The sequence below is a fragment of the Symphodus melops genome, assembly GCF_947650265.1.
Source record: "Symphodus melops genome assembly, chromosome: 23".
Taxonomy (NCBI): Eukaryota; Metazoa; Chordata; class Actinopteri; order Labriformes; family Labridae; genus Symphodus; species Symphodus melops.
In genome coordinates this window covers 6374364-6518542 of record NC_136713.1, presented here as the reverse complement: position 1 = coordinate 6518542, position 144179 = coordinate 6374364, and the positions used below count along the sequence as shown (strand labels likewise).

General features: G+C 40.5%; 2 long non-coding RNA genes across 3 annotated transcripts; one reads left to right on the top strand and one right to left on the bottom strand.

Annotated features, from left to right (window-relative positions):
* Positions 1–24888: 24888 nt before the first annotated feature.
* Positions 24889–25261, bottom strand: LOC306818559. The gene is made up of 2 exons (XR_013778282.1): positions 25217–25261; positions 24889–25029 (listed from the first exon to the last, which is right to left on the bottom strand). It is a non-coding gene; the product is annotated as an uncharacterized lncRNA (long non-coding RNA).
* LOC306818558 lies at positions 25040–132437 on the top strand. 2 transcript variants are annotated; one of them, XR_013778280.1, is made up of 6 exons: positions 25040–25236; positions 26482–26613; positions 76614–76760; positions 97463–97589; positions 129227–129343; positions 132098–132437. It is a non-coding gene; the product is annotated as an uncharacterized lncRNA (long non-coding RNA). The 2 variants fall into 2 exon arrangements; XR_013778281.1 differs by lacking the exon at positions 76614–76760 and having other exon boundaries at positions 25041–25236.
* Positions 132438–144179: the final 11742 nt, after the last annotated feature.

Sequence of the window (144179 nt, the reverse complement as noted above, 5' to 3'; positions counted from 1 at the left end):
TAGAGGGGAAGGCTTGTACGCATCTTTGTGTCTCTTTCTCTGCAGAGCGATGATAGAAACGCGTGTGAACTTCAGCAAGGGTTCTGATTCGCTGTCGATTTTAACTTGTTCGCTCTTTTTTTTTTTTTTCTTTCTTTCTTTCTCTCTCATCCGTCCCCATTTTGTTTCTATCACGGTGGCTTTTCAAAGCACGACGAGCAGAAGAAAAAAAAAACCCGGGGAGCCTCGCTAAAGGAATTAGAGCGCGTGCTGGGAGATCACTCTGATAATGAAATGGTGGGAGGTAGAAAAACTAATTTTCTTACTTGTGAGAGAGGGAGACATACTAATGTGGCGATTGAAAAAAACTGCACAGAGTAGTAACAAACAAGAAGATTCCCAAAAAATCCAGCAGTGTGATTTGAATTCAGCTCGTAAGATGTGAACTTGCTCAAAAGATCGAGTTTGTCGCGTGGTTCAAATGACCAAAATGGGACTTGTCGTGCTGGGAAAACTATTGTTTTTCCAGCTGTCCTCCTCCCAGAATGCACTGAGTGACAGTTTGCTCATGTTTGGACAATAGCACGGCTGAAGTTGGCCCAGTGTAGGCGGGCTTGTTAAAGGAAAAAAAGCCTTGTGTGGGGCTCTTACAGCAGCACTGACGTCAGCTACTTGTGGTGTTCTCTGCATGTACCTGTGTGTGTGTGTGTAGGCTAAAATGCACACAGAGAACGTGCGTAATAAACATCCAGAAGGGTTGAATGGTGGGATTAGAAAACAAAAATGCCTCAGAAATGAGGCATGATGCGGGCCAGATAATCCTGACAGTTATGCAGTGTGACTTGTGCTGCGAAGAACATTTTTGCACCTTTTCATCTCTGAGAATCTCTCAATTTGCACAATCTTGCATGTGCATGATGAGATTTCCAAGTAAAAATAGAATAAGTGTTGCAGGGTTTACATGGAGAGTCTGAATTTGGACAGAAATAAGTCTCTATTTGCAGATTCGACATACATTTAATACTGATTTGGCCATTTCATTTCTCTTGTCCCATTTGGAAAGGACAGACAGTCAAACCCTGTTTGCATTTTTATTTACATGAATTCTTATCATATATATCCACATCAAAATTGAATAAAGGGATTCTTGATGTTTCGTTATTTAATTAACAATTAAACATCTTTCCAAATTTGGATATGCAGTGACCAACAACACAGATGAAAACGTTTATTTTTATTCTTGCTCCATTTTCCACTCCTCTTCCCTCCAAGTTATCCAGACCCTCTTAGCAGCTACTGGTGAACCTGCACTTTGAAAAACACAGGTTAAATGATTATTTTAAAGTGGATAGCCTTACTGGTTTGTGCAATAGTCAACATCGGATCCTAGTCCAGGAGAGAAACAATTGCTTCCAAAGTTACGCAGCTGCTTTTATTTATGTAACATATGCGTTCTTCAGTGGGATTCTTTTAAGTCCCTTGGCTCTGCAGCTTGAATCTCATACAGTTTTATGATTGTATCTTGCAGCAGAGGAGTTGAGTATTGCTTTAAATGTTTCTATGTAAATGTAAAGGCACATTAGTTTGACCTTAACATCCTGTTCTGGTCAGATCAGGGCCCAATCGATTCTTTGCAAACGCTTGCAGCTTTTTATTGATTCTCATTTAAATGTACATTCTTTTACTCATCCATATCTATACGTATATCACGAGTAGTAGCTTTGCATGGAAGGCTAGGAGGTGAACCTGCAGAAACAGAGTTGAGTATTGCTTTGGAAGTTGCAGGAAAGTGATAGCGGATTTGTTTGACCCAAGAAAAATGTTCAATGGAGTTCTTTTTTTCCATCTTTTGTTCAGAAAAAATGTATCCTTCCGTCTTTGTTAGCGAGGCATTGCAACTTGAAAACAGTGGACAAACGAGGGCATGTCTTTCATTATTATTGTAAAACTTCAATGAATGACTGGGGCTTGTTTTCAAGTCTGTAAAATGCCCCCATTTTATTTGGGACATGCATCAATACGAGAGAGGCCTTCAATTATTTTGAAAAATAATTTGTGCACAGCAAAAACGGGAAAGGCTTACATTTGTAAATTGACACCAGAAAGACTATGTGTACAATGCTAACTGCCTCCGTAATTAAAGGGGCTTAATAAGGTCTTCCACTGCTCAGGGGCCCCAAACAGTTACCTGCCTTTTCCATTAACAAGCAGCACGTCTGTCACCAGGTACGCCATTTTTTGCAGCTCCCTGCTTCCATACACACCTAAAACTGTGCACAAATTGGTCAAATCCATTTCAAACACATCTGTCACAAATCAGAGCAATCAATCTCCAGTTTTTAAGCCAAAATATATATTAAATCCAACAATTTTATATACACCTTTCCTTCCCTGTTATCCCAAACTTGGCCCTCCCATGTTTACACAAGTGGCTTTAAACCTGGTTACAGCTCAAACATTACGAACAAGTCGACGTCTTGTTCCTCATTTGCCACGTTTAAGTGTGTTAACAGGAGGAATTAGCGCCAAATTAAACCCACAGAGATTCCCGACTCATCTAACTGCCAAGACGTTATTATAGACTCCATATAAATGTGTAAGGTGTCTTGGGAGAATGTGGTTATTGAATTATGCCAAAATTAACCCATTAGCGAGGAGGAATCAATCTACCCAACTGGAAATAGCTGCGCTCGGCTCTGCGCGGAGTTTCATTTTGTCACAGACGTTTTGAAGGGCACCGTAAAGGCTATATCATTTCCTTGTGCGTGACATTTTTTCAACAGTATCCTATGAAAAATGCATCCAAAAAGACAGGTTTACACAGTGACCTGTGGTAAAAAATGCATTGGATGGGTGCAATTTCCTCTTGTGTAGATATAACCTCCGTGGGTACTTTTTCCACATAAAAATCCCTCTGTAGAATATAAAGAGCGATTTAATTGTCCAGCAGTAAAAGGTCTGCCCATCCTTGCACTGCAGGGTGACATTCTCATTTTTATACTGCCTTTGCTGCTTGAAAACGTAAAAAGGGGAGGAATTTGACTCTGTCAGCACAAGCAGCATGGATGTAAGTCCTGAAGAGATAAGCCTCAAGTCCTAAAGATAAGGGCCACAATTTGGATCACTTGATTTTACATTATCTACAGGTTTTCACAACTGCATGAATTAGCTAAATGTGAGGCTCCAGAGATCGTTTAACCTAAGAAAAAAAAGATGTGTAACAAAATGATGTGCATGACTAAAGTAACCTAAATTGCTCCCCTCCTTTCTGCTGGCTGACTGTTAACTGCTAATGACTCCACAATTGGGCAGTTTACAGATGGCCGCTTTCTAATGCGATGATTAGAGTGTACGACCTTTGTTCGCTGTAAAGGATCCAATTTAAAATGGAGCAGTGGCTATATTTCAGTCAAAGTATACTGAGTCTATGTGTTCAGAAAAATTGAAAATAACAACTTTAGCCATCGGGAATAAGTTGCATTTCCACTGAAATGACAGTTCCCAGGAACCTTTTGAGGGAATCTGTCTATCCAACTGCAAGGGCCTGGCTCTGAATAAATACCATGTGACTTGACTCACTCGAAAAGGTGAGTTAACCTTTCAAAGCCTGCAGACATCTGGGATAGGCTGAAGCCCGAAACACTTTTGATTTGCAGTATTTAAAAGAAGCATTTAAAAGGCATTGTTGTAACCTTTTGCATGTTGTTTTAATTTGAGTCACTGGACACTGTATTTGGCTGATCTCCATCTCATATCATTGTGGAAAAAAAACAACAACAATAGGCTGTGGTGAACTTTCAGTCCCTGAAATAAAGTTCTTTGGACTAAGTAAATTTTGTAAAAACAGCTACACAGTTTAATAAAGCATTGTTGGTATGAGAATTGCATTTTAATTGCAGGGACCAGAATCTAATTGAATTTCTGGGAACTTCCCCAAAAGGTGCTAGGCCAGAAGTAGTACTTTCTTCGAGAACAGGGATATTGATAATGGACTGCAGGCCTTACATTTTCTGCTTTGCATTGATTAAAAGTAACTTCATTGGCAAATCCTGTGTCCAACCGTTTAATATGGAAACCCATATACAATGGGCTAAGGGATTATTTTAGTTCATTTAAAGAAGCTATTAGGCCTGAAAGTCCCTGGTACTTTAATGGCACAAAACAGAGTAATTGTTACAAGCAATTAGATTTTCACCACAGGGATTGTGGGTCAAGAAGTTCTTGGGAGTTTATTGTATTCCCAATAAGGTCCCTACCTTTGGGAAGTAGGTTCTTAAAGTACAAGGACTTTTGAGGCAGGCTGTGGCCCGGAAAACATTCGGTTTTGCAATGATTACAGGTCAAGTAATGGGTGTATCCTATTTAAGGCTGTTAAATCCGGGTCTGGATTTATTTTCACATCAGCGGCCGATTCTGCCTCTTTTTGCATCTTTAGAAATGATATGACACTTATACCACAACTGCTTTGAGGAACCTTTCAGTCCTGGTCTAGTAGATTTGTTTAAAAGGCAATGCAAGGGATGAAGTAATTGCTTTAAGCAAATGCATTTCCACTGCAGGTCTAAACCACTCTACAACAATAAGCAAAGTACTAGAAACGACAAAAAGAGACTGGATTAAAAAAAGAACTGGATTGAGTGGTTTTCCGACCAAACAGTTCTGGGAATTTTTGAAGATGAACAATTCACTCTGGAGTTCCCTGGGAACTACACACCATTGGGACCTTTTTTTGTTCTGAACTCGCACCACCATGTTATCTATTCTGAAGCAGGCTCTTTTAAGGTTCCTCTAAATAGGTCTCTAGTAATTAATGTAGTTCGTAGCTTGTGTGGTGAGAAGGGGGAAGGTTCCAACAATTACTAGAACAATGAAATAGTTCCTGCATTTTGAAAATACTAAGCTATAGCCGTGCTATTCCAAAACTGTGTCTGTTAGGAACTAAATACACAGTTTGGAGGGTTGCCAAATCCTTAAAACCTGTTGACACCTCATTGGAAATGTATACAGCTGATTGGCTGGAGGTAAATGTCAGTTCCTGAAAGTTCCCAGAACTTGAAGTTGTGGGTACTTTTGGTGGCAACATGGCTGTAGGTAAAGATAGAATGTGATGTATGTGCAGATATAGACACAGCTTTTTTTTTATTACAGTAAACAATGAAATCACTAATGTTTAATTAAAAAATAATACATGTCATACCATCCTGTTCTATATCCACTGTATTCAGAATTTTGTGCCCTTACAATCAAAGTCCTTAACTCAAGCGATTACACTTATGCAGTCACAGTGTGACGAAATTAATAATTCATATCAAGATAATTACATACTACTGTGCCTTAAACATCCATTTGTGTGTTTCCAAACCTGTTAATAGCTTTTAAATGGGAACTTGATTCAAAAGAGGATAATATTCAAATGCCAAGGAAATTGGGGTCCCTGTAGGTTCCAACTTAATGTGAAAATTCAAATAATCAATTTGCGCCTCTGAGATTACTTATGTGGTAATAATTAAAGCCAGAAAGGCTATTATAAACACAAGACCCATGATAGCTTGAGAGCGTTATCTTCCAGGCCTTTTTTTTTTTTTTTTTTCAGGTCCGCGTGAATTTTTTTTTTCTTTTTCTTCTTCTTTTTATGAGGTTTTCTTTCAAGTTGTTTTGAAGCCCGCAGCTCATCAATAAAAGTCGTCGCTCTGTATCTACAGGAGAATAAATGCTTATGATGAAAAGGGCTTTTCATTTTTAAGCAACAAAAGGGACGCTCAGTGTCTGGACTGGTTGGAAAGATTCATCAGGAAAAATGAGAAAAGAACGAGATATGAAAAGAGGGTGTTTTCATGGTTCCAGCTTTATGCCATCGCATACAGCGATGTTGTTGGTTTGGAAACAACCGATTAACCTGTATTTCATAGATTTCCCCAATGAAATGCGTTTGCCTTTTTTCCCTAACACATGCTTTGTATTCCTTTGACTTCTCCAGTGCAACCACACTGTCAGTACTGGGAACTCTTTGCTCAAGGGCATCACAACAGCAGTTGTTGTTTCTCATCCGCTGCCAAGATATGTCATAACAGAGCCGCTCAATCTATAACTGGCTCCTGATCTCCGGACTGTTCATGCTACCTCTGCCCTCTTTGCTTTCATGCCCAGAATGCTTTGTGTTCTCTCTCTGGAAACATTATCTCAGATCGACTGCACAAAAAGAACATACTGTAGTCAATATCAGGTTTTCAACAGGATTCTTGAAACATTGTATTTGTCTTTTAAATGTACTATTCCATTTTTATTCCAGGCTAGTTCATGGCTTTGAGTAATTTGACCTCTAACTACTGCTGGGCAAAAACCCAGGAGCGTATCCAGAGGGTGGCATGGGCCCCCTTGAAATGTTATTGGCCACCCCAGGAGCATTGAGCATTGAATTATAACTTGGATTGTCACCAAGAACCTTTCAAATGGAAATGAGCATTCATAATGGTTCAGCAATACAGCTAAGCTAAGGACACTGTGTACACACCTTTTACATCCATTTACTTGACATTCACTTGACCCTATACTGTGGACTGTAAGGTTACTTTATGAAAAGTTACTTTAGTTAAGAACATGAAGTAAGACCAAAGGTCAAATAATAATACTGACGACAAAGATTTCTTATGAAGAAGTGTATCGATATGTGAGAAGAAAAACTGAGGTTTTACCCATTTAAATATCAGACTCTGGGCTCAAATTTAAGTACTGCCAATATCGACATAGTCCAAGTGCGCTACGATCCATCAGCACTGCGGTTTTGCGCCCTGCCTCACTGGGTCCATTGCTGGAGCGTGAGCGCAGCGCAACGCAGAACCTGAGCAGCTGTACGCACATCACAGGAGGTGATTTGCAGTGCGTTAGGTGCCTGATTGTACTTCACATTGATAAAGTAGGAGAAAATAGGGTCCTTGTCACACATGTTGTTTTTTTTTTTAAAGATATTGTTTAGACACACCCAAAAAAAAAAGTGTTTTCTCTTTCGAGTAGAGGTTTCAAGGCAGACTTTAAAACAAGAATCCCAAAGCACTCATGCAACAGCATCCCATTAATGGATTAGCAACCACACATTAAAACAAAACAGTCCAAAAACAATGCTCTGCTCCAGATTGCATTGGTAAAAACCCACTTTTAATTCCTCCAACTCTGTGAGGAAGTTAGTCACACTAGGATAGTCATTCCTGGGTGAAAGACTGTGTCTAAATCATTCATGGCGTTTGTTTTAACCCGCCTAGAGCACCATATGGTTGGGATTTACCTTGTCAGGGCAATTTGGACCACGTCAGGTATGTTGGCAATCAGCTTTCTCAGCTTTTTCAATATGGCATCTGGGTCTTCATATAGCCCTCTAAGTGGATGAACCCAACACTTTTAAGGTGATTTGGGGTGAACACAAAGGGAAAAATAAAGATTCCTCACGGCAAAATACAAAAGCTGAGGTGATAGAATATCCAAAGTTGTCTCAAATCGAATCTCTACACAACTGCTGTCTAACTTTTTCTTCTGGACAGAGTAACACCGCATCAGCAAGGCCTTCTTAAATGAAAAGTCCCAAACTTCCATTACGCTATATCCATTCTATCAGTCTCTGAGTCCAACCCTGATAGATGAGCCTCCCGCGAGTGTCCTCGTGTCACCCTGTACAAGCTTGACGGTCCTGCATTGGATGGGCGAACCTGTTTTCCCCATGAACAAACTCCTGGCCCAAGCGCTTATTGATCCTTTGTGCCTTTTTAAGGCTAATTATCCACTCCAGCGCCAGTTCCTGTTATCGATGTCCTGCTCTTCATCCCATCAAACTGAGGGCTAATTCTTGAAAAAAAAAAACCTCTGTGATGGTCATCCACCTCGAGGGAAGAAGGCACTTTGGACAGCTACAATTCCAACTCATGACATAATATGGAATTAAAGATAGCCATGTTCAAATACAAAAGCAACCAATACAATGACTAATGAGCGAGCCAAGCCTGCAGTTATCCTCTGTATTTTAAAATGGGGGTTCTGACCTGCAATTAATGAAAAAAGAGCCTGCAGCTGTCACATTCATCATGACGTCATGCGTTTCAGAGGGTTCTTATACATTCATATCCTGCTTAAAATAAAAATAATAAAATGGCTCAATATAGTGCCGCGTCATTGAGGCGAGACAAAATCATGATTGATTCGGTACGCCAAGGAGCCTCATAGCTATAAAGGCACATATGGGCCAAACGTCCTTGACACAACCTTTGTTCGCAATAAATTGGCGGGAGCTTTCACAACAAACAGCTGCATTATTCGCAGGGTGAAAAAAAAAAAAAAAAAAGGTGTAACGTGAATTCCAACCCAGCCACAGAGAAAGGGTCGGACCCTGTTTATTGAAACGCTCCAGCCGTGATAATGAAGGAACATTCATCTATTCCAACGGTTTGATAAAGCGTCCGCCGAGCTCGCCAGCCACGCTAATGGATTAGAATTTAATACGGGGCCCGTTTTTATTAAAACAAGTGTCCCTTTAGGAAAATCCTTGGCAGAGGGGCTGTTGTGGTAAACAACAAAGCTTTCTCTCATGTCACCCCTCTACTTCTCTCTGTCCTCTCTCCCCCCCCCCCACTCCCCTTTACCCATCACTATGCAAGGGGAAGTGATTGATTTTCTTTCCCTCAAGAGTGATGATAAGCTGCAAACTCATTAAGATGGCTGCCGCCACATCCTAAGAGCATGTTGCACAAGATCCAGATCATACACTCCATCGTCTTTATTGGGAACTTCCTGAATTATTTAGGTGGTTTATTTACTTGAACTGCCGTCCTATGGAACGAATCAAACCCTTAAAGTGGCGCATCAGAACTTTTTTGTCAAAGAAGGCTGTTTTTTTTTATGTTGTTGCTTTTTCTACTCGAGAGAGTACAGAAGATGGATTAAATCCTCCAGGGAAAATGATGAGCTGTATCTCTTGAGACCGAGGGAAAATAGATAGGGGAGGGATGCAGACAGTGGAATAATTACTGTCGTGATTTTAATGGTGGAAGTTCTGCAGTTGCAACTAAAACAACTCCTAACTTCATAAGTATTGGTAGTGTCATATGGGTACAAAAGATACCATACTTTTGATTTTTTATCACCTTTTCATCAAGTCTAAAAAAGTCTCAGAGCTCCTCAAAATATGACTGGGAAGTTTAATGTTCTAAATCCACTCTGATCGTGCATTTGATCATATCTATTAACCCCTCTGTTTCAGCCCAGCTCAGAACAGGCTTTTTCTGTGTTTGTAGCTTTAAATGCAATTGAGCTGTGTCTGACCACGCCAAATTATAAAGTGTGAGTGAAAACGTTCTCATGGCAACAAACGATGGATCTCTCATTGGTCGAATAAGTAGGCAACAGAGAGTGGTATTTGGAACAATGTGCTGCAAGTCTATCATACCTTCCATTAACATATGCAAATTTGATAAAGTCACATTTAATTACACTGGGTGTCAGTCAACTTGGCAGTCATCGTGTCCACCACCCGTTTGGAATCAGCGAACAAAAGCTGGATCTCATCGTCCGAGTGATTGAAGTGAGATTTTTATCCGAGATGACAGGAATGTCAGAAGACTCGAGACTCGGCCTGTCTGTCCCTCTGCCAACATTACCTCTGCAGGTGTATGTGGGACCTTGAGTTAGCTCTTTTATGCAACGCACCATTGCTTCTGTACTGTCCGTTAGGGGGATGTGGTACAGGCAAAATAGAGACAACTTTAGTTCCTCATTTGCACCTCGTCAAGTGTGATGATTGAAATGGCATCACCAGAAAATTCAGCAGATACAATTCGCTAGTTGTGGATTGTTTGATCTAACCTGTACCATACTTTAGAAGTGCATCAAACTTTGAAAAAGAAGAGAAAAAAGTTCACTGTCTAAAATAATGAATGCTAATCAATTTGCACTTTATTAGGTTTAATCCTAACTATTATGTGATATTGATGTGATCTGTTTTGGGCTTTTATTTTGAAGGCTTGACTTTACCATACACCAAACTGAATGACAGAAAATCCTCAACCATGCTCCTGGTGCACACTTTAGCACCCAGCTGGAAGGTGTAAATGGTAACATGTGTTACCTTAAGAAAGGTAATGATATTTTGCATGTTAAAGGTATTTCCTGTGTATTTTTTGATCAAATACATCAACTGATATCGTGCTAATGGTTTTTATTCTTCTTTGCGACACCATCTACGTCCTAATGTCTAAGTCTAGAGTTGATTTTTAAGGAAAAAACTACTCTATCTTTAACAATCCCGACATGGGTTTGAGAAATTAATCTCTTTTTACTCCATCTCTTATTATATGTTTAAGTAAAGCCTTGCCCTGAGCTCAGTTGAAGACAATTTTGGGTTCACTCATTCGTCTCACTTTCTCTTATATTTCCTTGGTGATGAAACCCAGCAAAGATAACCCGCGCCAGATTATCAAAAATCTTCTTAGAAACATTGGTCGAATAGACACCATTGTATCCATCAGTTGAGTAATTGCATGCAAATCCTTTGAGTTCAAGATGCCTGAAGTCAGGGAATTGAGGTAATTTACTTGGAAACACTCGACAAAGTCCCATTTTACATATCTGCGAACTAACATGCAGTCTAACAAGTGCTATTCCTGAAAGATGAGACATTAAAGTGGTAAAAGCATTGTAAGCGAATATGCTCCCGGGAAATCTGAAGTATTTCTTGACCTTACTTTGAGTATTTGTTGTAGATATTGTGTGTTTGACTAGAAACAAGTACACATGATTGTGGATATGCAAAGACTCTCAGAGACTTGTCACCACTGTTTTGTCTCTAAAGGTATGAAACACCATCTTCCGACAGAGTTTTATTGGAAAACAATCTCTCAATCAAATCACCAGAAACTTGTCTAGTTGTGTGAAAATTTCGGCAATTAAGCGGTGTCCCACTACTGAGGTGTATTTTATTATAAGCATTAGTTGGCTCCTTTGTTGCAGCTGTCCCTCAAAGGCACAGATGATAGTGTTTTATACAATTGCACTGATTGCGTTGAATTCATGTTGGTTGGTATAATAAGCTAGAGGAAGTTGTAGCGTATATAAAACTTTACGAAAGGGCATAGCAGGTCACTATTCAAACGTTCCAAAGATTATAATTGGGATTCATGGTATTGGAATTGTTGCTCATGCATGATGGCCACTGGGTAGATGCAATGCAAAAATATAAATACAATGCTTATCAACCCCTTTCATGCACAAATTATGAAACAACTTAGCAAATACAAACAACATAATACATTGTACATAACATTTTCAGTTTGTCACATGTCCACTGAGCCAAGAGATACATTTGGGGTTTCTTGAATTTGGATTTCAAAAGTTTCCCATCTTTATGTTTTTGTAGTTTTTTCTGTCTTATACAGGAAACAAAATTAGCTAGCTCCAGGTGTTGCCTGGAAAGGACAACAGACATTGAATGAGAGAGCAAACATTATGGGAAAGAATTTTTAAATCAGACTTGAGCTTTTTACATAGAAACACATTAAATGAAACCAACCTAATAGCTCACACTGAATATTGAAAATTAACCTCGAAAAAGGTTTTTTTTTTTTTTTTTTACAGTAACAAGCAATAGATTCCTAAGCCAAAAGGGATTCATGACTTTCTATCGACCAATATAACTATACACAATACCCCTGAATTGTGCAAGCGGTAACAGACTTGTAAAAAGCAGCATTTAACATTTAAAGGTAATCTACTGTCAACGTTGGTATAAGCTTAACATTAGCTTGCAAAAAAGTTAAGCATTGTTGCAACTCCATGCTATTCTATTCTATGAAAAAATCTTTACCATGAAAAAGTCCACAAAGATTCTTGCAGGACAAGACGTTCAAACCATGCCAATAAAACTGGTCTGGAGTGAACAGTATAAGATCATCTGCATATCTTGGTTTAAGCTGCTATCAAGGGACTGTTACAAAACTATTATTCGGCAAAACGGATTGTATTCATGTTCAATTTAAGAGCTTTTATTTTAAGAAACCTACGAAGCGCCATTTTTTCATGTACTATTTTATAACAGCACCTTTAAACACGTATGTATGGAATAGCTGTTTGCCAAAAAGGAAAATGCCAGTCCGATTTGTGAAAGTTTGACCATCTTCCTTCCTACATGTACAATATAATGTCACGTATGTACTGTATTATACGAGTGAGTATCAGCAGGAGCAGCAGGTAGGAATACAAATAGAGGCCTGCCTCTACGTGCCTGAACACACAGCAGCAGCGTTACTTAAAGGATAACAAATTGATAACAAGTGACCCTTCCCCTCTACATCTACCTCCTCTCACTCTCCATATATTGTCTGTGGATCAGTGCGCTCATGGGTTTGCAGTTCCAGATCATCCCACAAGTGCTGAGCTTTAAAAGCGAGGGGGCTGTGCGGCATAATCTCACTCTGGTGGCTTGTGAACATTCAGCTAGGTTAATACGGTCATAGGTGTGCATATGGCTCGACGCCCATATTGCGCTGCACTCCAATGAAGCAAGACTCTGCAGGGAAATCAAAATGTAAAACCTTTAGCATGACAGCAAAATGGGTTTATTGTTATTCTCAGAGGAGTGTTGGGTCTCATGAGGTTGCCACCATTGTCTGATGCCTTCTTTCTTGGCATCGAGTTGGCCCTGTTAAACGTGGTAAAAAAAAAAATGACAGCATAGCAATGAGTTGCCGCAATGTTTAATGCTAGTTTAGATGATGCCTTTGCCTTTTACCAATTTGTAAAGGGTTGTTTTTTTAATTATTGTTTGTGTTTGCAGGGTAAATAACGTGCTGAACATGAGCGTATCTTCAATGAATGCAGCAGTCATAGAGCATGACAGATGACACGTTTGGAAAGAGGATGGATTGTTTGATATGATGCTCAAACCTTGACAAAGAGTAAAAAAAAGCTCCCCCAACACTGACACACACGTTCTGGTTCACCTTTAGTGCCAGACTACCTTCACACATTTCAACTGCTGTGTTTGGTCTGGAATCAATGCGAAGAAATAGTGAGTGACAACTTTCAACCACACAAACAACATTTGGAAACAGTGATTTGACAAATCATGGGACCTAAATCCAGCAAAGTCTATTCTGGTTTGCTTTGATGGGATCAGTGGCAGACAGTGAGGACTGTCTCTCCTGGGAGACAGGTTGAACTCTCTGGGGAGTGTCGCTACAAAGCGGTGACACTATGTCTGTCTGTGTGTGTGTGTGTCTGTGCATGTCCCTTTCTATAAATGTCTGCCCATGGACGTTTGATCGTGTGTTTAACAAGGTGCATCAGAGTTCCACAAAAGAGACATCTCGGTGCGTTCCCTCCCAGTAGGACGTCCGACGCTTACATAAGGCATCAAGTTGATTGACAGGGAGACGAAACAGGTTGGAGCAAACAAATGATGCTAAAATGCTAACAAATGCAGCGTTTTGATATGTCAAGCTTACAAATGTCTCCAAGCGCAGGACAACAAACACTCCCAGGGTGTTTCACCGTCTCCAAACTGGGGGTTGTTTTACCTTTAATGATGCCGGAATTAGAGCGCGTGGCAGGAGTTTACTCCCACTGTCTCCTCATGCGTCTGCCCCGGACTATTCCCCTCACATCAGACAGCCAATGATGGATGGCTTAATTAAAGTGAAAGACAATGAGTGAGTGCTTTTCATTGTGTTTAGTCTCAGTGGTTTGTGACAGAAAAAAAATGAATTTCTTTTTTAAAACAGGTCTCCTTGGGGAAATGTCACATATATAATTTAAACACATTTATCTAGTGCAGTGGAATAACTCATGCATGTTAACATCCTTAGCTTTTTGATATGTCAATTTCAAGTGTCACTGTGAGGAAAGATTTTTGTGGCGCTGAATATTTGTCTGTCATATGTTTGCAGGATTTAAAAAAAATATAATTTTAATGAATGTCTTGTTTACTCAAAGGATAAGAGGATTATTTTTGTCTTTTCACAGTCTCCCTTAAATCTGTGGTGTTACTTTCAGAATTTTAACAAAGGCCGACATCTTCAAACATCAACACCTCATGCGGATGCACACACGTGAAGCAACACCATTGTCCAAAGAACACCTTAACCCACACAGAGCAAGAACATGTAATGCCCACACAACCTCAGAGTGCCATTATCATCAGCCTAATTCCCCTCCCCACCCACTCATGCACATACATATACTTTTAACCCTACTCTTACCAGACCAGATGATGTAAGTTACACTGGACCAAGGTGTAATTTAAAATACACAGCTCAGAAATTGCAACAAAAACCTGTTACATTGTTTCCCTATGTTACTTTCAAGGTAGGAGAAATGATCTGGCTGATAAAAATTAGAACAATCGTTTTTGTTTTTTTTTTCGAAAAAAGAGCAATAGGGTTGTGTACAGAGGCGCTCCTTGTCAACAGGCAACTGCTTGGGGCTCCAGACCAATAGGGGGCCCCCCAACGGCTGACAAACTTCCAACAACAGCGTTGCCTCAAAATGTGCAAATTTTGCGATGAGAGTAGGAAACCGCCCTAATGGGGCCCCATCTGACAGCACTTACTCTCGATGCCCTGCTAAGTGTTGCATGCATTACTGCTGTGAAAATAATAATGGACGCCGGTTGGAGGGGCCCCCAATGAATATTTGTCTTGTTTGCCGTAGAAGCGTCCCTGATTGTGTAAAATATGCAATGCGCTAAATGTGGTAGCAGTTTTGCATTAGGTGTGATCATTGGTCTTGTAATTCTCAAACTGTCTCATAAGCTATATGTTCGAACATATGTATTTGTATGTTTTTGCTTATTGTCTTTATGTGAAAACCATCCATACAAACAATGCAAAAACCTGTGTATGTATGCACCAGGTAATCCAGGGTTAAGGAACCCAGCCGCTGATAAAGTGCAACCATGCCTGGAGTTGCATAACACAGCTGGAAAAGTATAAGGTTGTTTACAGCTGTAGCCTGGGGGACAGTCTGCTATCGGGGAAAGCTGCATCTCACCTGAGAGCTGCCCAGAACAACCGCAGCCTTGAGCTGCTGGACAGCGAGCAACTCCAGGATAAGCAAGCAGCCAATCCATGCCTTGCTCAAGGCTACGTGTATTCTAATGACCCATCAAGGGGGAAGACTTTGCATCCTGTCCCTAGTTACATTACTTTTACTTATATATATATATTATTCATTTAACTACTGCATCTTACAGTAGTTTCTTTATTTTCCTTGTACCTGTCTTTCTGTCTTCATCTTCCCATGATCCCTCAACTCCCTTTATCTGCATTATCCTTTAAATAACTCCCTCTGTGTTGAGTCAGATTTGAATGTCACCCCCCGTCTGAAGACGCCTGCCTTGAATTGCTGGTTCCTGGCAGCACTTGTTTTTTTTTGTTGTTGTTGTTTTTTTTTGCGGCACAGCATCTCCATTCCTCTCTTTGTTTTCTGCCTCTTTCCTGTGCCGTCAGGAGATTCTGCAGCTCTCTCTTCTGGGTGACACCGGGCAGGATTACAGTCCTCCCACGTTTGATCTGCTGCCAAGAGACATGTGTCGTGTGTGCATGTCTGTTTTTTTCGGGCCGCGCATCTGACCGTTTGTCTCCACCTCTGTCACTGTCTTGTTGCTTGTCAAGCAAGCACAGGCACAAGCTAGCACAACAGCATGTGTTCGGTCTTCCATAAACAACAAGTGTGACGTGTGTCCATTTATGCTTGTGAACATGAATGGACGCTGTGCTTACATGTAAGACCAAAAAGGTTTCCTTCTGAATTTCACACACTGACTACTGCCATGGTTGATGTATTCAAGCTGTCCCTCACACTGTAGTGCTTTCCCCCCCCTGGCTGACCCTCACAAACATAGATTCTCTGGCATGTGTCTTTCATGGAAGCTTATGACAGCTATGGATGTGAACATTTTCAGTAGCTGTTCTTAATGGGGAAAAATGGCTGTGACATGGCGAAACAGTCCTACCAATTTTAGGTTCGTGAGTAGTATTCTCCATGATATACGTCATGTGTTGAATAGAGATTGGTTTACAGATTTGCAGATAATGCCTTTTTGAAATGAATGTGGGCTGGGTCTTTTTGTCTACAGGAATGTTGTTTTCTGCGAGTACAGTCATCACACAGTTCTTGTATGGGCTTTTGTTTTGTCTATTCCGTTACGCGCCCAGCTTTTGTTAAGCCCAGATATTGGAGCATGAATTAATAACTGTTCAGGATGAAGGCAGAGTCTAAGAGCACTGTTTGTACATACCCATCCATCAATATGACATTTTCCAATCTTAAAAGCAAAACAAAAAAAAAATATGCAAGACCGTCCGCCTACATTCATAAAGACTGGACACCGCTGGTTGCTCTCTATATCACTTTACTCCTGTGTATGCCTCTTCATCAACCTTATGTTATATCGTGAGGCATCCACCCCCTTTTTCACCAGATACACTCTTCCCTCACTTTGACGTGACATAGGTGACACAGCCATGGGCACTTAACATTTGAAAGCCTGACACTAATGTGTGGCTCTGCCTGTGGCACTCTTATGTTGACTCTCCTCGTGTCCCTTCATTTTTGTCACATGTATGAGATCTACTGACTGTTTTCGCCCTGTCTTTTCTCCTGCAGCATGCCTTGTATGACACTATTCGACATGTAGCAGGCCCTACTGTCCATGCTTGTCAGAGCAGGTGCAGGATAGATTGCATAAAGCGCCGTGGCAGTGGGAAACTGAGCCACTTTTTGACTCTCTCGCTGTGACACAACACCGTGTGTCTTTGATTTATTTCAGCTCGTCTCTCTGCATGTTGTCAGTAACAATGGAGTATGACTTGTCACACTCTCGGGCAAGAAAGATCTCAAAATCTTGTTGTTAACACCCATTGTCATGCCACCTTAAACCTCCTTTTGGATATGAAGAATCATACAAGTGGATTACTTGATTAGGAGGCCAAATAAGGTAAACATGATTGAAGGAGTGATTGAAGCGTGCTTAAATATGTATGATGCAGAACCAAGTTTGAGAGACTATATACATATGGAAAGACTATATATGCATAGACGTGCAGCATATGGTTAAAAAAGATTTCTTTTAAAAAGGTTCAACCTTGGCCGAAAACCAAGAACATAAAAGTGGATCAATTGTTCAGGGGCGAAGGCAGGACTCTGCACGGGAAACGTCAATAACATCTAATGGCATGTTGCTTTTTTTAATTATGAAAAATCATTTCTTGAACATTTAGGCCTTTCCCTTTGCTAATGCAGCTGAAGAACCATGATTTTAACACTGTCACACAGCCAATAAGCAAATAATGTATTCACTTAACAGAGGTTTTTCTACATCAATTCATCTCAAGTCAAGATACTAACTTTTCTTTCAATATTTCTGCAGAGAAAAGTCAATAACTGAGGCTCACTGGTCTTATCTCTCTGTTTGCATTCAGGCTTTCTTTTATTGTGCCATGGAAGAGACTCCATCCATAACCACACACATACAAATACACCTGTACTCTCTCTCTCTCTCTGCTCTGGCACCAGAAACCAGTAAACAGTACGGAGCCCCGCTGGCTCCCAGCATCTTTGGTTTGATCATCCCAGCTTGTGTTGCTTTTCATGGCTGGAGCAACAACGGCTTGATCTCTCACAACATGTGTTTGTATACCAGATACGTTTTTAAAGCAGTACAGTCCCGTTTCACATATTGTCCAGGTGTAAGGCGAAATGAGAATTTTTTTTTTTTTCAAAACAGGCTTGTGCTGGATGGAGAAGCTAACACAATGGTTGTATATTGGTAGAAACAATTAATAAAGACATAATGGGCCCAAACAGTCCATAAAATGCTCACATTTCCAATAGATAGTCCTTATTTTCTATTGCATTAAAGAATACTAGCATAGGGCAGCTTGGGAACCAATAATAAATTCACAATGTGCCACAATTGTTACATTTTCCATTATATATTTCTTTTTTACCATCACCTTATAGAATGCTAGCATGTGGCACTTTGAGCAGCAAGTGACCCTGCTGTTTTAAATGAAAAATCATACAGTGACATTTAAAGGCAGGCACTGTGTCCATCGCAATTTAACCATGCCTTGAATGTTCATGTTGTGTTTCAAATTGTAACTTCACAAAGTTAGTCATGACTGTTTGAGCAACTCCACAGGTTCTTTTTCAATCCTGTAAAGGTCCAGTTACATCGCAAGTAATGTTGAAGGGAGGCACCAAGGCAGTGATGGCGGTTTGTCAGTTTAAGATTAGGCTGGCTGACTGTATGTGGAATTGGCAGCAAATAAATCTGCACATTGAGGTTCCCTGTGTTCAGTCATCACTATGACTACAAGCCTGAATGTGTAGAATGCCTGGAAACTTGACTCCAGTAGATTCTTGGATATTTTATCTTATAATGTTGTTTGTCGTGTTCTGTGGTTGCTGTACCACATGACATAATGTACTGTGTTGCTATGAAGGTTGTGTCAGCCTCTCTGTCTCCTGGAAAAAAACAAACAAAACAACAACCTTCTTGTTTTATTGCACCGGCGTATAAAGTGTTTTTCTGATTTTTATTTTTTTTTGTCTTTGGTTTGTTGATCCTCCTTGTTATGAGCATAAGCTCCATGTGACATGTCGCACCTCGGGGAAACCAAGCTTGACGTTTGGCTCCGGCTGCGAGACAAACTAAGTGTGTTTGTCTTCGCAGCTCGCCGAGTCTCCCGTGTTTCTGTGTGTATGTGCACAGATGACAAAGTCAGAAGGGAGTATGATTGCATCGCTTTTGGCTTGCTAGCTGTTTCTTGTGACTTTTTTTTCCTTCTCCAGTTCTGAGATTTTGAATAATTTGCAGGGTGTCTGACTTTTTAATCTTGATGTGTCTTGGAGATGGGCTTTTGCGGTTGCTTGTCATCAGAGAGTGCTGTGACAGAGACGGAAAGCGAAATGTTGTGGAACGGAAAGTCATTTAACCCAGCGGTGTCTTTTTTACCGCTTTCCCTCGGGGCTAACTTCGGACATTTTTGACCGTCACTGGTACCTGTCGCATGTTAGCGGAGAGAAATGAGCATTTGTTGTCCAGTTCCTACAATGCTTCCTCTCCGCATGACACAGTGCGACTTTGGACAGTCTGAGTCGACGGTTGTTTCATGGGAGAAAAGTGATTTTTGCTTTTCGCTGCACAGCTGGTGGGCTGTCAGGTCCAATCGTCTTTTTTTCCACATCCGTTCTCCCCAACAGCAACTTTCTCTGCTCTCCACATCAGAGCCAATCAATGCAAAGATAATCAAACATTAGTGGAGATACACAGAAAAAACGGTTGGTTAAACAACTCTTTTGTAATCCATCAGTATATCGCCATACCTTCAGACGATGACTTCATCTGTGCAATGCAGTGGTTTACAAGGCCGCACTGTTGAAGCGTCTGAAATTATTTCTGTAAAAAAGACAAAAAAACAAACTAACTGATTGTAAAAAAGTCATCAAAGAAAGACCAAGTGGCTCAAATATGATGAACATAACAGATCAAAACATTGCTGAAATAGGTACCTTGAGATGGATGAAAACGTAACTGTACCTTAGCCTCAGACATCTATGAAAGAAGTAAAGCCTTGGTGCCCACAGAGTGCACTCACAAAGTCATACAGATAAACTGAATGGGTGCAAGTCAGTCAAAAAAGTAACAAAAAAAACAGCATCAAAAAGACAAAATGTACTACAAAGAGAGACATGCAGAGTTAAAAGAAGAGATAGAACAACATGAAGATCCCCAAAACACACACAAAAGAGATACACAATAGTTAAAGATGTGAAAAACAACCACCTATAGATCAAGACAACTTCAAATAAATACATAACCATAAAACAAAAAGACATGTTACCAAAGAAGGAAACCCAACGACCACAGAGAGACACATGGACGGATGCAAACGAGCCACAGAGACGCACAAAAACAAAAAGTGATGCAAAACAACCACAAAGAGACACATAGCAAATAAAAAACACTAAAAGACAAATATAAGGGCATGAAAAGAATGCTAATCAATCATGAAGAGACCTAAAGAAACAGGTAAGGATGCCAAACAACCTCAAAAAGACACACAAAAAGATACAAAACAACCAAAAAGAGACACATAAAAACATGAATGGATGCCAAACAACCACAAAGAGACACTTAAAAGCATACAAATAAACCTCAGAGAGACAAAGACAGATACAAAACAACCATAAAGAGACACACGAAGATGTAAAAGGATGCAAAACAACCACATAGAGACCCATAAACAACCAAAACCAGATGTTAAACAACCAGGGAAAGATTAATTCTATTATTAATTACATACGTATATTCCTCCGTGCCTGTGATAACAAGAGAAAAAGCATTCAATAACTTGATGTACAGTAAGCTCTTCATTTCGCTCACATAATATGAACAAATAAATCTCGGCTGTTCTGATCTTTCTTGTAAACCATTCATAAAATGTGTCATCCTTCCTTTTCATACATTTCAGCATAACTTATTTCATATGTTTAAAGTACCATCTTGTACTTGGAGTATTCCTTCTTTAACAGGTCAGTTCGGGTTACTTGGTGGCCCTGTACCAGTAAGAAATTGAAAACCTAGAAAGAGCTGAAATGTGTGTTTTCATCAGATCGTATCTTTCTAACTGCTAACTTGCCAACTTAAATCTTGTCTCCCTCTGCACCATTAATACGCAAGTTGCAACAGTGCATCAATGTACGCACACATACACACTCAAACAAGTAAGAAAAAAAATACTGCTGCCACTGAAGTGGAAATCCAGTCCCTAATTGTCTTATAGATTTTTTCTCTCCCTCCCTCCTTTCTTCATTCTCCTCTAACCATTTAAAATAGATGGCTGCTGCTTTCTCTCCTAGCTTCGGGAGAGTGAAGAAACAATTGCTACTCTCGCTCAAAACTGCAAAGACATGTCTTGCTGCTTGACGTCCAGGATTGGCTTCACTATGCGTGTGCTTGGAATAAGGGAAATGTTGCTTTCTTTGTTGGTTGTTGATATTTTTATTTTAGTGCAATTTCTTTAGCAAACATGCCCAAAACTTCAATTATTATGTTCATCTCTTTCATGCTTTCTCTCCCTTCAAATGCTGCTACAATCAAAACACTTGAAAGTTGCCTACCATATAGTTGGACCAAGTAAGCATTGTGGGTAATGTAGTTGTTGAGCAAAGTCATGTTATAGCAATGCAATTCTTCACGTTTGATTTAAACAACGTGCTTGAAGCGAGATTAGTCACGACGGGCATGATGCCCATTGGTCACCAAACATCTTGAAGACCAGTTGCATTGTGGGTAATGTAGGTCATGGGGGACAACAGTGTTAAGGTTAAGTGCAAAGCTCCACATCTCTGTCACGCTATCGCTTCAAAAGGTGCAACAGTCATATCACTTAAAAGTTTATAGTTGGGTCAAGTAAGCATTGTGGGTAATGCAGTTTTTGAGCAAAACCATGTTATACTACTCATTTTTTTTTATTGAGACAAGCCACTTGAAGCTATACTAGTCAGTACTTGCACACACATTGGGCTCCAGACAGCTTGCACAACAGTTGCATTGTGGGTAATGTAGGTTTTAAGCCAAGTAGTAATAATTGACAAAACAATCCTCATCTTTGAATGTTGCTTGCAGCTCCAGGCTAAATTAGTAACCAGGAGCATACTTGTCCCCTATCAGCTGGCAGTCAAGTTGCATTGTGGGTAATATAGCTTGTGGGCCAAGCTTTGATATAGCAGTGCAATCCACTGTGCTTAAGGCTAGCGACTTTAAGGCTAGCGACTTTAGGCTGCAGTATCAACTACTAGCATAGGCAAAAAAGTCTCCCGACAGTTTGCTAGTTGCATTGTGGGTAATGTAGGCTGAAAGGCATAAAGTGTAATATGAGTACAACTCTTATTGGAGCATTCTTTTAAGGGAACCCTGAATCAGTGTGAGAAACAGACACATTTTGTTGTGTACGTTTGCAGATTGTGACTTGGCAAGTGATAGCACAGGAAAAAGAGTGAGGAGGGAGAGGGAGCCTCACACGGGGGTTACACTTCGCCTTGGATCTCTGCCCCCTATTCAATGAAGGCCTTTGATTCTCTCCTTTGATCCTTGACTTTTAGAGTGGACAGCGTCTCATAAATACAGAAGAAGAAAACAGCAGGTGTGAATGCATAACTTACGGCCTCGGCCTCACCTCAATCATCTTTCCCTCCATAATTTTTTACACCTCCTGCCAACTTGCGCCGTCTCATTTCTCTCCTCCTCTTCCTTTCTCTCTCTCTCCCAGCTATAAGCCTGTGACGCAATCCTGTTGCCATGTCGTTGTCATTCAGCATGGCAGAATTACCTCCTGCTCCGCGCCTCAATGTGTGTGCTTTTTTTTTTTTTTTTTTTCACGTGAGTGCATCCGTTGCACCCGTGCACTTTGTGTTTGTGAATACGTGATTTGTCGTCACTGCTGATGTGCACTGTCCTGTACGTGTGTCTAATTTATTTGCATGCCCATGACAGGCTCGCTCAACATAAGTCTCTGTCAAGGTTGCCTGACATTGGTGCGCACCAGTCGTGGCTGCTGAGTCAGACTCTCTGGTGAAGAGGCATCAAAGTGGGTGGATATGGGAGAGGAAGACATGCAGAATGGAGGGAGAAAAAAAATAGCACGGCGTAACAACAGAGTGAGCCTAGACCCATCATCCGGTGTTTTGATTTCATCACCTTTTTTTCACAGCAGGGAAGACGGCCCTTCTAGCCTTGCACGCTAATGAATTACACCCTGCCTCGCACCAGGTAGCAGAGATCTAGACAATGACTGACTGTGTGTGGCGAAGGGAGGCGCGAAAAAGGAAAGGGGGTGTCGACACGGAGAGATAGAAAGGAGAGAGGATACAGTGGAAGTTAGCTAGCTGGAGCCTCATTACTCTCTCCTCCTGTGATCTCTCCCCCCCGTCAAGGATGCTGAGTAGGGCTTTGTTGAGTCACAGCGGAAGAGAGCGAAGACGGCTTGATCGAGGGAAGGAGTTAAAAAAATAAATAAATAAAAAAAAGACAGTAGCAGCGGCCCAGGATGGAGAGAGCAACCAGGCCACAGTCAAACGAATAATTTACAGCCTAGTTTTCATCTTTTCTGTTCTCTCACCCTTCCACCATCCTCCTCCTCTACCTCCCTTTTCTCCTCCTTTTCTGTAGGATAAATTGGAAGATAATCCGTTGCCCTGGCTTTTGAGGATTCGCTTTGAAGGATGAGACAGACGGGAGGCCTGCGCCAGAATAAGAGGAGCTCAAATGTTTTTGGGGGTTTGATGGCTCAGTAGGAGAAGCCTTCAAAAAGGCGAGACAAGGCAGGGCAGCTGCTTAGCTTTGCTGGTATTTGCAGTATACCGGCTTACATGTCGAGTAGTAATGTTGTGCTTTCGCTTCGTTTGATGATATATGTCTGTGTAAATGGGATAGATTTCTCCACGAGGGCACATATAGACATTTAAGATCCTGTTTCCTCAGCAGATTTTTTTCAACAGTAAAAAGAGAAAGACAGACTCCTCACATACTGCAGCCCTCTTTAAAGCTTACAGTAGCTGGCAGGAGTTGACTCCACTTTCCCAGACAGATCCAGAGCTTGCCTTGCACTTCAGTTTGTTAGCTGGCGCCGTGGCAGCAACGCTGTTTGACTCGCGGCGCCCGCGTCCGAGCTAACCCCACTACTCACATTACAAAACGTCTCTCCTGTCAGCGCCTTTTTTCCTTCTTTCGACTGAGGTCTCGGACGCTCTCGCTCTTGGCGCTTCGACTGACAGGAGGCCTTGTTCTTCGCTCATCATGTTGCGCCGGTTTGTGGAGGTAGCCGGCGTGTCAGTGTGCGTCGGGTCGCGGAGGCTTGCCGAAGAATGTCTTTCAGTCAGAGATGCAAAAAGGGGAAACAGTGGGATGATAACAAAGCGGTTGTGATACGGCTCAGCCAGGGTGTCAAAACAGCAATGAATACACATTCTGTCAGTTTCCTGTTGTGCCTTCTTGAGTTACCTTTGAGGGTTCAAACATCGTTTACATCAAGCAGTCAGGAGAATAAAACAACACTTCCAAATGTCTGTTGTATCATTTTAGATGGGAAAATCAAACTATGTGACATAAATGGTCATTTAAGGCAGGGGTGTGTCCAGAAGGATGGCCAGGGGCCCCCTGATTGGCCACCCCAAGTGCCACTCAAAAAAGCCTTAAGTAAAAAAATAAATGTTTTATTTTTGGGTTTTTATGCCTTTATTTTTGAGACAAGAATGTGATTGGCTACTTAACCTGTCAGAAGCAGGACTTATATTAAAATGGATATTGTCTTTTTTCTTTTCTTTTTTTCCCCCTTGCGCATATTCTTTGTCCCTTATCAGCCACACATTGAATGTTGAATCAGCCTTGATTGTGTTAACAGTGACATCTGAAAATAATGTCACGCTGATTAGGTGCGATGGTTGATGAGATGAATATAACATGGGGAAATAAAAGAACAAAGACTGTTCCTTTGGAAAAAAGTAGACTTGCAGCGTATTCAAAATGTATGTAATGGAAAAAAAACAGTACAGCTTTTGAGAGCGTTACACTTTCTCTCTCAAGTCAAATAAATATGTTTTGTCAGTATACCTCTGCTTCAACAAGTCTACTTTCTCACATATGTTGTCATGGTTTTGTTTTGTTTCTGTCTTTAATCTTGTTTTAGTTTTCATTATTTCCCTCGTGTTCTGTGTATTTATGATTCCTAGTGTGGTTTACTTTAGTCTTTAGTGTGTTTCCCTGTATCCTTGTGTTCTTCTGTTGTCTGTAGGCTTGTGTCCTGTTACTTGTGTTTTCAGGTTCTTAGTTTGGTGTTTAATGTTTCCTAGTCTTGTTTTAAGTGTTTCCTGTTTTATTTTGTAATATCTTGTTTTAGTTCATGTCTTTTCATTGTCAGGTTTTACTTTGTACTTGTCCTCAGTGTTCTGGTCTTGTGTTCTTTGTTCCTTGTGTTTCCCGCCTTTGTGATTACCCTGATGTTCCTCACCTGGCTCGTTAGTCTCACCTGCGTCTGATTACCCCATGTCTATTTAGTCTCTGTGTTTTCCCTCAGTCCTCTGTTGGTTCATTGTCTTATGTTGGTTGTTGTGGCCTGTTGTGTCTTCTCCCTGCTCTCTGTGTCTCTCCTCGTGGTGTTTTTAGATTTTCTTTGTTTTTGCTCGAGTTGCTTTTCGGAACGTTTTGGATTTATTAATTAAGTAAGTTTTTGTTTTGTCTTTTGTTTAATAAAAAAAAAGGAAAAATCGTGCATTACTTTTTCCTCAGCCATTGCATTCACTGTCTTTGCCGATATGTTGCATGCTCAGTTATATTCTCTCTCCTCCCCCTGTGAGACCTCCATATATGCTCGTTTGTATACATGAAAAGAGCTGCGCAGCGTCGTCGACGTGATCTAGGGTTTTTTTAGATTATGTATGAAAGATATTTGGCTGCTATGCTTAATGTTATATGTCAAGAAAATGTGGTCTTAGATCAACATGTCCACCAAACGTTTTTTTCTTGGCAGAAAAGCACTGGCTTGGGAAGCTCCTTTACAAAGCGTCTGAGCGCTATGAAGAAAATCGCTGCCTTTTACCCTATGTTCTTTAAGATTGTTTTACCCAAGTGGAGGGCAGAGAGGATTTGGGTAGAAGACAGAACATAGCTGGCAAAAATACGGAGAATATCATAAATTTGGAGAAGAGCACTGTGATGTCAACCGCAGCCTTCATGAGAAGTGTTCAGGCTGAACGCTTAGACAATGGGCACAGCGCTTTTTCCCAAATCCAAAAGGTTTCTCTTAAGTTGTTTGGTTTGACCTAAAGCCCCACCTCTCAGTGGGACGATAACCAATTTCAGCAGTGATTATGGGGTTGAAAAGTGTTTTGCCATCATTTTTTTTTTTGGGGGGGGGCAAAGGCCCTCCCTCTTTGACCCCCCCCCCCCTGCTCAGGAAGAGTCATTATTGCAGCAGTACCATACGAAAAATCTATATTCTATAAATCTACTGTATATTCTTTAATGACTTTGATTCAGAGAGTTATTTTTGTATGCAGACCAACTCACCTGTGATAGCTCTACAAAACCATTTTTTCCATGAGCCCCCTAAAGTACACGCCAAATACCAGCTACCAGCGCGAGCGTCCGGAGAAACTTGGCGTTTACAGCAGGTGTTTGTCGGTAAACGACAATAACAATAAAAAGCATTAGCAAGTGAATGAATGTAGCCAGAGACAGGTGAACTACGTGGTAGGAGAAGAGCAGCAGCTCTGGTGAGTATTTAAAGAATGTGAAAAACGTAGTTTTCCGCCTCTTTATTATGTATCAACCCCTTAACATGCGTGACCACAAAGAACGCAGCCTGTTGGTCCAGAGAGAGGATGGAGAAGGACAGCACAAATGGAAGAGAGTGGAAACCGTTGTATGTCATGTACATGACGCAAATGAGTTTCTCCATCTTGCAGTTGACCAATCGACGCGTCACACGGAGGACGTCGCGGCGCAAGCTGGAGGCCCTCCTGCTGATGACAGTGGACTGGGAGAAACCCCATCAATCTGAAAATCCCACTGCAACTATGATTTTGAAACTCAGGAAGGTAGGACGCCTGTTATGATACATCTCTGTGCAGTGCGCTTCACATTCTGATGGAGTGACAGAAGTTCAGGGCTGTCTAGTATTAATAACATGTTATGTGCAGTGCACTAGTTGTGTACGCTGCTCTCTCATTAGTGTGCTGAATTTGCCATTATACATGTTGTGGCTGTGCACTGATTTTATGTGGCTGTGTGCAATGCCCTTTGCATTTTCTGGTAAAGTTGTCCCTAAATTGCATTGGTGTGGTGCAGTGCTGTAGGCCTCTATGCAGTGTAGACGTTTGCAGTTCTCTGCAGGAGGGTGCACCAGCAGCGTTACCATGCTCAAACTGGTGAAAACGTTCTTTGGGTTTAAGAAAGTACGTTTAAAAACATTGAGTTTTTGTGCTAACCGTCCTTCAGTCTGACACCTCTTCAACCCAAATAACACATAAACTGATCGGCATCTTTTCGGCACTTTTGACAGCGGAAAAACAGACGCACACTGCAACTTTACAGTTTTTTGGAAGCATGAAACACTGCGGCTCTCCCCGACTCAGAAAAGAGGTGCTGACTCACGTTGCCCTGGTGGGTGCAGAGTGTTCAGGTTTCCCCTTCACAGTCAAACACTGGCAGGATCACTTCACTGATTACTCCCACCTCTATGCCTGAAGGCGTGCTAAATGGCACATAGTCTGACAGCGTGACTTTGGGCGTTTCAGCACCAAATCATCCCATATCAGTATGTTCATACAGTGCTGTTTTACATTCTCGGGACTTTGCAGGGAACAAACCTCCGACGACACCTTGCATCTATTTGTGTACAAATTAAGTACTTCCTTGGAGATGTCTCATAGGTGGGATTGTTACAATCAAAGTACTTACCCAATTTGCGCCTCTGCACTCTTCTGATTGTGTTAGAGGCTGAAACAGTATGACTGTGCCAACCTCACTTCAAGTTATGAGTCATCAGCCTAGTGTGTAGGCTCTTTTACCAGGATAGAAACGGGCTCAAAGCAATATCAAAACAATGTCCTCTCTGCTGTTTTGAGCAGATTTAGCGGCGACTTATTTTCAAAAGCAAACCGACTGTTGCCGTGGTTGCAAAATGCGCAAACAGTGTCGTCTTCTCCGTTTTTAAAGCCCATATGGGATTAAAGTAAACGGGATTCTCTCCTCTGACTATTCCTCTAATCTCCTTAACAATGTGTCGCTCCCCTCTTTCTCTGCAGCAGCTGAAAATTCCACAAAGCCTGATGATTCAACCTCCCAACTGTACAACTGTGCTCCCTTCTCCCCTCTCCCCTTCCCTCTTTTTCTTTCTATATTATCCTTTTTGGCTCTGGGGGAACATATTTATCCGTATCAACTTTCATCCCTTACAAAACGACAGGTGACTCAACACCGATGACTGTTTTTTTTGTTTTGCGATTATGATAAAAATGACTCATGTTTTGAAGTGTCTATTGAGGTTACATTTACTTTTAAGGCCAGTAGTGTGATCAATTCATCGTCTATAATGATCAAGAGCAAAGGTGACAACAATCTAAAAGTATGTCCGCAAGAATGGTCCGTTCTCTTTGTGTTGGGACTTTTATTGATTCTAGAAATGTTAAAGAAAAGGTCATTCATCGCCCACATTTCACATACATTTCTAGAGCCTGACTGATTAATTTGATAATATCGGCTGATATTAGCTCATCACGTGACTATCGGTATAGACTCTGATATGTGCCAATATATGTAGTTTCATTCATCTTTCATCTATTTCTCAAGTGATTGATAACTGTGTATCTTTTAATAATGTAAGATAGATCTTGATGTTAGCCGATATATCGGTATTGGAATTCCTTCTCTCATACTGATGTTAAACCGATGCATCGGTGCGTCCCTGTACACACTGTCTGAAATGAACATGGCACCAATTTTCAGTTCTGGCTTCGAGGCTTCTGCTACTGTCTAAACAAATGTTAAAACACAGAATGAAGACACAAACTATCTGGAGAGATCTTTAGAATAAGTTCTTTTCTATATCATTTCTGTTTTCAAAATAAAATGACACCTCTCTATTGTCCTATGATAACAGTAACTGCCACTTTTCAACAGTAGATTACTGCAACTCCCCAACTACGTTATTATCGAGCATGATTTTTAACAGAGTTGTTTTTCCTCTTGATCAGTTTTCTGCAAATCATTGTTCAATTTAAAGACTTGTCGCTAGAACAACAGCAAAGGCGTGATTGAAGATGCTTATCGCAAAAGCATCCCCAAAAGCAGTCCAACCGCTTTGTACTCGATATGTGTTTTCAGATCTTTTTATTATTCTGTTTATGGAGGCTGTGATTGATGCCCGAGGCGGTTCTTCTGTTTGATGCAGAATATTTATTTCAAACAGTGGATGTACAACATTGTGTGATCATGATTGATTACTTTAAAGGCAAACATTCCATCTGGCTGAATGTAGCATATCCATTTATTATCATAAGGTGCTGCTAATCATTGCTTTTATCGCAGCGTCAAGTGGCTTTGCACTTGTCAAGCAAAATGTTTTACAATGCCGAGCTAATTTCAGCTGGATGATTACGGAAGATGAGCTTTCTGAGTTCCATCATGTTGCTTTCTTTTCTTCCTCTGAAGCACCTTTTTTTCCTTGCAGGGGAAAATATCGATTGTTTACCAAAAGAAAAACATGGTTGCCTGAAGCGGCACCTCTCGAATCCCTAATTAGACATAGAAAACCTGGATTCTCTAGGAATGCTGCAGCCCTTTGAAGTCAAACCACTCTGGGATGCAAAAAAATAAATAATGAATTATTAAAAAAAAAAAAAAAAGGGAGTGCTTCTCAGAGGAATATAATACTTCAATAGCACACATGCCTCACACTCTCCCATGTTCTCATAAGCCATCGGGGACACGCTTAACAGTGTATAATTACTTCGACCTGCAGCCGTGCAATACTGTCTGAAAAGGTAGACTTTCCAGAAATTCCCTGTGAGAGGCCATCTTGCTTTGGTCGTTTGAAAACGATGGCTCTTTGATGGCGGGGAATGCCGTCATCTGCGCTGCAGGTATCCTGTTCTAGAAAACTTCCTATCAATCAACATTGGAATGCATGAAAGTTTATCTCCAGGCGAAGCCAACGGGAATGAGGGTATCTGGTTCAGTTTGAAATGAGTGTAAAATAATTGCAGTGCTACTTGTATCCTTCGCGAGAATGAACTCCAGACACTTCAATCTTACTTTGTACATGCAGCAGTGTGATTTATGGGCCTTAGACTCTTTATAGTTTGTAGGAGTCCTTTGTACCTTTCAATCTGGTGATGCAGCCTTCAGACTAGGTTCATTACCCTTCAAATTGGGATTGTAGATGGGGAACACTGTTGTCTTAACTGACCTTTTGCCCGTAGAACCAAGAAACTCAATCCTTGGCCCCTGTGATCGTGCCTCTTGACTTCGGCAATGGCCCCCCCCCAAAAAAGCTTTTTCTCAGTCACACTCGGGTTGAGTTGCTGATCTGTACATGCCTCAGAGACAAATGGATGTCTATCTACTGCCTTGTATTCACTCTCAGCAAGACTTAGCTGCTCTTTTTCCCTGAAGTCCATGACCTTTACAGGTCTTTTGCGTCACTGTCTTCTCGAGCACAAAGCATCAAAGATAAACCTATGACGCTGATGGCCATTTATTTAACAGTACACTATAAAAATAACCTTCTTTTTCCTTTTCCCTTCCCATAACATGTATTCAGAGGTTAAAATAAGTTAATAAGAACATAATTTTTAGAGGTGATGGTGCTGTCTGAGTGTTTAGACGGAATAATCGACCTGCCGTCAATATCGGCCAATAGTGGCATATCTGGTGAAAGTTGGTATCTGCTAATTCTATTGCACATATGTGCCGATATTACTAGATCTACTTGCTCGTTGAATTGGTGGTTGTTGGAAATTAGGATACAAGAGTGGAATTCCTTCATCTGTAAGTCTCTGCAGAACTTCTATTTCAAGCATTTTATCCCCTTTTTTCTCTCCAAATTCAAAAACCTCTGCTTGTACCACTCCTGGCAGCTGAGGTCTGATTGTATCAAATCCAGAACTGTGGTGCATCCACCGCCACTACTAGACACTCAACACTACCTCTCTCTGTGCTGAACCGTCCAACGAGCCAATCAGTCTCGTCTCTCTCCAGGCTTTCCAGCGGCAGGAAAAATGACCCTCAAGACTTCAGTTCACTGAGTCACTCCCTTTTCAAGAAGGTCTTCACATCAACTTCTCCTCACCAAATCACTTCCCTTCTCCCTGTTGCACACTTTTAATAGCTCGCAAAGTATTTTCTCTCCCCCTCCTTAGCTCATTAAAGTTCATTTCCTGCCACTTATCTCTCCAACTGTTATTATGTAGTCGCAGAAATATTCTCAGGATAGTATGACTGTGAGCTTTGGTACTTTATTAATGTGCTCATCATTCAGGGGAAGTCAGAAACTATGTTATGAATTAATTTCAATTCATTTGAAATCTGATTTCACAACTCTTTTAGATGCAAGGGATGTCTACAAAAAGAAAGCCATTTTTAAGATTTTTAATTGTTGAAGATTTTTTGATTCAACCTCTTTATTTCTTAAGTTTTAAGATTTTCAATCAGAAAAAATAGACCTTTACGTTTTCTCTTACCCTCCTGAAATACAGTGGGTGGGTTTATCTCAAATGCATTTTGATTCTTTTTGAAGTTCAAGAATATTGGCTTTCAATCCAATTCCAATTTGTTTTTTTTATAGATTTCACTGAGAACTCCTTTCATTTTTCTATGACTGTGCAATCCTGATGACAGTTGTTGCAATAATACCCCGAGCCGTTTAGCAGGTGCCAAGGTTTGGTGCAAAATTCTTCATCAATATCAAGTAATAATGTAAAAAAAGGCAGAAACCAAATATGAATTTACCTCTCAGTGCCCTGGCAGGTCTTGGCAGCATTTTTCTTTTAGCTTAAACCTTGAAATGAAGCATGTGAAGTTGCCTTAATGTCGCAGTCAGTTGCATCATAATTTCCAAAGAAAATCTGCAGGAGAAAAAAAGGAAGGTGAGAACAAGTCACTTCAGGGTTTGCTCTTGAACTGGATGCATCGAGAATTGGCACGCTGTCTCAATTGTGTTCCACAAGTCTGTGGTGTGCCATGAAAAGGGATGCACATGCTGGAAAGAATATGAAGGATTTGCACCCCCATCCTTAAAAATACAACCTCACAAATAATAATAATAATAATAATAATAATAATAATAATAAATTAGGCACATTTAATTACATAGCCGTTCTATGTAGGACCTACAATTTTTATTTAGGAAAATATGTGGTTAGGACAAAGCTTTTTGTGGTTACCTTAATCTGGGCAATATTTTTTTTTTTTTTACTATATGCACAATCATTATTGGAGTCAAGGTGACCAATAATCAGTATAGTTAATATAGAGCTTTTGTGGCTAATACAGTCATAACAAACATATTTTAAATTTGTGAAATTGGCTTCAGGCTAAGCCGTTGGTACTTCTAAACATCTGGGACAATGGGCCCAGTTGTTGCACTGTTTGATAGATTTTCCAGGGGTAAACAATGTGAATGCTTCTAACTGTGTCTTTGCAAAAAGCTCAGAACACCTTTCCGTTTAACAATCTACTTGTAATCCTTTCCTTTCTTTCTTCAATGGCTATTGTTCTAACACAAGTTAGATTGCATGCTCGTGCAGCATTTTCTTTATGTCCTCCAAATACCAAACCAAGTCATTCCAGGCCCCATCATTGGAGGGTAAAATGGAGACAAATTGTCTAAAGCCATCATTGTTTGCTGTAGAGTTGAAGCCCAAACACTTGCCAGCATAAAAAAGAACAATTCAATTACTAAAATGGGAAAAGGGAAGTCTCATTGTGTCCAAGCTCAACTCCCACAAGAGCCTCTATTTATATGCAAGCATTACATAAGTTGTTCATGCAGTGGCCTGGCGTAACAAAGACCTGGGTCATAGTGTGGATGGCAAAAATTCAACAGATGTAGGATCATTTCTGATGAGTAGGCAAGCAAATAATCTCTGAATTTTTCACCTTTTCCAAGAAGTCAAATTTATCCATTTTATTTTACTTTAATAGTAGCTGGGTTGACCCCTCGAGGTGGGAGGCTGGTGTGAGTTTCTACTTTTGGATTCAACCGAGGCAGAAGTATATTTATTTTACTTTAATAGTTCATTGTGGGTAGAGTTGTTGTCTCTCAAACCGGAAGGTCGAGGGTTCGATCCCCAGCTCCTGCGAGCAACATGTCAGATGTGTCCTTGGACAAGAAACTTAACCCCACAGGATAAATAGAGTTTCAAAAAAAAAAAAAAATCACCTCAAAAAACAACCAGTTCTTCGGCGGGCATCATTAGTGCAAAGGCTATACACACATTAAAAACTCCCAAGGATGACAATGGATCAATGTTCTGTCTAATTGAATTAGCTTTCCCCAGTCTGGGTCATATTGGGATTTTTTGGGTCTGATACTGAGTTTGGGGAGAATCCATACTGCGCTGGTTATAGCCAGAAAGAGAACTGAGTGTAAGACACAAAAAACTCCAATGAGATGCTGTTTGACTGGTAAATAAATCTATTTACTTTGGTTTATTTCTGAGATTAAATTAAAGTTACTGGATGAGCAAATATTGGCTGTTATGAATCAGTCAGGCTCCACTACTTTGTGAGCTAATACCTGCTTTCCCTTGCTGAGTTGTTTGATGGTTTGCCAGAACAGTCTTGGGGCCAACTGAAAGTCCATCTACAAAACCTCCGCTAACATCTAACTCCCACACTCTGGTTTTTGCTTCTGCAACTACTGAGGCTGCAGCCAAACACCACTGGGCAAGCCAAGCCCCAAAAGGCCTCCTTCTTCCTTCTTCTGCTGTCCACCCAACCGATTTGGGGTGCATTCAAGACTTACATAGAGCTGGAAAGAAAACATTTGAAAATATCCTTGCTTTATTGTTCATTGTTTTTACCACCCAGGTGGATATCGTACAACAAACTGGGGCGCAGACAGGAGTCAAAAGCTAATGTCAGCCATTGTTGTTGTGGCAGATAGAAACCATAGAGAGGAAAAAAATGGCATTTAGCTGGATCTTTGGGAGTAGTATTTGACAAATACAACGGCTCAACAATATCTCAGCGGCAATAGAAGCTCACAAAATGTGCTCGGGGGGTATCAAACGGATGAGGCTGCATTTAATTTTCTTTGAGGTGGCCCTGGCCATAAAGTGTGGCTCATGGTGATAAGCAGAGAGGAGCTGAAGCACATCATTCCAGTTATGTAAACCGTTGGAGGGATACAGTAGGCATTCTCCTACACACTGAATATGTGTGAGCTCTGCAGGTGCAATACATTATGGCAATTTCTTTGCTTTTTCCAAACTTTATTATTTTCCCTCTCTGCTTGCCAAATATTACTTAAGGAGTATTTTCCATAAATGATCTAATAAAACAGGGAAGCTCAAGGTAAGGTACTTTTTAGAGCATATTCAAATAAAAGCAGGAGAACCATACCTCAGATAAAAGGCCTGGAGGCAAGGCCTTTAACCCGCCATTCACTACATTACAACCTCCGTCACTTCCCTTTTTTCACAATTATAAGCCGGTCGTTTTACATTCCGCACAACTACTCTTACCGCATAACGTCTTGCCTACACCGCTGCTTGACCTTGATACTATATAGTTACTAAGCTCTCCCAGAAGTCTGTTTTGTCAGTCACTAGTCATCCTCATCTCCGTCCTTAATCTAGAGTAGCAGTTATTCCCCAAATCCCATCACAGCCCTCAACCAGAAGCCGCCAGCTCCCAACACTGAGTCACAAAGAGACGAGATATCTTCTGACAATGGGAGAAAAGAGGGGGGAAGGCCGGGCGCCAGTTGAAAGCTGTCTACCAGCCATCAAATACAGTTCATGTCAAATGTGTGACCACGTTTTAGACAGGAATGGTTCAGTATCACTCCTCTTGTATTGCCATAATGACAGACTGGCTTTATTTACATCCACTTGTGTTTTAACACCTTTTAGAAATGTTCAGTCTGGTACATTAGATATCTCAGTTCTCTCCCTTACACTCTTCCCCATTAAACACCATTAGCTTTGTTTAAAGTCATCCAAGTACCAGAGATTGTATCATAGCACTCTATATTTGGAAGATGATGATAACAATATGTTTTATTGTGCTACCTGAAATGCATAATGATACGTTATCAATTTTCAGAGGAAATTTGCATCGTTATGAACCGTGTCAGGAGCGCAGAAGCGTAAAAATGGGTCAGCAGAAGATGATGTACCGGGCGTGAAGATTAACCACAAGTTACATTTTAATAAGGCTCTGCGTGTTTCTTTTATTTGTTAATTTATTTTACTTAAGTGAGCCTGCCAAAGGAAAGGCCGCCTTTATTCAGGGTTCTGAAGACATGAACAACAAGAAAAACTCTGTTTTACAAAACCAACGAATGCTTTTCCATATTGAGTATAAACTCCAGAACTCAAATAGAGGACTGTATAAACTTTTGTGTGTTGGAAAAGCCAAAAAAATAAGTTATTAGCAATCTGTGATATGCAATAGTTGGCATTCTAAATATGTCTTCCAGGACTGTGGTATGCAATAGAATATATATACAGCATCAAGTGAAGTTAAGTGTCTTGCCCAATGACACATCGGACATGTGCAAGATTAATCAAATTCAACTTTACATGCTAACTATCAAGCCAAAACCAGGATTAAGAATGACATTATGTAAAATTTTAATTCCATCCAGAGGCCTCTAGAACCTGTGTAACAGAGGAGATGTCCAAACAGTAAAGTAATAGATATTAAATGGATAGATCTGGAAAGCACTTTGTCATCGATAAAGAATTGTAGCAGCCTGACTTCTAAGTAAGGTCTAAAATGCCTGAAGTCGTTTTTCTTCATACTGACAAAGGTCAAGATTTCGATTCTCTCCAGGAGCCATTAAGTAAATCAACGCCAATTCTCAGTATACTGCATCATCCAGCGATGTTCACGGCAGTAAAAGTTGGCCACCAGGCAACAGCATTGGAAATGATGTAGTGTGATGGATTGGAAAGTTGGAGGCGTTGCTCTGGTTGATCATATCTGGCCTTGCCTCTTGTGGAACCTATATCTTGCCTTCCATGTTGCATGAGGAATGTCAAGCAAGATGTATTTTCATGTCTGTTTCTTTTTTTTTTCCTTTCAGTCAAAGGATCCGAGAGGTTAAAGCAGTCTTACATGCACACACATTCATAAAGACACACATTCAAATGCATGCTCGCACCGGTTTTTCACAGGCCGAGTATATCTGAGGCTTTGAGTTGATGAGCAACTCGAGGCAGAGGACCGACTGTATTTAATTGGTTTGCACGACTTCCCAAGCTTAAACCTGGAGATTAATTAAAAATGAAAGAATGTGACGTGAAAGAGCAAGAAGAAGAAGAAAAAAAAACTAAACAGCTTCTCTGAGTTGAGCTCCATAATCCCAAGATATAAACCATTATGTTTTCTTATCCACCAAGAGTGGCAAGGCCGGTCATTTTTCTCCCTGTCTTTTCCCGTTTTAACTCATTTTCCCACATAACCTTTGACTACAAGAAGGTATAACAGATGCCCATGCAATATTCATCTTGCTTGTTAGCAGTTGTACTTAGCTTTTTTCTCATACAGTAGCAGCTACAAATGACATCGATATAAGATGTAAGAACTGTAATGAGTGTGTTGCATAAGCTAGGTTGACCCCTCGAGGTGGTAGGCTGGTGTGAGTTTCTACTTTTGGATTCAATCGAGGCAGAAGTATAACCGGCAATGGAAATATCTGTGCACCAAAACACACTGTGTCATTGTTTATCTTGATAGAGGAGGGTAGAATTGAGTCACTTTCTACCCAGCCTGTGTAGCATGGTGTGAAAAAGTGTAGTGAATTTGAAATCTGTGTTGCTGGATATATATCTTTTTTACCTTTGCCTTTGAGGTTACCAAGAACTATTAAGTTTGTCAGTAATCTAAATGACGTGGGCAATGGCATAAAATTTGGACTTGCATTTGAAAATACTGATGTTCATTTTGTTTTTGGATAAAAAATCAAAGAGCCAGGTATTTTTCAGTAACTCCCTAGTTTCTCTGAAATGTAAATTTGTAATATTTATTTTAAAAACACCTTTAGCCAGATTTAATTGACGTTAGGTTCTCTTTTCCTTGGATTCATCCACAAGAAAGAATCTTAAAACCACAATTTTTGAATTCTTTTTGGAATTCACGTCTGCATTGGTTACAGTACATCACTCATAATCACAACTGCATCACCATAACTGTTTTTGACTTACAGTTTCTAAATCGTTTTCATATTTATCAGAGGATTTTATGATGAAGCGTTTTTATGAATGTGCCTTGCCTCTGTATGTGTGCCAAAGTCATCATCGTTATCATTTTTTCCAATTTACTCCATAGGTTTTCTATAGGCATTAACGTATCATTTCAGATGTTACCGTGCATGACATAAAGCTGTCAGATGTGCTCAATGAAATGAATTACTCAATCAAAACCTAATGATGGAAGCTCATTAATTTCTCAAAAGCAAAACTCAGACTGATTAATGGAGATTGAGATAGAGGGCTAAAAATAGAATCTTTTTAATGCAAGAAAACGGTCCTTTTTCTTGCTTTCTATTTTTCAGCGAAGATTGCATCTTCCATAACCCAACCTCACTATAAAAAAAAGCACTAGTAGAATCCATGAAATGCTGAATGCTTCCAGTGAAATAACTACATTTTAAGCATGTTCACAGATTATCAGAGGGAAATACCATCTAGCTGACACATTAGTGGACCAATAAGGTTTATTTTTTCCCTCCCATTGTTTCAGTTTCTCAAAATCATCTTGAAAATAAACTCCAGTTTCACCCCAACTCCACTCTCCAAAGCCGTTTCTCCTCGTTTTCCTGCTCTTATTCATTCATTGGTTTACTTTAACCACCAGCAGCACCTAACAGATGGGGCGGCCGTGACAGCGACACACTGCTTGGGCAGCTGTGCGAGTGTGTAGACAAGAGGTAATGAATAATGAGCCACCAGCCTCCAACTGCTTCATATTAATAGCGAGGTGTTCTAATTACAACTCCACAACTCATGGGGTCTAAAACCAAATTCAAGTGTGAAGGTTAATGGGAAAAATAAAAAGTTACTCTGTTCACAAAAGCTTACTTTATTTTTGAAACATGTCTAATTTCAGATCGATATATTGACCCTAGCCCTGTCATCAAACATGAATAAAGATCAGAGTGATAACAATCCATCTTCTTTTTATCCTGTTTTTAATGTAAAACTTATACATGTCTCACCCCGCCAAGATAAAGGCACGGAAAGCTTTATTTATGTAATTATTGTGCTATTGTTTCTTTCTGTAGAGCATGTGCATCTTTTCTGAGTTTTGCTGTCTTTGGCAGTGTCTGTTCTGCTCGGTCCTGTACCGAGGGCAATCACATTGACTGACATTTGGCCTTTTTGGTTTGACTTTGATACATCACCAAAGTATGAATTATGTCGGAGCCTCTTCCCCAAAGAAGTTACAACTCTTTCCTTTTCTATTATAAGATTCTATTGGATATATTCCTCAGAAATATTTAAAATACCTAGATAGCCTTTGTTTGGACTTTTCTAACCTATTTTACCATGCTTGAAGCATGCTGTTCATATAGTACCACAATAGTATGAGATGGTGTTAACCGGTGTGATGTTTTTGTGTACAGTGTGTAAAGGTTTACCATGTGACTCTCACCCCTCAGCCCCGCCCTCCCCTCCTAGCGCCACTATTCCCCAGCCCAGCACCAGAAGTGTCTGGGAGTCAGAGATTGACAGATAAGTGCTGATAGACATCAACATAGCAAGATTCTGCGACCAATTAAAAAAAAAAAAAAAAAAGGAAATGTTTCTTAAAATTGATTCAGTTGAAATGTGAATAAATCATTGTTGAGCAGATAGAAAATATTTGGAGTAACTTCCTGTGTATTTTTACATGTATCACATGAAGAATGTCACTTTTTTCTATTATCTATCAGCACTGTTGTGAAGGATAAAAATGCATTTGCTATGATGCTGTGCTACGGTGTATAGTATTTTTTTAATTTATTTTTTAGCATGAATAAACATCATGTTTACCATATTACATAGACACATTTCACAGCTTCAATTAATTCAAGATCAGCTCTCTGCTAATCAGAAGGCATGTCTTGAAACTGATGCATATAGAGGGTATAAACACTCAAGAGGTACTTTGAGGACTGTCACTCGAGTGTTAATGCCCCCAAACTAACAGATGTCCCCCTATGCTGGAAGTCAAAACATTAAAACCCCAGCCAATGATGTCATCGGGGGACACTTTACAGTGATGGCACATTGTGAGTGAATTATTGACCCACTATGGCTGCTCCTACAATGGCTTTTATATGAATGTCAGGCTTCCAGCTGTGTATCAGAATACGTGCCCGTGCACCAGTGAAATCACAATGTCTGCCGTCAGAGTTGTAGCAGTTGTTTCATTATTCACTGTCTGTGGAGCAGCTCCGGGGTTTTGTCTCTGGATGACATCAACGCTACAGTCTGTCACAGTGCTGTGGAGCAGTAGGTTCAAACGCACAAATTACAACTGAGCTGTATGATATTACAGCCTTAAAAGTCTATTTTTATGACTGGTTGCTTGGGGTTCAAATTAAGTCAGCACCTAAAGGTACCGATGACAAGATTTGAAATCAGAAAAGTAACTCATCAAAAGCACCCAATTAAAGGCTAATAAAATTGATTGACTCTTTTCTTGACAAAAAACAATGGAAAGTACCAGAAAGATTGACACTTAGTTCAATGAATCATCCGCTTGTGTAGCAAAGGAAAAAAAGGAAGATGGTTCCTTCCCGCACATCCGAAAATAATTATTTTTTTTCCTACTAGAGTTCTTTACGACCAGCCAGTACTAGCATCAGTAGTTTATTTTTAATCTACTATCACAGCAGTGTTTAGATTGTGATTTAAAAGAACGTTAAGAATGTGTCATTGATACTGTCAAGTGAAGCTAAAGCCTGCTCTTTCAATATATTTTAAACTTTTGTGCCATCCTTGTAAACATGGAATGGAAGTCATTGGCACCCAATATGTGACAATTTATTTTTCATTCCAAAACATTGCGGGCAAACTTCCGCACACTGCCTATCTGACACAAATACATTGTCAAAGGTTTGGTACCGAGATGTTGCCAAAGTATGTGTGCAGTTACACAAATTTAATTAAGTGAACTGACCTGATGACTTGATTTCTTCGTACTTTGAGTCCTATAACAAGTGCTACCCTCGGCTCAAAACTTCTCTACCGAGCTTCCACATTTCTCCCAAACTTTTGATGATATTCCACACACACTCCTTGTAGGAACAAAGAGTATTATCATGGAGCTGTGGAAGACGCTGCAAGGGTATGTAAAGGTGCTCTTGAGTAGGAAGCAAGCCTCAGTGGAGCCTATCTTTGTGACAAGAGGAAGGAGGAGGGGGGGGCATGAAGGGGTGAAGTGTAGCACGATGGCAGGCAGGCTTGAAAACACCATGCATATGGATGTTACAGTAAAACCAGATGGGACCAAGGCAGTGACATTGTCAAGGTAGTGAACACCTGTGCTCCCCCCCGGTTTGTGATCAAAGTGCCTTGTCTGCATTTTTGATGAACATGTGCATCAGGCGCTGACAGCATGCTGGATGACACAGCATGACAAGTGCACTTAAGAACACGGCCCGACGGATTACTGAACTGGGAACTGTGGTAGAATTATAAAGCGGAAACATTGTAAACATGTAATTGATGTGCAGAGCTTGGGGCCTCTGTGCCCCTCCAATAAGCTTGAGAAAAAGTGTCTGAAATGTCCTGATGGGATAGAGTTCATTCAGCGGTGAGCATGCAGCATGGTTTATAAATTTCATAGTATACCACATTTATAGTTATTGTGGTCATGTGGAAATCTGGGAAAATAAAGACCCAGACCAAAAAGAAAGTAAGTCCCATTTACTATCATTTTTCCAATGATGTCTGGCTAGGGTCTCTTTAAAACTCTAAGCATGACTACTTCAACTCCAGCCCAATCAAAAACTAAAATACAGCCAAATTCAAATACTTCAAATCGTCCAATGAGGTCAGGGTAGGGTCTTATTCAGACTCTAACTTCCGTCTATTTAATCCCCAACCGCAGTAATGCCATGCCTAGATTCTTCCAATTCCAACAAAGTCACAGCAGGGCCCCCTCAAACCCTCACGCTTCCTTTCTTGTAGTAAGGGTTCAAATTAAAACTCAACACATCGCAAGTTCTACTGTCAATACTTATTGATAAAACTTTGGACATTTGAAATTAGACGATACAAATTGGACCCTCTAGACCTTCCAATACCCAAAGGCTTTATATTCCCATATGGCTCCATCTAATCTGGAATCACAGATCTATATATTGTCTCCAGTAATGGACAGGAGCCAAGTCTTTATCTCGCTTGAGAAACCTGTCATCTAGCATTGAGGCAAATGAGAATACACCCCTTCCATAAATGTTTATCTTATTTCCCCAAGGATAAAGACGTGGCTATCTCCTCTTCCCTTCACTCATTTTCTTAAAGACACAGCCATGAGGATGAGGTGAATAAGCAGCTGAGAGAAAAAGAGGCCGGGACTTCTAATAGGCTTTTAGATGTACGGGGACATTTAGTTCCAGAGGCAGAGGTCGTTTATATCCATCCATCTCTCTCTCTGTCTTCCTGTCTCCCTTTCTTTCTCTCTGGAGGGTGGTGCTCACTCAGTTTCTCTGCCCACAGGTGCCCTGGAAGATCTGTGAATTCAAACAGGTGACCTTCCAGGAACAAGTGACATTTATTCACTCAAGCTGTCCCAATTTCTCACATCTCTATAAAACACACTCACAGGAACAAGGGTTCTTTGTAAAAGCTGAAATATTTTCCCCCTGAAACATCGGACACATACGAGATAATATGATGAAACCTACAAAAACATTCCATCATCCCTTCAGTATCATGAAAGACGATCATCTGTTGATTAAAATCGTCTTGAGAGACTCAGCAGAGTTGATATGTTGTACAGAGAGATGTACAACATCCTTTGTTATCTTGCGAAAAACTATTGATTTGCTTTGCTTGGTCTCACAAATGGATCAACGACAACAGTGTGGCTAGAATGACACAAAATGGAGAGACTGACAATGAGCTCATTTGTAGATATTGATGTCACACTGCTATTAAAGACAATTGTTTCAATTGTCAATATTATAGAATGGACGCCAAATCACTGTATTTCATTCGTACAATGACTTCTGCCTTTTGGAGCTTGATTAAATAGTTGCAGGTTTCAGTTTTTATCAAGTGAGATGCATTTTTTAAAGCTATGAGTGTTGTCATTAATGTGCCCTTGTGCAAGTATTTTCAATGGTGCAATGAATGAAAAACGGGCATCTGTATCAAATCAATGGAACTTAACCCGAACCCGAATTAGAAACATGAAAAACAATATGAATCTAAACCTAAACCTTTTTTTTGCCAAACAGTGTACAGGGGCTCACAACAGTAGTAACCAAACAGTTTAATACACAACTAGATCTAAGAAGACCTTCAATAGAAACACTTTTTGATCGTTAAATACATTTTGTAATATTGCTGTATCTCTGCGATAAAATTAGCCGATAAGGACAGTCACTGGATATGCCGATAATATCGATCGGCCGATAAATCGGTAGGCTCTAGTATCATGTGTGAGGTTACTCGGAGCAGTAGTTAACACGACACTGCCTGTCTCATTCAAAGAGAAAAAAACAATTTATGTGAAAATTATTCAAAGGATGTTTTTTTAAGTTTTCCATTAGTTCTGTGATCTACAGTCTGCAGATAACATACAGGCATTAGACAGCACAGAAAAATAGATCAGATGGATGTGTTATGGATGGATCATTATCGAAAGAACTGTCATTTCGTCTTGAGGTCTTGTACTTATGCACCAAATAGAAGAATAACTGAAGTTGCCAAGCGAAGACGCCCACAAACAGGCAATGAAACATATTTAAATATGCTTTAGAGGTTTGATGGATGGCAACGCTCAAAAAATAGCAACAAATCACTGTTCAAGACTTGAATACCAAATAAGAGCTGGTCGGGTTCAACACATTTTTAGCAGACATTTAAACATTTTCTGATGATGACATCTATATTTAAACTTCAAGTAAAAACAAACTGATTTGACATCCTAACAAGTTTTGGTAGATTTGACGTTTTTCAAAGGTATTAGACATTTTTAACTACATGTTTTGAGCAGCATTGTAGATGAAAAAATAACAAACACTTTTAAAATAATCGCACACAATTATTGTCCAAGGACAGTTAGAGCTGAAATATTCAGGTAATAACAGATTTGGCCCTGCATGATTATAGTCTACTCCCATGAATGCATTCAAATGGCAATCATTTGCACCCTGCAGTCATTCAATGGATTAATTTATATCTTCTGTACTCATTCATTATGGAATATCACAGATAAAAGTTTGAATGTAATTGCAAAACGGGGGAGTTAATTATCTAGTTCAGAGTTGGGGGACGTTGTCAGCTTACATGAACATTTTTATTTTTTTAAAGATTGACTCATAGCAACTTTTACACGAAATGTGTATTTAATGTATATTTAATGTAAGCAGTAGTGTCAAGAAATAACCAAGACCAAGACGTGCTCAAATCTAGAGTGTTCCAGGACCGAGACAAGTCTGAGTCAAGACTTTTCCCTTCATGACATGTTAATTCAGACTATATAATGTCCAAAACTGTCTAGCCTATTTTAAAATTCTTAATGTGTGAAAAAACAGGAGGATTTTCAGTTTGAAGAGCCTTTGGGCATCATTTCAATTTGTTTTTCTGCATTTTCTTTTTGCATATTTATATGAATATTTTTAAATTAAAGAAGAAAATAAAACCTTTGAGTTTGCCGCGATTTATAATTATTACTTCATTTGAATTCCAAAGACCCTCCAAATTGCATTCATCTTTTCACAACTCAAAAAAGAGGGTGGTAAAACCCCAGTTCACATCGCAGAATCAATGTTGTGCGATTTGCCCCACAGGGGAGTGTTTGTGTGTGTCAGCATCCGTACGATATGACCTCTTGTTCAGGTTCCCAGAGCATCAGCAGGATGCATTCTGGGTCAGGAGAAGGCCAGGAATAAAAACAAGAGAGGGGTACTGCTGAACCCTTCCATATTCATGAGGTAAATTGGTAAATGTAAGCAGAAGCTGTTCAAGCAGGAATGATCACAGGGGCGCTTTGCATTCTTGTGTGCTTTTTCAGCGAGTCTTGTGAGCTTAATTCTGCTTGTCACATCATCAAATGCGTTCAGAAAGACATTCACAAGAAACTGGCAGCACAAACCTTCCATTATTGCAATATCACTTCGCACAAACAGATGACATATTTCACACTTCTTTGAAATCGTTTGGAAATTTTTGAAAAACTTCTCTCGTTATGTATGACAGTAATTACTCTGAACCCTGAAATCGCTTTTGAAGATCAAGGAATTAACTTCAAATAAAATTCCAATAGCATTCGCTAAAGAAAGATTTGAAGCATGGTTATAAATTGCTGTGATCTGACATAATATCTTGTCCCACGCCGAGCGTCCTTCAGGCCTTGTAGTAAGACCGAGCGGCTTGGTGTCACAGCTGTGCAAACAATCAATCACTGGCAATGGCAAGTGGATTAGGACCCACTATCTGTGTTCATGTGCTTCTGGGACCGGGACGAAACACCAGCCAGACAAAATGAAATGGACTAAGTGGTGCAACAGAAGAAAAAAAAAAAAAAGGAGCCACTGCCATCTCATAGGAAAGCCTCTATCAGAGTCATGGATAAAGTATTGCTGCTTTGCTGCACAGCCATCCTATGGGGACGCTACGTTTCATTGTTACTGACGCCACACTCCCATTTGATAGAAATATCCCAGAGGACAAGTGCACCCAAGTTAACCCTGGCAAAAGCCAAAGCTTTGATGTCGCATTATGGACTGGGAGGTGTGAAACTGAAAGGTTTCAAATAAAAACAATACTCGAAATTGAGAGCTGAAGCAATAATCTGCAATTATTTTTTCTTAACCTCAACAGAAATATGAGTTCTGCTACCTTCCCTCCATGACAATAGTCAGATCATAGGGTAATGCAAATATATTACTTTTCAATTTAATCCAACTACTCTAATGTCACTTACATTAAAATGCAAATGAATGTCGGGTAGATATTCCCTTTTTAGGACTTGAAAGGTGCAATTTGATTCTATTCAGTGAGCAGCAGGTCATAAAATATGATGCAAACTCCATCAATTCTCTGGAAACCTGAATTGAAATAGTAAAAAATCCTTCTGTTATGAAAACTTATTGCATTATTAAGTAAGGTTCAACTGATATTAAATTTTTGGGGCCGATATCGATAGGGAAAAAATACAAATATCGTCCGATGACGTTATTTGATGTTAAAGGATTTCTAGCTATAGATATAATATGTAGGTCTATCTTAGGGAGCCATAGTGTTTGTGCATCATATCTAGGGCCCAAGCAGCTCAACCCTAATGTAGTGGGTCTAGCTGTTGGCATCAGAAAGGTCAATGCAGCACAAACGGAAAATTGATGTATGACATAATGGGCCTTTGATTGGTTTCCTTCAATAACAATGTCTAATCTTGCATTAAGCTCAAGCTTCTGTTTGGGATCTAACACAGAAGATACCATCATTTTTCTAGAAGGTAGAGTTTTCTCCAGTAGTCTCTCCATTAGAAAAAGCTAATTTTGGTACCATTTGGTGAGAGTGGTTTTCAAGGCTTTACAAAGGCAGTTATGAAGTGCAATCAGTGAAACCATTTGTAAAGTCCACTCCTGCTGACTTGGTGTTTTCAAACATGTAGACTTTTCACTCATGCACGAATCCCCTGTGGTTTCCCAACATTATCACCATGGACTGCATGCATGAAGGCCAGCGGCAGAATTTCTAATCCTCAACGTCGTCTGGAATTTTTCATGCCAGCCCCAAAGAAAAAAAAAAACTCCACAGGAAATCGTGTCTGTCACTCTGGCTCCGTTTGTGATACTGTAAACATGTCCAATAACACGAAGGCCATTACACGCATCGCACAGGCAATAACACAGGACCACACCCACCCACTGCACCATTGCTTCTCCCTGTTACCCTCTGGTCGACGATACAGATCCGTCAGATACAAAAGAGTACGATTTAAAAACAGTCTAATCCCCACAGGCATCAACACTCTAAACAATATGTAATCATGAACGGAAATAGATATTTGTACTTTTTTCAGAAATGTGTGTTATACGTGTGAGTATGGTGTCTCCCTGCCTGTACAGCTGTGAAAATGAATTTCCCCGCGGGGACAATAAAGTAAGTAACTAACATGTCCAATAAGTAGAAGTGCTAAAAAGAGAAAATCACGTCTGGCTCTTTTAATTAGTCCAGCATCTTGGATTTCTCACTGTCCCATGGCATGTCTTGCCTCCTAAGACCCCCCGACCCTCCATTCAAAAGGGAACATCTCCTGCGTTGAGGGACATGTTTGAAGGTGGAATATTTCAAGCACATTTTCAGGAGTGCATGTGTGAAAAGAGCTGCAAACTATAAACATTAGAGACAATCTCTGCATCATAGGATTCAACCAAGTGAACTCCAGCAGCCGTCGTGGCCATATTGATCTGGAGTGAAATCCTAAACCGACATTAGACATTGGAAGAGAATGCCTCTGTGCCTCATGTCCTCTATTTAACCTGGGCCTTCTTATATCTTCAAATACCCTAGCTTCACTCCAGCATAATGTCGTCAAGAAGTGCAAAGTCCTGAGTCTTACCAAAACTTGGCCATGTTCTGGAGTGCGCCATTCAGTCCAGTGACTCCCCTCCGTGTGCTGATCTGACAGAACAAAAGACTGGCGAGAAAAAGGATGGCTCTGCGACTATGTTAACTTATGCTAATTCTCCATTCGACGGGGACAGGAGGTTAAATCCGAAAAATCCCCCGTTGGAGGACAAACCCTACGTGGAAGACAACACAAACTTTAAAAACACTATCCACTTCTTGACTGACAGCCGCTCTCACTGGTGGAATACAAAAACTCGCGACATCAGCGAGCACTTCAGAACAATGACACCAAAACAAAGCAGAAAAACCTCTGACAACAATATAAGCTTCTTATGATAATGTGGCTTTGTCTGTGATCTTGATGGCAGCCTGCAGCCACATGTAGCATTCATACTGAACTGTTTATCGCCGAGGCATCATCTGTTACATATGAGATGTGAGCAAAGACGCCTTATTTGTGGATGCGAGGGCACTTTGACGCAGGGGGGGGGTGAAAAAAAGAAAAAAACCCACCATAAATTCGCCACGAGTTATTGCCGTTCATTCATCTTTCTCTGAGAGTTATTGTCTCTCCTCTTTCTCGTGAGAATATGAGAGAAGTCAACGCTAGTCATGAATGCTGGAAAAGTCTTCAATAGCTCTGATGTTGGAGCAAATGAGCACTGTGTGGGAGAGGGAGAAAAAGAGATAGAGACTTAATCACTGTTTGTGCGAGATGGCGGGAAAAGAGACAGACAGGCGGAATCAAAGAACCTCAAGACAAAGAGAGATCACATGCCCACATGAATTAGCATTTAAACAAGACAAAAGACGATCTTATCCTGATGGTTTAATAAGCTGTTTAGCTTTTCATCAAGCATTCGGGAACACAAACATAAACAGAAATGCATAGAAGGCGTGCAGGACAAGAAAATGACAGATGAAGAAATATACCTCTGCATATTCACACACGCCCACTTTTTGTTTTGAGTCTGAAATCAGTTTCACCTCCGATGCGTCCGATTAATGAGATTTCATTGACTCTTTGTGACAGGTCCTGATAGATAGATATGCTCCAGTAACTGTAATTGTATGTGATTCTAAAAGGGTAAATGAAAGTGTTCGGGGCTGGTATCTGCAAGCTGCCATACTGACAAAACCGGAGCAAAAGCAGCTCACAGAGTGATGGGCCATGAAAGGAAGAGCCTATACACATTCTCTTGTTTGTTATGCGGCACAAACAATGCCAAAGATTGATTGGCAGATTGAGACTATCTGAAAGAAAGAAAAAAAGAAAAAAAAATCTTCAAGGGATTACGTCACCGCTGAAATGGAGTGGAATGTAAAAATGGAGACACAAAGACATCTTGTGCTAGCACTTCAGATTTTAGGTCGAACTTTATGAAACTCCTGGTGAAGGATGGTGCCCTATTGATAACCCTGGTGATGTCCTTGGTCTCACTGCCCATCTGTCGACACGATTCAGTCGTGAGGGCTGTTTGGTGGGGTCGGTTGAGAACTCAGGCTTTTGTAGGTGGCAATGCTTTATGGGCTGTGGTGACCGCTCAGAAATGTTAAGTTATGTAACTTATCAGTGAGGCAGTCATGGACATAACTTAGTCGAAATTCTCTCTTACACACACACACACACACACACACACACACACACACACACACACACACTTCAATGGCCAGGTCCTTGAGAGCCTTACCAAAAACAATGACTGAAAATGGAGTAATGTTGCGTCCCTAGTTTGTACGTTGACTGTTAATGTTGCATACAGAAGAAAACGCTCTGTTTGGTCTTATGCAGCATATTATATCAACATTGTTTTAAAACTCTGATTTAGCAGAAGAAAATAGTGATTGCAAACTCAATTCATCCAACGTATTTTTTCATTTGGATAGATAAATTCAAATTATGTTGCATTTCTTTGGAGATGATAACATGCGATAAACTCTTGAATGAAATTGGTGCCACACAAGTTCCCCACTGTCAGTTTTCTCTTGGATGGTTTCAAGAGCCATACCTCACTCATGTCTTGGCCTCTCCAACGCTACTGATTTGCATTGATCCTTTGGCCCTTCAATCAATAATAATTAGAAAAGCATTTAATGACTTTGTGAACTGCTAACCTCGACTGTAACATAATTGCATGGCCAGGGGCCTCGCTGGTTAACGGGAGAGAGCTTAGCGTGGTGTAGTGGCTTCAAGTGTTTGCTGCAGCTTTCAAGCAGCCTTTCAGGGACATGGGAGGCAGAGGAAGATGGATATTTATTCCTGCTAAGGATGCTGCTGCAAAGCAATGCGGCAAAGACGTTTCATAGAGAAAAACTCATTAAGATCATACCTACGGTAGAAAATCAATGTCCAAAATACTAATGGGAAGTCTGGCATAAAACCTACAAGTTCAAAGCTTTTGACTTCTCTTCTGTCTCTGTCTTCTGTTTGGTAGCTTTGAACAAAGAAAAAATCAGTAAGGGATAATAACTCTTACCTCGATTCACTTCATCTGTTTAGAATGTACTTTTACAATGGCTGGGTTTTCACAATGTCTATGAGTGGAAGACTAAAACATTCTATTCAAGACACTATAAAGGTCCCGTTCCTTGAGTGTCCATTCGTAACCAATGTTTACTTTTAGAGTTAGCTTAGAATACACAATACACTAATGCTAATCTAAAAAGTCCTCTTTAAGTTATGGAACATTACTTTAATTAGTAACTGTGGCCTCCTGTAATGGATAAATTAAAATCCAACTCATTTCAAATTACTTTTAGAGTTAGAGTGTGGTGTCGATGCTTGAAACTTTGACCCCATTCCAAAGGCCTTGTTTTTCTGAACATGTCTCTAAAATGAGGAGCCTGCAGTGACTGCCTCGCAAATCTATGATAATTTCTTTCTGAGATCAATAAAGATATGGCTCGTTTGCATAAAATAAATTAGGCTGCGAGATGTTGCCAGTGCCAAAGTTTGCCTTTAGAAGTGATATTTCACTTTGTTAGTGCATATTCAATCTGTAGCATGAGTGCCCCCATATACAGTAAGTTAATGAACAGTCAACCCTGGACAAGTTATACTCTATAAATCCATTGTAATTAATTTACAGGATTTCTCATCAGAAATTACACACGGGCAAAATTAAATCAGATACAAAAATCGATGCAATATCATTATCATCCTCTCCAATTTGTGAAGAGTTAAATAGCAAATACATTGGATATAAGACAAGTCATTGTTGTGTTTGTGTGTTAATACAGTCATTTAGAGGGTGCCAGTTACATGTTTTTCTTGTCCAAGACCAATACCTAGACAAAGTATTGGCCACCAAAAGTGCAGTTCATGATAAAGAAGACATATTTGCTTGCTAACATTGTGCTATCTTGTTCTTTCATAACAATCTGCGAGAAAATTATGCTTTCATCTTCTTTTGTGATTTAATTGGGACTATCAAACAGCTTTCTGACAAGGCTACAGCCAACAACTGGTGGTCATACTCCATTAAAAGCAGGCACGGGTTAAACTGAATAAACATGTATTTTTGAACATGAAATAAAAATTGCATGAAGTTCAGTATCCTGTCAATAAATGACTGTGAATATATTTGTAAAGTAATGTTCCATCCCTTACACCTCATACTTTCTGTTTGGCATTAAAACATGCCAATGCGAATACTGATATTGGTTTGGACCACCTCTAATGCACATATTTCAGATATTCTGTGCTGTAGCTTTAAGTCCAGAAATTCACATATGGACTCAAACGTCATGATATTTTCTTTCTATTTTTTCCCTCCCCTAACGGGAATGGTTCCAATCATGTCTTTCCTCAAGTGATCCCTCATTGGCACTGGAAGAGGCTGGTTTGGTGTTGAGCCTCAGCTATTATTAAAACAAAATTCTTGGTTTTATCTTGATGATTTACTCGAGAAGCAAATACAGTGCCGTGCCAAAATGTTACTGTTGGCAGGGTGGATTGTGTTGCATGTTTTTATCCATCTCTTCCACAGCTGAGCTCTAAATCTCATGTGTCAAACAATTTCCATGTTGTTCAAAAAGGCTGCTATTTGTATGAGCAAGTTCTCTTTGTAGTATGCATTTTATGCAACTAATTCTGCAAGGTCTACTGATGAAGCGTGTACCATGGAGTCAACCCTTTTGACATGTCACTGCTGAAGGCCAGCAGACAGTCCCATAATATTGATTGCCAGTGTGTAAATGTGAATGGCTTTACAGCAGTCAAGGTTCATTGCAATTGACTATCAATACACCTGCTGTTGATCTGAACTAGATCAGGGTTTTAAATCCATTCATGCATGGGCTGTTTATGCAGATGGGGAAACAAGACTAGGCAACAATGAGGGAAGCTTAGGATGAGACAGTGCTTGAACTAATGCCACTCTACTTAGAAAGAATGCTCCTCAATGTGCAACTCAGAAGTAGATGGCCTTGCAAGCAATATTCAGGGATTCAGCTCAGGAACAATTAACGTGTTTAACTGTGATGATTTTCCACTTTTTTGTTTTTTTCATTGGTTGTCATAAAAAGTTAATTTGCTCTGGGAGTGAAAATGCATTTATGTTAAAAAAAAAAAGTAATCTTAATAAACTTCTCCAAGTCAAGCTTTCAGGGCTAATAGGCTATTTTTATGAGGCTCAAAACAAACTGATGAAAATAGTTCTACATTTTAAAATGTGCATCTGTCAGAAGCTAGCATGATTCACCAGTATAAGTGGATGTATTTCCCTGAAAGTGACAGTTTTAGATATCTGGGGCATCCATCCAAAAGGACACAGATGTCACAAATTTGATGTGACCCAGATGTTCCAGAATTTGCACAGCCACTGAAACTTGGGATGTATTTGGACTGTAAAATAGGGATCCACATCCTCCCCATCTGTGCACATAGTGCTAGATCACAATTGGCAGCTGGTAAGGTATAGGCCTAAAGGACAATACATTTGTGTTGATTGCATGGTAGGGATGGGCAGTTTTGTAGATGCATTCCTGGAAATATGGACAAATGCACTGGATTCACTGTACATATCGGTTCTTTTTGCATGAATAGAAAGCACTGTTATGCAGGGCATGGTGTGGTAGAAATATGCCAACAAACATTTGAATTCATTTTCAATCATCTGGTAGACATTTGAGGCCTGGCAAAGGTCAGAAATGTGCCATTTTTCACAAAGTAGGTGGAACAAACGCAAATAAAACAAGCACAGTAAACCAGAAGGCACACATTATAAAAGGGAACACAAGGACCAGAAAAACATCAGATTGGGCTGATTCCCTTTCGATTCCCAAGGGAGGTAAAGGAGAGAGAGCAACACCCAAGTCGGCAATGATTAAAAAGAGAAATCTGTGTTATATCGCAATGTACAGACGACACAAATGAAGATTAAAATTTGGCACGCTCGTCCCCAGAAAACAAAGTGCCTCCCCATTAATTTCCCAACCAAATCTTTAATGAAATGCAAATCAAACATTCCGTGAATTTGATTAATCTCCAAGGGTGGCACAGGCCCGCTGGCAGAAACAGTGGGAGACCCGTTGGCAGCCGTGTTCTGATCTACTCAGCTTTTGCTCTGCGATGATTCATTTATTTAATTGGGGCGAACCTCGAAGTTTCACTTTTTCTCCAGTCTTCTTGACTTTCCTTTCACACCCTCTGCTTTGCACCCCGTAAACATGCATACACTTTGCTGGATGAGTTGTTTATCCTCATCAAAGAGTAAGGAGAAACTCACTTGTCAGAACTCTTTAGTCAGGTCGACGCTCACCTTTTGAGATGCTCATCGCGCTGATTCGGTATCGGCTTTTTCGACACATCAATGAGACAGTCGGGGGGCTGATGTGCATCTGTTTTCTTTCATCCCTTTTCCCTTTCCCACTTAATCTTTTGAGGGTCATGGCGAGCCAAAGCATATCCCAGCATGCATTGGGAGGGAGACGGTCTGCACTTGTTATTCCAATACCAAGCCAACAGAATGTGACATCCATTTCACCAAGTGACAAAAATAATTAGACGCCTACTATTTCATGTTTTTTTTTTTTCTGCAATACAGCAAGGTTTTGATTTTGAGTTGTAATTTTCATGAAGGTGGACAGGCTTCCACTTCTTAACCTTGGAAAGTTATTGACGTGTGATGCACATGCCTGAGCTCGTTGATGTAATTAAAAAGTTAATCTAAGTTCATTTTGGGAATGGTACCTGAGTGTGAGTGCAGGTTGATGGCTATCAGAAGTCAACATCTGCCAACTTATTCCCATAATAGCAGGCAATTTGGGGGCAATTTCCTGTAATTTCTTGTGATTAAAGCCACTCTTTTCAGTTGCCCTGCAGTTTGCTTGAAACTGACAGATACTTTCAGCAAATTTCATGATTGAGGAATCATCCATGTTCAAAGATTATGGCCACCGCAATTGGAGAGAGCTGTGATACCCCAAATTTGCAGATGAGAGGACAACCTTCTCTACCCACTGAGTCACAGCCGCCCCACTTGGAGAGAGCTGTGCTAGCACTGCGTTGGTCCTGAAAACTTTCTGCTTTCTATTTTCGCTCCATTTTTCCAGCATCTCCATCGCCATGTTTCTTTGTTTGATGAAATAGTAAGGTCATATTATGATTTCGTTCAGTCTTTATTTAACATATGGGTTTAAACTGGCTTCATTAAATAATAGTCATTACCAATCTCTGTTAATAACAAAGTCTCAGATGTAATGGATGCTTAATAATACACTAAATGGTGATATCAAGCAGTTCTGCCTTGTCAAGGCAAATTTCCAGAGCCAAAGTACAAAAGTCAGCCCACTGATTGCTTCAAGGGGTTTGGATTGGTTGTGTTTGCAAGTACATGTGACTTTGTTGTATCTAGACATATAGAATTGCTGTTAACTTCCTGTTTTCTAACTGGGTCGACACTTGGCCCAAGAAAGAAAATTAGGGATATACAAGCTGGACAGTCTAAGAAGCCGCTTTCATGTCTTATCATTGGAAAATCTAATGGCCCGATCCAAAGCCCTTCTAAAAATCTCAAGAAATAGGCGTAATAAAGACCAAGCTATGTGAGCCTTCGAAGGATCTGCACCCCTTGCCTAAATAAACATTATGTAATGTGTGCCCAGGGGTCGAATTGACTCATTACTCTCTCCATGGCTTTTGAAAACTCATGGTTCTCCAGAGCCTGAAGCAGATGTGAAAGCTCAGCATTCCTCACAATAGACTAAAAGAATAATATGATTGGTTTAACATTGGACAAGTCTTCGAGCAGAAAGAGATCTACTGGACCTGATGCTGAAATAGATGGGCTAAATAACGCTTGTTTTGGAAGTTGTACATCCCGGAGGTGAAAGGAACTTTAAACTCTGGCCTTATTTGTTCATTTGTAAACATGGTCCCTTAAAGCTCCAGAGAAAGCTGCACTCGACTAACAGGGTCTTGGTTGGGTCACTTTTCACAGGCTGCCAGACTTGTTCATGATCACCCGAGGGAACGTTGCCAAGCTGAATATGAATCAAACAATGGCTTAAAAGCATCCCGGGCTAATTGGAGTAGCTGTTGTTGTGCAGATTTAGTATTTATACTTGACTTTCAGCATGTTTATTAGGTCTAATGTTACATTTGCAAACTTGAAATGAAATCTATTATGATGGCTGCATATCTGTTTGTTAATCAGTGGTTCTATTGTGCATTAACGGCAAATGGATGTTGGGATTGTGTTTAATTCAAAGGCAGCTGCAAAAAAAAAGGGGGCTCGGGGACAGTCAGACATCAACAGATTATGACTGGTGGATGGATTTGTCATGACAAATCACACAGAGGGGGACAACCATGAACCATGTGACGGAAATGGGAAATAATGAGACAGGCCAGTATTCCATGTCGTCATGTCTTTGATTCACAGTGTCAGAAGATTATCACTCCCTGAAATGATCAAACAGGATAATGGAGGCCAAGTAAGAGTTTCACAATATTACTATCGGTTTTATTACCAAGTACATTTGAGGAATTTGTCTAGGTGTATTTGTGTGAAAGAAAAAAAAACAAGGCTACAAAAACAAGTACATAAATAAAATAAAATATCAGAAGCAATTAAGATAAGATAATCCTTTTATTCCTCTCGCAAACAGAAATGTACAGTGTTACAGCTGCAATGCAAGATAGCAGAAGAAAATCACACAGTGCAAAATTAAATTAGATGAAAATATAAGACGGTAAAAAAAAGATGCATGCAAAAGAGCTAGTACCTTGGCCAGAAGACACTAATTCTCTGACTTGGCTGCTTAACAATACAAGCTACTATCTATGGATCCATCTTTTTTAGCAGAGAATGTGTCTGAATAGCTGCTAAAACATCAACGTTCTAGATAAAATTCAAAGAGAGGCCAATTTTAATGCATCAAAAGTCAACTGCATGCTTTGAAAGTGGTTACATTATCTTTAAGGTAGCACTCTTAAAAGTTACTTGGGGTTACTCAAAAGCTATAAACCATTCAATGCATTGGTAGCTAAGATTAACAGTGTTTAGAAAATAAACAACGCCAGTCTTTGAACATTTCAGGGCTAAAAAAAACACTTGTCATGTTGTGCATATCTGGTCATTATTTCCAATTTGGTCCCATTATTTGACCACATCAGGCAGCCCTCGACTAAGTGAGCCTACCTTCAATAGAGCCAGCACTTTTCTCTTCCATAATGTGTTATTCTCAGCAGAAGAGGACAATTATTTTCCAGTAGCCCTATTTTTCAATATTTTAGGAGTTTTAGTTCCGCACTCGCCCACTGTAAGACAGCATTTGTCTTGTTTTTTTTTTGTTTTTTTTAACCAGCTGTTTGTTTTTTTTATTTAACAGAATATTTTTTATGAAGCATACAATTATGAATAATGCTACAACTTGACCTATTTCCAAATGACTCTTGCACACATGGATCAGGGATGCTTGAGGGTTTTTTTTATGGACGTATTGAACTTTTCCGGCACACATTACATGGGTATTTTATCCCTCAGACTTTCTTTTGGGCGGTAATTTCAATTCAAAGTGTTTTTTGATGTATAGAAAAATGTAGGGAAAATATAAGAAAAGACCATATGTAGAAACGTGAAGGCCTAATGGTAGGGGGAAAACAAATCCTGGCAATTGTTGCACAAAAGGTTCTGAGAATTGCCCTCCACTGGCTTCATCCAAAACTAAACACTTTGCTCGACTTTGTTGTAGCTGCATCCCATTTCTTTCTGATTGTTTCCATTACATTCTGCCACAAAAGTGCATCTCGATAGTTGATTGTGTCTTTGTTTTGTGGCAGTGTTGCGTAATGTAGGCAGCAAGGACAGTGTCAGGTTGGTGAGCTATTGACACTACATGTGGGTTAATTGATTGACTCCTGAGACAGGCCATGGTGATTGCCTTCTTTTGCTTTTTGGAAGGCTAGTTTTAAGGGCAATTGTTTCCTAAAGGACTGAAGACGATGAATTCACCATAGTGTTTCTCTGCACTGTATCCCATTTTGAGTAATTAAGTTCTGAAATTCCTTTTTTTGCCCCCTGTCAGTATATCAACTGAAAGCTATAAAACACGAAAGATCATCAAATAAATTGTCCTCTACTCATTGTATCAAGCTACAGCAAACGAATCCCTAGAAGCCCATATGAGTTTGTTTTTGCTTTCTGCCTTCTGTGCTGTTCTGTCATGCTCACTTTAAAATCTATTTATTCTTTCAGGGTGACGGGTCGTGCTTACAGGCTAAACACTATCCCCCTGCATTAAGCCGAAGGAGCAGTGCCAGAAAGGCAGAAAAAGCAAGTTCATCACAGTCAGTGCCATAATGCAAAGACTGTGAACAGAGATGACCGGTGTTATTTTAAGAAAACAGGATCTTGTTTCAAGTTGTTTCTCAAAGTGCTGGAAAACAAAATCAAAGATTGATTTTTAGTGGCACAAACTGTCTGAACAAATAGGATCTTAGATAAGAAGAACATCCTGTCCATTCTGCGCTTCAGGCAGACTGGAACAAAAGATCAGAGCATCAGAGGGTCAGGCAAAAACAAATTCAAGATAAAACAGAGAGAAAAAAACTTCTCTTTCTACTTCTTGTGTTCTTAAACTTTAAAGGTGTTCTATTTTAGTTTTGCTGAGGTGGTTACTGCATGGATGATTGTCGGTTGGCCCATCACCGTTGTTCATTCTGACGTACTTAAAATGTAGATGAATTATCAACATATTTTAATCTAACCTATGAGCTTCTCGAAAGGTGAACAATTACCATTAAGAACCCAACATAGACAACTTTTTTTTCACATTTACAATCCCTTTTCCCCATTTTAAAAAATACCTAACTAATGAATTAGTCATAATGTTGCTGCAACCAATCACCGAGTTTCTGTAGGAGCTGGATCAGATTTTGGTTTAACTTCTGGTTTCTGAAGTCAAGCCCCATTCTGGCATCTCAAGTTTCTGATTGGATTAAGAACATAGGCAATGCATGGAAAATAAAATATGCGCAGGGCTAGATTTTGGTTTGACTTTGGGTTCCTCAAGGCTAATAACATTCTCTCACCTTAAGTCGATAATTGGACAAAAGCAACAGATGGAAAATGGCTTGTCTTTACTATGCTTGGAAACAACACCTCTAAGCCATCGCCTTATCAGTATCCCTCTTTATTTGGCCGATGAGTGTGCTTAAAAATTACAGACAGAATCATCCATCCAAATGTATGCTTCTAGATATCCATAACACTTAATATCTATTGAACATTTGTATTAGCCAGGGTTACCAACAAGTTTCCTTCACCAGTAGTAAGTAAAGGTAAATTGGGTATAAAACGGCCCAAAACTTGTGTAGTCCCAGCACAGTTCCAGATTAAGAACTACTTCAATGACTTGTTTTTGCAAGGAAGGTCGAATTGCAGATCCAGCCTCAGACTGCAACATCAATATGTAATAAAAATCTTAGAAAATCACAAAAGGCAATCATTTGTGATAACACAAAACTTGTCCCTAATTGTTATGCGGCACTACTCCTACACTGTTTGAAGGAGGTGAATTCATTTTAAATTTAAAACTCTAGTACTTCTCAGGTCACTTTCAAAGCAAGTTAATGTTGATTGTGTCAGTCATGACTTCTAGCAGCCAATTAATTTCATTTTAAACAGCCGGGGAGTTGTCCGTTTTTAACCAATGCCAAATTCTTGTAATGCTTACATTGTCATCGTTGGGAACACTCCAAAGCATGACAAGTCCCTTCTGAATACTCACCGTGTCACTTCTCTTTCTCAAATTGCCAATCTGTCTCTGCAATATTGACTTTTAAATGGTGGTGCCCCGTCTACATGTCAACATGCCAGAATGAAATAAGGGCCATCCATCACTGATTCCAAACAAGTTGAAGAGGGAGAAAACTTTGCAGGGATATCCACACTCGTTGGAATTGTATTAAAATTGCATGCTGAAGGGTTGGTTGTATTGGAGGTGATGGAGGGTAAATTAGGGCTGAGCCAAGCTGTACTTTGAGGTGAGTTCGGGTCAGTGGAATCCTAGTGGATGCTCAGAAAACGCCAAAGTAATCAATCGCCCTTTACACCCTCAGTGGAATACAGCAAAGACATGGGCCCTTAACATTGCAGGCCAAAGAAATGTTGCAGATTATCAGCTTGCTCCTTACATTTTTCACAAGAGAACAAGCACTTAAAAAACTTAAATCAATACTTAATTATCTGCTGCATAAACATAAATACAGTTGCAGTTCTTGATGCAGAGATGCTGGACCAACGGCTACAATCTGCTCCGTTCCCCCAGTGAAGCATTTTTCATCTTCATCTTTAATAATCTTCAGAGGATAAGGTTAACCTTGTGTCTGTATCCATGTGTCTGTGTGATACACTGTGTTACTGCTGCTGAATGCCTGGTTATGCAAGTGAATCATTGAAGTGGCTTCACACACATCATGTCTCTGTCGCAGTGAGTGGAATCGAATACAATGCTGAGTGTAGTGCCTGACCTTATCATGTATAATGATAACATGCAACAGTGAGAAATGAAGTACTCCAACAGCTGAGGCGTTGAAGATCATTTACTGTGTGCCTTCACAAACGGTCGACTATACGGACGCCCCGACAGGCAAATGAGGAAAAGAAATTCTGCAGGTCGAATTTATATTTATTGTATCTCTTATTTGTTATTTACTCTAGAACAGATGATGTGACATTTGGGACCCTATTTATCCCAGTTTGTCCAAAAAGATGAGGGAAAAATTAGGCAAGCACTTGCTTAGAAAATAAAACAATAAATTATTGTTTTATTTTTGATGAAATTGTTAAGAAAACTTAAAGGGCTGACAAGTATCATTCTCAAAATCAAGACGATCAGTGTTTTCCAGTGATGACAGCAACTAAGTAGAACTTTAATATTTTCTTTACCAAGCTCTAAATATGTTAGTCTATGCTGTAAAAAATCGCTATTTGACCTTTTGTGTGCATGTCACTTCCAATGTTCCTTTCCACATCGGCTTCTTTTTTCAATACCCAAGGTTGTGGCTTGTATAATACCAATGGGACAGGACTTTGTGACAGCACAATGTAATGTGGCATGAGGTATTTGTATATACCTTTTTTACTTTACTCACTCATAGCAATGGAGCTTACAACAAAATCTTAATGAGTTAAATATGTTATTAATCAAATATTCTCCTTTTCTGCCCTTTCTTGCATCTTGGGGTCTCTGTAAAAAACCTAACTAATATTGGGATAACTGGGTTTTTTGTTTTTTTCTGCCATTAAAAACGATTGAAATATACTTTTATTTTCTAACGTACTGTTACAGACATTCACACATTATTATAAGAATGTATTAAGTGGTTAGCATCTTAAATGTTTGCTTCATAAGCCTCTTTGGCAGTCACTACCGCTTCCAGTGTTTTGGATATCTCTGAATGAGCTTGGCACATTTTGAATATTGGATGTCTTCCCATCATTGTTTTGCAGATTTTTCCCAACCTATAATCTGCTCTCTTTGAGGCATTCCATTCAGGAACCTTCACTTTTCTGTTCTAAAACCATTGCAGTGTTGAATTTTGCTCCCTTAGGGGTAACAGCTGAGGTCTGTCGGCCTCGGGTCAAAGGCCTGCAATGATTATTGATACTCTAAAGTTGACTCTTTAAATATGTATCTGACCTTGGCTCCATTTTTTTTGCTCCACCAGTCCCTGTGGCTTTAAAGCCAAGACCCTTATCCTGCCACCATCATGTTGCCATGTTTCTACCAATTACAGCGTTTGGCTCAAAGAGTTGAATTTAAAATACTGCAACGACTGGATTTTTGTTCTCATGCCTCTCAGACAATGTTTTTTTTAAATCCTGCCCCCTTCCCTCCATCTTCCTCTCCCTCCCTCGACTTTTAACATTTTTCTGCAGACCGTCCTTCTGGCAAAATCTTCCATCACGAAGAGTCAGACCTTCTATAGTTCTGTCAGATTTATTCTCGAGGGTTCTTGTCAATTCATTGGCTAAGATCTTATATTCTTTAATGCTATCTTTGGCCACTTTTTATAAGATTTTCCAACTTGGGGAATAATTTTCTGGTCCGATGTCGTCTCTTGGTTTGATTATGCTTTTTATTCAAAGCCACATCTCATCAACTGCCAAGGACAAAGTCATTTCAAGGCTTTTATCCCTTGAACTATCGGTGTAAAAAGGGGTCCAATAGACACCCAAAAACGATGGCAGAACAGAGAGACAACAAAGACAATGTCCAATGTTTGTAGGCCTTTGATGCTGGGTATATCCAAGCATACATGTGGGAATTTCACACAGACTTTCAAGTCACAATAAACCGTTTTAGCCTTTTGTGCTCCTGTTTCTATGCAAGAGTGCCAGGTAGGGTTGAAGAGGCACAGTTTTTAACATTAACAATGTGTCACTTAAATCACAATTATACCCCGACTTTTCAAACAACCAATCAATTATTATTTGAATAGCGTCAATTCATAATAAGTGTTATCTCACAGAGTTTATGGGATAAGATGCAGGAAGGAATTCTCCTTTTGTATTCCTCACATTCCTGTTGTTCACACTTCCTTGCTGCTCAGGTGGAGGTGAGAGCAGGCTGTGCATGAGTAAAGACAGCAGTGGTTGGAGGGTGGTGGCTGGGCGTCTGGCGGTGGTCGTGTCCTTGGGCAAGACCAATTAATCCCACTGGGTTATTTGTGGTGTCTGATGGTCACTTTACATAGCAACTGCTGCCATCACTGTGTGAATGGGGAGGCGTGACGTGTGGTTTTAAAAGCACTCTGATTAGTCAGAAGACTGGGAAACAAGCCACACAAGGCCACGTCCATTTACTCAATGGCCACAACCACCTGAGATAATTTATCACTTGATATCTTGTATTGAACTTTACAATTCAACTGGGGAAATGTCAATAGCTGTCGCTGAAATATCAACACGTGTAGCAAAGCTGGGAAAATAATATTTGAATCATTCCTGAAATAGTCATTTCTTTAAATCTGCTCCATCTTGTTTCCCTCATCTTGCAGATTAGTCACAGCAGGTGCCTGTTTTACCGCTGTTTGGATATGAAGATCAAGCTTCCCCAGATCTGCAAATCAAAAAAGCCTCTCAGTTACTGATCCTCTGGAATATAGCACGCTGACGCCCGGTGTACGAGGAAGTAATAATGTGTGCAAGCATTATGTCCATGCATGGCTTTTTTAGCAGCAAGGAGATTAGCTCATTCAGTTGCATCCTTTTGCATGTGCAACTGTGATTCCTCTTGTGTGTCTACCATTGTTGCTCTTGCTGTAGTTTTTCTTTTGTGTCAATGGGCCCTGCAGGATGCAGGAAATAAAGCAGGGCTTAAATCTTGAAACAGGATATGATTCTGGTGCATGATTAAAGCTTAATCTGTTCAATATGGACACCGTGTGATGCTGCAGCTTTGTTTATTTTAGCGTAATTAGCACACTGAAACTAATCGCTACTTTTAAGTGCTGTAAAAACTGGTAAGTACTTTTAAAGGCTGTGACATCATATACATGTATCTGAAACAAAGAAGAGATAATCAAAGAGAAGGAGGATGAGAAGACAGTTTGGCCCCCTGGTCTGCTTTGAGCTGTGGCATCTATTCTTTGAATTGCCATCAAGAACTGAAAAGCTAGATTTTTTTCTATTCCATATAATTCCTTAGTAGAGCCTGACTGATCAATCAGCTAGCCGATAATACTGGACATGTGACTGCAGGAGCTGGGGATCGAACCCAAGACACTCTGGTTGGGAGACAACCAACTTTACGTACTGAGACCCAGCCTGCCCATGAGGAGTTTATTGTGGAGCTTGACCGATTAATCGTCCAGCATATAAAATTGGCCGATATTAGCATATTGAGTAAGTCTCTTTATCGGCAAACATTTTTATTGCAGATATACGCCGTCTTTGCTTCGCTTATAGAGATTAACACCCTCAGTTTATCGTTTTCTATCTCTACAGATGCAACATAGATCAAATAAAAATATTGGTCAATGTATCGGTATCAGATTTCTTTTCTTCCTGATATCGGAATTGGCTCCAAAAATCCCATATTGGTCGGGTCAGTCATCACTGATGGAGACCAATGTTCGTGGAGCAGCACAGAACAGGCAAGCAGATTTTTTATTTGTTTTCAGGAGGCAAGCAGAAAAAATGTTAAAACATTTTCTTATTTATGCATCATCACAACTATTTATTACTGTTTGTAACTTAGCCTTTCTTTCCATTTTTCTTACATCAAAGCTGTTTGTGTGGATTGAATCGACATGCTCATTTACATGTTCTGAATTAAATGCAGCATCATTCAGTGGAGGTTTTAAGTTTTGGGCGTTTTACAAAAACGCTGTCTCTTTAAGAACTTTGTCCTTAAAATCAAATGATCACAGTAACAAAGTAGTCCGCCTGTCACCTTTTTACACCCTTTGGGTGTCTTTGAGAGTCGGTCAAACAATGAGTTGCTTAACATGGGCATACATAAAGATGAGCAGAACGTCGTTGCCCTTTCTTTAGTCTCACTTTTCATTTTCTTTTTTTAAGGGCTTCTTTCATGCTAATTTTGTGCACCTGTTGAGAGGTGCTGCCCCTTGCCACTCCCTATCCTTCTTCACATGTCAACCACCCGCTGACTCTGTCCCGGCATAAATGTCGTGCAGGAAGATGATGGGGGGGGGGGGGGGGCAATACACTTCTGCATAACTTAGAATCAAGCGAAAGTTTCTGCTTCTTCTCCTTTTTTTTTCGTCCTTTTTAAGAATTTGTTTGCATCTCCAAACACTGATTGAGTTTATTCTCCCAGCTTTAAAGGCTGCGGATGCTTGCTTCATCTTGTTCTATTTATTCTTCTGCCATTCGTTATACAAATACTCCCTCCAAAGGAAAAAACTGTGTTTTATTTTCTGGTTAAGGATTGCAGAAACTCTACATTTGAGAGTCTAATCTGCTTGTTAGCATCATTAAAAATCTGTTTACTCTCCAAAAATCCTCCAGTCTCGGATTTTGCTCAAAGTTTTCTGACGTTTTTTTTTTTTTTTTTTAATTCTCAAAATAATGAGACAGGCTGCTAATGCGGGCCAGACGATGTGTTTTTTTTCTCTGGGGGGGTGTTGGGATCATTGGGGAAATGATTTTTTGCTTCTTCCCAATGACCCATCTGTCTTTTCGCGTGCTCCCCGCCTTAAGCAATTAGGAGAAAACGCCAAGAAATCAGGATGTGCATACTTCCATGGAAGATAATCCAAAGTCTTATGAAAATGTAAAGAGGAGAAAACAAAGAATGTGCAGCTCTGGTGGGTGTTTCTTTAAACAAGTACTTACACATAAAGATCAAATAGACGTGTAGAAGATGCAATATGGAGAGAAAAACAAGGCAGCACAAGAAAAATAGGAAGTAACACACAAATGGAAACAAAGAAGGAGAAATAAAGCCGAATGATGTGAAGGACAAATAAAGAAAAAGCAGTGGAACATATCATCTTAGAAATAACTGAATGTATGGGAAAACAAAAGAAGTCAAGCTCCACGAGCACAAACGTGGGAAAAGTAGGATACATATGGGAGATGCTTTTGAAAAAACGGAGAAAGGGGAGAATGCAGTAACCATAAAAGGAAGCATTAAACTCACGTTTTTTTTACTTTCTACCCTTACAAAAAGATATTCAGAACTTTATCCTTCATCACACAGACCAAAGTCACTGCTTGTTTTCTTTGTTATCAATGTAAAGCAAGTTTTTCTTTATCGTTTCTCAGTTAAGGTGAGGCACGGTAAATCTGTTTTTCTAACTATTCAAGTAAACTGTTTCTGCAGCCGTGTTTGCAGCCTCATCTCATCATTTCTGCCTGAGATGACATCCTGCTGTTTACCATTTCTGCCCATTATTTACAAGTCAGTGTTTGGACTATAAATTATCCTCCTCTCTCTCTCTCTCTCTCTCTCTCTCTCTCTCTCTCTCGGTTCACACTGACCTCCACACAAGATGAAAGAATCTTCGAGATTCTTCCGTCTGTGTCTGCGTGGGCACTCTGTCTCTCAGATACTTTTGTCATCATTACTGTTCGGCGGGATCACATCGGTCAGGAGCGGCGAGGGGGTGGGGAGGGAGACCCACACTTTTTACTGATCTGTGCGAGCCGGCAGCACAAGTCTGTCTCAATCAATGTGAGGACACGCACACTGAAAGTGCTGAAAGCAGAAAATGCAACAAAAGCACCCAAAGCCTGCAAAGAACTTATTTTGGATACCGGCGATGAAGAAGATTGAGCAAAAGTTCTCCTGTGATTAATTGAGTTTACAACCTTTTATCACAGATCTTAGTTTTAAAAAAACGTCTGTTAGCATTGTAAACTATGCTTGCAGCTGGTTACATTTGTACTTTGTTGTTGTCATTTTATAGTTGTGACTGCACGAACTGCTGATGTGTATTTGCAGCTGTGACAAAATGTCAATTCAGCCACTAGTGTCAATGCTTCTTGGTGTTGATTCTGTGGGAACACAGTCAATGCAATACAATGGCTGGACACTGGGCCTTTGATAGCATGATGAATACACCAAATGCCATATTATTTAACCATGTCAACATGTAGTCGTCCTCCCTTTTATTGTAGTTTTAAGTCTCGACTGAAGCTAAAGTTTTCCCTCGGGATCAATAAAGTATCTATCTATCTAAAGTTGATGCTCAGAAAAAATCTTTCTTAATAGAATCTGAAAATCTGTGATTGAAGACAACTGGTACAGGTGCCTTACTCTCTTACCCGTTTCCATGGCAAATTATTTTATGCACATTTTTTGGCTCTGGCACAGAAAGGATTAGTTCACTTTTCTCTTGAAGTGCAGAACTGCATGGAGTACAAATGACATTGGCATCGAAACAGCAAAGTACACAGAGGAAACTCTCCACTGGGCGTGCACGATGAAGTAGACAGTGATTAATGGAACACATAAGTGAAAACTTTGTCTCCACAAGGACTTACACCCTGGGTTCTTGCCCTACAAAATGAACTAACACTCTTTAGTCTGGCACCCATGAAAACAAAGGTTTCATGGCCAACAAATGTTACTCTTTTGGGGTCAAATGTGGGAAAAATCTGAAACCAGATCCAAGGTGCATTGGCCTTCTTTTGGAATGTCAAATCTGCACTCAACCTTAGTGGAACCTGATCATTTGAACTTAAATTGTATGTGAAATGACGCAGGCTCTCAAGCTGGTTCCATTAAGAAGAGTTTCTCTCACTAAACAAGAGCCCTATTTAAACTGCCTTTGCAACTCTTGATATTTACGCCCCTGAGACGTTTCACCTTCCTTTTGAATGTCCCTGAGGCATAATGAGGGGACGAAGTGATCCCCTCCCCCTGCCCTGTCTTCGTAAGTAGTAACCGTGACATTGTGCAGGCGAGACGTTTTCAGCAGGTAAGGTCGGCGCTATGTGTTGGTGAATATCTGACTGTGTCTCTATGGTGCACCGGCTGTGTTGTGCTTCTGCAACGCCAAAAACGCAACGGGAGCTCAGAGACTCGGACACCAATATTTAGTCTCTTGTGTACCTAAGTTTCTCTGTGAGGCCCAAAACACGATTCCATGAGCCTTGAGTTGGATTTTGAATTTGAAAGGTTGCTTGAACTGAGACATTTTTGTAACCTTGTTGAAAACAGTAGAATTATGAAAAATAACTCTTAATAAATCAACACGCAGAAGAACATTTCAATTTGAATTTCCATGTAAAAAAAAAACCCCGGCAACGTCTTGATATTTTGCTTGTGCAATATAGTTTATAATTGTGATACTTTATCGCCGTTTCCCACCCCTTTTCTTTTGCATCACTATGCATCAAAGTCTAATAAATCAACTAAGGATGTCTCTATACTGACAGTAAGGTTCAGTTTTCAGATCCATAGACCTAAAAAACTGGCTTTATTTGGCATCTTGGAAATAGGTCAGCAAGTTTGGGATAGTCAAGGATCAAGATCCATTTCCTTAAGTAGTAGTTGACCTAACTCGTTGTTTAAAGTAAATGAGGACACACGATATCAAAGTATAGTGGATTATCAGGCACTCACAAGAACCAACAGCTCCAATGACATCTTTAAACAGAGATGTAGGCAAAATATCAAGGGGGCTAGAAGAACTTTTCATACTGAATATTCCTCTGAAGTCTTCACAAGCACAGTCCTTCAAAGCAGACAGCCCTGAAATGGGACATAACTAAAGTAGACCATGTCTAAGATGTTTGAAAAGCAGCCTAGAGACCAGAATCACTGCGGTGCTGGATATAATTATACAACACAAGATTGGGGGCATCAGTTACTCATGCAGACAAAATAATTCATTAACACTAAAAAAGGACATGACAGGGGTGGTGGGTTCAGTTTCCCAAAACGGCTGGGAAGATCTGGACAGGAGGTAAGTTAATGAGGAGCACATTCCCCGACGTCCACAATTCCCATTGAAATGCCCTTGAGGTAGACAATTAATCCCCACCAGCTCCAAAAGGAATCCCTCTGAGGCTAATAGTGAAAGAATGTGGTCATGCCGGGCAGCTCCCAGGTGTGAATGTGTGTAAGTGTATGAAAGTGAAGTGGAGCCATTTTCCAAAAAAAAAAAAGGGGGGAGCTTGCATGCTCAGTGAACCTTCCTGGGATAAGTGAAGGTTATAAAAATCTATTTAAGGTTTTTGACGATGCAGTGAGCAGAACCAAAGTTGGTGGGGGAACTGTAGGTCAGAGTATGCCAGCAGAAAAGTCAACACAGCCAGTCCTGCCATTTGAGGTTCATGTATAGTAAGTTCACATAAGGTGTCATTTCAAACAAACAATCAAGCTATACCAGAATCCACTAGATTGTTCGAAGAATTTAGATGGATGGGACTTCTAACTTAGACTCACTCAGTGTTGTCGTTTGTGCTGTTATATTAATCTTTTACAAGGTCAGTTGCACCCAGGCAGCTGCTGCACATCCATTAATTCAAAGGGAAGAGACAAAAAGGGGTTCTAAGAGTGACATACGTTGTGATTTGGAGTGACACAGGGGTGAAATAGAAAAGCCAGGGGGCAAGTCGATGACAGAAGCAATGTAAAACATATGTGTCAGTGGCTTCAATTTGCTATGTTGTACTCAATAAATAGAGTTTATATCGAAAATCTGATGCAGAGGAGAGAAAAGGGGCAAAATGATATGCAACTGACAAATTGAAAAAAAAAAAGTCTTTGTTGTTCTCTTCAGATGGCTTAACTAATTAGAGCGAAGTCCACACATGTAGAACAAAAATGGCAGAATTTTGCATCCTGGGCCTGACACCAGTTAGCATTTGTGGCTAAATGGATAGAGTTTGTTGCCAGTCTGGGCATGGCCATACACTGTTCAACATTACTTGCTCTACAGCTGAGCTGAATTGGCCTGACTCCAGTGTTAATTGGCTAAAAAAAATGGCTAATGCCAATTTAAGAAGAGGGGGTTTATATCCCCCTAACCACCCCTTATGGGCGGCACTGTGGATGGATTCCCGCTGAATTGTTATAACAATGAAAATTCTGATACTGTGTGTCTGCAGAGTTAAAGTAACATTGAGGCCCAAAAAATGGCGTAGGACTGAATTAAAACCAGTATTTCAAATGGATTTCAAGAAGCAGTGATAGTCATTTTTAGAAAATAAAAGTTGATAATTACAACAAATTGGAAACATTTATTTGGCTAAACAATGGATCACCAAGGAAACACTCAAATCTGTACACTACATTAAGCATTTTGAACATTTTGGAGTATTATGTACTCATTCCATTCTGGATAACATGCTCATGGTTTCAGATGTTTGGAACATGTATGGCTTTCAAAATGTACCCTCATGGTAAATCTATTTATGTCACAGTTATCATGATGGCAATGTTCCTGAGTGCTTAGTAATTGAGGCAACACTCCACCATGGGGCATCTAGAGTAATTGTTCCAATAAAGAAAACCAGGTTTTTGTTGTCTCCGTGCCTCTATAGAGAACTTCCCACTCAGGCTTGTTGACTATGAGCAAACACAAACCATCAATTTGAACTTTTTTTTTTTGAAAACAGAATTGATGTATAGCTGTTGGCGGCTCCCTGCCATGAAGTTGTAGATAGATAGCTAACCAGTTTGCTGCCCTCTGTAATGATTTTGTAGACTCATGCGAACACAGCATTAGCCAGGACCATTGCCCCCAAACCCAACAACCCCGACTAAATGCCAAGCACTCTTCATTGCCTCTGTCTCCCCTCCCCCTCCGAGTGATCGCCGTCACAGAATGAAAAATAATCAAAGTCTGGAAACCATTCAGGAATTTCCTGGCAGTGGAAAAATAACTAGACATGTATTTCTTCCCCCCATGTTTTCTCTGTTTCTGTCTCTCTCTGTGTTTTCCCCCAGCAGTAAGAGTAAAAATTATAAATCACCTCCCCGCAGACAAAATTTCATGCTCGATGGGTGAACAACTTCAGCATCTGGTGGGGTCCTGTGATGAGGTGCGTTCCAAGTTTCTCCCTCTCCCCGCTTCCCCTGGGCTGATGCAGAGCACAGCCAGCATCCTGCCAAATGTTACACGCATGCAGCTGAAGTGATAAGACAAAAAAAAAAAAAAAGCAGATTAATATTTAGCAGGGCCCTGCTTCCCCCCCCCTCTCTTCTCTGTATTCAACCTGCTCTGCTGCTCTGACGGCAGCACATGAAATCTCTATGGTGGATTCATGTCACATCACAAGGTGTGTGCACTGCTGAAGGAGATTGTCCTCGATTAGTGCACATGGGAGTGTGTCCAAAAACATACCTTGTATCTCTTAACAACAAGCCCGGAGCCAGTGGTCTGCCCCCTGGGCTGGAATGCATCATATCTGTGACGCTGCAGTAACCTTGGACGGGGAGGAGATGAACTTGTTTTTCAAGCTTCAAATCCAGCAAGAGAGGAGAAGCATTTCGTCCCTGACATCACATTTAGACTCTTGAATTACTGCACTGCAATCCTCTGCAGAAAGTCTTTGGCGGTATTCTTAACCTGCCTGGTGGGACTTGTGATGTCAGTACATATTTAGATGTTTATTTCTTTTTTTTTTTACAACCAATTAAATCGCATGACTGTGGTTCTAACTGGTTGGTATTCTCTAGCTTTATTGTGGCTGGCAATCCTGATTTTTGTGTCATGTATTGACCCAACTAGTCAATAGAGCAAAGGTCATGTTATGCTGTAGTGCTGGCAGAGAAGCCAGAAAGGAAATCGTGCAAGATTTAACCTATCACAAGGTTGACACAGAGGTTTGTTTGAAATATTTACTCTTTTACAATACTCAGTACGGTCCATGTCCCACGTTGAGTTATCCACAGTTATCAAAACAAGGTGATGTTTTGGAGACTCCTCTAACTTGTCAAATGGGTCTTTGTTCTGTTTTTGCTTCGCAACATCCCACACCTCATTATTAGTGTGCTCGACCTCCTGTGTCACCGTCATTTTGGACTCATTGTTTTAACAAAGCTAATTGTACAACAAGAACAAGGCGTGACTTTGCGCGTGCTGAGACCAATCTTAAACCCCTGACCTCACCTGTCGGATTGCTGCATGTCACGTCAGACATCATTAAACCTGGGTATCCATTATGCGTTTAGACGAGATCGTCACAGGATTGAGAAAGTGCTGCAATGCAGGGGAAAGAAGTAATTTGGCTGTGAATTTAATTCCAAGACTGCAAGACCAACATTTTGGATAAATTAGCTGCTTAAGCTTCACTGCTTTTGTATGTTGGTAATGTAGGAACAGATGGCATGTTTTACTACTTCACAAGGAGGAGTGCTGTTGATATCTAAATCTAAATGATTCTTTCAGATGGGGACTATTTTTTTCTCTAAGTCGACATGAAAAGCCATCAGGAAAAGTGTCATTTCTGGTTTTGTTTCAGAACTTTCTTAATCCCTCATTTGTTAAAATAATGCTTTGAAAAATCATGCATTATTTGCATTTAACTTAAGTTATTAATACAGAAGAAAAGCAGTATAGTAGTAAAAAATAAAAAAGAAGTATCTCTCGTCAGTTTAATTAATTCAAACTTTACTTAAAAGGGGACATATTATCAAAAGTCCATTTTGACATGGTTTTTGAACATATATTTGGGTAAGTGTCTAACAACCCACAACATGTGAAATAAACCCATCCAGTCCTTTGTTTGTGGTCTGATCAATCTTACAACACAGAACAAAATGCTCTATTTCAACTTGTGACATCACAGTGGGATCAGCATTGGAAAGTTAGATTGGTTTCTGTTGATAAATTACTATTCTTTGTATCAACTGACCGTCTATCGTAGTTTTGTTAAATTTGTATTTAAGTTTTGGATCCAACGAGTTACCAAGATATTGCTGTTCAGTACTATGTCCTGTCAAAGTGATGATACTTAATCTACATTTCTCTTGTGATTTTATGGAATAACATGTTTATGGTTGTGATTCTTTAGTTGAGTTTAAAAGAGAGCATGATGTAATTGATTGACACCTTGCTATTGGGTCTCAATGGTTGGATGTGAATGTAATATTGTTTAATATTGGAAATAAAATAGGACCCAGTATTTAACAGTGCAGAACCCCTTTTTGACAATAGTAAAAACATTCATCAATTCCTCAATCCACACAATAAAAATTGATAGGAAATACATGTATTAGTACATAATTAATCATCATTTACCCCACACTCAACTATGCAACATTTCAGAGGGCAGAGTTATAAAAAGTTATGTGGAAATGTTCAAGAGTGCATGTGTTAAAAAAAGGCTGAGGAACGTATTTATTAAATATCAAATCAATATTGTTCTGTACGTGGATAGAAAAACTTTGCTTTATCCCCAAATTTTGCACAGTCACCCTACCATATGTCCGCGGATGAAGAGACCAAATGCCGACAACAGTAAAGTAAACAAGTCCGTTGTTGTAGCAGCAACTTTTGGCACGGACATATGCTTGCCTAACAGGGAAAACAGCTTTTCTCAAAAGCGGAGGCATATGGCCAGCTCGTGTTTCGACAACAAGATGCAGTGTCACCTTGCTGGCCACCTGTAGCCGGTGACCAGCAGAGGGAGAGAGAGGGGGAGGGAGGAAGATGGGGAAATTTAAGGTGAGACACGCATGCACAGGCCGACATACATATTTGCCTCTGTTCCTATTATCCCGAAGGCCATATGCTTATCTTGTTGACCTATTCGGTGTCCGACGGCATGTCATACACTCTGTCACCATGGCCAGGCAGGCGTGAAGAGGAAACCGGAGGGGGTCAAGAACACAAAAGCTTTTGAAAAACATGGCGGCGGCCTCGAAGCCTTGTCTCCCTCCCCCTCCTGCTCTCCTCCATCCCCTTCTTTTCATTTCTTTTCTGATGCCGCGCACGTCCCAACGAGCGACAGCGATTTGCATGATGTGATCGGCCTCTGCCTTCCTGCAGCTCTTTAGGAGTGTGTGTGTGCTGTGCGTCTGCATGTGGCTGCCTCTGTTTGAGTGTGTTTGCAAGTGTTAATGTGCGCCGGCTGACTGCCAGCCAGCTTAAGCTGCAAGGGAAAGGGGGGGGGGAGAAAAAAGGGCTTTCAGTCTATACATATCTTGCAGAGCAATCAGGGAAATATGCTCAAATATGTGACAGGCGGAGTGCGTCACTTGGCATGCATGTTTAATTCCATCTGAGGTTTGGGTGTTGTAGCTTTGCTGAGTTAAGGTGAGTTGTTTGTTGGGATGTAACTAGGCCAGATAACACACACACACTTTCACTCTTGACTCATCAAACGAGGCGAGATCTCATCAGCAGCTAGCCCGGTTTGCACTGACGAATATTCAAGGACATTTTGCAGACATCAAAAAGAAAAATATCCAAAAGGGAAAAATTTATAAAAGCGCTGCTGAGTTATTCCTTAAATTCCACCTTAAGTGTTCCGAACATGTCTGCCTCGTGTACTTATTTTTCTCAGCTGCTGTTTTTGCTAAATTATGAAAGCAAGTGAGCTGAAACACTTCCCCCCCCCCCCCCCATTTCTCTTTCGGCATGAAAAATGTAATCACAAGCAAGGCTGTGTGTTTCTTTTTTATGCCCCACTCTTTTTTTGTGAATCATGGTCAGAATCCCGACAAGCCCATTAGTTTTTGATACATGGGGAAGGCGGCCTTGTTAACTGCACCACATGTGCGCCATTGCCGGGGAGTGTGACAAAAATCAGTGTGGAGAGATGAGAGGTAAATGAGAGTGAACAATCAGTCGAAAATACAATGTATGAGGCGCAATGCAGGATAGAATTCAACGCTTTACATGTTAATTAAGCATGTCATTAATGAAACAAATCTGAGCACGCTACTCAAATGTGCACATGTGAATAAGCATCCAAATGGAGTTTTTTTGGGGGGAGAATCTCTACGATCTATACGATCATGTCTTATGGACTTATTTAACACCAGTGTGAGTTTTCAGGGAGGGAAAAACGACAGAAGACAGTACAGGGCAAATAAACAGCTACACTGAGTCACACCTTAGCATGTCTTTGTTGATTTGTCTCTTTCGGCAGCGTAATGAGGGACTTGCTTCTCGAGCAGGATGCACCGTGGCTGGGACAAGAAGGAAAGAGGAAAAGAAGCTGGAGGAAAAAAAAGGAAGAAATAAGTGGGACAGTTCAGAAGGGCGAGAAGGAAAAAAAGTACTTTGGAATGAGAGGAGGAGAAATAGAGGAAGGAATTAGTCAAGGGAGGGAGGATGGAGGACAGAGGAGGGAAAAGAGAGCACTGCAGGGAGGGTGGGGTGGTTTTAGGAGGGCCTCGAGGGGGGGTGTAGCGAGGTCAAGGTTCCAGTCTTTGGTGTTAGGTGGCCACCAGCACGTGGCCGCGGCACGTTGCAGCTCTCACACTCAGCGGGAGGAAGACGAAGAAAAAGAAGGGGAGGTAGAGAAGAGACTGTAGAAGATGCAAGTGCAAGGCGAAAGAGAGAGGAGTCCCCGGCTTTTCCCCCCTCTTTTTTTCCCCCTGCTTCAACACCCCCCCCCCCCCCCCCCCCCCCCCCCCCCCCCCCCACCACCACCACCACCCCCCACCACCACCACCCCGACTGGCACACACAGAGCCAATAGCTTGGCTCCCAGTCCTCTGGCAACGAAATCCTCCCTCCTCTAATCGCCGGAGTTGAAGCAAAAAGGCTGAAAAAAGCCGACAGAGGGCCCACATGGCACAAGGACATACCGCGTTAACAAGTAATTAAGAAGATACCACATACATAGTGTTCATTCTGCTAATTGATTCACTGACTTAATTGACTCCCAATGAATATATAATGACAGCAGCTGTCATATTTTCAGTTAAAATGAACTTGTGGAGCAGCTTTATCTGGAACTCAGTGCGGGTGGCATTATTAAAATGTGTTATTACATCTTACACTGGAGTATTGTGACAGCAATGTAAAGCTAATCATGTTTGCTAATGCTGTGTTTGCCAAGGCTGCTACATTAAGATAGACCACGAGTACTCTTGCACTTATTGCTTTTTTTTTTTTTTCTGTCATGTGTTCAGTTTTGTATCCGAGCCAAATGTTGGCCACTGTTTGGCACGGCTGCTGTGCTTTCTTCACTGAGTTTCCTATAGTGTGTTTGAGCCTCTAATCCTCACTTCCACAATGCTGACCACTGTCTTTATTGTTTGTCCAGGAGAGCTTATTTCTCCTGCAACATGTCGACGCTACACTCATTTCAGCGTCATTGTTTTAAACCTGATAAATACACACGTCCTGCAGGTGGCCAACGTCGATATTGGGACATACATTGGTGGCAAATGAAAATTTGCATCTGGAAGTTAAATGGAAGGCATCCAGTGCCCATATTTTATATTGTCAATTCGATGAGGCATCACTTCGGGATATTTTGTGGACTGTAAAATGTGTTTACAGTGGGCGACCAGCAGGGGGCAGAGATCATCTAACATGCAAAGATTGTTGTTAGCATAATCTTGTTGACATGTATTAAACATTCGTATGTTTCTAAAAGCGTTTTTTTTTTGTAACACCATTTCGGCTTGATTTCCAAACAATATCATTAAGTTGAATTTAGTGTGTTGCAAAATGTAATGACAAGCCGCAGGCAGCATCCAACACTATTTATTGATTCATCAAATGCAGTTTTAAAACACAACAAAAAACTATCTGTGCATCTACGTGCTTCAACACTTCAACACAATCCGATTAATGGTTAATGGTTATAATCCATATAGCACCCTATGCTGGTGACAGAAGGAGAACTGCTAGTGTAAAATAATGATATGAAATTAGGTGCAATTTGACTGATTAATCGGTCAGACTCTAGTCGTAGCGGTTCTAAGGATATGGAGCATTTAAAAATCCTCTCTGCGTTAACAGATTATTATAAATACAGGGCCTTTAAGCACTGTAACTAGGATTAAGTTAGGAAAAGGCCACTTAACACCGTCATTTATGTCTAATCTCTCCAACCACTGTAGTCAGCATTGCAAACCTGAACTATAATGATATGGATGATTTTGTGCATCCGTAAACGCGCAACCCACCCCACCCCCCCACCCCATCCCAAAAATGGACCAAAGGTTGTGTCATGTGGTATTATTCCCGGCTCACAAAAAAAAAAAAAAAGGGAAAAGAGAGCAAAGATGTGAATGTCATTTCAAAAGTAGGTTGAGCAAGTCAAAAATAGCTTCAAAGGCCTCCGACTTGAGAACAAAATCCCAAGAGTAAGTCTTCTGAGGTAGGAAAAAGAGGCGATTTGATGAAGGTTTTTGCACATTACAACATACCTGCTGCTTGCTTGGCGGCATTTTATTCCTTTACTTTTTCAGTACACAAAAAAGCTACAATGACTGGATATTATTTTCCAAATCAAAGGATTTTTTTTTTTTTTTTTGGAGTGGGCATTCTTTGTACTTTAATGCCTGGAGACGACACAGTCATTACAATTTAGATGTATTAAAGTTCTTTGTGTTTCTTTCCCAACTTATGATGAATACATTGGAAAAAAAATGTTCAAAAGAAATGATTAACCTTTTTAGAATTTTTATAATAATGTTCTACGGCACTGACGGATGTTTTTAATTGATTCACGCCTCTGTTGTTTGAAAATCTTACCCATGAACTTCTTTATGGCGCCATACGGCAAGAAAAAAATCACAAGTGTCGGGAGGTGCAAGAGCTGTAAAATTGTGTTACTTCAGGAACACGAGGATCGCCATGTGCATCCTTCACTTTGTCTCTCAAAGTCTTTGGCTTAAGAGAGTACTTGGCTACCAGCTGCCCTCCCATGTAAGACTTGCCTCACACCAGAGCGAGGCCGGGAAAGGGCATCGCAGAGCGCTGACGTCCCTGCCCATCCGCTCAACCACCTGTTTGACATTCTGCCCTCTGCATGAGGGTCCAGTGAAGCAGAGGCTGCGATGCTTCCCTGAGCAGGGAGTTAAAGAAATGACAGACAAAGCTTAGAACTGTAATCCCTTCACCAGAGTTGTGCGCTGAATGACGTTAGAAAAAAGGCTTTGAAAAATGCTTTGTCTTCGGAGCGTGAAATGAAGGTCATAAAAATAACCCCCAGTATTGATTCATACACATTATCACTTGTACCCAATTGAGAGGATGTTGCACATTTGATTGGCTCCAGTTTCGCAAAAGTGCCTTTCTTGAACTTGGCTTTTCTCCAATAGCTGTGCAGCTAGCAAGAGAAGGCCATCACCATGGCCTGTTTTGGATGTCAACACACATGAGGGTCATGGCATCACCAACCTGTCACCGTCGGCGTTGCCTATGTTACGCCCCAATACCCAATACACAATGTGCATCAAATCAAAGGGATGTACAAAAGCAGCGGCCATAGTTCCAGATGTGCCTCTATGAAATATGCACAACCTGTATAGCAGTCCTTGTTTAATTCAATGCATAACTTTTTATACTGTGTTGGAGTTTTGTGAGGTAGGCGACACAGGCACCTCTTGGAGGCCATTTAAAAAAAAAAAAGAACTCGCTGTTATTTCAATGTGTGTGCTAACAAAACGGTAATCATCTCTCGCGTGCTTGTTTTTCTTTTGTCAGTCGGTCAGTTTTGAAACGATCAAGGAGTAGCACAAAAGAGAAGCCTCAGGGAGCTGCTAAATGAATATCTGCTGGAGACACGATGCACACATCAGCAATGTAACCAGCCAAACTGCATCCTCCTGGTGTGTAGAAAACGATTTACTCGTGCAGTGTAAAATCAAGCACGAGTCAGCTCTGTTGTAATTTTCATCAATCTGACTGCTCTGCCTTTGTTAAGAATATCATTTTTTGTCTTTCTTGTGTTGGCATCGGCCCCGAAAAATTGTACTAGTCAGGCCCTAACAAAAGACAATATAACCTTCTATGTGAGGTTGTTTTGATTGTAAAGGGAACAAACATTGTTTCCTCTCCTTGTGTACCAGAAAACATCACCGAGTCAGAAACACCCTGCACCAACTGAAGTCAGCAAAACACTCTGCAGTCAAAACACACGCTTTTGAATCTGTCATTGGCCTTTGTGAAGTGAAAGTGTACTTTAAACACGATTAAAGTCTGATGTTGTGTCCCATTTCAGCGGCTGCATCCTTGGCAGAGCACACTTAAAGATTGATTACGTCACAATGCCCGTCCCATTTGGAAGGTTCCTTCAAATGTTGTCGAGGCTTGTGCTCCCGCCAACACCAGCATCCATCCGGTGTGTCCTTGGTTGACCCAGCATCAGGTCAGTCAAATGGCAACAAACACTTTAATAATCCGTAAAATAGAAGGTTTTGTTAAGTGATATTTTTTGACGGATGCTAAGATGTCGGACGATATATCGGTATCAGATTTCGCACCATGTTTTCGGCTGCAAGTATAACTCAACTTAAAAAGAGGGAATTTTGTCGAGAGAGGAATGGGACGGACACATTAATTAACCTGCATTCCACCCAAATCTCAGAGAAAGCCGATTGTGAATGAGCCCACTGCAAAACCTATCAGTCATGAAGCTTTTGCAAAGACAAATATTTGAAATATGAAAGTCAACTCTGGTGAGATTAACTGAAGAAGGCGCGAAGGGATGTGCTTTTATGCTCATTAGAGTGAAACTTAAACCCAAAGTTCAGTGAGCTCATAATGCACTCCTTTGATCAGACATGTACAGTCTGCGTTTGGCTCCTGTTATCCCCCGTGATTCCAAGGACTCAGCAGTATCAGCGCTATCTGCATCCCCCCACCTGCTCCAGTCGGAGCGTCCGTGGGACCAGTTGTTCCGTTTGGGTCAGCGACTTCCACTGCAGCGGTTCACACTGACTGCAACTCCCCCTCCCTGTCTTTGAAAGCTTTATGCTTCTTTATTGCTTAATTAGTTCGCTACTGCTGAGTTAGGTCAGATGGTTATTGCACGTGAAAATGTCGAATATACATAAATCTAGTCCTCAGGGTTTAAAAATGCTTTGTGAAATCTGCCTTTTGTTTTTGTAGTTTCACACAAAGATGCAACAGTAGGCCGTTATATTTAGAGCTTAAAGCCTGGTAGACGAATACCTTTCCAGCATTATCACCGCAGGTTTGTTTTTAATAACGGTTGAGTTGTTCAAATAACCACCCCCCCCAGTGCTCTCAACCCAAACACTTCCCTACCCCGCTTTACGTATGTGGGAAAAAAAAAGAAGAAAAAACGGCCTTCAATGTGTATACAACCCACTTGGTTCTCACCTAAAGGAAGTGATGACACCCTGTTATGCCACAGGGTTGCTTTGTGACGACGTCGCCTCTTGATTACACCAAAGGTTTAAAAAGAAGCCTCTGAGAGGAGGCGAGAGTTGCATTTCGACTTTAATAAAGTGCTTTCAGAGGAAGAAAGCAGTGGAATGAAGGAGAACAAAAAGCTGCAAGGTCAATTTGGCCTACTATATAGTGAGGATTCAGTCGAGCCAATGTGTAAGGAGTTTTATAAAGCGGGTAGACATTGTTGCCTATCGTCAAGCAAGGATTCTTCAATCAAAAGGATGAGAACCTTGGATTTGTCAGACCTCTGTAATTTTGCACAAAGAAGCAACAAATGTACGTAGATATTAACATGTTCAATCATTTACATGTTAATATAACAAGGGCCTCTTAGATTATATTCTGTTTTGATAAAAAAAGAAATATATTCATCCTTGTCCTTGTTCTGTGATAATTATCAGTAGTGTTTAAGGATGACAGTCTCGCATGCGTCTACGCAGAGATACATTTTGAAAATGAATCTGCAGTGCAAAAAAAACACATTTTCGAAGTCCAAGCTTCTGATACGTCTCACAACTTTCCTGACAGTAATCGCCCATTTTCAGTGACTTGATATTAATGTCAAGCTGTTTTTCCATGAGCTTGCAAAAGTAGAAGTATGACATGCTGCGTTTCCGAGGCAACCCTAAATGTGCCAGGGCGGCAGCCACAAAAGGACAAAGTGTTATTTGAATGAAGAGGGAAGTAAGCTGACGAAAATGTAAAAAGTCCAATAAAGACCCCCATAGAAGAAGGCAGATTTCAACTTTTTTTTTTTTTTTTCACAAGTAAAACCTTGCTAAAAGTTTAACTTACCGACGATATTATTTAATTCACACCGCTCTTCTCTGTTTAAAAATGCTTCTCAGAGAAACCTATGCTGCGTGATGTATTTAAGGCATTCTCAGTTCTGTCTTTATGAAGGTATGGGAAAGTACTTTACCCAAATCCTTCATCAAAACTACATTTCATATTCTCCAAACTCGTGGAGGGGATTAAATGTCCTCATTTCGTTTTCTGCTCTCGCAGTCACTGAAAGTCGATCAGGATAAAAGTGTCAGCCAAATGCCTAAATGTAATATTAATGTTTTCTTTTTCTCCCTTTCAACAATAAAAAAAGAGCACAGCAGATCTAGTCCACCATCATTATTTCAGTAGGTTTTTTTTTATTGGTAAATGAAGTCGGTTCAATTGACAGCCAAGTAAATGATGATTGCAGTTTAATCATTAGCGTCAATCCAGCAAGTCAATCATTTAATTCAGCTTTACCTTGGCTGTATTGGGGAATTAAAGCAGCAGCGCGGCTGAGGTCATTGGGATTCAGAGCATGGGTCTAACACAGCCCCGCTGCGAGCGAGGGGGGCATGGTTCAGCAGACAAACGCATATGTCATGTCACGAGTCTTTTTGCTGTGCAGTGCCGGAAAGGCCCTAAAAATAACCTTTAAGGAAGAAATTTTAAAGCCATCATTCTCAAAGGCAAAAAACGATAGAGAAGGAAACCTTAGTTTTTTTTTACAAGGACTGGTCTTCACTGAACCATGAAGAAAAGGCCTCACCTTACTTCATTTAATTTATTTCACCTTTACTTTGGTCACTCACTGTATAATACATGGACATAATCTCAGTGAAGACACCCATTAGTTTTGAAGCCCAACAATGGCGGTGGCCATATGTGATGGATGAATTAATTTGAATAAATAATACATTTTACAGTACAGTCTGTGGTTTAAGCCGTATGCACATCTTTATGGACTTTCTTCGGCAGTCAGCACTTGCAGGGCAGTGGCGATGGGGGAGAAAAAGTGTTAGTGGAAGTCATAAGGATGAAGGAATTGATGTCATTGATGAAACGTTAGACAGTGTAAGACATTTCCTTGAGATAAGAAAACAATATTAGGGGATCTTTAAATATTAAGAAGGTATAATATACTCCGTTTTTTTTGTTTTTTTTAAAATCTTCAATATGTCCTCGAGCTTAACCAAAGTGCTTTTGCTGAAACATTACTGTAGACAGTACGCGGGACACAAACCCCCTTTGGAATTAAAGTCCTGCACTGTTGAACTCCTCACCAAAGCTTTGTTTTTCGTTTATTCCTCACATAACTTCCTCTGTACTTTCTTTTGTACACCTGAGTGAAACAGCGGGAATGCCTCCAAGGAGAAACTGTCCAAAACAGTCTATTAGAGTGTGTGCACCTTTTATCTTTATTTGTATGGTTTATGGGTCTGCACTCCAAAGGCACACAAGACATGAGAGAGTTTAGGGAGGCAGCGGGTGATTAAGAAACAAATACATTCATGCTGTTATTGCCCATGACATTACAATCGTGCTATATAATATGTAGTGCCAAAAGTCAAGCTGTCATCTGTCAGACCGGTGCATTGCTTTGTACAGCTTTAGGATACAGCATTGCTTGTGCAACATGGAGACTGCCAATATACTCCAACCAAACCAGAATATATCCAATAGTACCAGAAAAGGTTAAGACAAGTTTCCAAGTTTTAAACCAATTCAAATTACGAAAAGAACCCACAAACAAAATAGTAGAAAGACATGAATGACAAGAACAACCCATAGCAGCCAAGGATATTAAATTCAGCTCACCATGACACTACAGGCCAAAGGTGTAACAGTCTCTTTGGTATGCTGACATGCATGGTGAGCATCGGAATGGAGGCAGTGAACTTGCCACCAAAGATGCTACCAGATGGCTCAATTCAAAGCCTCACACTTCTAAGTGTGTGGTGACAGGCTGCCTCTGTGGGCGGTTGATATTTCTGCTTTAAGAACATGTGACGATAATCAGCGGGGTCCGGTTTAAAGCCTTGGACAAAGAGGGGGGTGGAATACCTGCTGCTATGGCATTATGGAATAAGCCATGTCAGGGGGAAAAAAACTCTGATTAACCTGCTCTCATTCCCTTCCAATAAAACTTAGAAAAGTGACTTGCCATTGGAAATTCCCCAGTCTGCTACAAAGGCAGCTTTTTAAGATGTAGTCATTGTCATTGTGTGGAGGAGTGGGAACAAACAATTGCCCCGGTGCCACCTTTTTTGAATGGCTCTCTGTTGCATGACAAACAGGTTGGTGTTGACATCAATAATAAGATTAAAATCGTTGTTGTTTTTGGTCACCCACACTTGTTCTGAAGCATGACTCACTAAGGGTGTTGTTTGTTTGTGTGTGAAGTTCTAAGTGTGACTAAGTAAAACATGAATTGCACCGTCAGAAGCTGGATTTGTGTTTATTTGCCCAGCAGGTTGCCTGTTTGACGATTTGTGATCTCAATATGCAGTTACTGACGTGTGTATGAGACTGATAGCTACTCCTGCTGCTGACGTTCAATGCACACTGAGACTGCAGAATTTTTATTATGCGTCTTGTAAACCTTTGAAATCCATGAATATCTTCTTTTATAGGTCCAATCGAGGAGGGTGGGGTTTATGGGTGATTAGGAACGCACTATTTCAGCTATTATTCAGCTCCCAAAAAAGTCAAGCCAAGATATTAACAGCTCCCTCTGTTGACAGCCTGCGATAGTTTATAACCCTGCCACCTCCATGTAAACAGGTGGGAAATGGGTTCAACTTTGAAATCACAATATACATTGAATACAAATATTTTCAAGTGTGGTTTCCATCTTTAAAGTTAGTCCAAGTGGTAATTTTTCTACAAAGTGAAGTTTTAATCAGTTACTTCATGAAGTAGAAATGTATAAAATAGGGCCCAACAGATAGCTGATACTGATGCCGGTGTTAGGGAGAGAAAAAACCTCAAATATCAATATGTCGGTCGATATCTTTCTCGGATATACGGTGGTCTTTACGTTGTTAATCCCTCAAATGCCGCACATTTGCAGGTTAACTTCGACATTCTTTTTAAATGTAATTTGCGTTGAATGACATGTTTACATTTTGTCGACGTCCAATCATGTACATCCCTTGTTCGAGATCGGCCTCATGCCTATTTTTTAAGCGCATCAGTAAGGCTTTATATTAGAGTCTCTGCTATCGATATCAATTGTATCTATCTCAACAGAACGTTATCGGCTAATATGTTAATTACCAATTTTTTCTTTCCCTAGTATCGATATCGCCCCCAAACATCCCATATCGACCAGGTCCTACTTTATATAAACTCCAAATCCACTTTTGTTGGGTACTTCAATGATGTTGCTTGTTTTGAGTTTATTGGCAGGGCTTTTTGATATCGCCCTGTTAGTTTCCACCTTTTGCAAGCTGATGATAACATTGCTTAATTGACCTTGGTGGATCCCATCAAGGAAGCTTTTCCTGGTTCTCCCTACAAAACTTTTGTTCAAATGTTTTTATTTTTTTTGCATGTCAAGCAGCCTTGTATTGTTTCTCTGTTTTGTCGGTTTGGCGATTTTATTATTCAGTTGGTGTGGGATTGTGTGTATTGTTTCAGCCTTGGCCTCGCTACAACCACTGCAGTAGGAGCAGTTTTAGTTATAGTTCTTTTCAGTATGGAATCTGTACAAACCTACCCATCGCGTTGTTTTGTGAATTCTCAATTTGAAACCCTTAAAAATGGTGTTCTGGCCAGAGGCCAGAACCAAGGCCCGAAAGCATATTCTGCTTTATCAGCTATTTCCCTCTAATTTGGACACTTCATTGTTCTAAATCAAAGAGGACTTTAAACTAGTGATTGAGACCACAAACTCATAAGGAAAATGAGATCCTCAGGTAATTAATTAACTGAGAAGTATAGGGCCATTTCTCTGTCTAATTTCAAACAGACTTCTCGTCACAGAATTCAAATTGAAGCCATATTTTGAGGATTTCAAAGAATATTAAGTAGATTTATGGACAGGTTTTAAATTGAGATCAGGAAAAGCATGCGTCATGAGGATTAGTCCCGAGCAGAGGCTGGGCGTCAGGCGCCGGTTGTCTGGACGACACAGTCCGATGGTGGGGTCTGGGCTTCAGGTGATGGTCGGGTGATGAGTGATGATGTCAGCCAGGTTTCTTTCATAAGAAGCAAAAACAAAAGGATCCCCATCCAACAAAACTGAATAAGGCAATGACCATATTGCATAATAAGGTGCAATCTTCAAACCCTTAAAGATGACTTAAATGTATAACATGGAAGGATAGATCCTGCAGAAGTCGTTCAAACATTAGAAATCACAGTCAAACAAACTCCCCCTTCCTCTTATCCTTCCACTCAGCCACTGAGTCAATTTTTCCATCACAGCCATGTCTTACCACAAAGAGCAGCACTGATCGATTCAGTCCAGGCCTCCCCCACCCCCTGCCCTGATCCAATATTTTTTCTCTGTAATAATACCAGGTAAGCTTGCATCCTAAGTGGGTAAATAATGTCTCCACCGTTAAGCAAACTTAAATTATTCACAAGCAAATATTGCTTATGCATGTCTTTAGAGCTTGGGAGACTATGCGCCGCTGCATTACTCAGCATTAAGAAATAGGCTTCAATTACATTACACGCAGTTGACTGAACGCTCTCTTTCATTTTACAATTAGACTGTCGCAAGCATCCACCTCGTAATATATATTGACTTGTTCATGTTAAATGTGTTAAAATTGGACCCCGCGTCTAACAGCGGTGCCCTATTTGGCACGGAGATGCAGAATAAATGCAGAGTCTGCCTGTCACTTTCCATTAAAGCGTCAGTGCGCGACACAGGAGCTGAACCGAGCGGTTGAGGGTTAAGGTTAGGAGGAAGAAACCATTGGAACGATTCAATGCAAATGTGTTTTAGCTTTCCGAATGAGAGCTGTCACAGTCAGTCTATGTCATGATTTAGTGAAAATCCCTGTTCGAGCGGTTTCATCCAGAATTGTCTGCCAGCATAGTGCTTTACCTATAGGTGTAATTAAAAATGGAGACTGAGCTCTTATACTGCAACCAAATATGTTTTACTTCTATTGCTTTTAATGCATTTGAACGTCACTTGACAACATTTTTTCCCCAGCTCCCACCAATGGCACATTTTTAATTAGACACAAGCCCGTTGTTGTCGCCGCTATCACCATCAGGGACGACGACAACAAACACTGACTTCCTTCATATCTCCCCCCTCCCTTCCTTATTTCGTCCTTATCGGAAATCTCCACTCAATCATTCCATCCGCACTTTCCCCTTCCAGCATCTTCTGCCTCTTCAGTCACGCATGATCTTCCTTTTATGGCGAGGCAGAGAGAGACGGCAAAGGAGAGAAACAGAGAGGGGCGGAGGGAGTGAAAAAGGGAGATAGTAAAATAAAAAAAAGAGAGAGAGATCCAAGAGGCCCAAGCCGCCTTTCATTTCCGCTGCTTGGCGATGCAGCTTTGCCCCGCTTCCACGGTTCTGGCAAACTCGGCCCCTTCCCCCTTGAGAGGCCCATCTAGTCCACAATCTAAGGCCTTGTAATGCAGTCCCCGGCCCACAATGATAGATCACACTACATGTGGGATGCCATTGTCTGCCTCACTGATAAGCCGGCGCAGTCGGGGAGTATATGAACAAAGCAAGTGCGTGTGTGCTTCGCGCGTCAGTCTGTGTGCACGGATGCAGGCATGTGTAGCCGCATTAGCATCCGCTGCATGTGTGTGGTGTTGTTGTTTCTTAGCATACTGTGAGAATGCAAGTGCATGTGTGAGATCTCTCTTCCCTCTGCCCACACAGGACACCCAAAATCCGAGCCCTCTTTGTGTTGTGATTCTCTTGGAGGGTTTGATGTTACGGAGAGCGGTGAGTCACTCCACGTGGAGACCTGGCCTTGCATTGCTAACAACAACAGCAAACAAAAAAAGAAAAAAAGAAAAGTTGAATGGTTACGTGAGAGGGACCATGACTCAGGAAATATCCTCTTAAAAGTAACTGCGCATGCTAATGTGCACACGCTCTGAATCCTTTTATCCGTCACTCATTTGCATGTGTGCACAATTGTGAACAAAGACAAAGAGAACAAGCGAAATGAGGGAAAAACAAGAAATGACTCCTACTTCCTTTGTGTTTTTATAACTATTTTTCTTTGACATAATGTACCTTACCATCTGTCTCTAAACAGATGCATCCTGTTTGGCCGTGAACGAATCCATGTCCATGGTAATTCAGCACTCTCTCTTTTTTGGCATTCAAAAAGGTGACCTGACCAGTAAAACAACATTTGATACAAACTTTACAAGTTTCTTATATGAGCTTATATCACACTGCTTTGTTTGTATTAAATAGTTTTAATAGCAGTTATAACCCATTAGAGTATGTTAAAAACTTGTGTGTAATGGATATATGGCGCCATCAGGGGCAGTATATCCCCCTTTCCCTGATCTCACCTTCATTAAAGTTATTTTAAAGAAGTAAAAAATGTTGCAGGCAAACTTTTAATCAATTAATGTGAGCTGGCTCAGATTACACAACCTGGATTAAATCTCTGACTGGTGATCCACTTACCTATGTGTATCCAGTGAATTAAAAGAACAGGAATACAGAATGCAGAGCAGTGTGCGTGTGTGACTAATCCACATACTATACTTTCTGGTAACATACTCAAATAAAATGCTTTTTGACTGGTGAATGAATCGAGTAAAATAGGCAATTATCGGCAGGCCGATTAATCGGTCAGGTTCTAAATGTTGTAGCACTGATCCGGCTTGTTTGTGACTTTTTTGCAAGAGCAAACAGCAATTGTGAGCGTCTTGAGAAAAATAAGTTGAAATCTTTAGTGACAAACTTGCAAACTTTAATTTAAAAGTCAGACTTGAACCCAAAAACCCCTTTCCATGTCACATACTCGTTATTTTTCGACTTCTCTTGTTGTAGGATCTGGTTTTTTTTTAGTGGTTCACGCATTTAGTGCTATATTTGAATGAGGCTTTTCAACCCATTCAAAATTCTCAAACACTGCCAGAATACTTCTTAACTGGAAAAAAAAAAAAAAAAGCTGTATTCAGAAATTTGACTTCTGAAAGTACATTTTGCTGAACAAAAATGTTGTATGTGATGTGAAAGCAGGAGCTGCTTGTTCTTACTCACCCACACAACCCTAGTCTGGCAGAGGAGAATGAATACCTCCTTTATTAGTTCAGCTTGCGTATAAATGTGCTTCTGTGTTTGTGTGTCAGGCTCCTGTGTATCATCATTGTGTGCATCTTTGTCGAGCATGCTCATGCGCACCCCTGACTGTGAAGTCTGTTATGTGTCATTCAGCTTGTGTGGGAACGAGGGTTGAGTGTAAATTTGAGCCTGTGTGTGTTTCTGTGTGTGATGCACTTACGACAGCTTCCTTCCTGCCTCCTCTGGGTGCCTGCAACTGTGGTTGGTCTGAAGGAAACCTGACAGCCTAAATCACGCTGAAGAGCCAGAAACAGATGTTAATTAGCTTTAATTTGCCTTTTGTTGTTCCGCTGCCAAGGCAGCACTAAAGTCTCTTCTCTATATTTACTGCACTCAGTAAAATCTCGCACTGCAGCTCACCAGTTTGTGTTAATCAAACGATCACCAACATTTTTTTTTAAATGCATGTTTTAGTCAATGTCAAAAGTGACATTACAAGCGCAGATTGCATTTGGAGTCACAGAATGTGGGCATAGATTTGATTGTTAATTCACATTCAAATTCGGCATATCTATGCTACCCCTGCAGAGTAGGAACATGTGCAGTCTGAAGATGGTTATGCTCGATGCATTTTTGGGAAAAGCATCGGCAGACGCAAAACATGCAAGAGATTGATGAATCAAATTACGCTTCATTTGTTGTCCAGTAAACAAACATCTCATAGTTGGTCTTATACAGTGATAATTTTTTGGGGGTTGTTAATGTGGTTGACAGAGGGCGTCTTTGGAAGAGGAGGTTATGTGTTTCCCAGTTTAGGAATGGATGCTATTTAGCAATTGTATGCAATTCAAACCAACCAATATGACACGCACAAAAATCGTAGTTAAGTGAAATGTCAGGTGGATAGAGCTTGTTCCAATATCAGGGTGGACCTTAGGTTGGCTCTTACCTGCTGACGTGGTGTTTTGGTTGGTCAGGCAGGTGCTAAACACCGTAGGTTAGCTTGTGCTTGCATGCGTTAGGTACAATGTAGGCAAAGGCTGTAAACATACATGAGACGGTGACTGAGGGTGAGGGGAGTGTTTGCAAGCTTCATAGTTTTTAGCTATCAGATTTTTATCTCTCTGGGGACATTTATGTAGCTGCTATCATCCTAATGGTTGTTTACTTGTACATGGAATACATTCATCCTTTTAAATGAGAGTACAAAGGGGTGACCTTATCTTTTGCTCATGATTTACATGTTATTTTTACCATGTTGAAACACATTGGTATTCAAGAATTCATCAACGTCAAGGACAGTTGAGAAAGAGAAAGACTGTTAGCGGCGCCTTAAAGGACATTCACTGTAGTAAACTGAAAGTATGCTAGGATCTTTTGAGTCGATAAAAGAACTTAATAAGGACTCTGGATGGAAGAACAAAGTGTATGTTAAATATGAGTAACTAACTACCACATAAAGCTTCTTCTGAATGTGTGTGGTATGTGCATCTGCCTGGATAACCATTAGCGTATCAGCTATGAGCATTTCTGTCCATATATGAATCATCTCCTGAATCAATATTTGGAGTTGACATCAGACACTGAAACCTTTGTTTAGCCAACAAACATGCACTTACACAATTTAAGGGACTTGCTTTGGAAGCCATGTCCGTGATGTTGGAAGCATTCCTGTTCTCATTTGCAAGAAGGTTACCACGTTGACCTTGCGGCGAATTCCATCTCAGATGCGTATCACATTTCAATCAACGTGCATCTGCAGAGTGGGGATAATGAGAAGTGGTAACTGGATTAGTGTTGATACACTGATGGGGAGATTGGACATGTGGCAGGTCGGTATATCCCATTTGTGTATAAGTGTGGAATATGCAGCAACATGCTCGCAACAAAGTTTGGGAAGTCAAATCGGAAAGACTTTAGAGTTACTTTGAAACTATCCGTAGAATGGCTTTCTAACTGTTCACCACAGACTGTATTAAAGATGGATGTAGTCTCAGTGACACTTCTGAAGCACAGTTTGGAAGCCAATCTACCTAGCAACAGGCAAAGAGGTGGGGTTGAGGTGACCCTTAAACCTCCTTTTCAACCAGGCACATCCCTCCCACCAGTCGATCCGCTCAGCCACGCCCCCAATTATGCAGAATTCTAAGCCTCAATAACTTTGTGCTGGCTTCACATCCAAACAGGAAGCAGCAAAAACTGTAAGGTTTTCAAATTAAATAACCTAAGTATAAGAGTTGTGCTTTTGATTGCTTTGATTGGTCTGTTGGCAGGAGAGGGGTGCTTCTGAGCGGTATAAAGTGTGTTATAGTGGGGTTTTGTATGCAAACTCAAGTGGACACTCTCGGAACTGCAACTTGTCTTCCTTGCATTTTCCCCACTGGGTTGTCAACACTTTTCTTAAAAACTGTAACTGCTAGACTTATTTTCACCCAATAAAAGCAGCGCTTGACTGAAGTTATTTTTGGACCATGTTTTCCTTTATTGAATAGGACAGCTAAACCGAGACAAGATAGGGGAATACAAGATGAGATGCAGCAGAGGTCAGAGGTCAGATTTGAACCCAGAGCCGCTGCAATGAGTACTATTAGCCTCACATGGGGTGTAAGATAACCGCTAGTCTATTGTTGCTAGTTGCGCTGGATGTTCAAGTAGTTGTTCTTCATCTTCTTTAAATCATTGGTAACCATTTTGTTCTTTTCCCCGTGACAGTTAAAACAACTAAACGGACCCAGACCATCATACCATCATAAGCTTTAAGAACGCTGTCTTGAAGCTCTAGTAGTAGCACTTTGTGATTGACATACTGTATCTGCCTCTGTGTTTTATTCCCCTTAAATGAACCAGTATTTTTTGGCTTCAGTTTGTGTAGTCCTTGTTAAAATAATTGCTTTCTTGTAAATAAAAAAATAATGAACTACGAAGGCAAAAGGGACAAACGAAAGGGGAGGGGGGGAGAGAAAAATGGTATATAAATATAAACGACTGCATGTCTCAAAAGACGCTGCGAGGCAAGAATTAACGAGAGCTCTATATCCTGACGATGCGGGCCAAAACAAATTGGGCACTGTAAAGAGGGAAAAAGTGAGAGCCTGAGTGAGGGAGAAAGGAAAGGATATGTGAGAGTGGAAATAAGTACAAAATGTAAATGAAAAAAAAAAAAAAAAAGCAAATCTGGAGCGTTTTGTGTAATTTCGGGGACATCACAGTAATTAACTCACATCTACATCAAAGCTGAAGGACGGGAAAAAAATCTGTCACGTCAAGCTTTTTATAATTCATCCACTTGCTTTCTGAGGAGTTCAGAGAGACAGATATCTTTTAAAAAGAAGATATCTGTAGATCTTAATAACTGACAACACTATCAGCACACTTCTATCAGAGACTTTATTTGTTTTGTAGCCGCCGTCTTTATTTTTTGAAGAAAAGCAGGTTTGATGCAGCTGTTTCAGTTGTCGAGTCGCAAACGCTCCAAAAAAGTTCAGTTGAAAAGCATAATTCAAGTTTGTTTTTGCAAATGCAGAGACCAAAGGACACAATTAGAATGCATGAATTACAATTTGAAGTGCAATGTACATCTGTGCAGGCGCTGCCTCAGAAGTTCTAAAAAGAGAACTTTTTTTTTTTTTTCATTTGCTCCTTCAGGCCAGTCTCACACGGCTTGCTTTCCTCCCTGTTCACAGATACAGCTATGCTAATCACGATGTGGCTAAGTGCTATGGAAAAGCAGGGCTTTAGAGTGTACACTCAGAAGACCCCCTCCAATATCTTTCTTTGGCTAGCTCCTCTTTGAAGGCTTATTGGCTGAAGTGGCAGTGAGGGGGTTGGGGATGCCAAGGCAATAATCTCCTCCACATCCTTGAAGGGAACGTAACGCCTATATCGAGGCAGCAAAAGGGGGAGGACAGGAGTGACATAAAGTTACCAGCAAGGGATTTTTAGTCACACAGGAAGTGAAAGATAAAATCATAACAGTACTTCCTGTATGCACTATTCAGAGATCACTGTGCTCCGAGAGGCGTGAAGTCCTGTGTTGTAAAATGAGCTCAACCTATTTTTATCTATTTAATTTTTTTTGTTGCATTTTCAAAACCCTGTTTTATCTGACTACATACCTCATCCCAACACACAGGTTGGCATGTCGCTGACACAGAAGCTTCAGTGTTTAACCGGCTCTGCATCGGCCTTGAAACCTTTCTGCGTTCTAACCTCTCTCCATCTTTCAAAAGAATCTCCAGTTTTTATTCTTGGTTTATCACGTTGCTGGTTGTGGATTTTGTTGGAAAATGCAAAGGCTGTTTAGTTCGGGAAGAATCCGGTCAGTTCCATCTGAACGCTGCAACACCTGTTGGTGTGCCGTGATAACTGGTCTCATATCTGACAAGTCGAGGAGCGTCCAAAACTGCTGTGTGGGGGTGCCTTAAAACCGTTCATGTTCTCTGGTCAAAACAAAAACAAACCATTCTCGACTGGAATCTAAACTTAGGAAGACGTACCGACTGTTTTATCATTGTCAGGGAAGCATGTTTCTTAACTGCCTAATGATATATTAAAGTACTAATTCAGTAGATATCTCACATTTTGGTCCTTTAAATGATTTTTATGATGATGATTCTCCCCTGTAAATAGAACAGGTGATGTTATGATGAAGTTGTTTAAAGACGGGGGAAATGTCCTTCTGATTCGTAAAGGAGACTCTGTGTGTAAGTCATTTGTGAAAGTCAGAAAAAGCCAGCCTGTAGGGGTTTCTTATGGCAGAACTAAAACTAAACTTCCATGCTGGAAAAGTTAGGCCTTTTTGTATTCTCTGCTCATGCAACACTTCAGTAGGAATTGTCAAGCAAGTGCCTGGTTGGACTGGAGAAAAAAAAAAAAAAGAAAAAAAAAGAATAACTGAATCATGTAGTGCCTTGGATTTTGTGAAGTTTTACACAATTCCCTGGGTGATCTAACGCTTCAAAAGGCGTTCATGGCTTTCTCGTAGCGTCCCACCTTCTCCAACCTCACCAGCTGAGCCCTGATTGACTCGTATATTGGATCTGATTCAGGCTTGACATTAGTTTCCGTGACTTCTGACTTGCGAGAGTTTGACTACAGGCTCTTTTGACTCACATATTCCAAAAAAATGTCAGCGAGCGTGGCAGGAACAGAGCAGAACACAATGGCTTGCCAGAGAATGGAAGTAGTGATGAAAAATTAGCTGGGGGCTTCGCTGTAGGACAGAAATGCTGAGCTGCAGCCATCTAATCCACCAAATCTCCCAGCTGTAATGCCGTCACTCCAAATTACTGTAAAGTTACAGCAGCTGGCAAATGTTGGATGAGTCATTTGAGTTGTTTTTTTAACTGCATCAAGCTTGTTTTAATGCCCCCGAGAAGAGGCAACTATTGATTTGAAGGAAAATGTGAATATGGACTTCCAAATAATGCTCTTCTTTGAAATGATTTAAAAAATAATAATAATAATTTGAAGCTCAAAACAGTACAGAATCTGTAGCCAGTCATGATGTGTGACACAAGTTTCCAACTCTTAAAGATTTTTTATCTTGGATCAATGTTGATAGGACTGTGTCTTAAAGGTTATTTTGTATATGTTGTGGATACTCCACTTATCGTAAACTAAAGACAGCAGTATCCAGTGTAAAACGTGATTAGGAAAAACAAGTTAGTTCCTTATTACTCAATTTAGAAATAGCTTCTGTAGGTTAAATTTGAAATGGATTTAAAAAAAAAAAAAGATTTGCACCTTTTATTATCCTATTATACCACAACATGCTCTCTTGAAGAGACATAACTATGCTGAAGAAAGGCACACTGCTATGAAGCTCATCGCTTTATGAAATGGCAGCTGAGGGAGCACTGAAGGAGTGTTTACTTTACTTTTGCTTTAATCACATTCTGGGCTCAGAAAGTCAGAGAATTTAACAGAAAGCCCAAACTCTGTGGAAACGCCACATCGCGACAACATTTAGGTCTCTGTCAAAGATCCAGACTGATTATTGTGTGCTTGAAATTTTGATTGAAAGAGTATGCAAATCCTCCTCCTTATTCGCATCATTCTCTCCCTCTCTTTCCCTCTCTCTTTCTCTCGGAGTGATGATGAAGACAATATTATCAGTTCGAGCTGATGTCGGAGGGCTAACAAAGCCGACAGAGCTGTGAGGCATTTTAGATCAATTCACAGAGTGGTAAATGTAAATCCTCGGATTGTGCGTGATTGTTTAACCATGCTGTTTTTTTCTGACTTTCAAATATGCATGACTCAAAGCAGACCAAAAAAAAAAAAAAAAAAACAGAAAAAGTGGAGTCACTTCAGTTTATATCTGGCAGAATGGTTGATAGTGATGTTGAATTTGATATCATATGGTGCAAGGAAAACTGGGCAACGATCTTCTCCCACTCACAATATGCTGCACAACGCTGCTCTGCAGGCCCTGGCTTCTTAAAATAGAGACGCTGTATGTACAAACATTAATTAAAAGGGTTTCAGAAGAATTCAGAGCAAATGAAAGTGGTCTTAATTTGCAGATATTAAGGTAATTTTTACTAATACAAACATAGGTTTCTTAGCATGTATTCCAATGGTTGGATCAAGGTTTCGACGATGCACAGCCGTGCAATTGTTTCCTCGGTGCAAGAGCCCGGTGTGAAGACAAAGACCTTAAATTCCCAGTTTATGCTCAATGTTTACTCTGAATGGCCAGCTGCAGTACCTGCTTCAGTTTAAGGAAATGCTATCAAATTTGAGATGTTGGGCATTTGTGAAAAGCAAACTTTCTACCTTCAGAGGGAGCTGTGCAAAGTCAAAGAAAATTGCCTGGAGTGCTGCTGGTTGAGTCGGTGTTTGTTGCAGCAGAGGGGTACCTGATTTGAGGAAGATGGAAAAGGCTTTACTGTATATATAAAAAAAATCAAGGGAAAAGATGCGAGCTTATCAGTTGCACAGAGTGCTTGAGGAGTATTGCCAAACTGTTGAGGGTTGAGTTGCATTGTGCGTTATCAAATTTTGATGAGATCCAAAATAAAAAAAAAAGATCTTATTTTCCTTTTGCTACATCATTTTAAAGGTATCTAAAAGTAACTAAACACTGCTTCAGATTTATAAACTCTGGGCATGGTGTTGTACAACTGTGGGAAATCCAGGAAATAGTTTTGTGAACAAATTTGTAAAGTAGACACGCTTTGAAAACTTTGGCAACAGCTTTCTAATCAGGATACAGCTGTTTTAACAGATTTGTGACGGGGGCATGGATTTGTAAATCGTAGCTACGATTGGGAAAAAAAATGTGGGCACAGAAATTAACCATTTCCATGGCAACTGCATCTACCAAGTAAGGCTTATTTATCTGCTGTTCAAGGTAGATCTGATACCATACTACACAGTGCCTCCAACCAGAAACCTTACAGACGCTCCCCTCACCTGGTGCTTATCAAAACTCTTCACTTTTTGAAGCTGAACGCCTTTCCCCAACAAATAAATGAAAGAAAGAAGCTGTATTCTATTAGGTTGAGCCGATCTAGGTAATACTTACTCAGAGAAATTTCGTATTCCGCAGGCGATCCATTCTTGATTTCCTCAGGGTGTAAAAAAAAAAAAAAGAAAAAAAAAAGAGAGGAAGATGGAAGCGAGCGAGGAGGGGGACGGTGGGGGGAAATTAAATTATGCCTAATTACCAGAGCAATCGATAGTAAATTGAGCTGATATGCATCCTTCATGACTTAACTAGATATCAGATAGCGCGGGTAAGCAATGCATTGTAACAGGAGACGATGGGTAAAAGGTGATGCCGAGACACTTTGTGATGGCAGGAGTTAAAAAGGAGTGAGTCCTGAGTTATCTGATCTGTCAGAGTTCCGGCTGTTGTAGTTTGGCCGCTTTCCAGTCATCGGGAATTGAGGAGACACAGGGGGAAGGTTGTTGTTATTGTCAGGGGTAAGATACCTTGTTGACTCTGTCAGAAAGCCAAAATACATCAAAGTAGAAGCCGGGGACGTCGTTCTGAATGTCACTTTTAATTGAAAAATAAATAGGAAGTGGCATTGCCCGGGGCTACAAATCAGGCACATCATCGCAGCTGTACCATCAACAACAATATTGTCCGAATTATTATTCATCACCCAAAATTTGCCCTCAAAAGGAGACAGGTGAAGTTATATGACCTCAGTGCTTTTGTTTTGACAGCTACCTGGGGGAAGTCAAAAGTGACAAAACAGAGCGCCACGGTCATTAGAGACACGGCCGTGTAAGCAGAGGGTCGAAGGTTTGATGTCCTCGATGACCGCTGAGTTCGTAACTGTTGAAATGCCCTGAAGCTACACACTGCCATGCTGCTTTTAGATGCATATAAAGATTGGCAACGCTCCTAAACCTCCTCTCATTGTTTTCAAAAAGTGAAGTCAAAACATCCCAGAGGCGGGGGATGACATCTTGTGCTTAGGTGGGATCGACAAGTGGTGTTGTGTTACCGACGTCCGAGCCCTTCCAATACCCAAAGACACAAATGGAATTTATTTGTCAACACAGCAAGGATCCGTGAGGTTGGTGAAATCAACAGTGGAACATGTTTTTGTGTCGTTGTAAAGCGGACACCCACATTAATGGAAAGGTGTAAGCGTATATTACAGCCACTCACATGGGGGCCATACAAATGCTTAGTTGTTCCTCTTAAGGGGGCTGTCTTTTCATTATTTGAAATAAAATAAAATAAAAACGCCGTGGTGTGTGATGATCTCATGTGCAAACATGAGAAGATAAAATGTGTAACCTTCACCTTCAGTAATGAGCCACTTATCTGTTTTATTTCTGTGTTTTTATTTCAAAGCATTCCCCCTGTCAGAAACCTTAATTTCTCATTTTACACCATTGCCATAGTTACAAAGATTATTATACCATAATGATATATATATATCAACATAATGCATTTCATACAGCTTGGTGGAGATGGGTTTTGAATGCACTCATAAATGATAGAGAAACACATTCAGTTATTTTTGTTTAACAAGCATCATTTGCAAAGGATGTAAAAAAGACATTTATTGATGGGTTAAACCGGTTGAATTTATAAGGTAAATGTTTATCTACCTAAATGAGTAGCTGGCAGTTTTATCTCGTGTTTACACTGAACACACATTAAATGTATTCAGGCAAACAAAATACTGAAAAAGAAACACTTCAAAATAATGAAGTCATTAGCCGGAGCTATTTATTCTGCAAGCTAAGTAGAAACTGTAGGAGCAGGATTAGCAGCTTCTCCCATCATCATTTCCCCCAAATCACACCTGCTTGCTAGCATCTTCCAATCTACTGAAGTTGCCATGTAAGTGGCAACTTCAGTGTTGCTTGAAGCCGATATGCACATGGGCTTCAGGCACAGAACGTAAAACAGAGTCACAGTGAGGTGACCTGTTGGTTTATGAAGCCAAACAATGTCTGTCGCCATATTGAAAAGAGGCGGTCCTTTAGTCACCTGGCCAACAGCTTATACTCAACCACCTGTCAGCAAAATCAGCAATGCATCGAGTCATTTGGACATGACCGATGTGGGATTCTAGTGGCTAATATTGACTTTTGGGGGGAGAGAGAGAAAAAATCTGATACTGATTTATCAGCCAATATCTTTAGAGGTCTGTAGAGGTACATGCACATTTGTTGTGTTGACTTCCCAAATGCAGATTTAAGACTTTTCTCAAAGATATACCAAAAAAACAACCTCCAGTTCCAGACATGCTTCAGTTATGCAACATAATTCAAATAGGAAACAACTCTCACCACACACACCATTCCCCCCCCCCCCCCCCCCCCCCATGGTTGCACCTTGATTCATCTAAAGCAGGATTATAACTCCAAGGTAAAAAGGATGTGGTTGCCAAGGCCATAATCAGTCGTGACCCACACTTTTGTCCAGCGTAAGTCTCCGTAGACACCGCTCATACTGGAGGACGGATCGTGAGTTGCGTGTTGCATTCTCAAACAGACTTTGACTCTGAGTGGATGCCGTTTGAATTCCACTTCATAAGCATGTCGGAGCTGTGGGGCCAACGGCACAAGACTGTGATAATGCATTAAAACAAGCCATTCAGTCCCAGGTGTAAACCTGTGTTTGACTGTGCGCGCACGCACACACACACACACACACACACACACACACACACACACACCAATATGGCATTTTCACTTTTTTACTGCTTGTTTGCTGAACGGCTGCAGCATCTTGGCACCTCGCCCTGGAGCGGAATCAAAATACTGTTCAGCTGTTAGAAGTTGCAAAAGAAAGTCCCATAACTAGTTTGGTCAGACAGTAAATGTTACAATGCTCTGAAACTGTCTGCAGTGTAAATGCAGGGAGGATGCTGGAAAGTACACAAAGAGAACTGCTGACCACCCTGGCAGTGAATTTTAGTGTTGTCAGATAAATCCTGACAGTTGGTATGTTGTTTTATGAGGAACTAAAGCCAGTGTTTCTCAATTGTTCTCAATTTTAGCTGAGAAGATGTTCTACGTTACAGTCTTTCCATACTGTGTTACTGAAACGTTACCTGGACCTTCCTCCTGAGTCTGCCGAGCTAACATGTTAGCAGCACTAACATGTTAGGAGCTCTAACAGCTAGTTTAGTCAGTTTCCTTTGCTTCATATTTACCACAGCTATAATCTTGTTGTCTCACTCGAGCAGAGAAAAAAACGTTGTTTCTTAGGAAGCCATCAGTCCAAACACGGCACTACACTGTTTACATCCTCTTAACAATAATACAGAAGCTTCAATTTAATGTAAAATCCCACAAATGTAATGAATTTCTGCATGACTGTGTGTAGACAGACAAAATGGGTGACTTTGGAATTGTGGGATCTATGTGCCACTTTCCTCTTTAATATTTAAGGTGGTACACATGCCACCTTAAATAATTGAGTTTAATTAAATTCAGCATTGAATTATTAACACTGGGCAGTAGTGTGCTCGGACAAGCTGGGATTCGCAGATTGAATGCATGCTGGGAAGGCTAACAAGTCTCCCTTACCAACACACACACACACACACACACACACACACACCTTTATTTTCTCTGTTGGAGCTGGTCAGTGGCCAAAGGCAGTAAGTGTACACTGCAGCTCCCAGGTGTGAAATGGTGGACAAATCCAACACTCCCTCCTTGCTGTGAACAAGCATGGTTTTTTTGGCATGAATCTATCTAAACACACACACACACACACACACACACACGTTAACGTGACGTTAAACCACCATAAGTTGTGCAGCAGTAATGACACAAAATCACCTTTTGCGTACTTGTGGGAGTGATCCTTTGCACACAGTGGAAAAGTTAAACAAATTTGAGCCCGTTTTCATTGTTAAAAGTCGTCTGTGGAGGGGAGTATGGATTTTGCATTTACTTAAATGAATTTAAAAAGAACAAACATTAATTCAAACAATAGGTTTAAGTAAGATTTATGTTATGTATTACAAGGCAGGCCATTCTCCCCAAAAATGCTGCAACGACTACTGCGGATAATAAAACTCAATAAATGTGATGTGGGTAATAAAGCCAGTATTATAAACTCAACTGCAGTGGAACCAGGATCATATTTTATGTGCTATTATCTTCCACTTCCGCCAAACTCATTACTTTTTTGCTGTGTGTCTTTACTCTCCCCAGGTGCCGAGAAGTGTGAACCGTTTCAGCTCCAGAAGCAGAAAAGCGAACTGTTAGGAAATAGGCCTCGGAGCTGCGAACACACTCACAAGCCTCGAACGAAGCAGATGCACATGGAGATAATCAGAAGGTGCTTCTTTGGAAGGTTTCATCGTGCAGATACATAACATAACAAAACAAGGCTACGCCCTGGCATTGTTGTTTTCTGCACAGGCTTTATCTTCGAGGTGTTTAAAAGCCAGTGGGTATTATTTTTAATGATTGTTTATTGAGACTAATCTGCTACCTTAATCAAAGGGACCTTTGCAATCCGCACGTCTGGCATATTTTTCCTGGCTGTTTATGCTGCTGGCTGTTTATGCTGCACCTAAAGAGCGTATATCAGCCAAATGCATTTTCAATCACTCACAGAACGGATGGGGATAATTATCTAGCACCTCACAATCCATTTGCGTCACACGTCCGAATATTTACACCCCCATTGGCTGAAGGTCACCAATTGGACTACCATAATGGGTTAGGCGACATCTGATGGTACATAATTATTCAGTGACAAGAGGTGTTGAAGGGCAGGGTTTTCATTCGGATGGATTTGGAAGTCATGATAAAAGTGAGAGGTACCTTTACTTTGAACAAACAAGGGAATCATGTGGAAAGGCATCATTTGTTTTCATGCCTCGAGGTGACTCACAAATACAGGTGCAATGGATGAAAGCGCAATTCTCCCAAGTTTTGTAAAGCTGTTGTCGTGATGTGAAGATCTCAAGTTAGTTTGCAATCTTTTATTTAAATTTCTCTCCTTTTTTTTTTTTTTTCCGTGATCAAATTGGGAAAATCTCAGAAATTTACAAGGCGTGTCTGCCAACGATGGAGAAGCAAAATAATTCTTATTGATTTATGTGACGCCAATGGTAGGCAATGGGCAGAGGCACAGCTTTATCAGCAGGCAAGGAAGGAAACTGCTTGGGGCCCCAGGTCAGTAAGGGGGGGCCCAATAGCTTAAAACCACAACAGTAAATCAAAATGTGCAACTTTTGCAATGACAGTAGGAAAACTTGTGAGGCCCTAAATATGGAGAAGAGACACATTTATAACGTGACTTTCGCTAAAACAATGTATTGGTCTCAGACTGTTTAGAGCGGCCCCCTGAGAATCTTTTGCCTTAGGTCCCAACAGACCACTGGCAATGGGCGCCTTAGGTCCGGTGACACCTTAAGACCAATTTGAAAGTCCTAAATAAACACTGGTACATGGAAACATGACATTCTGAGAATATCATTTGCCTGATCTACACTTTTTGTAATGCACAAATCTGAACGTCTAAAATGTTCCAAAATGAATTTGTCATTGCGGGCATCGATGACAAATCCGATCTATCTTTGTCATAACATTACTTTAAATTGTGACTGATCCAATATGTGTATCCCATTGGATCACAAAGTGATAAGTCATTTTTGTCCATTTACATGTTCCTTGAACAATTGCCACAAACCTTTCACCTTAATTGCTCAGCTATACATTTTTTAAACACTTCCATGGAATTTGCTGAAAAGTTTCTGAATGGAGAGTCTTTGGCCGTCCTTGGCCATGTCAGACTGTGATGAATCATGCATTGGATCAAAGCGGGGCTGCCATCCTTGTGGGGGCACAACACTGTCTGCTGTTGCCGTCATCCCACCTGCCGCCCCTGCGTCAGGTGGAGGATGTCACCGCTGCGACTGTCCCCTGCAAGACCAAATCCTACAGTAGTGGGCATTACTTAGTCTTTCCAACGACATGCCTCTTCCTCACTCCACTGCCTCTGCAGCTGGTACTTGTTGGCGCCCATCTGTTAAGGGTATTGTTTATGTGGTTAGTGATCCAGAACTCATTACCATCCCACCTTCCCCTATACACTATTGTTCTTCCCTCTAATATGTCTCTGATGCAATCTGTCCTGAGGCGTAGAATTTTTTATTCTGAAAACTGACTAAGGATAAAATAATGCAACGTTCCAGATGTCAGGATTGTTGGATTGTTTTTTTTTGTTTTTTTCAAAGTTCTGCAAGTCCTTGAAAAGACATGAATAACCACAGTCAATAGTTAGAAAACTATGAAATAATGAAAACTTTCCAAACATGTCCAGGATCACATTCAGAGCTCTGCAAGAGAAGATTCCAAACAAGATAATTAATTACCAGGTCAGGGTGTTCAAGTGGCAACTTATGAATGCCTTACAAGTATTCAAGTTCATGCTTCACACTATAATGTTGCATGGCAACGGAGTGATAACATGAATATGTGCTCAGGCGCGCTTGAGTTCACTCATGTGTCGACGATTGTTTCACAATTTTTACACATCTGAAACCAAAAAGCAAAGCTGTTTATAGTCATGAGAGTCCTTCTAAAGTCTAGTTAGTCAATTGTAGCACGAGGAAAACCAGGCCTTCATGTGTTCTTTAAGACATGTGCAGCCCTGGAGACAGAAAGCAAGCACCAGTAAACTAATCAATGTAAGAGCGGCCGTCACATGAGAAGACAGAAAAGAAGACGTCTGCTCAAAGTAGCAATCACATTATATTTCTGCTTCAGTTGAGTGCAAGGTAAAAGGCTGGTTTGCAGAAGTTCTCTTTTCCTTAGCCTTTTGAAAAGCCCTCCCACATATTGAAACTGAAAGGTGTGCATGAACCTCTACTTTTAACCTGAGATATTCACCTAGTTTTCCCAAATTTAATATTTTATTTACCACTGACAATTGGAGAATTGTCAATTCAAATAAGTTCAGCATTTGATGCGTATCTTTTTTTCATTTAACCAGCATGCAGTCGTGGTAAAAAGGTCAAAGAGTATATGCACATGGGAGGAATAGATATGTTTCCAGTTGTTCACCATCTTCAGTTGCTTTGACTTGTCACAAAATGATCTTTTGTCAATTTCAAGCTCAAGTAGACTGTTGAACAGGCAGCCAGTGGAACTTTTTTTTTTTTTTGCTGTTTTAGAAACACGCCTTGTATCTCATTTAAAGCCAGACAGGGAACAAAATTGTTAGTAGCCGGCACTCTCTCTCTGTTCTCGATGACAGAGATGTACTTTACGGCACATGAACGCTGCTGCCACTTCACTGCATTAGCCGGATTCCTAAATCTCACGTCTACCATTGTTATGAGAAAGTCTGCCTGCCCTGTTTAACCACTCGGAGACAGATTCTATTCTGCATTTTTTTTTTTTTCTGAGAAGTGTTCTTCAGCAGCTTCCTCTATATAGTTTATCTCTCTTCATATTTATTCATGTGAACATTGTCAGTAAAGTACAAATCAGGCTTTCAGCTCTGCCGACCGCCGTTTTTGCCCAAGGAAAAAAGCAAGTACCGTAAATTCCGGACTATAAGCCGCTACTTTTTTCTCACACTTCGAGCACTGCGGCTTCTACTCCGGTGCGGCTAATGCATGGATTTTTTATGGAGGACAATGAGCTTCTGCCGCAAAAACATTTGACTTCGTCACGTCGGATCTTAATATCAGTCATTTTGCGCTTCATGCACGCACCCTCATCATGGAAAACACACGGAGAAATACATATGATGCAGCTTTCAAGTTAAAGGCGATCGACCTGGCTGTCAAAGAAGCTAACAGAGCTGCTGCACGTTAAGATGACACTGACAGCGACAACAGAGACTGATTAAGTGAGTAATGAAGTCATTCTGAGGCAGTGAATGGATGGACTTTTTCTTGTGAAATATATTACGGTCATCTTTTTCATCAGCCGTGTTACAGACACCGTCGGCTAGGCTTCGTATTGTAACGGTTCATGTTGTAAAGTCAGTAGTTGATAATGTGTTCATAATTCCGATTATGTGGAGAGTCAGTGAATGCACCAGCGAGAACGTGTTGAGTGGCTGTATGAGGGAACGCTGGGTGAGAGAGTTGGATTGTTACGACAAGTTATGTGTTGCTCTAAAAGTTACTATTTGAACGCTCTCGTCGTCCTTTAACGTCCGTACGGACGCTACAGTATTTGCGGATGTTACCGGTAGCCTACGTCTGTGTAAATAGCTCTTGTTATAGCGTGGACACCTGCGGCTTATAATCAAGTGCGGCTTATATATGTACAAATACATTTATTTACTTATTTTTAGCCGGTGCGGCTTATATCCAGGTGCGCTCAATAGTACGGAATTTACGGTATTCATGTGAGCAGTTTCTTATCCTTGCAAAAAGGCATCGAAAAAAGGCTGAAATTAAAAGAAGGAAGTCATGTTTTAAGACCTTTATTGGCCACGTGCATGAACGGGCTGTGCAGTGCATAAGAAAATAGGCAGACTTTAAAGGGCTGGTGAAGGGATTATAGGCGATGGGGGGGGGGGGGGGGGGGGGGGGTAGCCAAACCTACTACTCTCTGCAAAAAGCCAAACTCAGGCATTGATGTTTCCAGCCAGGAAGTCTCTACAGCTCCAAGATTGATTGATGAACTCTTCTCTTTGTTAAAATAAGAGAATCCAGACAAAATGTAACCAATGTTTCTCCATCCATGTCTCTTGATACTTAGAGTGGCTCCAGGTTAGTGTTTACCCACCAGTGTGAGTTTGTTGACACTCAATCCCTCTGAATATAGATGGTGGCACTCTAGTTTGCTTAATTAGTGCTGATGACAGTAATCAACCCGTACTGATGGGCTTATCGGAAAGTGAACTGTGCCACATTGATTAGCCATCTATGCGGCATTTGATACAGCATACCAGTCCATTCATTGGCAGCGTGCCATTCTTACTAGAGTTGTTTATTTTGTTGCCCTTGCAAAGCACAGTAAGCTTTTTTTTTTTTTTTTTTTTTAATGGACTCAGCTCTTTCTTTATCCTCACACAAACTTCACTGGCTGTTCAGAAATCAAGCAATTATTAGCCCATCAGGTTGTTGTGTGCCGCCTCAGGTCCCGGGTGTGTATATATATATATATATTATTGTGACCACTCCACTAAACGATCTCGGAGCAAATTGCCTCAGTAAATACCCTGTGTATATCTTAACAGGTAATATTTAAAGTTCTGCAACAGCAAGTCACCCAAAGCCTTGATAGATGTGTCTGCCTGCTCGGGCGATGAATAATGCAAATGAAACTAATTCTTCCTGACCTAGTGCCAAGCCTAATACACATTTATATGCTTCGCCAGTGAAAGATGTGAGATTCCTATTATGGGAAGGAAGCAATCTGTATTTTAATAATGGGCCTGATAGACCTTGGCCTTCCTTTCTTTGAAAGTTTTCACCTTATATGACATCTTGTAGGATTTAATAGCAACAATTGCTTTCAATAAAAATGAGGAAAATGTCTTTAAAATAGACTTCTTACATGTCTTGTTCCTTTTGTATCAGATATGACGGTAAATACTCATTGTTATGATGTATACTAAATGTAATGGCACAATAAGGGCATTTCTTTTTTGTGAAATGTTTCTGTGGAGTTTTATTCGCCCTCTGCTGGTGAATAAATCTCAAATGAAATGCTGTTTGATGGGTGAATAAATCCAGCACCATCAGCTCGTATCGGGGGGAAAATTAGCCGAGAATGATTGTCACTTGTTAAACTTATATCGGCATATTATCAGTTGGCCGATGAATCGGTCGATCTCTTTTTCCAAACATACTCCACACAACGGACCCTTTAACCGCCTATGCTCATGTGTATGACGAATTGAAAGTCTCGTCCAACCAAAAGTTGCTGCAGATGTTTAGACTCAACTCAGATTAAAAAGAGCCCAACCATAAATATCTATTAGTTTCTCACATTTCCAAGAGACACTGAAATAAATCTTCATCGGGCGGCAATGTCCCATCTTCACAGTGGAAGGGGCACGTAATGAAAGTCATGTAAGCTGCAGATTGGCACAGAGTGGCTGGCTAATATATAGAACACTTGCTCCATATCCCCCGAGTGGTCAATTTGAGGCACACCAATTTGACTTGATCCGGCAGCCATGTGCTCTATTCTCACTTCTGTATTTAAGAGTTTTTCAGGTTTAGACGATGAGTCGATTTCTTGCTATGTTTGTGTTTCAAACCTATAAACCATGCAGTTGATCCCCATATGAAAATCATCCACAATGCATGATGTTGCTTTTGTAATTCAGGATCAAGGCTGTAATTCAAGTGACCCAAACCAGGCAACATGTCAGCTAAGGCTATAGCAATGCCATTTAGTACCAATGGTGATACCTAGACTTAATTATTTACTGCAATATTGTGCCGTAAAACATAATGGTGGAAACAAAAATGGATTTCTGATGTTTGGTTGACTGCCAAGCTTGTAACCTATTGGGTATGAAATGCACTTGAAGCTAATTATATTTTTCGGAGGCTAGCTGGTTCTGATGTCAACTAGCAACAGAAGCTACCAAGAAATATTCTTATGACCATATACAAGCGATAAATAGATCTATTCTTGGACTGTCACCTACCCACTCACTAATAGTCTCTGACAATCTCAATGAGTTTTCCAACTTAAGAGTCCAAACCAAGTTTCAGCAGCTCCCCTCCCCAACTGCTAATTTTAAAAAGCCTGAAATCAATTTACAATGCTGTCGATGGCTTTGGATGGTCCCCACCTATTCAGCCGGGGCCCCTTGGACGGGTGTGTGTGTGTGGGGGGAGGGGGTTGTAATTCAACTACCACTCTATAAATTCTATTACATGGTGCCAGGGTATGGCTGTGAAAGTGCTGTGTCTAATGAAGAGCTCGTGGTACCTGACAGCCTGCTTCGAGTTTCTGCTGCAGCACAGCAATAAGAGCAGAGAGTGGGGCTTCTGTTGAGAAAATGCTAGAGACAGGATGGGTAAGTGTGTTGGAGACAGATATAGACAAAGTGTTAGTTTGTGTTTGGACACTTTGTGTGCATGTACTGCAGCTCCTAATGTACTGACCATGTCACATGGATCTGTACTGCTCGAGTATGGACTGAGATATAGCTTCTTTCGATGTACTGTATTTTCAACCAGTGCAGTCGCTTCCTTTTATTTAAAACATTTGCATTTCTTCTTTATGCTTTTGATGTTGCATTGTATGTATTATGTATGTCATAATTAGTCCAGCTGCACTGCATGAAAGAAACCCTATTTAGAGATTACAGACATAGAAGTTCTACTTAATAGGGCCTGACCGGTGTATGATTTTTGGTGTTGATACTTTTAAGGAGCAAAAAAAATCATATATCGATATATCGGCTAATATCTTTCTTTCTTAGCTCTAACTTCAGTCTTTATAAATCGAAAGATGGATACATGTTTACGTAATGATTTCAATAAATAATATACTGTTGTTCCCTCGAATGCTTTCACAAAAGATTTTTTTTTACAGTTGAAGCCAAAAATAACAACCGACAAGTTTTACCTTGAACATTCATCAATAAAACTGTTTAAAAATACATGATGAACTTAAATGTGTACAAACTTAGTCATATCAGCATATCAGAGACTAAAATAGCCAAAACCGATAGTCACACGCTAAGCTGATATTATCGGCTGGCTGATTTATTGGTCAGGCTTTAAGGCTAATGTCAATATGGTAAAAATCCACAAATGGCTATGTTATGCTTGTCAGTATTTATTAAGTATTTATGTAATTTTTACACCATGCTACCATTCTGACTCTACCACAGTTTTACATCGAATACGAATCCTTGCCCAATGGTGTTTTATCATCTGAAAATCATGGCTGTGAGTGTCATAATATTTGTGTTCATTTGTTTGAGAGGTATCAGTCTATTTAGCTTCGTATGTGGACAATCTGAGTTGTAAATCAATTGAGAATGAAAACAATTAAAAAAAAAGTGGAGAGCCTGACGTAAATGGACTTCCAGAAAATCCATCTCAGTAAGGTCTTTGTGACGTTTGTGAAGAATAGACAAGAAAACATGAACCTCTTGGTCAAACTATGCCACTTTAGCTTGTGAGAGCAGCACAGCTGGGCGGCTTCTTTCCTATGTCTTCTCTCATGCATTTGAAAGAGTCCTATCCCTGCAGGGTATACTACTGTCCCCATAAATGGATAATGAGCGCTTGATTTCAGATCTGTTGTATGATGGCCTGCTTTCAAACCAAGATGCACAATGCATGAGCACCAAAACAACAGCCTTAACTTCAATAATTTTTTACTTCCTAAGCGGAAAAAAAAAGTGTCTTTTCTCATGTTTCAAATTGAGGAATACTAAGATAAATGAAGTTCAGTTTTTGGTCTTTTTTTTCCAAGACAAGAGAAAGCAGGTGAATTTATATTATGACACATGATATGTAATAATGTCACGGTAAAGCGATTCTGCATTTAAACTCGACACAGCCTCGCACAGATTGGGTCTGTGTGTGTGTAACTGTATATCAAGATACAGCGATTCAACACGTAAACAATAAGTGGACCATTATATGATACAACACATGCAATGACTAATTGAGGGATATTTAATGCCTCTCAAAAGACAAGAGCAGGATTCATTGAACTACTACGACTGCATTTCAGTGTGACTTTATATAAATATCAATATTGCAATAATTGTATCACATAAGTCTGGGCGGCGATACATTGCCAAATCACTTTTTTCCCAGCCCTATTTAAGTGATTTGTGACTATCTTTCTGCTCTTCCTACCATCTCTTCGATGAAGCATCTTAACCAGAAATATTTGCTTGAAAAAACAAGCAAGTGACTTTTCGATCTTGGGGAAAAAAAAGGAAACATCCTAATATCCATTCATTATTTTCCCCCCACAACTTTGTCACTCGCACACTCAAATAAAATAATAACTAATAAAGTGAAATTGAGCTCATTACGAATTACAAAACTACATACCGATGCTGTCTAACACGGCGATCAATTCAATGAATCTCCACGGTAGCAGTGGGGGTAGTCAGGGGAAGCAACAAACACTGCCTTCAATCAACAACTACAATTGAGATGCCCCTGGGCAAAGCTCTCAATCCTCAATTACTCCACTGGAGCTGCTCAGTGGCCGCCACTGGATGACTGTGGTTTGATCAGACAGCTGTGTGTTTGTTTGTGTGTGAAGCAATTTGAAGCAGCGCAGGGCTGAAGGAACAATCTCTGTTAGTGACTTGTTCCTTGAGACTGTCTATAGGTAAAAAAAGAAGATCAATGTTCCCGTTCTGTTTTCAGGATTTAAATTAAGCTAATACAAGGAGTGCTTTGAGTTGAGTTCATTTTGTTTCACACGAAAGTCGAAACACTGTTTGCAGTTTGTTTTGGTTTCATGCTGTCGGACATCTTGTGGATTACAGTAACATGTTCTTCCTTTTGGAAAAAAAGGTTGTAGCAGTCAGAGGCGCTGCTTGTCAACAGGCATGGCAGGCGATGCTTGGGGACCCCGACCGGCTAGGGGCCCCTGAGGGCTTACACACTTCAACAAAAACAGTGGCCCAAAATGTGCATTTTTACCAAAGAAAGTAGGAAAACACGTATGGTACTCACTCTCTTTCCCTGCTAAACGTTGCTTAAATCATTGCTGTTTAGACAAAAGTTTGTCAATGAAGTCAACCAATAAAAACAGACAAGTTATCGGTCGAAAGTAGAGAAATAAAGAAACAGGAAAAAAAGAGGAAGAGGAGTAATTGTAGGGACATTTCAGTCATGATGGTGATGAAAGCTGGGTGGAGGGCAGCCAGAGGCTCTAGAATCACCACTGGTATTTAAAACTAAGTCCAATCAGCATCTCTTTTTTTTTCTCCATCTTCTTTTAAATCTCCTTGTCCTACCTTTTTTCTCGTATTTCTTCTGTTCTTATTCTGAACCTTTAAAAATGAGATGTTATTGTCATTCACTAAACAGTCAGAGCCGTTTGTGACATTTCCAAATAATCTGAATAGTTCGAACACAAACAAGGATGAGAGCTATAGTTTTCTTCCCCCAAAAAGTCTTTTTTTTGTTACACTTGTACTGCGAGTGCATGAATAGGTGGGATAAACCTCAGCTTTCATGGCCGCTCAATGGCCTCTGAGTAAGTGATTTTTATAACAAGTGAGTGGAAGGGTGCGGATGCATTTTTTGTAGCACCGAGTTCAAAAGTTGACACATTGAAGTGCAAATGGAGCGTCGTCTCCCTCTCTTATCTGCTTTGTGTTGCTTTCTGTCAGGCTGCCATCTCATGCCTACTTTAGATGGCAGTTTTGTCAATCCAAACCTGACATTTACGGAGATGAAGACGCAGTTTTGTTCCATGTGGGAGCTAAAAAAGAGGTTTTATTTAGAGAGGGTTCAGCCGTTTTGAAATGATAAAAAAAAAGCGACTCGCAGAACAATAATTAAGAAAATAAATCAGTGTGGTTTTATTGTGCGGATATTTTCTGTGACAGTGGACGGCTGAGATAAAAACAGGCCTTCGAATCCTGCTTCTTAGCCAATGGTGTGCAACGCTCAGTGCTCAGGCCTCTAGTGAGCGAGGATGCGTGTAAAATGTTACACCTTCCCCCGCTTGTCCGTGAGAAAGAGTGGGGATGACGCATCAGACCTTCTGCCAAAGGTCTCAAGCCCATGCATCCAACACTCCACACCAGTCGATGAGACATTGCGTACCTGCTTTTTGGAGTATTTTTAAATGTTTGTTTTATGTGCATGATCTTGTCGAAATCAAAATGAATCAGGGCGGAATATCTGCGTCTTCCCCTAACGTGTTAAAAGGCTCCAAAAAAACATTCATGTGGTGCTAAGTAGATGACTCCACTTAGAGCAAGAATCAGATAAAAACAGCGATGACTTTTGCTGAATAAATATACTAAATCCTATTTTCCCCTGTTTACCAAACCAACAAGCATAAAAGTCTCCAAAATGCCTGATTCCTGCTCTGCAGGGTTTTTTTTAGGGCATCCCCTGTACATGTGTGCGAGTAAAAAAGAGATGAAAGCATGCACAAATGCACAAGCCTGACTCAGCTCCTTTTTTTAACGCGGTTGATGGTCAGCGTGATCACCGCCCAGAGGATGAGGTCGCACTTGGGTCACGTCATTAACCTGGCCGCGTGTGTTTCAGGGATCAGCTGCTCGGAAATCTCAACGGGGTGTATCAATCAAAAAGGGAGGGGTCCTTTGTGATTTGTGTGCATGGTGGAGGGAGTAGCCGGGTTAGGTTCTGTTTGGTTGTTCAGTAGCAGAGAGAAAAAAACACATCAATCATTGTGGTTTTGATGTGAGTGTGGTCGTATATATTAGTTAGCCTTGGGTATGTTCACAAAGCTGCAGAGATTACAGACCCAGCTGTTTTTACACTCCTGTTCTATGAGAATGATGCCTTTAGATGAATATCTTGACAGATGTTTGTGGACCTTACGATGCATATTGTAAAACCCTATACAGTGTGAATGTGATGTAAAACATAGCTTCGAGGCTAATCATATTTTTCAGGCCGAGAGACGACACTATTATTTTCTTTAGCTCGTTTCTGTCTTCAATCTCGCTCTTTATTGTATCTTCGAAAAACTGCCATGAAAGTAAAGATTTCCAATTTATTAGCAAAGGACGTTTTCTCGAGTTGTGTCTGTATCTATACCGATTTAACAAAATAGGTTCTGCATTGATTTAGTGTTGCACTTACATAAAGACAGAATCGTAATCAATCGCCAAAAATCAATGAACCAATGGCAAAGGTTTCTTGACTGTACACCCCATTGGTTGAAGATTTCTCTGGACTTAAATCAATCAGATCTAATTCGAGTTGTCCTTGAACACATGACCCAAATGATCCCAACAGTGAACTGATTGTGTGTGCGAAGTAGCAAGTTCGGGTGTCTGGACACATCTGGGGAAATTTGCGCACAGTGCGAACAGAGTTGTCCAATTGGTCCTGTGTTTTTTTTTTGCACCTGCAAAGTTGTGAAAAAGTCACCTGTTTGTGCTTAATGGTGAGCAAAATGAGCTGGATGGGCTCAGGTCCGAATGGCTGGTTGGCAGATTCAAGGGGTCCTGGTCTATCACCTTGGGTGGTATGAATACCCGGAGCCACAGGATAAATGATCCTGGAGAAAGACCAAACCCAAGTGAATTTCCAATTTCATGGAAATAGAAGATAGAATGAATAGTATCAGTGTCGATAAGGAGTAACGGTTTCAATACTGGTCTTGATGAATTCCAAACAATACCCACACCTAGCGTGTTTTCCTGGTTGTCACAATTCTGCTAAAACCAGCCATAGATCAGTTGTGTCAGAGGTGAGCAGTCCAAGAACATTTATTTTGCTCCTGTGATGCTTGTAAGGAGGCGTTTTCCCCTCTTCCACTTGCAGTTTGACAGCTCTAAATCGAGCGCGGGATAAAATAAAACATCAAGTCCCTGTTTGACAAATTTCATTAGAAGATATGCGTGCCATTTGCAATGTAACACCTACGTCGAGAGTGTGATTCCCTGTAAGAGTGCAAGTCAATATTAAATGTGATTGAAATTCAGCCTCAGTCACAACAAGAGTACACACTGCTCAGGGTGTAATCAATTTTACTTTGTAAGTATTAAAGCATTTCACAGTTGTCATTTGATGCTCTGGTGTAATGCACTGCAGTGTAGCAGGCAAAACACACAGGAAGAGAAAAAAAAGGGTACGTGTTATTTGAGTGCGACCAAGAGTTTTTATGTTGGGGAAGTTGCGAAAAGCAGTCAAATTAGGTGGGAAACACTACAAAGTTTGATCAAAGCGAATCAGATCAAAGCTTCTCTTGGCCTTAAAGGGCCGGGTACTTCTTGGCATGAGTCACACAGAGTGTAAGACACCAGCTAGTACTGACATTAACCCATAAGCAGAAACCTTGCAGGATTTTCTTTCTAATACTGCCTGGTAGAGGTGGTAGAAAACAAACAAACAAAAAAAATGATGAAAAATCAAGATTCTTATCTTTAAATGGATTCATAACTTCCAAAAATCATAACTTCTTTTTTTTTTTTCAAAATCTTTTTATTAACGACATTCATACAAAACACAATTACAATGAAGTACACATACAGTATACTCATTTATGTGTATAGATCAATATACACTTATTGGGCACGGATACTTACAAAATATTTTCGATCTAATGAAACATCATCAAATACTTCAATAGAAATATTGTCCCTTTTTTTCCCCTCCCCCTCCCAAGAAGAACAACAACAACAACAACAAAAAACCCGCTCACTTCTCAGCTCACAATAATCCGTAGAGGGAGTACATCAACTGATGTACAATATACATACCCAGATTACTATTTAAAAAAATAAAAAAATAAAATATATATATATATATATATATATATATATATATATACATACATACATACATATACACACACATGTAAATACAAAACAATAATCAAAAATCAAAACTTCTGAGGGATCCTGTTACTCAAGGCGTTACTCAAGGCGTTAGAACAACACACAAAAAGAATGGGAATTGGGAATGTATTTGAACCCAAAAAGTTCCCTATTGGTGGGATGAACTGTAGAAAAGTTCTGGGACTTGTGGGGAGGGGCCTGGAGGAATAACAACCACTGATTTGTCGAGTACTTGAGGCATTCAGGAGTTTCTGTCACGCGTCGGCACACTGATTTGTTTCAGTCTCTTAGTTTTTTGAGACTAAAGTGCCGGAGGAACCGTTCATCTCTGAATAAAAGCTTCTTTGGGCTTAAAGGTTCTTGGTGTTTTTTAGTAGAAAGCTGGCTTGGGTTGGTCATGTCTTCTGTGATACTTGTGTTTTAAAGTGAGTAAGTTCAGCGATGTGTTTTGTCACGTTAAGATTTCTATTAAAATATCCGGAAACATGGTATTTAAAAAAAAACAGTTTAATCAGTTTACCTGTATTGGGGGATGCGGGGGCCATATTTCCTGCAGGTGGTCTGCATTTAAACAATGTGCACCACACAGAACTAATTATTGGCTTTAGCTGCATGTCATTCACAAAGGAGAATGACGTGTTTGGTGTGTAAACAGTCGTTATATAGAGCAGCATTGTACGTGCATGTAAGAGTGTGGAGAAGAAGAGTGTGAAAAACACGTTATTTTTGATTTTCTATTTTCAGCTCTTTAGTGTGCTACATGTAAGAAGAAAAGGTGCAACAAACCTCCATGAACCGAGCGTATTTTTGACTGTGTGCTCCACAGCGATTTGAACCCGAGTGATGTCACGGCTCCATCGCTCAATGAAATGAGCACTCTGCCAGCGTGAGGGGTCACTGCACTTGATCTGTGGCTACATGTAAACACAGCTTTAGTGTTTGCAAAGTAACAAGTGGCATCAAGGAAGGCTGGGCTCTTGTGTAATGTGGCAACAATACTGTGACACTGTAAATGACCAATGTTTTTAAAGGGCAATTACAATCTTTATGATGCAAAACCCCCCAGCTGGTTCTAATCTAGTAAAAGCACTATGTCATGATCTCGTTTAATCCCAGAAAAGGCAAATAAAGTTGTCTTCTGCGCCTCGTAAAAATCATCGCATCACAAATCAAACCTTTAATGCATAAAAATATATTCAATTAAAATGATGATTTTGTGAGAGTTCATTCGCTTGCACCGGAGCTCTTGTGCAGAGTCAGGAAGTCAAAGAGGCTTCTGAGGACGCGGCAGGATTCTGCACGTTTTTCCATTTTTAATTTGGATGCTAAAATGCTCTCTCTCGCTCTCTCTTTTCCTTTCTCTGCGTCCATATCACTGCCCGCTGCATGCCCTTCAGACAAAGTGGGAATGGCTTAACATATCGTTAAAAATGCAAAAAGGCAAAAAAAAAAAACCAAACATAACTCAAATGTTCCCATTCTTTCAGCGCACGGCATTCAGCATAAAAAAAAACGAGCAAGGAACAACAGGCTTGAATTTCCTTCCATTACCCCGAAAAGAAGAAGTGATCCCTTTTTTGCTCTCATCAAAAATGGATCATCGGTAAATAGAAACAGTCCATCTCTTCTGTCCTAAGTGGTTTTGCTTGACAGCAATAAATTTGTTTGCAGGTTCTCCCTTGCATGCATGTTCAATACTTTATCTAGGAAGATGGATGTTGCTTTTTACAAATTGTCAAACAGTTGTCTCAGGCACGCCGGACAGGCAGTTTAGATTCGATAATGTCCCTGATGAAACAAACGCACTAAAAATACACTGGCATACTCTGCAGACATCCGGCTGTCTGTGAATTACTGAGCTGAAGGCAGAGATGAGCGCAATCACTGCTGCATTGAAGACATTTTGATCTCAAACAGTGCTCGGCGCTCTGCAGGAAGCTTCCTCTTCGTTGGCTGATTTAATGCTTTTTTTTTTTCAATCAATTTTGATTCTACTCATCAGAAAATGAAGGGGAATCTTGTGAGGATGCACTTACAATAGATCACTTTTAGGAAAGGAGCAGCAAGATAAGCATTTTAGAAAGGGTAGTTTATGGAAAGAAAAGCAGCATTCAATTGAGGGAATTGTGATTTATAGAGCGATTTCCCGTTCAGAAATAACGCGCAGCGTACTTTGTGATACTGAGGCCCCTTAATGGTGCGATCCACGCCGAGGCAGGTCTCAGACGAGTATGTCATCGGGTGACATTAATAGACATCGCACACAGTTCATTCATTTATGGAACAAGAGAGCAGGCTGATTCACTGGAGTGCATTTTTTTGCTGGGTGTTTTATGAGACGGCACAAAAAGGGTGGAGGAAGGTGGCGGGTGAGCTAATGCTGCTATCATTTACCAATCGCCCACCTTGGTGTAAGTGCAGCGCCTAATTTCTACTGCCCTTCTGAGGCAATTACGGCTGCGAACACAATAGTGTAATTGACTCGGGGAGTGGAGGTAGAGGCTCGCAATTTCCTTGGCGGAGGTTGATGGGGGTGGTGGTGATGGCGATGGCAGGTTTCTGAAGTCTCCTCGATGAAATGCTAACACGTCAACTCCAGTTGAACAGATTGAAACAGAAATACCTCCTTCGGGAGCTCAATTCCTTTTTGAGTCAACAAGAACATCCTCCTGACTTTCTACGACTCTTTCATCGAGAGCATCATTACAGTCTCTATAACCTGCTGGTTCCACTCTACCGGCCTCCACAACAGAAACCGCCTGCAGAGCACAGTCAAGTTATGGAACCGAGGGAGGCGAAGCGGTCCACATGGTCTGGACCGCAGCTTTAAATGTTCGAACATGAGCTTAAATTCATTTATTTCTATCGACAACATTGTTTTCTTTCCAGTGTTTTCAGTCAGCTGCTTCTCCTCTCGATCAGAGTGCAGCAGGCAGGTGAGAGTCATTAACTATGGTGATTTTGTGTCTGTCAATCAACAATGTCCCGCCCCTCTATGCATAAAACTCTTTCAGTAAAACGTACTTTGACTTTGTGTCTGTGATATAATCTGGATTATGTTGTTTATTTAAAACAACTCGAGCAGTTCTGTGAAGGTTTGTTTTTTCTGTTGTTTTTATAATGCAGTGGTTTTCCTTTTTGATAAGAAATCCTGTCACATTCCTGTAATTTAATTTCAAATGCTGAACTTTCATTTATTTCCATCAAGAACATTTGGCTTTGGTGTACCTTATGTTCTTAAGGCAATCAGTTGTTGACCTTTTTGTTTCCAAATAAATGAAAATCATGTTGAAACAGGCTGTGTGCAACAGCCCAAACAACATGGAGATATTTTGGGGGAGTTAAGAAACCAGCAAAAAAGGAAGGCTGATGCAGACACGGGGGACGATGGAGATGACAGAGGAGGGCAACAGAAGAAGATGTTAAGATTGCCAGATATACACAAAAGATAATTTCAGAATAAACTTTTGGCAGGTGGATAATCGAGGTACATTACATGCAAACTGGCAACATTAAAAATCTACTAGCCATGTTGGCTGGTGGTCAGAAAAGTTGATTTCAAGCCCTGCATGGGACACTGTAATCCCCTTGAGAGCAAATGTCACTTAATTGGAAGGTATTGATTTCCCAGCAGCCATTTCCTGCTCTTCAGCCACCAATCAGTGGACAGTTCCTGTGTCCTGGTGAGGATTCCCCTTCATAGATCTTGATTAGCTGTTTCCGATTAATGGCCGTGGCAACAGGGGAACTGTTTTTCTGAGGAGGGGGATTGATTGACCAGAGCAAATAAGCAGTAAGATGAAGTCGATATGACGCATTTCATCTGTGGGGTGATTTTTTTTTTTGTTTCGCCGTCGGGGTAAGGGTCAGAAGACAATCGACACAAAAGATTAGAGCAGTTCAAACACGGTTAAAAAAAAACGTAGTTAAAGGAGAAGTATATTAATCTGACACCTAGTTTAAAATGGGCACTGCAGTCTAAATGGAAAAGAGAGAGAGAGAGAGAGTTCCCCCCCCACACACACACACACACACACACACACCTCCTCTCTAGAGTCCATGTGCACGCAGGTTGCTACCGCTCACTGAAGCTTTAGTGTTTAGCCAGCTCTCCATTGGTCTTGAAGCCCTTCTGCGTTCTAACTTTTTCAAAAGCGTCTCCAATATTTGTACGAGTTTTACCGTTTTTCTGGTACTGACAAAAACAAGAGAAGAAAAATTACACATATAGGGGCTTTATGATCATCAGACGCTAAACCATACGGCCATATCACTGGAAATGTTTAATCCATTCTACAGGGACAGAACAGACATTTGACAAAGATGATCAACGTGATGAATTCAAAAACACATTTAAAGCATTGCCATGCTAGTTCTTCCCGCTTGTCCAATAGGTACATTTATAACTAAAAAAATCCAGCATTTGATGCCACACACAGACAATATACACAACCTTCAAAGATTCTCAAAACATCCAACTGAAGTTAGACAATTGAATCCAGTCTGCAATGAAAGAAAAATATATATTTAACCATGATGGTGATAAATTATACTGAATAAAAGCCTTTAAAAAAAGGGAAAAGCAGAATAGTTTTGGCTCAGAAATCTAGCATTTGATGGCCCAACACATCCAATTTCAGAACCCTAAAAAGGCTTCCTTTTCTTTGCGAGTTGAGGTCTTGGACTGGTCAGACTTCAGACCTCAAGGCCACCAATAAGAGGCACCACTGAAACGGCTCTTTCTAAAAGAACGAACAACTGGAGACCTTAAATCCATTTTATTTATTTATTTTTTAACAGGCATACATTGCGCTTGAACTGTTTTTTTTTTTTTTTGCAGGCAAAGATTGCTCAGGTTGAATCATAGAACACAGACATGGTCAGAAAACGTTGGCGAGTGTTTTCTACAAGTGTTTATATATCAAAAATTGTCTTTTAAACTTTTAGGAAATTGGGAAATCCATTTCCTGATTTGCACTCGTGGTCCGACTATTTCCTGGGAAGTTGCCTTACAAAAGTGTGGGCTCCAAAAGAAAATATTGGGTTCAGGTGAAATTGGACGTCATTCACACACTGAGGCCTTACACTGACCCCTGAAAAAAAAATGTGTCAAAAAGCTGACAGCTCCCACCTCATCCCACCGGGGTGCAAGGGAGAAGAGATGCTTCTCAGCCATGCAGCAAGAGCAGTCGAAGGTTTAGCTTGACATAAACAGACGGCTTTTACATTGTGAACCCTTCCAGGCTCCTGTAGTTTTAGATCATAATCCATTAAGCAACCTCTGGGACAAATGACAGCCTCCAAATCAGAATTTCCTCAACCATAAAAGTCGTAAAGAGCATAAAACCCAAACTAGATCTTAAACTAAAGTAAGAGACTTTGTGCTGGAGGAGCAGAAAAAAAGTACAAAGGGGCCCACTCACTTGGCGGATGATTGATATTGACCAGACTCTGTTGAAAAGGCTTCGAAAAAAAAGTTTGAAAGCAGCAAGAAAAGAGATTCTCTATATCCTGAAGTGACCTTGCCTCAGCACAGACAGCATGTCAGAAAAGTCGACACGACTAAGCTTTTAGCATTCTGCCTGTTTCTCATTTTGAACCGTTTTTATACTTTGTGTTGTGAAGAGATTGGGGTGTTGGGAGTGGCAGGGCGATGTCAGTCACACTAGTAAAGTGACCAAAACATGACGTGTCAGAAAAGAAAGAACTCGGCTGTAAAAGTAGACTTTTTTTTACTGCAGTAGAAATACGAAAATGTGTCTAATAAATAGAGTTTTTTAAATGTAGATGAACTGATTCCACTTCTTGGCTGGAAAAAAAAGTCAAAATGTTCAGGCTCTGACATGTTCCAGAATAGAAATAGCAGCAGCACTTTGAAGGTCGTCTCTCTAAATCCAACTGAAAATCAAAGTTAAACTTTAAAACAATTTATTGTAATTGTAAAAGCTCAATTTTTCATGTGAATAATGAATATGGACTTCATTCAAATGCACAAATCAGTCAGAATTGGAATGTATTGCTGTTCTGACCTTTATTGTCATCACCCAACAACATTTTCAGGAAGTATTAGCATCACATTCACATTTGTGTTACGTGTTTAACTTTGAGTTTTGGTCACCAAAATTCACAAAAACCCAACAGTAACTCAACATGAGCGTTGAGGTTGACGGCTGTGTTTCTACCAAGAGGAGCTGCTTGTCAACAGGCAAGACGGACTGCAATAATAGACGCTGGTTGGAGGGGCCCCAATGAATGCTTGCCTAGGGCCCCAACAGACCCTACAAGCACCCCTGTTTCTACGTCAACACGCTCGTTTGGTGTTGTTAATAGGCTGCAGCACTCTCTTGTGACACCTCGCGTGTGTAATAGCGCACTGATAATTAAGTAAGTCAGCTGGTAAATAACCTGCAGATCAAATGTCTTCCCTCTTGCAACTCATTGAGTTGTTTTGACTGCCGGGAATTAAATGCCTCCCCCATTAGCGAGGTGAGCAAATCCCTTATTTCCCCCACTCTAAAGCTACTCTTTTTGTTTCATTTTGCATGACCAGGACAAAGTAGCCAGACTTCTATTCCTTGCATTCTAACCCATGCAGCAGGTAATGGCGGCGTTAAATAACAGAAGAAGCAGCTGAGTGTTAACTCACAGGAAGCATCCAAACGTGAACAGCAATCATTGTAAGCCGAGTAATTTTCCAGTGGAGGGCTTGCAGAATCCACAAGTTTGAGATTTGAGCTTTGCTGTGAAGACAACGGCCAATGTGTGCGTGTGTGTGTGTGCGTGTGAGTGTGTGTGTCTTTGAACTGACGGCAGCTGCCCTTGAAGTGAAGTGCCTCACGCCAACTCGGCGTTGGCATCCAATGGAACGTTGATTGGATCCCCACTGCGTGTGTCGTCTAATAAATCAAGCGCATGTTCTCCTCCTCCTCACCCTGCCTTGCTCTCACCGGCGGTCCCTATAGACGGCGTCCTGGAATAAAACTGACAGTAATCATAATGGTGGGCGCCGTGGGGTGAAGGCTGGGAAATAAAAAGTGGTCTAGAGGTTGAGCTTTAAAAAAAACAAAAAAAACCGAAGTTGTCATTGTCACTGCTGGAGAGGATTGTAGATCGCTGGCACGGCTGCAACTCTATAAACTTTAACCTGGGTTTTAAACGACTGCTGGAAAGGACGCTTCTTCGCCCCCATCTCGAGACCAATCGCTGCTTGCTTTTTAGGGCAGCTGATGGAGAGAAAGATCGGGGGGTGTTGAGCGTCTTTTGCGCAGAGTGATTGTGAGAAGACAGCAGTTGCAGGAGATGTCCTCTACACAGTGATTAATTCCAGACCCAACGTGATTTATGGCCCCACCACGGCTGTTTTGTAGGTCACTTTGGTGCCACATCACTCAAGCTGTGCAAACAACAAGTCTGATATCAGTGTTGGTTAACCGTAAAGGAGGACACACAGGCGCGATGTTGAAAACGAATATGTTTTGCTTTGATTTTTCTTTGTGTGTGTGTGTGTGTGTGTGTGTGTGTGTGTGTGTGTGTGTGTGTGTGTGTGTGTGTGTGTGTGTGTGTGTGTGTGTGTGTGTGTGTGTGTGTGTGTGTGTGTGTGTCGTGTCATCAAATGAATTTTGGAAATCGGGGGGAGCCAACGAGTTTGAAAAAAAAAAAAAAAACATCCTGCTGGTCCAAATGCTGAAGAAGCAGAGGAGTAAGAATCCCCACAGACATCTTTATCACCCATTGCTTTGACTAAATATACGTCTACAATTCTATTTGCTAAACTCCTATATCCTGCTTGGATTATCTTCACATTTTTATTCGGTGCTCTTATTTTTAAAGGCTTGTTCCAGCTCTAGAACAGCAGTACACACACACTTATGAGTCCTGTGATGTGTGTATCTGGTCCCAAATGCATGCACCTTTTTCGGAAAACTCCTTTCAGGTTGAAGATTTTAATAAAGTCTTTTTTATATGTTCATGTGTTGATGTGAAACAAAAAACCAAAAAACCTTGATGAGAATCTGTCTGGGAAAAAAAATGGAAATGAGGCTCAGGTTAACGATCACATTTTACAGTTTAATTACTTTGTAATGCTAATAGATACAAACACAGGCTGGCACCATTTAGGCCAATTGGCCTTAATGCATGAGTTGATTATATGAATTTGTCATCCACTATTTAAACTGTAACATCATGTTTGTATTCTCATTTACTCAACACACATTCAGTTAGAAAAGTGGAAGGAGAACTGTGCCTTCTATGCACATCTTTTTGGAGATTGGAGCTACCATTAGAAACTTGAATTAAGTGGTTACTAAGCAACATCAATCCCAAAATCCTATTCTTCATTTATTCTGCTGACGTTAATCCTTTTCCTCATTGTAGCGCTGAGATTATTGATGCAAAATTCAATGGAGAAAAGAAAAAAAAAGAAATTGTCTGAAGAAATGTGTTTTTTGCAGAGATGATGTCCCAATTATTTTCCAACAGCAGCTTTTTTTCTGGATTCGTGGGTTTGCTTTTTTATGTACATAACCTCCAAACTGATCAGTGTCAAGATGTTGAAGATTCTGTTTCCTGTGAAAGAAAAACATCATCTCACTTTTTACTTACCCTCTGTTGGTTTCCGTTTATCTTGTGATACATCTAAAGAGGCCAGCTTCTGTAGACCCTTTGGTCAAGCTTGAGCATATTTTTATATAAAGGGACTTTGAAAACGTTGGATAAAATCAATTCCACACCGGTTTGATCTCAAGCGTTGAGTCAGATCTGCACAAAGACAAAATACAGCATTCAAGAACTTTCATATTTGGACCTCAATGAATGCCGAAAGGGAAAATAAACCATCAGACTGCAGTAGTTTGCTCTATTCATTGAGCCAATACATGGATAAGGTATTTTTTTTCTTTGGCATGAGCTTCAAAAGTGCTGCATGTTTTGGTGCTATATGCTAACCAAGGTCAAACACAGTGAGATGAGAAAGAAAATAATAAGGGTGGGTAGGATTGCCAGCACTTACAGCTTACTTGACTTTTCACTGCTTTCTTTCCAACACAGGAAGACATCTTGTCCAACCTTGTCCCTTTGGTGCCTCCTCTAAATAATACAATCCTGTAAATGCACAGAACAGTGTGACATACCAACCTGCACTTTCCATTTGATTGATGGTATTTTCAACAATCCGCTGTTGTGTTGTCATAGAAACATTCTTCCCTCAAACTGGGGAGCGTTTGTTGTTTTTTCTTGTCTTATTAGCAAGTGAATACAATTACAGGGCCGAGTCAAGCAAACATTATTCTCTGCAATAATTTTACTTCACATAAACCAAGTGATTGAGCCCAGACCAAGTAAACCAAGACCAAACGAATCCAAACAGAAAAGGGCATTGCAATTTTCTCCAACCACCTGGGTCTGCTATATAAGAGGACAATGGATATGAGCCATTTTTGCATCTACAAATAAGACAGCAGAAAAAAAAAAAACTTTAGCCATGATATTGGAAAGTTAGGGTGAGTTGAGCTTCCATTTGGTCCACTTTAATCTTCCACTTTGCCTAAAGTATATAATTACGTTGTTCTGTATGTTCTGTCCAATATGCTATTAATTAAATGGGGGCATTTAGGTGTCTGGGATAACATGTACCCTGCAGCCACTGGAATGAAGTTTCCATTTGCTCAATGCATGAGTTCAACCCATCAATAATCTACACTCATTGCCTCTTTGGATGCAAGACTGATTTATTTTGTGCTTCAGAGTCACAACACATTCAGAAAAGGAGGACATCACTGAAGAAAAAAAGCATTCAGGCCTGAGACCTGAAAAGCCTGAATATCTTCCTCTGCGCCCTCCTCCTCCTCCACCTTTATTTTTTTCTCTCCCCCCTTTTAGCTGACTAGCAGATGTTTGTTTGACCAAGCGGGAGACTGGCACTGGGTTGCAGTTGGCTTCATTAACATTGTCCGCAAACCTCAATGTGATTGCATAATGTATACTGAGTGGAAATAAGGTCAGGCATGCATGGAGCTGCTTCTTTCAGCTTTAGTATTCAGATGCAGAATCACATAAAAGACCTTACACTCAGTCAGATTGTGAGTGTAATATAAAATATTTAATGAAAGGTTTGGGCATGTGAGTCAGACTGTACGATAGTATTTAAACCCTAATATGACTGCTCCAGACTCTTGGAAACAGTTTGGTATGAGAGTATATAAAGACTCATTCTTGAGGATATCACACTGTCATGAAAGTTGGACATCTTACACATTAAAGCTGTAAAAAAAATGTAAAAATTCAGCTATCTTCAGCAGAATAAAAGTTCCACGAACATCCAAGTATCAAGTGTCGCTTTGTGAATTTCAGGAAAAACTTACCTCGCTTGACTTTCCAGTTGTTGCACACAGAGGAAGAATTCTCAGAGTTCAGTGATCATTATCCCGGTCCACAATTCAATGGCATCGTAAGACTGTGACTGGAGAGTTTATCTCTAATCATCCCTTTTTTTATTCTAAAAGTTAGGGGAGTTTTCGGAAAGTGTGTGAATGAACTTCTTCTTAAATTACACTCTCAGATTAAACATGTCTGGGCTGCTTTCTTGACACGGAAGTTGATTCTTAAGTGGTAAAAATTTACTCTGGACTGTAAGCATGCAGGAATGTAGCAGTACATGCTACCATAGCCAACTCTGCATCGTTGTTTTCTGCCTGAAATAGAGACTGTATAACCTGATTGTCTGGCTGTAACCACAAGATTAAGTAAAACTAATTGATTTTTTTTTTTGGTTCATAAATGCAAGTTATGTAAACTGTCCCTCAAAAACACAGTTTATTTCTTATTGTGTCTGAGTTGAAGTAATAGCTTTTGTTATATTCCTCATGATGAATAAATCCAAAGAAGGGCAGACAGTGTGAGGTCAGCGGGTGCATCACAAACTAGCAGATGCTAAAGTAAGCCTGGTTGCTCTTCCCTTAAGGCGAACCAAATAATTGGAGCTGCATTACAAGCCTGCCTTCACACTGCATACTGAAATCAACACGTACACACAGGCAGACAACAATGAACACAAAGCTAACTCATAAAAGTTCCAGTGGCAGATACTATGTCTGGCTCTGCTGCCTCTATAATGAGTATTAGCAGACTTTGCTGTTAGAAAAGCTGAAAGCACTGCAAATCCTTTAAGAATTAAGAAGGAGTCAATCATGATTGAAACCAAAACCAAACTCTTCCCTTCTGAGGTTTCAAACCAAAAAAACTATCAGTCTCACTACATTTTGAAGCCAATTATTAAGAGTTCTCATTGGAATATGACACATCTGTTGCCTTTGGACTAAATAACAGTGAAGTGTACGAGTGCCTCTGGAGATCGAGATAATTAAGTTTGTCAAACCAGAAATCATTTTTTTTGGTGTTTTCCCCTCGCCTTGGGTTTCAAAACGGACGACGATGTAGAAGTTAAAACCTGCAATATTTTTAATTGCCAGCAGAGGGCAATAACACTGGCTGTAAATGTAAGTTTGATTGTATGACGCTGAGAGGAAAATAGGTTAACGGGAAAATAATAATTTTTCAGTCCCTGGGAAACGTTTACTAGTTGAGATTATGGTCAAAAATAAATCCCAAATATCAAGAGGGCCAGATATTAATTTGTAAATTATGGTCTCTAACTGTGGGTGTGGCTTTCAGTGATTGACAAGAGAGGCAGACCAACCAGGATACAGAGTGACACTTTTATATCCAATGTCCTGTCTAAAAATGTCTTTGATAAAATCAAGATAGGCTCATCCAAAATGCTTCGCTCGAGCCTTTGACAAAAAGCATTTTAAAGCCAAACAGTGGTAAAAACCTTGACCACATTCTTTTGTTTTGTAATGTTTTTAAGGGCTTATTACTGAGAGTCTAAATACCTGCTTTAAAAACAACAACAACAACAACAACAAGATGGCCTCTTCCAAAATGCCAAGCTTTAAAAGAGTTTAAAAGTCAAGCAGCGACATAACCTGCCTCCTTTTTTCTAAGGGACCAAATGAAGTAGTAAGTTATTAGCCTGCCATCTCAAGACCCTCTTGCCTTCTCATTTGCAATCCTCTAATCAAATCACAAAGGCAAGATTTGGATTTTGAGTATTTGTCATATCACAGACTCACACATTTGAAGGCTCAATCTCAAGGCCAGCTATTGATTATGTTTAAAGCACTGGAAACCTTAGCAACAAGGAGAAACATGCATCTTGAAAATAACAAAATGTCTTCTTTGTCCCTGTGTTTCTACTGCAATCAAAGAAGTTCTGAAACAAACAACACACCCCATGATGTTTTATCTTACTCCATTTGGCAAAGATCACACTTTAATGGCATCTAGCCACTCCAGAGCCAGAAGATGAAAGAGGGGAGAAGAAGCCTGAAATTAAATCTAGTCTCCCAACAGTCTTTTGAGAGTTATTGCCTCTTGGAGAATTTGATGCTCAGAGTGTGTACAAGTGGCTGTTACCATTTAATAACGGCCAGTAGTTAAAATCCTGCAGGAGTTTCTGGAGATATGTTTTTTCTCCCACATTTTGTGTTTGATCCTTTAGTTGCTCGAGTCATTTTGGGGGTACACATTTTTTTTGTCAAAGAAAAGGAGAAGAAAATGGACTTAAAGCCATGCCAGCAAATGACAATCTGGCTGTGTGATAGGAAACGTTTGTCCCGCCTCCGTAGATGCTTTACACTGTCCTATACAGTAATGGCAAGACTGTTCATTTGGTCAGAAAGCTACCTGACAATCCCGCTGTGCAGCTTTCACCTCCTGTAAGGCCATATGGCCGGAGAGAAAGGTCTGCACAGTCTGCTGCTAAATCCAAAAGCAGCCTTTCTGCCCCTGTGGAAGTAACTGGATTCAGCCTCGTCACGGCTAATCCTATCCCCTGAGCTCAGAGTATCATTAAAGAGGCCAAAATAACAAGTGGACAAAGCCAAAAGTGAAACACAGGGCTGCACTGTGATTGCAGAGCTTCAATGGCGTACAGTGTGGTAGGTGGACGGTTAAAAACGGAGATATTCAAAGTCCTCCCTGCCGAATGAGACAATCACTTTGGTTTTGTAAAATGTTGCATCAGGCGAATGCAGGGCGAAAGAACATATTTAAAGGTGAACATTCAGGCTGGATTAACTCAAACACCATAAGGTTTTTCGGGATGCAATTTCAGTTTGAATTCCGAGCGCATTACAGCCGCCTGAGTGGAAAGTGAATGCAGTCTATCTCCAGACGCAGAGTGAGGGATTGAGGTTAGAACCCAGACCTCCACGGCTGCCATTGGGAACCTTCCGTGCACTAAACAGTTTGATTGCAGTCTCGTTGAAGATTCTGCCTCGTCGTCGCAGCCCCCAGGGCAGCAGAGGTTACTATATTTGCAGGAGGAAGAGCATCAATATTCATTTAACGTAGAAAATGAGGGACCTCTGCTTGAAATGAAGACACAGTTCCCGATCAGATCTTAAATCATCTTGTCTAACGACACCGTCTGGTTCAGATTTAATGAGGGTGATTAACAAGAGAAGTGTTTATGAAAAACCCAGTGTATCATCAAGTGTCTGACCCAGTGAGTGACCTACTGTAACACCGTCTTGAGTCATTCCCATCTTCTACTTGGACCTCTTGCTCTTAAAAGCAGCAGCAGACAGTGATGGATTGAGGCTGTGACCCAGTGATGGACATCCACTGTGGTTGTGTGTTTGTCTGTGTCTCGACGCTGGTGGGAGATCAAGTCCATCCTGTGTCGGCCTCTCGGGGGGGGGGGGGGGGGGGGAGATAGGGAATTCTAATAAACTCAGGCCAATGCAGAAAGATGGTGGATTCTAAACTCTGCTGAGTAGTTGAGATATGAAACACGTGCAGGATCTCAATTCCATACTGAAGCCAATGCAGCGGTCCCTTCCTTCCTGCATTCTATATAATGGACAGCAGGGGGAGCCTGCACCAGTTGCAAAAAGTAGTCTGATGTTTTGGGAGGGCTGCACTGTGGTCCGAATTCCACTTAGGGCTGAGCCGTATATCAAGTTTTTTAGATGTATCGATTTATTTTCAGACAAGAAATAGGGTAGAACAAAATTGATGACATGGAAATGGTTTCTTTTGTATCTAAATAATGATATATGTTTCTTCCATAAAGCCGTCACTTCCCCTGTTTTGGTCCATATTGCTCAGTCCTAATCCCTTGTCGAATTGGGCCTTTTTTCTGCATGTAGTTTGCATGCTGTACGCATATTTTCTCTCCAGCTACTCCAGCCTCCTACAGTCCAAAAACATGACGGCCGATCCAGGGTGTAAACCGCCTGGCGCCTAATGACAGCTGCGAGCTGCTCAAGCTGCCCTGCGACCCCCAACAAGTTGGCTGAAAGTTGAGCTTGATTGATTACATGAATTAAATATTGAGCAGAATTTGTTCCACAGTCATTTGTTGTCTTCCATTTACAGAAACGAGTAACCCAATCATGGAGGGTGCAGCGACATAAACCGACCAAAACAAGCAGAGGGAGATGAATTTAAAACAAACACTATGTGTACAATTCAGGGAAAAAGTGAACGTGGGCTCAGCTCACACCAAACACCCCCCTCCCCATGCACTTTACAATTCACCGAGCACTGCACTCACATTTCATCTACAGACAAACTGCTCTGTCTCCAAAAGGGCTTTTGGAGAGATTACATATCTTTCCTTTCATAAAGATGCCATTAGTGTCTGGGGAGTAATGGGAGCCACTAATTTGATGGTCTGACCTTAAGCTATTCATCAGCTCAGAGGAAGGAGAAGAATAGATGACGCGGGGGATCACATTATAATTTGGCTACAGGATCCAATAGTCTAATGACAGCATCAACTCAAACAGCAGCGAAAAAAGGCTGGGAGATGCAAAAAGGGTAAAATAGCAAAGGCTCGAACATCAGCGGCAAATCAGCCTTATAGTCCGACCTCACAGCGGGGAGCAGATATAATATTCGTACAGTTGCATAAACAGGGAGACGTCCTTGTCATTGTTTCTGCTCGGCCCTTAAGCAGCTCTTAAAAGTCCCAGTAAAGGATGATAATTGTTTCTCCAGAGGATGAGTTGAGAGGATGCGGTGGCGAGTTATATTTTTGTTTTTTTGGATGTCGCCACGTACACGCGGATTGTTCCCGTCCCAATTAAAACAGCACATCGTTGGAAGAGGGGGGCAGCAGTCTGGCTCAGTCCCTAGGGACTTGGGTTGGGATTCGGAGTGTCGTCGGTTCAAGCTCTGATGTGGACCAAAATATGGCGTTGGTCTAGCTGGACCTAGTCTCGAGCACTGACGAGGTACCTCTTGAGTTCATACCCCACATTCTCTGTGCGCACCGTGGCTGTTCGCTGCCACTCTAGTCGATGCAACTCTTTCCACAGCGAGCACAGCTAACCATCTCCGGAGTGTGCCTGGATAGATCGAGCCAGACAGGAAGTGAAACATGAGCTTCCAATCAATTTCAAGACACCATTTTCAGACTCCAGATCATGTAGTCATTTGGAGAAACGGACTGATGCATGCACAGAGTATGTAAACATTGGGAGTTGTGCATGTTACAATAAAAGCTAACCCAATGGAGAAAGACTAAATAAACGTCTAAAAACCATTGACATGATGTTAGTAATACACAGAGTTTTGATTTTCTTATCAAGATAACTATTTCCTAATTTTTATTTTTTTATATAACTTTACATTCATCAAATGTAGTTTGAATAAATTATTTCCATGGACAACCCTCAGTGGAAGCTGCACTCTTAATTGCTCTGCCTACTTGTGGAGTGCTTTGGAATAGTTTTTTTAAATGATGGTACATGTGTATGTATCAATGGACTTGTATATGAATCCAACACACACACACACACACACACACACACACACACACACACACACACACACACACACACACTTATCCCGGCATGATCCTTTTACATGGCTTGAGTTATGTTACAAATAAAGCCACAAATCCACTTGGTTTATTGGGACGATTCCCACTTGGGTCCACTTACCTTATGATGTTTGTAAAACTGTCACTGTGTTATCTATAAAGCATGTATCAAACATGCAGCTACTACATGTAACTGATTCGACACGGTTCTGGGAAAAAAACGATGCTTGGTTGTGATATATCTCCGAGCGGAATGTTTAATCTTGTCCACAAATGCACTTTTGATTTCCCTTTTGCTGCTGTCCAATTACAGCAATAGATTATGTGTCCTTCTGCCGCGTGGCGACCAGGGCAGAGTCCTCTCAGAGGGCTCAGAGACACTTGCAGGGCCGTCTATCATCACGGACAGCTTCCATCGAGGCCACCCCCTCACAGCCTTCTGCCAACCCCAGCTTGATGAATCTGCACCCATTCAAAGCGCCATTTGAGCGCTGTCGCCTGTGCTTCACATTCTCTTGACCCCTCTGAGATCGCCACCTCTGTTTGGTAAGAGAGATCCCCCTCTTCTTCGTGTGATCTTGGGAGAGCAGGAGTTCGGAGAAGAAGGGGAGGGAGGAGCTGGGGACTGATAGATGAACACCGTGCAGAGGGAGTAATGTATCGTGATCCTTGCAGGCACCAGAGATGAGGTTTAAATGATCTAGTACGGGGTGGTTTGTAATCTCGCTGATCAAATTTGCTGGCGATCCTCTCCCCCCGCTGCCACCTATAGATGGAGAAGTAATGGAGTCAACCACAAGTGAACACGAGAGCTGCACTCCATCAAGGCCCCTCCGACTCAGTGCAGCGAATCACTGACTGTTGATCTTCAACCTCTCACTGACAGGCAGACAAGAAAAGAGAGCTTGTACCCACCGCTGCAGAGAACTGCCTTCATTTGTTTTATTCAAGTAAAGGTAGCCACTGGCCAATTCTACCTGTTTATCAAATACTTTCATGAAGATATATTTTATTGACGGGGCCAAAACACATTGCTTTCTTCAGTCCTTTCTTTCTTTAGTGCCCATTAAGATAATATCATAGCACAATTAAATTAATAACTGTATTGTTATGACCATCTAAGGGACGAAATGATGGTATATGCTCCTGTAGAAGACACAAGTCTGTATTATAGCAACCTTTTTTTTAACCGCCGGCTTGCCTGGAAACACTAAGAAATTTAAACCTTGGCCCAAAGACCTCTATAGTCAATAAGACAACGTGTTGATGGATTCCCAGATTAGAGAATCAGAAATAGGCTAAACAGCATTGTTGGGCCATTTACAAGCAAATAGCGGACAATTGTTGTAATACCTGGTCAAAAGACGTCATGATGTCATGGAATGTCTTTGTTAGTTTGGCTTTTGCAAATCCCAAGTACTGCATCTCGGTGAACATGTAGGTCTGAGTTGATCAAATAATATACATCCAAACATTATATACTGTCAAACACTCATCCTACTGTTCACCGCCAATTATTCTAATTACATATTTTGCCACTGCAATTTTCTGGAGAGGCTGTTATGTTGACAAGTGAAGAGCTGCATTCAGAGTCACTGCATCCATTCTTTCCTGAGCATTCTCTAAAGCTCTCCGAGGAGAGTGCTTGCTTTGTATGGTAAACAAGACTTCAGCGGATTATGCTATAAAGCTATTCTGCGGTTAGAGGTCCTCCGACACAGGCAACGTTCACCAAATCCGGCAACATTGTTGCTGACATTTTATAAGCCTAATAGCAAACAATGTGGAAGTCAGTTAATTTGATGTACCATATGTGGATGGTTACCAAACAATTGTCAGCTAAACACAGTGCACAGTTTGTTTCCTGGGGGAAGCACTGAATGGTGCATTGATGCATGTGAAAAATTGGTTTCCTCAGTTTGTATTAGGTCCTTTTGAGTATGGTAGGAAAATAAGGGACTGTATGGAAACATTTAATTTTATAAAAGGAAAAAGGTTGCTTTTTTTATATCCCTTAGACTGTCTCTTTGATTAAGACATACAGTTCCCTCTAAAGGTCACATATTATGCAAAATAACCTTTACCATGTTTTGTGTCCATAGCCTGTGAACAACCCTCACAATGAAGAAAAAAAGTCCATCCTCTACATTTTTTGCCTTCCCCACTTTTCCAAAAAAATGTGTGCTTAAACAGGTCGTTTGAAGGTTTTCCTCTCATGACATCACAAAGGGCAGTAGCTCCTCCCCCAGGTGGGTGACATTCCCACAGCTAGGTGTTTGTTCTGCCCCTCTGAGTCTGCCTGTTGTGAGCAGGGCTGAAGTAGAGGGCTTTACAGACATGATCAAATACAGGATCAGAGTAACTCAACCAAATTAAAAGTGAATAGCATCACGTATGTGTTTTCCCTGAACTTCTTATTTCAAACACTTTACCTGGTATTGGTCAAAACACGCTGAAGTGATTTTCTGATCATTTATGTGGTAACGTTGGCGAAAAACATTTGCTCAATGTAAAGAAAGCAATAGCTTTGTGAAGTATAATGTACATTATGAGCAATGGGTCATACAGGTCTGTTATGTTTGACCTGTGCATTCCATTTTTCCTTCTGCAGCTATTTGGGTTGGAGACGCCTTGAAGGACGGTGCTCAATAATCTTTGTTTAACCACATAAAAAGATCACATCTGGGATCTCCTCTTCTACATCAGTCTCGACATTCTTCACCAAGTGGTAAGATATGGGAAATACACATTTGAGTTATTTTTATGGATTATAAATATTCCAATACTGTTTTTTATGCTGCTAAAATTAAAAAGTACATTTTTATTGGCAAAACTCAAATAATATCCCCAGTGTTTCGAAAGGTTTAAGGCTTTTATGAGGGAAAGGGGATAAAAATAATAACATACTATCTGATAAGTCTGCAGCTCTGACTTCTTTTCAATACAGATTACCCTTTTATAATAAATAAACAAGACTCGAGCGGATAATACTTTCCACTCTTTCACTGTTGGAGGCCGTAATACCGATACCGAGGCCACAATCAGCCAATCCCCATGCTTTGCCGCTGACATTTGATTAAGCCACACGGAAAACAATGCAAACATCACTGAAAGCGACGTACGGCGTTAAAACTCCAAGGAGGTTGTTTGTCATGTCTTTTAATCACAATCGGATTGGACTTTCCACTACCTCCCCAGTCAGACACTGGAAGTTGAATTATGATTTTTGTTTGTTTTCCCTCTTTTGTACATGGAGAAGGGAAAAATAAGGAGCTGTAAAAAAAAAAAAAAAAGGAAAGCATAAAATGTGTCATGGAAACTGCTCTCTCGTGCTGCAAAATGCTTAGAAAAAAGAAAGCCCACTTACAATAATTTTCTCCCTGTAAAATGGCTCACCATAACACCTAAATAGCATCAGTTCTCTTCTCGACCAAACACTTCTTTGAGCTCTGGTGCACTTATCCTGTGACCCTAAAAGCAAGTCTCCGGCTTTGAAGCACTGCAAATAGCGCAATCCACTCCTAATGACACTATTCAATAGTCCATTGAACATTTCCCTGCTGAACTTATTGCCCCTGTCCGCTGCTCTCGTTGGAATTTCCTCAGCCTGGGTGTTTTTATCCCTTGTGTTTTATGTTTCTGAGAGGGTTGGCTCCATTGTAAAAGATGGCTTTAGCTTGCTTGAATTGGAAGGCAACAGCCAGAAGAATCAATAAGGAGCTTTGCATTATTCTTACGCGGAAAATGATATGATTTGTCGCCGTAACAAGTAAATTAATCAAGATGATAACTTGGTCCACGGCTGAGGAAATACATCTGCATTAATTGAAATTAATTCCAAATTCAGCTGTTTAAATAGAGACTCAAGCATGCAGCGTTTACATGAAATGAAACCATTTTTCACCACGAGAATGCATGTGAACAGACAGGCAAATGGCTCTGAAAAAACAGCCGCGAGGTCATGATCCATTTAGCAGAGTTGAAAAAGATTCCATGAATTTCAATCTTGTGTTTTGTTAACTTAACCTTGTTTTTTTTTTGTTTTTTACGTATGGTAATCCACAATACAAGCACCACAGGAGATCAGTGTGATAAACCAATTGCTTTTGGCAGAGTATCGTGGCTCCAACCAAACCTTGTCCTTCACCTTGAGCTGGAAAAACCAACACAATTTCCCATCTTTTATGAGGTTGCCTCAAACAATTTGAGACCTCCTCAACCTGTGTGGTGTATTGTACTGCTTACCTTTGCTGAATAGAATCGGCCTACTGAGATGTATGCTTGGAATCTACAGTACTCACTCCAGGCACAAGTTGTTCCAGTATGCATACCCCTCCCACCACCACCACCCCCTTAAACAATACATTACGAGCAAGTCGCAAAATAGGACACGACTTTCTCAATTTACCCCTGCAAGACTTTGGATTCTTTCTTGCAGAATTTAAAAAACAACCTCCCTCCCTCCCTTCTTTCCCAAAAACACTGTCAACCCAGTCCTCTTTTTTTTGGTTCCTCACTCCTGACAATCAACACAAAAGGGTTTGTGATCTTTTATTCTTTTCTATTTCTGCTGCATTCCCAAAAAGCTCTCGGGCGGGATAAATAAATAATCACAATGTGAACAACGCTAACTGTTGATGTAAATCCTGTGCTCAATGTCCAGGACTAAAGCTTCAATCAATGAGGGTAGTTTGATCCGTAGATAAAGACAAAGTTTGATGACAAAACCCCGAGGGAGAGATGAAGGAGTCTCTGAGAATGATTCCCTTTTCATTAAGAGTGATACTATTGAGTTTTCTTGAGTTTGTTTTTTTGAAGTCCTACATTTTAATAAATCAATGAAAGTAGCACAAGCAAGGGGTTGCCTTGGGTTCCATGTGCCACTTAAACTCAAATTGGTCACCTTTAAACTAAGTAACTTCTGGACCTCCGAATGACTCAAACTCTAGTACGACTCAGGCAAGTTTTCCTTTTTTCTGTAAATGTGTTTTGATTACATCAGGCCAGCGAGGCTCGTGCAGATAGCTTAGAGACAAGAAGTCAGACAGTGACCCCGCCAACTGCCAGCCAAAGTTCAGCTCGTGTGGGATACAGGCTTAACTAGAGAAATTTGAGCAAAAAAGACTTCCCATCTTTTCTTGACTTCTATAGCACTGCTCTTGCTCCTCTTTTGATAAGTTGCTGTATGGATTCATTTGAAAGGATGAATTCAAATGAATGAAAGGGTAAAAGTGTCTGAGCTACACAACACTGTCTCAAAGGAGCTGAAACATCATTTCAATAATACCCGACACATAGTTTCCTCTATACAAAGTTGATAAAGAAAGTCCTGAACTAAAGATAAAAGCCCATGATGCGTTGTTGCAATGTAAGGAAAAATGCAAGGTTGAGTTAATGCTTAAGGCAAACGTTATATAAAATGGCTTCATAATGTGAAACTGTAAAACATTTGGACACATTTTCTCCTCCCTGTCTGCTGTAGTTTGCCAGTGAATGAACAAAATGTCAGCAGAGTCCACCTGGAGATCAGCGGGCAGATGGAGAGGAGTCTCTCCTGGAACTGGAAATTCTCTTGACAGCGTGGAGTTCAGGAGGCTTGCACAAAACGCCTGAAGGGGAACTGAACAGATCCCAAAAGATCTACACATGAAGACCGAGGTATCCACTCTGAGGTGCAGTTATGTGGAAGAGGAGAGGAGGTCAAAGGCGAAGGGAAAGCCCGAGTGTCGCCGATGTCTCTGTAGGTCAGGACACAAAGGGGATAAGGGTGTGACTTCCAGTGGCATGTTGGTCCTGTAGGATTAACTAAAAAAACACAAAAACCGTTCTTTCTGAAGAAAAAATAAATAAAAAATACATTTTTTTAACCAAATTCTCAGTGGATTTTGAACACTGCCATATAAGGTGAGTCTAATGTGGGGCCTTTGGGGGATTTTTTTAATAAGGAGAAGATTTGTCTCTCACCTGGGGGAGAGGTTAATGCAATTTGTGATATTATGAAGGGAAAATCTCCAAAAGACCTGTTTCAGCACGTTTGCTAAAAATTGGAGCCAAAGACAGAGAGGATGCATAATTGGAGCGTTTGAAGGCTAGTGAAACACATGTGACCCTGCTCCCTCTTTCTAATGTATCTGATGTACAGGACTTACCACGTTTCTGCTTGTGGAGTTTATAAGAAAATTGCAGAGGCTATTGAAGTCGGGTAGAATCCGTTATATCTGAACCAGTTCACAAGTATGCTTGAAAACCAGCTGGGTTGCTGTTTGCCTTGCTCAGAGGCTATAGACGAGGGGCTTTTTGGTAGACAACCAGTGTTAATTAGAAAAACTTCTTAGCAGGTTTTCTCTGCTGTTTAATCCATTATTAATGGTTAATACCCCCCCTTAAAATGTTTGATGAAACCACCTCTGCCTCAGCCCATTGTTTGTTCCCATTTGTAAGTAACAAAGAGCCTGACCGATTTATCAGCTAGCCAATAATATCAGTTGATATCAGCATTTCCAGTTATTATTGTTAGTGACTATAATATTTGAAAATATGTGGGGATATTACTAGAGTTATTTACCAGTCAAATAGCATTTTATTTGACTGTCATTGAATTTGAACTAGCTTTTTATTCACCAGCAGGATGCTCTACATGCATTACAGCAAGCATTATCACTCTCAGTGCCAAGCGATGATGGATGTTCATCTGCAGTTACTTTCCAGGTAAGTGACCTTGTTTATGTTTTTCTTTGAATCTTTTCCACAAGTGTTTGATGACTGCATTCGAGGGATTACGACATAAATAATTATATCAACATATATCTCTTCAGATCAATCATAGATCTAAAAAATATATTGAGTGGTACATCTGTATAATTTTTGGTTTTCCACCCTGATATTGATTTTGATATCGACTCCAAAAATCCCATATTCATCAGGCCTCAGGAAAAAAAAAAAATCTGCTTTAACAACAAGCCTTCTTCTATTCTTGTTCTTGTGGAATTAACAGTTCCCTGCTGTTTTATTCCCCAATTACTTTCACAGGAGAGGGAGTGTGTGGGAGCTCAGGTCAAGTGTGCTGGGTTTGTAGGCCTTAAGGGCTTGTTATGGATCTCAAACTCATTTCTGTGAGCTGTCTTAACTCGTGCGGTGTCGACACACTTTCGACCTTTCCGTCCAACACAGCGTCTGCTCCACGACGTTATAGGCGCAGAAAGGTTGGGAGTGTAACTCCTTTTTATTTTTTCCCCCAACGCTGCATTTATGTTGACAGTCAATTTAAGCGGATCAAGGTGTCCATTGCCTTGTCTAAAGCAAAGGGCTTAGTATGACAAATAGCAGGGCAGTAAACTCCAAAGTCTATCTCTTCAGCCACACTGCCCACTCTCTGTCTGCAAAGATTAACCTTTCCGGCTCCGGTGACACGGCTTTCGATTATTTTCATAGGCGGCGTCGGGAGCAGCGTGAGCAGAGAGCACAGCCTGGATTTACAGGATCCTGACAAACATACCTTTTTCTATTTACGGCAAAAAAAGAAAGTACACTTAAGACCAAACAGAAGAAAGAAAGCCAAAGAAACAGAAGTAAGATGAAGTCCTGCTGTCATGTTCAGGAGCAGTTCAGCGGATCAATGAAGGCGGCTTCATTTGACAGCTGCTTGTCTGCTTTTGGTACACAATAGGATGTGACTTGATCAGATTTTTTTCCAAAGCACAGGGCTGTGTCACTGTAAAGGTTTTGACTTAAACAGTCAGGTGATGTCTCTAAAATCTCCTCTTGAAATCTGCAACAGAAATAATTACCTCATTGCCTTTGAGGGTTGTTGTTTTTTTGTGGTTAATTATTGCCCGAGCCATCGTTCTTTTTTTTAGTCTACATCATTGCAACATGAAGGCTTTTTTATGCCTTTCTTTGAGACATAGTGTTGCAAATCGGGAGAGAGAGTAGGGAACGACATGCGGGGAAAAGACCAACATGTCAGATTTGAACCGCTTCCAAGACCTCCATACATAGGGCGAACTAACTGCACCCCCCCAAGATTAATTTAAACAGGTTTTTTTAAGGTTATAAATTGGTTTGTCCTCTTTACATCAACTGTTTTAGCCTGTTGAAATAAGATGAGTATGCACCCATGAACCCATTACAAACTACGTTCAGATTGAGTATTTAATGGTCTGCATAATAGTCATTTTATTTCCACTTAAATGTTGATTTTTTTAATTTTTTTTTTAAAGATTTGTTTTTGGCTTTTCATGCCTTTATTATAGATGGAGGAAGGTGGATAGAGTCGGAAGGGGGGAGAAAGTGGGGAGAGACATGCGGGAAATGGGCCACAGGCCGGACGCGAACCCGGGCCGCCCGCGCGCGAGGACTGAGCCTCAATACGTGGGGTCGCGCGCACTGCCGCTGCGCTACCGGCGACCCCAAATGTTGATTTTAAATCAATCAGATGACCTGCTATTGCATTGAAGGTATAGTTTAATACTTTTAAAGCTAATATGTGCGCTTCAGGCGGAGGAACATGTATGCTGTTTGCCGAAGTCGTACTAAAACAAATTAGCTCATCAGCTGAAAAGTAAAGTGCCTTGAGGTTTTCCAATGCTGTTTTTTTTAGCTACTTTTTTCTTCAAATATATAACGTGGATAAAACAACTCTTGCATAGCCCTGTAGCCTAGCTTTCATGTCTCTTCTTAAGTGGGCCATGCTGAGTGGCATCTCCTATAGCTAAGATAATGTGCTGTATACTGTATTGACCGATACCTCATACAACCCCACTTCAAAAATACCAAAATGTCTCTTTAACAAATGTTGAGGCAGTAGGATCCGATGAATGTACATGTGTGATTCAATACAGCCATTGGTTAAACTCATTTTGCATCTAACCAGTGAAAAAAAAGAATGTATTGAAGTGAACACACTTATTTAGACAAATGTAAACCTTAACAATCCCCCACAAAATCAACCCGTGCACCCAATCATCGACTTTGAGCTTCGGCCTTGATTTTTATACGAGACAAAAGTGCTTGTTTCACCATGGCCTTTTCATTTCCAGAGTCCTTTAAACACGGTGCCGGCGTAATCAGTTTGCAGCCCAGTCCAGCCCGGGATAATTAGGAGGAGCATTATAGAGGGAGGCTGTATTGTGCAGCTCTGATGGCTCCTCGCTGAGCTTGGAGAGGGGGGAACACTGAATCAGCATGTCGCTGTCAGTATATAAAGCCACATTATGTCTTTATAATGGGGACTCTTGGGGAAAATACGAAATGATCTTTTTTTTTTTCTGTTGACATAAACAGAAGGTTTGGCAAATCCTTACACAGCAGCAGTTGATAGTGATGCAATTATAGTTTCAGTGGGAGAATTTGAAATATTTTCAGGCGATAATGGCAAAATGTTGTGGATGTTCTGACTAAAAGCTTGGTTGACTTTATTGTAATTGTTTTTCAAGGAAAATATCAGTGGTTTTGTCTTGGTGTTGAATTCAATATTGTCTTTGCAAATCTGAATCTGTTTCCATTTTAAAGCTTCCTGTTTGATGAGAAAATGCCAGTATTTATTAACCATGCACTTTTGGTTTCCAGCTTGGTAGACTTTCCATAGTTGATAGGTAAATCTGTTGCCACTGGTTAAATGTCTGGAGAAAGTTCCTCAAGGTTTTCAAAGGATAAAGGACAAACTGTATTGATCCCCCAATGGGGGAAATGTGGGTGTCAGAGCAGCTCCAAAAAACTGGAAATATAAACAGCATCGATAGCAAAAAAGTACAAAAAAATAAATATTATTGCTTCTTTGGTCTTGACATGTTGTTGTGATGGCTTCCCTTATCTTCTCATGAAGTCTTCTTCTTCACTGCTTGGTTCTTGCAAGACCTGCCGTCTATCTAGCCATGTTCTCATTTCTTTTCTCTTTCAAAAGTCAGATGTTAAACTTCCATCTGTTTGTTGTTGCTTCAGTCCAGTTTCAATTAAAAAAAAAAGGTTTATTTGTCCACAGGGGGCAATTCAAAGTGGCGACTTGCAGGTGGTGATCTGATACTATGTCTGCTCCTCTTCTTGACCTGATATCCTGAAGGGATCTTTGGAACTTACTGGCTTTTGTTGATCGGGTTCTTGGTCACACCGTCTTTGAATTTTCAGGTGGCCTTGTGAATCCTCTTGTGAGGGAAGACGCTACGGCCAATGTCTAGATTATTCGGGGCAAGGGGACAAATGGCACATGATTAATGCAGTTTTATATCTGTTCATTACAAAAACTTTATCATATCCCGATTAACAACAGCCCACGGTAAAACATCCATTAAATTGTACTGTATTAGATGGTGAACAATACCTGGCTATATCTAACAATAACAATATCTACTTTACTCAAAAAAAGAGATATGCAATGCGTCCTGGTACTTGTATGCACTAATGTTATAACTTTTGTTCTCTGGAAAACTCCTCACTCAGAATCTCACTGAGAAATTGATTCTACTTTTACTAAATTGCCCAACAACACTGACCTGTCCTGCACACCCAAACATGGATAAAACTCACTGTTAATTCAAACAACTCATAGCTGAGCAAATGTTATTGCTTTGATGGCATTGAAGCCCCAAAGTATGTCATTGGCTGCCATCACAAGCTGTTTTCTAGCACAGCTTTTAAATATAAATGGATCGTCAGCTATAATCCAAAAGTCCTCAAACAGGTCAGGCCCACGGTACGAAGCAGATGACACAGAGGGTATGACGGGGATGTGTAAGGTTGCCTTAGGCTAAAGTTAATGTATTTCATTTTCTAATCATTATTCAGGGAACTTGCTGTGGAGAAGATGATGTGACAACTTTCAAAGAACATTATATGCTGAACACTCGATTGCTGGCAAAATGCAAATGCAGGATAGTGCTAGTTTGACAAGAGTAACACACGTTTGTTTTTTCTTTTTTTCAATTCTACATGATGATGATGAGGTAAGTTTGTCTTTCTAATGCCAAGGTTAGACTACACAATGGTTTTAGAAAAGCTTTTCATTATGTTCAAGGAACTGCAGGATTTTGTTACTTTTCAAGACTTCAAGAGGTTTCCCCGAGACCCATTTTCGATTCCATTTTCATCAATGGTCATTGTTAAAGAATTCCAAGTCGAGTGATGGGTCCTTTATGATACTGTCATGTCGAGTTCAGAGTCATCATATTCGTGCCTACAGTCCAAGACATGCAACTTGGATCCACATCTCTGCCGTGGATTCTGAAAGATTATTATCAAAAGGCATGTCGATCAAATTTGTGATGAGGCAACCTTTAAAAAAAAAACAGTCTAAGCTCTCAATTCAAAGAGACATAAGAAGAGTTTATGTTAGTTGCAAAAATAATTCTTACATTGAAACAGCTGAATCATAAAGTGAATGTCTCGTAAAAGTACATCTCCCACTGTAAACCCTTACTCTTCTCCTCTCCAAGAGAAAAATCAAAAATCTCTACTTTAAATCTGACACGCATGCTGTGTGAACTTCAATGGAATCCTGTGTTCTCATGTTATGTAATTGCATTATTGCCGCACATTTGGATGCTGACACAACACCAGACACCACGCGCTTCTGTTTTCATGTTATGCTGGTGACATTTTGTACCACTAATGTGCAAAGTTCCCAAGTGCAGCATTAACACTGAGCTGCAGATGCAGCATCTGCTCCCCACGCTCACTATTTGTGTGGGTGTGTGTGTGTGTGTGTGTGGGTGTTTCTCTTTCACTTCTCTGTAAAAAGCTTGAATGTGCTGCTTCAAATGAACTGATCAGCTGTCTCATCCTTCACTGCGATGGTTGCACTTCAAAGGTTCTTGCTTCCGGGTGACCCATCCTCAGAGTTTATTGCATGCTAACAGAGAGAGCTGCCTCCTCCCTTCTGGCCTCTTAGGACTTCTAGTCCACCTTCAAAACTCTGGAAGAGCAGATGTGTCTTGCTGCCCTTGCTGACTTCTGACTATTTGGCTCTTTATTCTTCCATTTTCACCCCAGAGATCAGTCAATGTGGCAAGAGGTTTTTTTTGTCTTCCCTTTATTCCACAGCCTCTTGACTTATTCCCCAGATATTCCTCCTGTACTTTCCCGCATCTCCCTTTGCATCAGTGGGTGTCTTTGCTCTGTCACACACGCCACAATTTCTCTCGTCCCCACAGTCTACTTTTCCGTCATCCACTCCCCCTCAGACACACCGGTCTGCGTCTCTGCTTGACTAGTTGACAGATCAAGTTGGATGTCTGCCTGCCGCTTTAAGCTTATCACTGCTGACAACAACATAGTGAATCCTGCCCAGTCCACTAAGCATCTCTGTGTGATCCCTGACAGCAATTTGTCATATGAAGCTATCGCTGCAGCCACAAAAACCTCACGCAATTGTAGGTTCTCAAACATAAATAAAGCCAGATTATTCACTCACTGAGAAGGAAGATCTCCTTGACTGATCTGTAATCATGTTTTGTCAGCATGGGGGCCAAGGGATTCTGATTGGGTGAGCTATGGGGGGCTAGATTGTTTATGACAGGTGCTTGAGAGTTAGTTTTTTTAACCAGTCTTACAATAAAAAGGTTATTGAATTATTCCAGGTGTACATCTGAAATGCAGTTTATGCCCCTTCCGTAGCAAGATTGTAAGTAAGCATTGTAAGGTTTTGTCCCTTAGTATAATGTTAGCTAGAATTTGGACTGTATGATTCACCTTTAGATAGCTTAAGCTATAAAGTATGTTAAGTATGGCCCACCCCTCTTCAATATTGTATCCCGTGGAAAGTATTCCCTGAATGTCTTTAATCCTGCAGCTTTTTTTCCAATGCCCACCACTCCTTGCAAACAGTTGTGCCCTCTTTCATCACATTCAAGCTGATGCAAGTTTACAAGACTATAAAGGGAATGCCTGCAGACCATTTTTCGAGCCCTCAACACCACACATCGCCCTCTTTATACCAAACTCTCATCTTTGTAAAAACCTGGACATTATCCCACGAAGCTTTGGCTTCTCTTCCTCCCAGCTTGCAAATAAAGAAAGTTGGAGGAGACATTTTAGGAAAAGAGTCACTCTCCACTCTCCCTGCATAAGCTAGAAACTAATCTCTTTACAAAACACTCAACGTTTTATGTATTTCTTCCACTACTGTGCCAAACTAATTGAGGACCACTGCAGTGGCTCTCCACAGCTCTTTTAATTATTATGCGATTTTTCAGTCGTTCCTCATTTTCCATTTAGCCCTCAAGCATCCTTAGGAAAACTGCCACATTTGTCTTTTTTCATATGCATTTGGAGCACATTTCTACAGCACAGATGTAATATATTGCAAGCACATCTGGGATGTGCTCTGGAGCTGGACCTTGAGGCTAATAGCCACCTGGAGCCCAGAGAAGAGTTGAGAAAGGGATGGTGGAGATGAAGACAATACAGGCCTATGGAAAAAAAAAAGGCATCGATTGTCATAGGGTATGTGGGAGTAGATAACAAGATGGATGAGCTCCCTGCATTGGCCAGGACGTAGGCTATTGGGACTCTAATGTTCACTGAGATGTGGCTTAAGCCTGAGCTCCTGCATCACACTCAACTGGGAGCTTTCCATTTGAGCGAACAGAGGGCAAAATAAGATAAGAAGAAGAAGAAGAAGAAAAGAAAGGGCCTTGCTATTTTTATTCTTTCTTGACAGCATAATTCAGGGTGTGTTATATATTTCTCAAGAGCAGATACTGTCTTTACAGGTTGAGCCATATTTCCTGCTTTTATCAGCCGTGCTGTTGCCGTTACATCACCCTCTGAGATCATGACGGATCAAGACACATCCTTTCCATCAGCATCCAGGTTCAAAGCTTGACAGGTAAGCCAACTCAAGCGTCAAGCTGCTGCACATTAACCTCAAAAGTCTGTCTTTTGAATACACAATGAAGGCTATACAGTCCAGAACAGGCCGTTATATAGACAAGTAATAAAGCTTTTACTTTGACTTTTCCCCCAATTTGTTTCATTGTCAAAAAACGTATTGATCTTTAAATGTCGTGAATTACAAACAATGCGCTTTACCATCTTTTTCATTACAACACATTTTTTTTAAATGGGTCTGTATGTGAGCTCCGGGGTTTTTGGTGATCCCTGATGGATTCTGCAGTTTTCATTTTATTCTGTTGCACTTCTGTTCCATAAACATTGTCGATTTTTGTGAAGTTTAATGTTCCACTCAACTGGATGCACACAATTAAGTTCCAATGAACGAGAGGAACTGATTAGAAAAGTACAAGTCATACTGCTTCACCTGCTTTAATGACCCCTGTTTTGTATATTGCAGTTTGCTTACACAGCCAACAACTACAAATAACTACAAACCAGGCCCATCCTGCTGACAGTACCTGATCTAATCTGTTGGATTGCCAGGTTTCCAACTGGTAAAACCCAACGAGGGAAGCTTAAAAACCAAATGCTGGACACCATCTTCCTCCACAAGAGCATTGTAGGCTAATTCCTGCTCCTGGGACATCAGCCCCATCCTGACTTAAGCTCATCAGATAGCAAATCCATCCATTCTGTTATCAGCATGTCCATCTGAGACATCTTACCAGTGTAAGAGCAGATGGTATCACATCATCCACTCATGGAAGGAAACTATTGGCAGCAACTCGCCCCCTCCCTCAAGGACCTGTAGAGTCCATGGATTAGGGGGCAAAAGACCACGGCCCTCCATCTGGGAAGGGCTTATAATACTGTCTACACAACAGACCACCAGATGCGTGAACAGCTTTGTCTTCACCCTGATAAACACAAATCTACCCATTTCCAATGAATCGTCACTTTTGCCATTGCAAGAAAGCAGAAATAGCTTTCTTTTATTCACTGTTTTTACCCATACATAAGATGTATGAGGTCCAATATCGGCTTGTTTAGTTGACTCTGGATACCATCAATCATATTCTGCCAATACCCAAAAATTCCACAAAATATTTTTATTAAGAAGGGCTTTTATGAAGAACTTGTCGCTTGACATTTACACGAAGCAATTTCAAATCTGGTATTTATACACAGATAGTGCCTCATGTTATACTAAGGATTAAGGCTCCGTGCTGCACAGATTAGCTAAATCTTAAAAAAAATGGACAGATATGAAAGTAATTGCCAAAACAAGGGAGCTGATCGTCTCTTGGATTTTATACATTGAGCTTTTCCAAATTACCATACTATAATGAGGTATCAAATATAATAAGAATTCAATTGCAACATGGACTTCACTAGACATAGACATGGACTCTTTTTTCAACAGTTAAGTCAAAGCAGATTTGCCTCCATGCCAGAATTTGTTTTAATAAGGAGCATAGGGGAGAGTCCATTGGTTACTAAAATGCGTCTGATTGTTTCAAGCCAGATAGGAAAATGAGCCTTATTCTTGGTTATTATTACCTCTGTACTCTTCTCCATAAAGCTTGGCCCACACTAAAGTCCTAACAAATTATGAACGTGTGTAGTGTGCTGAACAAACCACATTCCTTCCATGAACAGCCAATCCAGAATGGAAATACAAAAACCTTCCGTTCAAACCAAACTTTTTAGAGTAGACAAACATGTCAGACGGCGAGCAGGTGGTTTTGAGTTGTGATGTTGATATAAAAATGAGCAGGAAATGTTTCAGCGTGATTTGTAAGTGAGTGAGAATTTGTTTCTGCTATTGTAGAGCTTCCTTCTTCTATCAGCTTTCCTCCCAAATGAATATACCTTGGTCCATGTGACAACTCAAAGAACAAAGAACGGGTTCTTGGCTGTCCTTCAGGCTTCTGATTTGAAACTGTTGGAGCCTTCCAAACAGATCTAATCACTCTTAACACACCACAAGGAAATCTGGTCGCTTAATAAGTTTAGGGTTTCAAACTTCAAGCCTTATTCCATGCAGAATTATGGAAATATTGATAATGCGTGTCCCATTTCGAGTAAAAAGGCAGACCAAACAAACAAATGTGTTCACTTTTGATGGTAGAAAACCCCGATTTGTGACCAAAGCTTCAAAGGATTGATTGATGAATGGATAAGATAGGTGGCTTTATCCACTTCTTTTAAACATCTTTTGAATTGTATAGGCTTTGTGGCCTTTATTGAGGTTATTCTGTAGTTGTCATAGAAATACCTTCTCAGTGTTTCATCATGTCGAATGGCAGGCAATAAATCTTAAGGTGCAAGACAACCGTTTTAAAACCTTTGGTATAAATCATTAATATCTGTTCAGAGAGATTTTGGAAGAAGCCTTTACTTTTATGGCATCACCCACATAAAGGATTGTGAAATAACATTCGAGACACCACTCTTCAGTGAAATGAAATGGACTGCCCTGTGCAGTCACAGTCATTACTGTAGGTAAGTAATAAATGGCACTGACCTTTTGCTTTAGTAAATGACTTGGCCAAAACAATGTAAGATAAAAACAACAGAGGATTTGAGATGAATTCAAATGATATCATTCTGTTTTTTGTTCTGTTAGCATGCTGCCTGTGAATCCTGCAAACAGATAGAGCCTTCCCCATAACTGCTACTCATTTTCATTCTGCTCACAATCACTGTCCACATTGACAATATGCTGTTTGGTGAGTAATGACATGCATTGGCTCAACATCAATTTTGAGCTCTTTGGTATTTTTCTCCGTTCACCCTGGGACCTGCAAGAGACAAGCAACAGTGGAACCTATTAACATGAAAATGATTAATGTGGCCAGATGAACCTGCTTCTGTAAATCATTCTTAAAAAGTTGATTCAAAGGATGCTGTGTAATTACATGATCACAAATGACCCTACAAAATAGTGATGGGAACACACCGGAGATGGTATTTAATGTTGATTTATGGCGGTGTGTAATGTATGCTCATCCTGCTCCTGAATTATGAGTGAAATTTGGGGACCTTGTTTACGAGAAAGCAGAGCAAACGTTCAGACGAGGATTATGAAATCATTCCTCAAAATCAAAATCCTTAGTGGCAAATGGAGAATTTGTCAAAATACAAATAAATCAAAGTAGCCATTCATTGTTGCTTTGCTTTACTTGACTGGAGCTTGGAGTTGCCATATTTGCAGCCTATCATAAATCAACCTAGAACTTATCTATGCACATTTACATTATGGCTGAACAGCTTGTTCTCACTACCAAAGTATTCAAATACTGTGTCTCAGACAGTGACCTGTACTGTCAAAACATGATGCTTTGGGTTCTTCTCCAGCATATTTTTTTAACGTGCTGTAAACATGTTCACTTTGCTCTTTCAGTGGCAATTTTAGTATGAGACCTAATAAGGATTCTTTGATTTTAGCAGACAGCCATAAGTGGACATTAAAGAAAGTGCCGGTTCTTGCATGTAAGTGACTTCCTTTTTAAACATCTATTGTTTCTGCTTGAGTAGAACAAACATGGATTACATGTTAGTTTTTTTAAATACCTAACGACATAAAAAATGCACATTTACATGTACATTTTTTCTTCAATTGTAACCATGTTATTTGTTTTGCTCTACAAAAATCAATGTCTTCTATCAAACTTTCTATTTAAGTCAAATGAGGCATGCTTTTTGAATATTTCTAGCTTAAATTCGTAAATGAT